Genomic DNA, 144,179 nt, shown 5'->3' with positions numbered 1-144,179 from the left:
TTTAGAGGAAAACATAGGCAGAACACTCTATGACATACATCACAACAAGATCCTTTTTGACCCACCTCCTAGAGAAATGGAAATAAAAACAAAAATAAACAAATGGGACCTAATGAAACTTAAAAGCTTTTGCACAGCAAAGGAAACCATAAACAAGACAAAAAGACAACCCTCAGAATGGGAGAGTATATTTGCAAATGAAGCAACTGACAAAGGATTAATCTCCAAAATATACAAGCAGCTCATGCAGCTCAATATCAAAAAAACCCCAAAAACCCCAATCCACAAATGGGCAGAAGACCTAAATAGACATTTCTCCACAGAAGATATACAGATTGCCAACAAACACATGAAAGGATGCTCAACATCACTAATCATTAGAGAAATGCAAATCAAAACTACAATGAGGTATCACCTCACACGTCAGAATGGCCATCATCAAAAAATCTACAAACAATAAATGCTGGAGAGTGTGTGGAGAAAAGGGAACCCTCTTGCACTGTTGGGTGGAATGTAAATTGATACAGTCACTATGGAGAACAGTATGGAGGTTCCTTAAAAAACTAAAAGTAGAACTACCATACAACCCAGCAATCCCACTACTGGGCATATACCCTGAGAAAGCCATAATTCAAAAAGCGTCATGTACCACAATGTTCATTGCAGCTCTATTTACAATAGCCGGGACATGGAAGCAACCTAAGTGTCCATCGACAGATGAATGGATAAAGAAGATGTGGCACATATATGCAATGGAATATTACTCAGCCATAAAAAGAAATGAAATGGAGTTATTTGTAGTGAGGTGGATGGACCTAGAGACTATCATACAGAGTGAAGTAAGTCAGAAAGAGAAAAACAAATACCATATGCTAACATATATATATGGAATCTAAAAAAAAAATGGTTCTGAAGAACCTAGGGGCAAGACAGGAATAAAGATGCAGACGTAGAGAGTGGACTTGAGGACATGGAGAGAGAGGAAGGGTAAGCTGGGACAAAGTGAGAGAGCTGCATGGACTTATATATACTGCCAAATATAAAATGGATAGCTAGTGGGAAGCAGCCACATAGCACAGGGAGATCAGCTCAGTGCTTTTTGACCACCTAGCAGGGCGGGATAGGGAAGGTGGGAGGGAGACGCAAGAGGGAGGAGATATGGGGATATATGTATATGTATAGCTGATTACTTTGCTATACAGCAGAAAACTAACACACCATTGTAAAGCAATTATACTCCAATAAAGATGTTAAAAAAAAAAAAGAAAGAAAGAAAAACAGTTAGTGTAATCATAAGAGATGAACTTGATTTTCTGGGATATTCTAGATGAACATCATATCAAAGAATAGGGCACTTTTCTTCCCCTTTCTGCTGGGTACTCTGCTTATTTTTCTTATTATAATAGATAGAAGTTTCAAGAAAATATCAACTAGTAGTCATAATAAAAATCCTCTTATTAGTTTTCTTGGGCATTCTCCTAATGCTTGGCTCTTTAGTCAAGTACATTGCACATTGAGTATAATGATTTTTGTTGTTGTTTGAAATAGATATGCTTCTCCCAGTATCTCTCTAGTCTTAGGTTACATAGAGGATTTTTATTTTAATTTGCAAATTTATTACATTTTAATAAATATCTTTTGGACATTTTTCAAAGAAATTATGTTTCTCCTCATTCAGCATAATAATTGTAGCCAATATTTGTTTATCACTGGCAGACCAACTGCTAAATGCTTTAGGCGTATGTCATATAATTTCTGAAGAGTAATATGAGTTGAATACAGTTGTTCACGTTCCTTTTCCAAACGAGGAAACTTGTTTAAATGGATTCAGTATCTCGTGCGTGGTAAAGCCCGAGTATAACATTATGTCTGAGCCCAGGACAGATGTGGCTTCCATAGGAATGTGAGCAATTATAGTATTTATTTTATAGTATTAACTCTATCTCTATTCTTCGTGTGTTTAACTTGCTAGTGTTTCATTCAGGATTCCTATATTTATATTCTTAGAATTTGTTCCTATTTTTGCCTTTTCTTATTCTTGCTATAATTAACAGGTTGGTATCAAATTATAAAATCTTTATAAAATACATTGGAAACATTCCCAACACTGGGATGCTTTTTGACAGTTTATGTAATTTATGGGACCTTCCTCTTTTTGGGGTGAAACAAACAAACAAGTGTGGATGGTCCTTCTTTCCCAGATTTTGTCAAGGTTTTTCATAGTCATGTACCTGCTTATGCTTCCTCCCTTTTCCTGAGCTAAGTTTAGAATTTATATTTTCCTTGTAACTGTTAATTTTCCATGAGAATGTTTTTTCTTTACAAAGTTTTATGTTGCACTCCATTTTTCAACTTTTATACTAAAATTTTTAAAAACATAAAAATTGAAAGAATAGTAAGATAAACACATATATACTCACCAACTCAATTCACAAATGAATATTTTGCATTTTTTGTAACGATATATTTGTATTTTTAAATAATTTATAGACATCCTGTAACTTAATCAAGAAATACTTTAGCATGTATCCCCTAAAAAATGAGAATATATTCCAATGTACGAATTGTTCATACCTAATAAATTAACAATAGTGCCTAATATCGTGTAATACATAGTTTATGTTCAAATTCTCTCTTATGAACCAATGATGTATTATAAGATTTTTTAAAAATTGAATTGTGTTCCAACCAATGTTCTGTGTTACATGCAATAAGATGTGTATCTTTATCTCTTTTAATCCAGACAGGTTCTCTCAACTCCCTCTTTATTTTCCTTCATAACATGTTTTTTTTTTTTTTTTATGTGGATTTACCTACATTTTCTTTTTTTTTTTTTTTAAATACTTTATTTATTTTATTTATTTATTTATGACTGTGTTGGGTCTCTTAGTTTTCGTGTGAGGGCTTTCTCCAGCCGCGGCAAGTGGGGGCCACTCCTCATCGCGGTGCGGGGGCCGCTCTTCATCGCGGTGCGCGGGCCTCTCACTATCGCGGCCCCTCCCGCTGCAGGGCACAGGCTCCAGACGCGCAGGCTCAGCAGTCGTGGCTCACGGGCCCAGTTGCTCCGCGGCATGTGGGATCTTCCCAGACCAGGGCTCGAACCCGTGTCCCCTGCATTGGCAGGCAGATTCTCAGCCACTGCGCCACCAGGGAAGCCCCCATAACATGTTTTTTTGAAGAAATAAGTCTTACAGAATGTTCCGTGTTCTGGATTTTTCTACACATGTTCTTTAACTTGTTGTTCTAGTCCCTGTAGTTTCTGTACACTGCAAATTAGATCTAAAAGCTGGTTTACATTCAGGATCGTAGGTAATCTGTGGAGTTAGCATCTAGTTATAATCTTTGTCTGAATCGGTTATTTCCATATAGTGGTCTTTAACGTAGATTTTTCTGTAACTCCCTCATTAGTACATGAGCACTTCCTTGCTTTCTGGCACAAAAGATGCCCAGGCTCATTTTCCACAGTCCCCACCCTAGACCTTGGGTTGACGATTTTTTTCAATAGAGACTGGTATTAGTAACCATAATCTGATTACAAGAGATGCTCACTGTTACTGGAGTGTCAGTGCCCACAGGTATAATCCGTGTGAAGGTACAGGGAAGTGACAGATAGGCTGATACACGATAGATAGATATATAGATAGAGACATAGATGCACATAGATACCTTTAGCGCACATATATTATTCATTACTATGTTGGCGTTATTATTTAATACGTGTAAGTTAGTTTAAAATTCATTATCCCAACATTGCTACTAATGATCGAGTTATGGAGTCAAGATTAAGATGGCTTGACAGTTGTTTCATTATAAAAATATTTTCCAATAAGACTGTTCAGTAGAGTTTTTTTTTAAATTTTTTATTATTTTTTTCACATCTTTATCGGAGTATAAATGCTTTACAATGTTGTGTTAGTTTCTGCTGTAAAACTAAGTGAATCAGCTATATGTATACATATATCCCCATATCCCCTCCCTCTTGAGCCTCCCTCCCACCGTCCCCATCCCACCCCTCTAGATCATCATGAAGCATCGAGTTGATCTCCTTGTGTGATGCAGCTGCTTCCCACTAGCCATCCATTTTACATTTGGTAGTGTATATATGTCCACGCTACTCTCCCACTTCATCCCAGCTTCCCCTTCCTCCCTGTGCCCTCAAGTCCGTTCTCTACGTCTGCATCTTTATTCCTGCCCTGCCACTAGGTTCATCAGTACTGCTTTTTTAGATTTCATATGCATGTGTTAGCATACGGTATTTGTTTTTCTCTTTCTGATTTACTTCACTCTGTATGACAGACTCTAGGTCCATCCACCTCACTACAAATAACTCAATTTTGTTTCTTTTTATGGCTTTTATATTCCATTGTATATATGTGCCACATCTTCTTTATCCATTCATCTGTTGATGGACATTTAAGTTGCTTCCATGTCCTGGCTATTGGAAATAGAGCTGCAATGAACACTGTGGTACATGTATCTTTTTGAATTATGGTTTTCTCAGGGTATATGCCCAGTAGTGGGATTGCTGGGTCATATTGTAGTTTTATTTTTAGTTTTTTAAGGAACCTCCATACTGTTCTCCATAGTGGCTGTATCAATTTACATTCCCACCAACAGTGCAGGAGGGTTCCATTTTCTCCACACCCTCTCCAGCATTTATTGCTTCTAGATTTTTGGGTGATGGCCATTCTGACTGGTGTGAGGTGACCTCATTGTGGTTTTGATTTGCATTTCTCTAATGATTAGTGATGTTGAGCATCTTTTCATGTTTTTGTTGGCCATTGTCCAGTAGAGTTTTTTGTTCAAAAGTCCATTGAAATAATGCTACTGAAAATGCCGTTGTTAGAATTTTCTGTTTAATTTTGCTTTGTTTCCCTTTTAATTTATATTCTAAACATTTACATAATTCATAGAAAAGCTTTCATCTGTACCCCCACCTTACTTTCACCCCTTTCTTACACAAAACACAGCAGAATTATGTGCTCACTGTTTCCCCATGTCTTTCCCACTGCACGTCTGCATCCAGATATGAGGACAGACACCTTCCTCATTCCTTCTCAGCCTAGCTAATCCTCCCTTGTGGGGTAAGTCATAATTTATTGATGCAGGCATCTATTTCTGGGAATTGTGGTTTCTTCTGATATTTTGTATTTACAAAATTGTATGACCTTGCATTCAAGCTCATTCATACTTATAGATGTGTATCTTCCTGGTAGATTCTTAGAGATGGTTTTGCTGGGTCAATGGTACAGGTATATGTAATTTTGTTCGATAGTGACAAATTATCTCTATAAATTCCATGTATATGAAAATGTGTTTTTCTACAGCCTCCTCACCAGTATGTTCTCAAACTTTGGGTTATTTTGCCAGACAGCAGAGAAATAAAGCTCCGTGTAGTTTTAATTTGCATTTCTTATCCAATGGGTAAAGTCACTCATTTTTTTGTTTCACACAATGAAGGGAATTGAGGATTCTTTTGCTCTTTAAACATTCTATTAATTTTCGTTAGTATCTAATACAGCAAATGTTTGTGCACATTTACCAATATGTCTTCCATTTTCATTTTCTGCAATTTATTGAGATTGTGTTTGTGATCTGTAACTTGACAATTTTGGTAAATATTCCACGGGCCGTGGAAAAGAAAGTGCATTCTATCTTGAGGTAACAGAAGTCAAAGCATCACTTAGCCCAGTGATGTGCGTTGCTGGGTAGAATGTGGCAGAAGAGATGTGCCCTTTTTGAGCTCAAGAGCCCTGCAGTCCCCCATCCTCACCACCTCGCCCTGTGGTCCCAAGATCGAGCCTGGGCCAGCCCACTGCGGGTGAGAGATCTGTCACTCAGTGGTCTCATCACCCCAGTTAAAACTCAGCTAACCACGAGAAGTGTGAGAGAAATCCTCTCCACCGTCACAGTCTCCACCTGATCTACCCACCAACTTACTGCATGCGCTCGCGAGCCATCCTGAGTGAGCCGAGAACAGCTGGACTCAGATTCGCTAAGCAAGTGGTCCTCGTCAGCCACCAGGTGGCGGGTGGTTTGTTAGGCAGCAGTAGACACCTGATACACCACTGTGGACCCTCTGTTCATCCAGCCCTGGGAGAGCCGAGCCCCTCAAATTCCCATGAACGTCATCCATCAGCAAAGAAAAACGAGACTTCAAATGAAATATTTTCTCTCTCGGTTTTATAGCCTAAACTCTTCCATCCTTTTCCTAGGTGGATTGTGCAGTTCCTCGCTTCCATTAACTTCCTTTGAGGCTGTTTCCTTCCTTCGGGACCTGGTTTTCAAGGCTGTGCTGGATATCATTTTCATCTGCTCCCATCTGCATTATATCTGCAGGAATTGTTACACTTCGATATCTGCTTTACTCTTTTCTTACAGCTTCTGTCGCCGGTGATGCCCGTCACCCCCAACACCCACATGCTTACACAACGACTAGGTCATTTTATAGTAATAAGGCATTAAGACAACTTGATTTTTTTCAAGTCACAGTATTCCTAAAAACAATAAAGTAACTTCCTCCAACCAACTTCCACTCACCTCTGCCACCGTAAACCATTCTTAAAACACTTTAAGTTTTCAGGTTATGTCACTTCTTCCACACTGGTTTATTTTCTGGTGAAATTCACTTAAAGAAAAGTTGAGGAGTGTCTCAGTGTTCTGATATTCTGGATTTTAAGAACAGATTTTGTTTTGTTTTGAGACTACATAGCTTTGTGTTTAAGAGCTCAGATTATTTCATCTTTGAAGTCAGACTGGGTTCTAATTGCTGTTCTGTGGCTTCAGCCTAGACATTGGCAAGTTATTTAAAAAGTCTGTGCCTCAGTTTCCTGATCTTCAAAATGAAGACAATATTAGTACCCATACCACGGGGTTAAGGAAGACTTAAATGATTAATATTTACTACGTAGCATATTGTAATTCATATTAGCAATTATTTTCATGTTTGTAAAATTCTAACTTTGATATTTGTAAATATTTAATTTTGATAACTTTGAAATGCCATCAACCATTTTTTCCAATAAGGGTCTTAATTGTTGACTGTTTAGTTTAAAATATCTAAATAGTCTAGATTTTCCCAGCTAATCAAAACATAGTAATATAATGCATATATGCATATATATGTGTGTATATATATATGTATATATGTATATATATACACACATATATATGTATAGAGAGAGAGAATATACGAAATCTTTTGTTTCCTAGCTGTCACATGAATGCTCTACCTTCCATCAACAATAAAACGAGATTATCCTAACAGATGCTGCAAGCTCAACAGAGACCAGCAAAAAAAGTATGGGGGATGGAGTGGGGATGAAAAACTGAATTTTCTCCTCTGGACATATCTGTGCTTGCAAATTTCTGAAATCTTTTGCTATAACAATAAGTACATTTTCTTTGTTGCTCATCTTCCCATCCCTCCTAGTCATCCAATATCTTATTTCACTAAGCTGTTGAAATGAATTCTACCCTGCTCTAATACCCAAAGTCCTTGAGGTGCTAAAGAAAATACTGCATATAAAATGCATGGGCAGGCAGAATAGGTTTACATAATGTTAATGTAGACAAATGGCAAGTACAAAATTATATCTAGCTGCAATTTAATTAGATTAATGAGATCAATATAATTAGTAGGGCTATATTACCCTAGTTAGACTTCGGCACTCTCTGCCCCCCTCCCTGCACCCCCCCACCAGCTCAAAATGGTTTACAGCCCTCAAACATTATAATAGCACATGGAGTACCGACGCAGTAACATATCAATTTCCCCATGAATACACCATTAAGAGAAGGAGTTTGTAGGACACTCAAGAGACACATAAAATGTTACCCTACCAGGGAAAAATCTGATAATATAGACTGAAAAATATCCCTACTGTCAAAAAACAATATTTACTTCACGTTAATCCCAAGTTTAAGTCTGGTCATGATTATACAAAAATGAATTTAACAAACAGGTTCTGGAGTGGACCTAATGAATAAAACAGACTTATTGTGACTTTAGTTACAAACCCTGCAGAACTTAAGCTTCAAACACCCACTAAATCACAGGCGTGACTGAACCGCTGAGCCATCCATTGACCACGTGGCAGATGGCAAGCTCCATAAACGTCCCTTAACCTCTAGGAACTATGGGTGAATTAGGTCTCAATCAACAAGAAGACGAATAACCAGGCTAATTGGTGTTCTCGGTCCGGGGAAGAGACTGCTCGGCTCAGCCTCTATGATTTGTTCTTTTCAATGATACCATCAAATCTCCTTAATTATGACAAACTAAGACTTCTCTTTACGGTGAAACTGATGAAGGTGATCGTTCACTAGAGCAGCCTTGTTCACATGATGTTCACAGCTGCTAATTTGTTAATCCTCTACCCTATGGTCAAATAATTATGTTTACAGCCCTGCTGGCTGCCTTTTAGTTTGGTCTTTGTGTGGAAACCATGATGGTTAAAAAATTCCAAAATTGTAGCACTGAAATTGACAGAAACTACGGGAAAATAACCAAATGTTCATCAATCCAAAGATTTGCCTAGTTTTAGAATTGTAATCAAAAATTACAGGACTTAAAAAGGAGAAAGCAAGGAAAGGAAAGAGAGGAAGAGAGATAAAAAAGTCTTGCAATTGATTTGGACAGGCTAGAGTTGAACTTAAACCAAGCCTGAACGTGGCCCCTGCAAAGATCTCATAGAAGGATGTCCCCACTCTCTGTAATCACGCTTCCCTGACTTCTTGGATTCCCATTGCCCTGAAGGCAAAATCTCTTCATCTTTGTGGCCTAATTTGTACTTTAGCAAATATTGACATCTCTTTCAAAGAGAATGCAAAGAAATCTGGTGTTCATCTGATTTTTGTTTTCATCTTTCTGTTCTCAAGCATAAATTAAGATATTCTGCTAAATGTTAGCTTCTGTAGCCTAATTACACTGAATATACTGTAGTTGATAGTGTTTACACACTGCAAACTACTTAGCATTTTATATATAGTAGGAAAGATGTGTTTAAATATGTTTGCATGGCTTGTACTTGTATATCTCTAAAATAGACTTGAGTAATTATCAAGCATTGCCATCACCATGCTTTTTTGAGTTATAATTAAAATGTATCTTTTTTATTATACTTTCAATTTTTGCTCTAGAAAAATGTTGAATTGTAACTGCACGTTCAAGATTAAATTAATGTGCTCCTTCAAAAAGCAATCTGAGCCATCTTTTACCTATAAATATCATAATTTGGTAGTGGTATGTGTGGAAGAGAATTTGTATAAATATTTAAATAAGTGCCTTGAAAACGTTAAACACGCCTCCTAAATTTAAGATTTGAATGGCGCATATTCCGTCAGGAATGGTGACGAACATATCAATGTACATTTATCCTTGGCTGGCAATCCTAAATTTGAGTGGCCAGATTCTCCTCTTAACCCCTTTCTACACTTGGAAGTGAAACTACATCCTTGCGAAATTACATTCCTGTTCATTTCTTTTTCAAGAAATTCATTTAAAATTTCATTTGGTTTCTTAGACTGACCCACAAGATTTTGTTATTGCAGGACTGTATCTCGAAGGTGTTCAGAAAGAGGTATGACTGAGCTAGAATATGGTTCCTAGTTACCAACTGGAAAGAACATAATAAATATAGGATTTATTGATCATTTTATCCTTGGGAACCAAAAAAATTGATGTCAGATAGAACTTTGTTCCTCAGACCCATGATTCCCTAAACTGGGAATAAGGTTTAGACAAAATATCATCAGAATATGCAAAACTAGTGATTTGGACCCAAGATAGGGCATTTGGACATGTAATACACTGCATTAGAAGGGAATGCACTGGGGGACTAAGAATATAAGCTTAGTGTTGAACACAAGCTCTGGTCAAATTGGTGACTCTGGAAACTCCTTAATCTCCCCATCCACAATTTCCTCACCTGCATATGGAGACTAATGATGGTCTCCAAATATCAGCGAGAGGATCAAATGTGTTGTTGAAGAAATTAAATGATCTTATGTGTATAATACAGTCACAGCATGGTGTCTTGTTCATAATAGATGGTCATTAAATATTAGCTATAATGACTACACTTGGTTTGCTTTAGTTTTCACAATGACCCTTACCTAGGGGAACTAGAAGAGGGGAAAAGGGCTATTGTTTACTAATCCCCGGAGAGGAACATCACAGTTCAATCCTTAATGCTCTCAGATCAAGGTGGAAAAGAGGCCAACTGCCATCATTGAGGAAAAATAGCAAAGACTCTTCTGGCTCCTGAAAGGAAAAGCGCATTGAGATAAGACCAGGAGAATCCCAGCTCTGGGATTTCCATTCAGATTCCTGAGATTGAAACCAACGTGCTAGTGATGCTGGGCATGAGTGTACTTGTTCGTCAAGGGACAACTCTTCGATACGTGAGTGTCCCTCACATGCCTGGACCCAGGGGTCAGCAGTCAACGAGCAGACAAAAAGCCCTGCTCTCATTGAACTTACACTCTGATTAATGAACCTCTCTCTCAAATGGGAACAGTAATATTTCCTTCCTCATCTGATTGTTATAATAGTTCAATAAGGCAATGCCTGCAAAACACTTCATACTGTGCCTCTCTTTTTTAAGTCACGTAAGAATAATCAGCAGTTACTTCTAAAGTGATCATTTTTATCATGATAATTCTTACTGTTAAGCAATAGCTCGGGAACCCACAGTAACTTACCCGCTGTCTCCTTCCCTGGCCCTACGGCGTTGAGCTTTGCATTATATTCCTTCAGCAGTGCAAGAAAGTAAGATTAAATAGGTCCCTAACAGGAACAATGAGATACACAAATAGCCCAGTATTGACCTAGATTCTGTCGTATTTATCTGCACACTGAGATGACTCCTCTCACATTCCAAGATAAAGATAAACATGTATCTGGAAACTCTTCAAGATACAAATGTGGGCCATATACCAGAAATGACATCAACTCCCAAATTAATGTGTGTGGGCTTGATGTGAAATTATAATTAACAATGTTTATAGCTTTAATTTTGACATAATGATGTGAAATTAGAATATTATGATCTGAAGTTAGGAACCAAGAAATTTTTAGTGTCTGTTTTTTGATGACTCTATTTAAGGTATCTTAGATTTTTTTTTAAGCACATACTACTGAATACCTTTCCACAGAAATAGATTTCATTTTATTTCCTATCATTTTTATATGGATTTTTAAAATATTGTTAAAAAGTGATGTTCAAGATGGTCTCTTTTTTAAGGAAAGTTAAATGAATTTCAGATTTTCAAGGCACATACTGAGGTTTTGAATTGAGAATGAGCCCGACTGAAAAAGCAGTCCCCATTTTAATTTATTCAAACAGTATCGCTAAACCTTTAATAAACCACATAGGAATTAGTCTGGCCACTTCAAAGATGGCAACAAATATCATTAACAAATGTAAAACAGCCAACCATCTAAAAAATAACTGCATGGGAATTCAATTACAGGAAAAAGTGGGTCAGGGGAATAGCCACATTTCCGACTTTATTTGTGTTCTCATGACCAGGCCAACTGGAGACAGTGAAGAAATTGTTCTTTTTTTTGCTCAAGATATTAACTGGGAGGGAAATTTATCTGAAGTCCAAGGGTTCTGATCATGCAGAAGATTCTAGGGTCCTCAAAAATCTCACTAGGAGTTGGTCACGCTGAGACAGTAGCTTTCACACTGGAATATCATGGGGTGAAGGATGATTCGGACAGAGAGCTCTGGCCCCACAGAGACCTGCCCTCATTGCTGGTGACCCAGCAGGCAGGTTTGACTTATGGGAACAAATGTTTCCAACCATGAAAACCCAGGAGTTGACTATTCTTCATCACAAGTGTTTAAAGCACTGGTTTACAATTACAGAATTTTAAATAAGCTTCTCAAAACTCCTTCCTTGGGGAAATTCCCATTTAAAAATACCTACAACTACAGAAAGGTGAACATAATCCTGAAACGTAGTATTTTAGACATCTGCTCACCACCAATGATGTGACTGTCAGACAAAGGGTGGGGCCCCAAAGCCAGGCCAGTCCCTTGCTCCTGCCCTCAAGGACAGTCTCACAAGGGGTCCCACAGAGCCTTTGAGAAACCAGCCAAAGGCTGGGGTGTTTCAGATGAGGGGGAGCCCAGTGTAGACAGGGACGATGCCGAAGTAATTGCCCTTTGTAAACTCTGCCTGGAGAGCTTTTTCTCAAAGAAAAATCACAGAGAAGCCCACTTTCAGGAGCATCACATTTGACTTGCAGTTTGTTACTGAACTTTTGAAGAGACAGGAATTGGCTGATGGCTGGACCCTGGGTGCAATCAGTGAACGCCTCCTTTAGCAGTGGTAAGATTCTAACAGGAGGAGAACTGTTTCCACACTACCTTCCTGCTGGCTCTGAGTCTGTGTGGGAGATAAGGAGGGTGGAAGTCTCAAAAGAAAGAATGGGGCCAGAGCAGAGGGGGTCTGGCAGCCTTGGCTCTGCCCCCTGGAAGTACCTGCTGACTTTGATGCCAAGAGAGCTCCCATTTTGCCATTTACCAGCCCTCATATGGCCAAGCGTCCCACCTGAAATGACCTTCCTAGCCCTATCCCATTCTCTGTCCCTGCTTAACCATGTGGCTATGTGTCCTGGCCAGTTAGGAATCTTTGTGTTGATTCTGGGAAGTTGGTAGGCGCTGAGGAACCTCACAGATAGATGGATAGATCTGACAAAAGTGAGAGTATTTTTGTTGGTATTTTACTCTATTTTAGACTATATTATCCCCAAAGGAAAGTCAGTAGATGTAAGGAAAATGTCAGCAGAAAGATGGAATTCTATTTTTTTACACATATATAAATGAAGTTTTCTTACAGAATGTGCCTCCCCTTGTTTTATAGGTATTGAAGACTCACTAGCACAGCTAATTCATGGTAAAAATAAATCACATAAACAGTGCTCAGTTAAAAGCCAGGCACCAGGAGAGCACCTGAAACCACTGCACATCAACATCCACTGCTTTGCATTGCTATGAAGAGCCCTGTTCAACATATTTTTGGATGATACTTTAGATAGAATGAAATCAACAAGCTGCAGACCTCAGGGTACAAATCAGAAGTATCTCTTCCTCTAGGGGCAATTGCACTGACCCACTCACTCACCTGGCGTTGTCCACTTGAGCCGAGGTTAAACAAATAGACAGGGGTTCTACCCAAGGGTGCACACAAACAGGAGAAAGAACTGGGAACAGAGATTTCAAATGCATTCAGGTAAGCAGGTTCCTTTTCACCTCGGAGAGTTTCAGCATCCTCTCAAAAACTACTGTAAGGGGTGAGGGGGAAGATTGCTTTTTGTATCACTGCAGTTTCCAGAAAACATTAACTTCATAAAGCACAGATTCCAGCTTTTGGATGTTTTGACAATCTCAGTAGAGGTACAGATCAAGGATTTCCCTACTGGAAATTTGCAAGTGAGGCTCTAAGCTTTTTCTTTCAGAAGAGATGAGGGAAACGGCACAGTAAAATTCCTTCCAAAAGAAAACAAGAGGTAACTGTACTGAAAACAGGGCTCATTTGAGTTTCTGAGAATTAGTGAACGATTTTTCTAGGTATTATTTCTGAAATATTCTTCCTCTCCCCTCCCCCATCTCATGCATGTATTTATATGTATCTTTTTCTCTCGATCTTTTTGGTTCTGTTTATACTGCAGCTTCACATGTAAAGCCAAGTCTTGTTTATTTCCTGCAATGCAGCTATCCCCAAATCGTCAGCCTATTTGGAGGGTTTTTTTGTTTTTGTTTTTTGTTTTATTTTAATTTGGAAAGCATCCTGTTCTGTAGTATTTCAAATTTAGAATTCCATTTAGCTGCAACATGAAAACAAAGAGATAAAGTGCAGTCTTGTGTGTTTCAAGTTCGGATGAATCTCAGCCACATTCCATAGATTATTTTGATTTAGTTTTAACAAAATACCACATTAAATCACTCTAATGAGCTGTTTCTCTTCCCCTCTCAGTACAAGGTCATTAGGTACAAGACAGCATCTTTCTGCACTGTCTTCACTGTTTCATGTGCTACATGTCAAAAAAGGCTTTGATGGTCTTCCATTGCGGAGACTAGGACACAACTGTTCCTCAAGGAAGGGGTTTGTACCATAGCAGGGAAGCGATTTGTCATGCTTCCCCAGGACTGGTCCCGGGCCCTTCACGAACATGTCGGGTCTTGGGAGGAAGGCTCACCAACCCTTCTCTGTCACTTGCTCAGAAATCAGCTGTCTCATAGATTCCACTACAACACCATCTCTTTTCCAGGTTATGCTTTCTTGGGATGAAAAGAAAAGCCTGAAATTAGCGTACGCATTTAAAATATCTGTCACTAAATGAATTGTGCTTTTTTTTTAGGGTAACAGCTGTCTTTTTAATTAATGAGAGTCGCAGATACATGATGCTCACAAAATACTGCACCACACATTCTGTTCAGCCCTGGCAGGCCCGGCCTTCCCTTCCATTTTTCGACGGAATAGACAGCAAGGTGAGAGCAAGCAGGTAGCTGAACGTGACTGGCTTAAAGCTGCGTGTGAGATGCTAATTATAGAGGAACAGCTCCTGTTCCGGCTTCCAATTAGGGGTCTGAACAACCTCGTCAGTACTTTCCGCGGTTGTTAGCGTGTCTAATTATTTATCTCCCAGTGGAATTTTTGTGAAAGCTGGTATTCAGGTGACCAGTGCAGTGGGTGGGTTCCCATCCAACGCTAGATGGAGTGAAACAGGCCTGACGGTGATTCTCTGGACGATGTGGAGTCTGGGTTGATGGTCAGCAAAGTTTTCCCAGATGGCAGGGCAAGCCCCACAGAGGCCACCCTTGGTGGAAGGAGGGCCACGTCTCCCATCCAGCAATCGCACAAGCCCTGGCTCTCCTCCAGCCCCCTTCCTGAAAGGGGAGGAATCAACCACCACTCCCTCAAAAGTACCAGGAAAGAATGTTTGCCCTCACTGCAGGCGTGGTTTTAGGAGAAATGTGCACATTAGTACTAACCAAACCTAAGCAAACGTAGCCGCTGCTTTTCTGGTCATCTATCATCTTCTATCTATTTTCTCATCAAAGTCTAAAGACCTAAACCATGAATTATTGAGAATAAAGCTGGCAATGATTCACATTATCAAACAATGTTTTATTGCTGGTTGGTAAGTCTTTACAGTCATATCAGTATAATTCTTACTTAAGAAATATATACTGTAAGTATATATTATATACTGTGTATATATGGTATATTTATACATAGTATAAAATATATTTATGTATATTTTTTAATTTTGTGGCTACTCTTTCTTAACCAACTAACATTTGTGTGCACTGGGGTGTTGGTGAATGGAAGACATATGCGCCACCCTTGATTACATCTTGGAGGCATTTCTACCAAAATCAAAGATAGGCTTCTGCCCAGCGAGACTGTGTAGGGAAATTCACTAACGCACAAGGTGCTGAGTAACTGTGTGGAGATGGGTTTGTGGGGGAACTTGTTTTAGCCTGACTTCCCACGTCCACCTGAGGTTCGACAGAGACCTTCGAGATCAAGACAATCAACCTGAGCACAGCAGCAGAAAACGTCAGCATGCTTTCTGCCTGCACAGCTTCCACAATGCTTTGCTGTGTTTGCCATCTGATCCTTAGGACGAGCCTGGGAGAAGGGCAGGAAAGTTGCTGCCTCTCTGATGACATAGATGAGGGGAAGTTGGCACAGAAAACGTTTGAGGTTGAACAAAGCCTGTGGTCATAAAGGAATAGGGAATGGAAAGGACCCAACACAGATCCCCGGGGGGGGGGGGGTTTGGTATAACACACGGCGTCTGCACAGGGCTGCCCTTCAAGAACCTTGGCCTCAGCTTTCCCTCTGAGAATTCAACATGCAATCAGCACAGCACAATCACAGCCTAACAAAACAAAACCCCATCAGTGAGATAGATCTCTCTCATGTCTGGCAAGAATTAATAGCACCCTTATAAACACACTGCTGCGGTGGAGGGAGAGAAACCTAGGTATAAGAAGTAGGTCCAAACTGGAAGCACGGTGAGGAGAGTTATATAGGCAGAGTTTTGCACAACTCAGCTAAGTACTGATCTGGGAAGTGGGCCCCTGTCTTTTGGACTCAGTGTCCACTCTGAATAAGGGGTGCACGGTATTATGTAGCTGGGCATTGGAATAATCAAACTCGGTGCTCTTGCTCTGATGGCCCATTCCCCAGGTACCCTTCTGATTGTTTGACTTCCCAAGTAGCCTGCCTACGGGGAGAGAATGTGTCGGTCAGGATGAAGCGAACATCTGGTCTACCTGACAGTTCTATTACTCACTGTAAATTAATGCACTGGCTGGCTGGTCTCCTCCGTCCGTCTCCGGTGAGATGTGTTCACCTGTGTCAGCGTCCTTGAACTCTGGGACCCTGAAAAATCTGAGCCTGCACATTGGAGGTCCTGACCTGAGCCAGGTTGGAGGACCACTCTGTAAAGTTTCTGAAGGTCTCAGTTAAATTAAAATATCCTCCTTGAGGATCAACACCTAAACAATTATTTCTTCGATCAAAAATTGACCCTAAAGTTTTGACACAGTGTGATGTAATCCAGAGACACCAGGTCAGCCTCGAGCTAAGTTAGAGGCCTGTCAGGAATTAATAGTTGATACCCTGGACAAGATGATAGGGCAGGACTAGGTGACCACCGAGCCCTGGGGCCTTAAGCTGCCACGTCCAGGCAGGAAGTGGGCTGGGGCATTTTTAATAATGAGAAATGATCTTATAAGTGTTGAGGGATTAAGAATCAATGTAAGGGAGACCCCTTGAAAGAACTTTGAAAAAGCTACAGAGCTTTTTCCCAATTGACATTTTCTCATACAATACGGTGACAATACGACAATAACGAACTTGTCATAAAAGAGCAGCACAGACCTTAGACTGTTTCTCTCTGATGAAGCCACCATTTATATAAGAAGAGAAGAGCAGGATTACTTGTGGTCCCAGGTAGCAGCCCTTGTAGGTCACTCGGTGTCTCAGTGTCGTATTACAAACCACAGCCCAAGACGTGGGTGCAGTGGACACACAACACCAATCACATGAAAAGTGCATATTGAAAGTCTAACGGGAGCAGGTTTTTGCAGGTCTCTAACGACTTTGATTCAGAGTGGATTTGCAGCAGGGCCACTCGGATGTGGCAGTGCCAGGCCAGCACCCCAGGGGGCACAGTTCAAGGGCACCCTGATGCAAAAGGCAGCCCTTGGAAACGTGCAAAATGGTGGCCCTGGGCTGAAGAATGTTCAGCATACACCTTCCCCATGAACATCTTCTTGAATTACAGAGTAAAACCCACAGGCATGGAAATAAAGGCAATAATGCAGCCTTCCATTCTCACGGCTCCATTTCCCATTTTCACATCCATTACCTCCCCTGGATGGAGTCATCCTTATTCTGACAAATCTCAGAAAAATTGCAAACGTGGTTCTCTCTGGCTGCTGGGTGGCTAGTTCCCTGTGCTATTTAGTTTACCGCAACTGGGTTACACATTCCGAATTGCATACATTTTCTTCATCAGGAGTAACTCAGGTGAATGATGGCTGCCCATCAGTTTCAGAGACGTGAGGACCGGTAGGGTGCTGGCCGCATCTCTGCATCGTTCAGACAGTTGTCTGTTTGGGAGAGCTGAAGTAAATCACAGCCGAAGATAATAGCACTGCAGGGACAGTGCCTGGGGGAGGAGAAAAGAATAATACCTGGGCCATTTCATGTGCTATTTTCAGGAATAGAATATTTGGAAATTTCAAAGACATTTGATAATTCTAAACACCTCGTTAAATTACCCTGCTCACTCCGAAAGAGAAAAGCTTCCAAATCTGCATTCATATTGCTGAGGGGGGAAAAGCATTAGGAATAACTCCTGCACAGATTTTTGGCAAGCATCAGGGCCCTTTTTTTCTAAAGACATTCTCTCTATTGCCTGCTGCTTGCTGCTTCATAACACTTGACAAATTCACAGTTCTTAAAAGCCCCCATAAATGTTTTGTAAATTGCTCCATTTTATCAGGGAGTTCTCAGAGCCTGGTCCCTGATATTCACCCTGTTTTCATTCCCCATTCCTTGTTTATCTTTATTTTGATGCCTTTTCCAACATCAAAAGGCTGTCATTATTAGTATCAGCGATCTCATTATTATTATCATGACGTTAGCCGCGGAAAAGATCTGCCATCTGCAAAGCTGGAAATTCCCACAGTCTTTAAGAGCCTCCTCTCCTCCTGACAAGCTCATAAAAATAAATAAATAAAGCCATCCCAAGAAACATTTGAAGACATCTTAAGTTCTTACGTGGCTTCAGGAAAGATACACATGCCCAGCTCCACTTCGCCTAAGAATGCTTAAGCTAAACAGGAGCCAGAACGTGACTCCACCAGCAATACTGAGAAATCCTTCCTAGCATTCCATTTAGACAGGAGGAGTAATTGAAGGGCGTGTGGCTAGGAGACGGTGGAGGAGGGAAACAGGAGAGCGTGTGATGGAATACGGCTGAGAGGGGACCAGGGGATGGGGTGGAGCGGGGAAGTTAGAAAAATTGCACTGGAGACCTAAATTATAGACCTGTTTGGAATATGAATCCCCGCAGCTGCAAGAAGGAGGCCAGCCGATTGAAACTTGTTTGGAATACTTTCCTGGACAAGTTCTATTAAAAATGAGATAGTGTACCCTAAACATCGGATCATGTGTTCAAGCATTTTGTCAGTCCTCCAGCTCCTGACTCATTCCCAAAAGCACAATCTACTGGACATTATACCGGGGCTGTAAGAAGCAGCCAGCACATGTTTCCATCACTCAGAATTGCTACCTTTTTAAACACCAGCATGTAAATGAAATATTTTCCCCAGGCAAGCCCACCCTGGGCAGGTACCAAGCACACGTTGACATGATGCAGTGGGAGTTCACGTTAATGGTGTTCATCCATCCCCCGCCCCACCACCCCATAAGGCAGTCACATGAGAGAGAACTTAATACCAAGGAGAAGCTGGGTCGGTCCCAACAGCATCCATATTAAAAGAAAAAGAAATCCAACCAGGAGTCAATTTTTCTTGAACAGCTGTTTGTCGCTGTTTAATTTCTACCCTGCAAGTCCACTTTTCAGAGATCATCTCATAATTGCAACCGTGCATGAGCTCTGCAGAAATACATAAATAACATTCCCTCTTCTCCAATCCTGCAGCCAGTAGTCACGGTGATCACTGAGATATTTCACAGTACTTCTGAGAGGGCCTAGACTTTTGGGGGGCTCATGGGGAGTGTCAGGAGATATTCTTCCCCAAATGACACAAAGCGGGGCCCTCGGCTTCTAGCCAATCCACTCATCTTGGTGCCGCCCGGGGAAATCTTGGAGCTGTTCTCCGAATTCCTCATTCATTTCCGGGATGGCCCCATCTGACGCGGGTGGCGTTAGCATTAAATCACAGTCGGGAGGCTAAATCACACCCGGAGAGGGAGCGAAACCGCCTGGTGGGACAGAGTGGCTTCCTGAGCTCCGAGGTGAGGAAGACTGGGATGTGGAGAGCAGTACGACAGGGCGGGAGGCAGTTACTAAGGAAAACAGGTGCCTGCTGGCTACGGGGACTCCCCAGCCAGCATGGCAGGGGCTCTGTTGACATTGAAGGGCAGCTGAAATATACTCGTGGCCAAAGTCATTTCCTCCCCGATCCCCTCCATCTTTAATTAATTTCAGGACATCTTCGGACTTGGAAGGATATGTGGGTGGAGATAACGCAACACCGAGGGCTGCTTTGTCTGATCTGTCTACCATCCCCCCTCTTCCGGTCAAATCGAAGGGACCCTGGAGAAGGGGATGTAGGAGAAGGGATTTTTAACAACTAAGAATAAGGGGGAGCATTCAGAGTTGGAGGGTTGATGACACCAGGTTCTAGAAAATGGGATGTAGCCAAAGAAAATAAAAGATCATCAGGAAGGTGGGATGGAAGGTGATTAGATGCACATCTAACCTATTTTGCAGGTGGCCTTAGAATTGACCTCTGGTCCACCTACACAGAACACACACATACACACGCGCGAGTGTAGGTGTGTGCATGGAGGTGAGCCCCTTGTCCGGAGGCTTTACTCTTTAAGGCCATCTCTCCCGGAAGTTGTCCCTCCTCCCCCCCACCCCCTCCCGCCAGGACCCTTGCCCTCTGGCTGTCAGAGAGCTCTCATGAGGGAGGCAGCATCATGGCAGGGCCCGGAGCGATGATCACAAAGCTTCTTGCTGTCACTGGACCTGGTTCATATCCTGTGCAGGTCCCTGAGACACTCCACAGAGTTATTACTCGGTTGTAAATCCAGGAGTTTAACATTTATAAAGCACAGGGAACTGCTAAAACCAAATGCGGTTTCCGAAACTGACACTGATGAAACTGTTTGGAAACGGCCTCATTTCCCGATAAGTCATCAGAGGGTGGGTTTCCCACAGCCTGAAGGGGCCAGCTTCCTCTCTGCAGGGCTGTTGGTCTCTGTAGGCCAGCAAGTCCCAGATGGAAGGACAGCCAGGAGCCCACTGAGCATTGTTTGAAACTCAATTACCACCTGCAGTGGCTTGAATGGCGGCCCCCAAAGAGATACGTCCACGTCCTCACCCCCAGACAGATAAATGTGGAAAAGGGCCCTCATTTGGAAAAAGGAGTTATTCCCCAACTCCTCCTCTCCCAAACCCCCCAAAACCATTAATCTCCTTTCTGTCTCTATGAATTTATCCGTTCTGGGTATTTCATATAAATAGAATCATACGTGACTTTTTATGTCTGGCTTCTTTCACTTAGAATTATGTTCTCAAGGTTCATCCGCACTGCAGCTTGTCTCAGCGGTTCAGTTCTTCCTATGGCTGAATAATATTCCACTGTATGGGGAAAGCACATTTTGTTCAGCTATCATGTGTTGTTGAAGGATATTTGGGTTATCCACTTGTTGACGACCATGCCACTGTTTGGCTAGTTGGGACAGTGCTGCTATGACCACGCACATGTGTTTCTCTGTTTGAGTCCCTGTGTTCAATCCTTAGAATATATACCTAGGAGTGGAATTGCTGGTCATATGGTACTTCCATGCTTAACTTGTTGGGGACTCATCAAATGGATTTCCGCAGTGGCTGCACCATCTTTCATTCCCACCAGCAAAGCATAAGGATTCCAAATTTTCCACATCCTGGCCAATACTTGTTATTTCTGTTTATTATTGTTGTCACCCTTGTGAGTATGACGTAGAATTTCATTGTGGCTGTGATTTGCATTTCTCTAATGACTAATCATGTTGAGCATCTATACATGTCCTTGCTGACAACCTGTATTTCTTCTTTGGAGGAATGATATCTGGAGCCCTTTTGGTTTTGGGGATTATTTATTTATTTTTTTTGTAGCTTGTCTTTTTTCTGCCCCTCATATATGTAGGGTTCTTTCCTAAACCAACTTCTTTCTCTGATTTTGCAGTTAGATTCAAATTTTATCTTCTAACTCTGAACTTTCACTCCATATTTGACTTATTATTTTCAAATAATTATTACATATTTCCCCAGGACATCCTAAAGCAGCATAAACTCACAGGCCTTAGAGCACATTCACCACATGCCCTGCAAACCTGTTGTTCTAATTTCCCTGTTTCTTATAACACCACCAAACCCTCCCAGACTCCAAAGTTTAATGCAGGAGAATCATCTCTGACTGTAGGCTTTGCCCCCTACAAGGAGTCAGGATTCAAATTCTCTGCCCTAACTTGAGTTCATTCCTTTCTCTCCCATTATTTCTTTTGCAGACACCTCAACTCAGATCCTCACGGTTATTGGAAAATTACAGAGCCTTCCTCTTGGCTGTGGCGGGTTGTTGTAATTACAGCCTCAGTGACACCTGTCTCCCCGTGTCTGTCCACAGATTTTGCCATGTAGTTGGCGCTGTTCTCAGCAAGATTTGGGGTCTACCTCCCTGCCCCGTAGGTTAGAGGCTGGCTCTCTGACTTGGTCTGATGAACACGGTGAGCAGCAGTGATGTTTTCAGAGCTGAGTTCAGAACAATTTCCACTCTCACCATTGAAAACACACCCCAGAGACTGCATGCAAAGCAGGCCGTCTGGTTACTGGAGGATGAGACACCACATGGAGGAGAAGAGAGGCACCAGCTGGGACCCACCTCTAACCATGGAGTGGGGTATCCTGTACCCTCCAGCCCAAGTTGCCAGGAGGAGATTGCAGTCACGACCCCTCACAACATGCAGCTCACACCGCCAAAGCCAGAAGGAAAATCTCTCTGTCCCACCTGCTCAGATAGAGCCTGGTACGATGGAATCTAGTCAAGGGAATGACATCCCTTCAGCTCAGCCATACTGTCTTGGCTGGAACCAAGTCACAGCTATCACCACACTCCAGATTGGCGTTGTACAAGAGCATGCCACCTTGGGCATCACCTCAGGGTGAGCCGGCCACAGGCAGGAATGGACTAAATAGTAATGATTGCTGCAGTGTTAATAAAATTGATAAGTATTTGGGGTGAGTATCAAGAAAACATAAATCATGAGAATGAACTTCAGTGTACAAAATCATAGATCATTCAACCATGTCAAACTCCATTCCAAATCACTAATTCTCCAAATGATGGTCCAGAGCTACGACAGTATGCACACTCTGACCTGGTAATCCCACTCTGAGACATTTGTACTAAGTTAACAATTCAACAGAAGAACTGCTTCCCTAAATGAAAAGCTTTCAGCCTACTGAGCGGGTCCAGATGCACTCTTCTTTCCATGACCCCAGCAAGGATTGGCCATCCTGCTTGCAGGGTGTTGCCTCAGAGCCTGTGGCAATATCAGGCCTGCTTCAGGGAGGAGCTGGGGCCTAGGTTAGCCTTGAAAATGGGAAAATTGTGTAGAGAGGAGAGGAATAGTCGTCTAGGTCAGAAAATCTAACATCTTTTAGGCATGTTCAAAAATAAGGGCATAGATACTCTGGCTACAGTAGAGGGTGCATGAGAGCAAAAATTAGCTAGGTTATGTAATCCGTGCATCTCAGACTCCTGCATGTCCGGGATTTATATTTCCTTTTACGTTATAAATAACAATGATTAAATCACCATACCTGATACCAAGGTAAGGCAGACTTTCTAGGCTTGTTCTTCTGGTGCCTCTGGGAACCCACTGCAGTGTTTCTGTATTCTGTGAATCGTGCTCACGGGCTACACTGTCCATCCCCCTAGACCGCTGCGATTCTTCTGGACTTTGGAAGAACTGGTGCAGCCTCTAGGATAAGAACCAGCAGAAACACAACTCCATCCGTCATAAAAACAACATAATACAATATCATATCAAGCAGTATAATTCCTTGATTTTTTTCAAACTCCTTTACTTAAAAAGCAGAAACTTTATGTAACCAAAAGACTCCCTAAAATATTTTCACCAAAACAAAGATGTAGAAACAGAAATGCTATCAGCAGCATTTACTTAGCCAGCTTTTTTTTTTTAACTATTAGACATCAGGGCTTAAAAAATATTAGAGCTCACTGTCAATTCAGGTAATATTGGGCTGAAGTCAGTATAAGTCAGGGCAAAACGTAACCCTTGAATTCTAAGCAAAGAGCTTTGAACATTATCTCACAAGCAAGAGAGAGCCTTTGAAAACTTAATAAGGGCATGATATGATGAAGGCATTAAATGAAGATTAATCTGGCCACGGTATGTGGAATGCACTGAGAATCTGTAACTACGGGCCTGATTGCAGATAGTGGAGGTGGATTTAATGTTTGAGACACTGATAAAGAAGAATTAGTGTGAATTGAAGTTATTTGCCTGTCGGGAGAAAGAGAGAAGGAGATGCTAAGATTAATTCAAGGTGTTGAACAAGGGCAATGGGTAAAGAAGGATGTATCCAACACACTTGAGGTCTGGGCAAGTCGTAAGGCCCGGCCATGAGGAAGGAAGAAACAAGGAGTCAGCCTTTCCATGGGTTGAATTTTTGGGTGACTCAGATCTCTGTGAAAATGTCCAATGTGTAGTTATAGGGGGTGGTCAACACATGGGCTTCCATATAATTCGGGATGTGGTGACACACTCCAAGCCTTGCTTGCCATAGGCGCTCAATACATGTTTTGGGGTGAAAGACTGAGATGAATTATCTCTGGTGGAAAGACATGAAGATAAATACATTAAACATCACATGTGGCGAGGCAACGTCCACTGTTCTTCAAACAGCCTCATATCCACTCAGTCCGTAATACACCCCCAAAAACCTCAAGAGCTCTGCTCAAGAACATCAGTGGTACACAAACTGGGAAAGAGAAAATAATGACCCTCCTTCCTTTGGTACCCAGTTAGAAATGTGTCATTAAAGGGCACAAATAAACAAAGATTCAGGGAAAAAGATGTCCTGGTAAAAGGACTTAAAATAGGAAAGCTAAATTCAGACAAGTCCCTGCAAGATTGATTCTCGATAGTCGCTTATGTGATAGTCTGAAGGCTTAAATATCTGTGTTCTCAATTTCTCTTCTGATCCCACTGGCTGGGCTGGGAGCATTTTCAAATACTACATGAGTAGAAACATCCTTGAGTAAGAATTAATTTAGACTTGAATTAATAGGTAGGTGAAGATTCAAAATAATGTTGATTTGTGGGCAGAATCTCAAGATGTTAAAATGTATTAAACGCTCACGTGGTCATTTGAAATCAACCTTCAGTCACACAAAGGGCTCCAGAAAACCTTCTCATGCATGCTTTTATCCCAGCCTGCACTTTTATTTTTCTCATACAAGTATTTATTCATCCATCTCTTCTTTCATGCAATCAGTAAGCAATTCTTAAACAACTATGTTAGGAAAAGTCCTGAGATGCTAACAGGGAAAGAAAAAGACGGCCTGGCGTGCGGTCTCAGTGGACCACCTAGAAGACCTAGCACAGTCCTACATGGCTAAGTCCACTCCCTTTCTTCATGGAAATAGAAGCAGATGATAATCTCCTAAAATTATTTCATCAAAATGCAGTTTCTAACAGAGTTGGATTAAACTTGGGAAATGTTCCATCGAAGACAGTCCAATCTTCTTGTGCCATAAATTGACGCAAAGGATGTTTAATTATCTATTTATTATACTCAGCTCCCGAAAGTTAGAGAGAGAATGAAAGTGAGGGAGTGTCTTAGAGAAACATATACAGATCAACCAACAATATCCCAGAGGTGATGTGTTTAAAGAGCTGCTAGGTCTGTATTTAAAAAAAAAGAAAGAAAAATAAATCCATCCCTGCAACAACCCCAGGCTGCCCAGTTTCTACACCAGAAGGGCCCTGACGTGCTCCTCAAGCTGTGTGCTGGGGAAGCGGGCAGAAGCTGAGTTGCCCTGAGGCCAATGGCTCCTTGGAGAGCAAATTCTGTCCATTTCATCTGGTCACTTTGGATGTCAGTGAGTCGTGATGATATATACATAACCACGTGCTGTCCTTAACCAGGTATCATTCTACCCCTGTTGCTCAAATAAATCTAAATGGTGCCTTAAAGGCAGGGCGACACGGCCGCAGTAACACTGACCGAGGACCCGGCTATTAAGCTGTCCAAGACTCCAGAATCTGTGAAAAGTTTGACAGCACAGGGACAAACACGTATTAGCAACACTGCTTAATCCACGTTTCAAGGGAAGAATTTGAAACCACACTTTCACAACAGGCAGGCTGGGTTCACTGGAAGGATACTGTCATACAGAACCACCAAGCCCACACCCCGAGGTGTGCCCCTGCCCTTTGTCGGTTCACAAAGCTCCCTCAGGCAAAGCGTATCTTGTAAGACAGAAGGTACACAGCTCTGAGAGGAAGAAAAGAAAAAGTAAAAAAAATAATAAAGCACTTTTTCAAAGGAGTGATCAGATTAAGCCCCTTGGTCTTCATTCCTGGTGAAGCTCCATTTCCTGGGAAAACTCGTTGATCTCAGACTATGGAAATGTCTGCTTATGCCTGAAGGTCCAAGGCAGTCAGAAGGCAGGGTCTGCACCCCGGCACGCCTGTGACCTATGCACACACACTCTCGCCTCTGTTCACACACAGGCTGTGCTGCTCCTGCACCAAAAGTACAAAGAAAGAAAGATGCAAGATGTAGTCTTTGTGCAGCCTAAACTCCAAGGACATGATGAGTCTTTGTAAAGGTGTAAAGCGTCAAGTCATCAATAGCGTATGATATCTTCCTTTAACTTACTTCTTTTTGCCTCCAAGCCAACATTTTACAGCTCTGGCTTTTTTCAAGTTTCTCTTTGGCACAAAGTTTGGCATAACCTATTCCTAATGGGCGTTTCCAAAAGGACGGGCAGGGTCTCTCCAGTTGGTAACACAGACTATATTTCTCCGTTTTCTGGATGCAGTTCTGCCCCCAGATTTGGGCAAACCATCTTGAAGGTGATGCTTCAGTGGAGTTTTTCAATGTTTCCATGTAGGACGAGAGCAGAGGAAACCCAGCCCAATGAGCGCTCTCTTGGGAGACCGTGTACCGCCACACAGATCTGTATTTCTGTTTCAGTACATCAATTAGAAATTTCACTTTCTCATCCCCTAATCTTTTGGCAAACAGGCAGACTGACACATTGGTAATGAACTGTTGTTCAAAGTCAGAGTTCAAAGGGGTATTGAGAAGATTCTGTCTGCAGAGCGAGATGGGAAATGTTGACAAGCGTCTTACCACGCGGATGTCAGGCTAAGGAACTGGAGCTTTGACAGAGTCATGTATCGGGGATGAGATCTGGTCTGCAATGTGTCTGCATATTTGCTTAGGGTTTAAATATTCCCCCATACCTGCAATTTCAGTTCACTTTGGTTCCAAAATCATCCACTGAGCGCCTCCTAGATACCGGGCATGGAAGCCCTGAACCAGAGGACATAGAAAGAGGAGGGGGACACAGCCGCTTCCCAGGCAGAGGGGTGGCAGACACAGGCAAGGGTTTGTGAGGTGGTAAGAGATCCAGATGACCTGCCGAGATAACTCGCTGGTTGAGTCCAACATCTCGACTCACAGCCACCTGAGATGTGGCGGAGGCAGGGGCCCCGTTCACCCTGAAGGTCCAGCCTCCAGCAGCTGGAGATGTGGAAGAGGAAGGAGGGTGCCCCCAGCTCTTCCTTGTCATCCCGCTGCTGTTAGAGTGATGCCTGCAGGGAAATCCTTTCACGAAATTTGTCCCCAGAGCGTGTGGTTCTGGGTCTTTAGGCACACAAAATTTCCCTGGTCAAAATGACTTAGCAGCATTAGAAAAGTGAGAATCTAATAATAAATTAAAAACGTGTGTTTTCTTTTTCTTCCTCCCCTCCCCACCTTCTTCCCTTCTCCCTCCTCCTTCTCTCCCTCCCCCATCCATCACCCCCCGGCCTGCTACTGATCTACAGGTGTGCTGGGAATTTCGCAGGGAAACCAGTGGGTGCCCATCTTGGCTCTGGGTGCCGCCAGCCATCCTAAGTTGCCCGGCTGCCAAGCGCACCCGCGTCCCTCTAGGCCCTGGCACCTGGGACCAAGCAGCTCTGAGAGCCTGGTTCCCAGCAGCGGGCTGCCCGTGGCTGATAGTGGTGAGCGATGATGGCAGAGCATCCGAGCCGGCTGCAGCCAAGGCCAGCGGCCGGGCCGGGCCATCATGCTGCCATGCAGGAAACCGCGCTGACAGGCGACTGACAACTTCTGGTCCTGCAGCCAGCAGCTGGACCCCGGCGGCAAGATGCAGGATGCAGGATGGGCCTGCTACGGGCCTCTCCATCCTGCCTGCTCTGCTGACAGCTGGCAAGGCTTCCCCTGGCAGCCAGCACCGTGGCAGAAACAGCGAGAGAAGATGAGGAGGAGGACTCCTACAGCATCCCGGGCTGCGGTGGGGAGAGGCCTGCACAAGCGGACCTGGGGCGGGTCTCATAAAGCTCTTTCCCCTCCCCATAACACGGTCATCTTCAGGAAGATTCAGTGAAGAAGCTATTGATCTGTGAGACGTAACCTGCTTTCACAAGGAAAGCTCTCCGGATGCCGTATCCACTTGCGGGTCCCACGGCAAACTTCGGTCAGCATCGCCGCTGCTTTTCCAGCACCTCGGCCATCTCCACAACACTCCCGGAGTCTAGGGGTAGATGTGCTCCCCCAGGAACAGAGAAAGGACACAAAGGGACAAGGGACACAGGCCTGGGAACCATGGGGTCTTTGGGAGGCGTCACCAAGGAGCAGTCGCGGCTGCCCCGTGGAGCCCCCCATCAACATCATCCTTTCCCTCCGCTGTGTCTGAAGCTCTTTAGGGGGGTCCGTGCAGCGATGGCGTCAGCCCTGGAGGAGGGCTCAGCACGTGCATCTCATGCCACTTTCACAGTTGTTTCACTGGTCTTGTCGCGCGCACACTGGCCGCCACACCTTTGCCTCTGGACTAACCACACTCCTCTCTTCGTGACCAAGGAAAGGCGTGGCCAAGGAGCAGCAACAGCAAATGAGGCCTCACCAAAGGTCACCGAGAAGAGCAGGTGAATTGCAGGTACCTGGGGGGGCGCCGAGAGGTCACCCACCTGCTGGTGAGGGCCCGGGTCTCCCGTGCAGGTTGCACAACATGGAATAAAAGGTGTTAGAACACTGGGGACAGAAGTGACTCCTGAACGTTGCCGTGATTTCTGACACATATTAAGGAGGAAAGGCTGCCCTTGGCCCTAGCTTCCTCCCCCGCTCTTTGCAGGTACACTTGAGAGAAACTCTCGCAGAAACTCTTACCTCTGGGAAGGTAAGACCAAGTCTGCTCGGAAGCCAAGAGATGAAGAAAATGACCTCTACAGGTCCTTCCAGTGTATGTTTCTAGGAAACGAACAGAATTTGTTGTTTAGTATTTGTTAAAGATTGCAGACAAGTATCACTTGAGATACAATTCAATTAATACAAACTAAGCTGACTGCACTTCATTTCCAAAGATCCTTGATTTCATAAAGATCGTTTAAACCCTAGAAATTGAAAGGCTCTATTCAGGAGGCCCCTATCTTGATCTCAAGAAGCTAAGACCTAGAAAGACCCTGTATCAATAATCAAAATGTCACCATTTCTTAAAAAGGTGACCAGTAGCTCCTCTGACCTGGGATTAGCACTGAAATCTCTGTACGTGAGCAGGACGTTTTCATGACTCTGCATAGACTCATCGGTGCTTTGTAGCTCTTAGGTGTGCCTAAACGGATCTTTTATTTCTTATCTAGATTCAAAATAAGGAATTGCTTAAACAAACAAAAAACTCAACAAAAACAAGGAATCGGTGTGTTTTGTTAGAGATGGTTAAAAAAAAAAGTTCCCTGAACTTTGTGGGAGCCTTTGAACACACACAGAACAGAGCCAGGAAGGGAACTCGAGTTGGCCTATGCAGGTCTCTGCTGGCATCAGGTCTAGAGTCTGCGGTCAGCCTGTTAACGAACATCTGTTTTTCCAGCGGACTGGACAAGATTTTCTCCAGCACATTCCTCTCCATAGAATATCATGGTGGGCCCCATTTTTGTCATGCAGGTGAAGCACATATACTATTTCTAGAAATTGCAAATTAAGTAAAATCATATTTCCATCATAACTCTGCTAACTCCATTACTGATGAACAGGTTACAAATGTTTTATCATCAACTCAGTAATTCTTGTCAAGAGCAATAGTATCCTTTGGTCAGCTCACAGCTAGCCTATAGTCAAGTGCTTGGCTCACTGGAAGAATAATGCATCCAGCCATCATTTACGTTACTATTTTTCCTATCAGTACTCTGTTGAGCTTGGCTTGCTAATAAGCCACCCAAGAAGTAGGAGGGAAGAGAGGAAACTGGGGTTAAGGGGTGTTGAATAAGAAAGGAGTCATATTATTCTTTCCTCCATGGGTTTAATTATGTTAACTAACACAGAAAACCTGGTGAATCCACAGAGGCTTTATTTTCCTTCACGGCCAGACTGTCAATATTTCCATGAGGTCTTAACTCTACAGTTTTCACCATTTTTCATAACCCAACCATCAATATACTTGTAACTGAGAAAACAAAATCCAATCTTACACTGGCTTCCGTTGGTCCAAATGACATCTCAAGTTTATCTAATTCTCTGCATCTCTGTGACTGCAGCCCTGATGGCCTCTGAGCTGGAATCTTCCTCTCCTGTTCCCTCCAATCCATCCTACACACAAGCTGAAACAGCCTAACGCAAGTTACAGACATCAGTTTCAGGCGGGCATGAAATATTAGATATTAATTTTGTTTCTATCTCAGTTCAGTTTCTTTTCTTCCATAAGACCCCATCATCTTGGTCACCCCACTCTATTGTAATTCTCTGAATAATACTGATTCATTGTCTGTGTTCCCAAACTGAATAAATTAAGAAGTTTTCTACTGAACACCTCACAAGTTAGTGAAGGATGAAGACACATAAATAAAAGTTCAGCCAAGGTAGACTATGATAAGTGATACTATGGAAGGAAAAACTAAATCCTATGAAATATATTCAAGAAGGAGAGAACAACTTGGACAGGAATTTGTCATCTAATTTGTCATCACTATTTAACTTCCGACTCTGGGTCAACCTGAAAATTTAATAAATATGAATTCATGTCTCATTCAGGTCAGTGGCAAAACACTGAGAGGACAGAGAGAGGAGCAAACATGTTCACGAGAAGAACTCATTAATCAACCCTCTTTAAGTAAAATAATTTAATTATTTATGTTTTTTTAAAATATTAGAAAGTGCTAATGATAGTTTAGGGCAATATCAAGGAGTTTTATGTGGGTTTTCTCAAGTATCCTGACAACAACCCTATGAGTTAGGTGCAATCAGACTTCATTTGCATGCAAAGAAGCAGGCTCAAGTAGTTAAATACCATATAAGTGTTGGTGTCAGAATGTGAACTTGAGAATTCTAACTCTAGTGCTCACATCTTCAACCAATGTGCTCTGGAAGTTTACTGTGAGATTTAAATTGGGAAGGATGCAGAAGCATGGAAATCCAAGGTATATGATATGAGAATATAAAACCACCCATTCACTTAACGAGATGCCCCCCCATACTTTATGAGATTTTCCCCACCTCGATCCCAAAGATCTAAAACCCAAGGCTTTGCTAATTTAAGTAAAAAGCCATACCTACATCATAACTAGAAGACAGATAATGCACAAATGTCAAACTACACAAAGGTAGAAAAATACCCCCGCCCAGTGCACTATCTCACACTCCACTGCATGTTTTTGTGGCAAACAAAGGAAGTACAAGAAAAACGTCATGGGAGAGAAAAGAGGGCAGCTAGCTGCGGGCCAGAGATGGTCCCCAAATACCACAAGACAGAGAAAATCCATGACATGCGCAAGATAAAAGGGGTCCTGAAAGATCAGAAGCTACAAAAAGGGACCAATGAATGCAATCCATTCGAGGCGGTGGTCTTTGGAAGACATTGCTTCTGTGGAAAGAAAGGAATGGGGGGCACTCTGTGAATAGTGGGTGTAAAAGGGAAAGTGAACAAAATGGGTCAATTATGGCCCTGTGACAATACCTCCACTGATGAAAATTCTCCTGAAGAAACAACCACAGTGCAAAAGAAAACTATAGCACAACACTCCAAACTGACTAATATCCTTGCAAGCATTTGGGGAAATGAAAGACCATCTTGCGTCAGAATATCACCTTTTGACAACCATCATAGTAATGATTCCACCACCAGTTATGTGTACCCAATGGATGCTAAAACCTGGGGGTGAAAGTTTAATGAGGAACAGGATAATTACACGGTCACAAAATATCTCCCTATAAGCACTGACTAATTATAAAAGGTACCTTGAAATTAGTTTTGCTGTAGAAAACAGTGACTTCACGGTGGAGAAACTGCAGAGACCACATTAACCGGATAATCAAATGGCCCTTTCAACATCATAGTCTTCGGATATCACATATTGTGAAAAACACATCATTCTTGTGATAGTGAAAAAAATACAGAGTCAGAATCTAATGATAAGAACCATCAGACAAATCCAAATCAAGGTTCATTCTATAAATAAATGACTTGTGCACAGTAAAAATATCAAGATCATGAAAGACAAGGAAAAACTAATGGACACTCCAGATTAGAAGATGCTAGGAGCCATGATAAGGGAATACAACTTTTGGTCCCAGATTTTTTTTCTGATAAAGGACATTATCAGGAAAATTGGTGTTTTGAGTAAGAGCTGTAGATTAGCTAATAGTACAATAACATTATTAAATTTCTTAATTTTTATATTTGTACCAAAAGAGAATGTCTTTGCTTTTAGTAAGTGACCATTGAAGTATTTAAGGGTAAAAGGGAATAATATCTGTCATTTACTCTCAAATGGTTTAGAAAAAGAAGTAAATACAGATATAGATAAAGATACAGAGAGGAAAAAATGATAAAGCAAATGTGACAAAATGTTAACATTTGAGGAATCTGGGTTGGGGGAAGGTCTACAGGTATTCTTTGAATCATTTGTACAACTTTTCTGCACGTCTAAAATAATGCCAAAATTATAAGTAAAAAACATATAAATTAGAACTTGTCACTTCCATGATAAAATAGTCCAGTCCAGTGACTTCCCATTGATTTTCCATTGAAATAAATTTCCCATTAAAATAAAGTCTGTGAGATTATTTCAAAAGTATGCACAGGGCACACTCTAAAATATATACCATTGTTGTATAAAATCACACATATTAAAAGGTTATTTCAAGGCCAGTTTTAGACCAATACCAAAGTTGCTGCTGTTCCATGTTTGTTCTTCCTCTACATTTCCATTTCTAAAATTTCCTCAATTTCCCTAACAAACAAGTTTGATTTTTGCTGTTGTTTTTTTTTGTTTTTATTATTTTCTATAATCATTTCCAACTACTTTAAAGCCAGTTGAACGCTTACCAGTCTTTATTCAGATCAGTAATATCTCTTAATTAAGTACCATCTGTAAACTTCATGAATTTGTTGTTTTATCTTCTTCTATTGGATCATAAATTAAGAGATAAATTAAAGCGAGTCCAAACAGCAAATCTAGAGGTACACCAGGAACCCGCCTCGCTACTGAATACAAGAAAACTTATGATTGTCCCATGTTTATAGCCTTTCTGAGCTGTTATTCTAATTATTTACGCAAGACCATTTGTGTCAATATGGGATGTGTTTGGATCTTCCATAAAAAGGTGTTTGGTACTTCCCTAAAGTACTGCATGTAGAATCACATCAAATCCCTTAATATCCTTGTCTTACAGTATCATGCAAAGACAAAAAAAAAGAAAGAAAAGAAGACATTTATTGGCACTTCATAATTGGCTTTTATATTAATTAAACTGCTCATCAACTCTCTTTTTCTGGAAATGTGATTACAAGTTCTATCTCTACAACATCCTCGCCAACTATTTTATTCATCACAAAGGTTTGTGAAGTACCTACCATGTTCAAGACATCTTGCTTGGTACAAGAACTGAATGAAGACTGTGTAAGACATCATTCCTGCCCTCCTGAAACATTCTTTGGCTCCATATGCTGGATGTATCTCTTTTACAGCATTTATCACGTTCCTTTATGAGAGTTTATTTCCATTCCTGACTTTCCCATTTGATGGAAATGTGCAGATTTTGCTCTTTTATCTCTGTATCAAGTGGTCCTTTATCTCTAGTCAATGTCTCATTCTTGCATTAGAAATCTTAGTTAAAAATTAAATGAAATAGAGTGACGTGAGTCAGAAAGAAAAACACAAATACTGTAGATTACCTCATATATATGGAATCTAGAAAAATGGTACTGATGAACCTAGTGGCAGGGCAGAAATAGAGACGCAGACATAGAGAATGGACTTGTGGACACAGGGGGAAAGGGGAGGGTGGGACAAACAGAGAAAATAGCATTGACATATATACACTACCATATGTAAAATAGTTAGCTAGTGGGAAGCTGCTGTATAGCACAGGGAGCTCAGCTCAGTGCTCTGTGATGACCTAGATGGGTGGGATGGGGGGGTGGGAAGGAGATCCAACAGGGAGGGGATATATGTATACATATAGCTGATTCACTTTGTTGTATAGCAGAAGCTAACACAACATTGTAAAGCAATTATAATCTAATAAAGATGTAAAATAAATAAATAAAAAGTAAGACAAAAAAATTAAATGAAATAAATGCATGAGGGTTCTTCTTGGCTGGGCAGAAGGTAAGAGATCAAAAGGGCTGGTGCAAAGAGTCTGCTTGCATGCAAGTGAAGAGTCTACGAGGGCACGAGTGTTTGTGGAACAGGAGAAGCAGAGACAGCACAATTTCTCTGACGCAGCCCCGTCCACCCAACCCCTCCAGCAGGAATCAGAGAGGGACCTCTGCAGGGTGTGTAGGGCAAACACACCTCTGGAGAGAAAGACGTGGTGCCCAAGACACACAACAATTAAGGGTCTGGTCTCAAAAGTTTAGTACCTCTGGTCTGGACTGGTGGGGGGTGAGGAGTGGATGGGGAGGTGTTGTGTGGGGAGGGGACCAGGCAGCAAAAAGCACAACTTCTCCTTCTTCTTCAGAACCTCCTCCCACCCTCCACCACCACCTCTTAGAATAAAGCTGAAGAGGCAGAGCTCCCCTAACAGAAATGCAAGTCTAAAGAAGATGGATAGAGCCATGTTTTACGTTCTGTTTTAAAGGAATGGTGTAGATAGTGTGTAGGGATGGCTGGTCAGAGAATGAGAAGGTCCTGGACATGGAAAATATTTCTCAAGTGTTTACTTCACTCAGAGTTTCTGGGGAAAAGGACTGAATCCTATATCATCAGCAGTGAAATCTCATCAGGCCACTTGGGTCTCCACTGTGACAAACTGAAATCCAGACTCCTTACTTATATCTGGTAAAAATATAAATAAGTTTCAAAATCAATATGCCTCCTTTCCCATTAAGACATCCTGGTACATTTGATTTTTTAAATAAGCAAATCACATATGTGATTATATCCCATGTTTCATGGGAAAGTCCTAGAAACTATGGATAAGTATGACCCAAATCTATAACAAAATTTAAATCTATTAATTGATTTATTTATTCAATGAGTATTTATTAAGTGCTCATTATGTACAAGGCAGTCTGTTTACAACTAGGAAAACAGAAATGAATAAGAGTATATAATTGAATTTAAACCTCTCCTATTTTCTTATATTTTGAAGGAGAAGAGGAAGGTTATGGAAATGACAATGTATGGGAGATAATTCCAGCTATATTCTGCTTACATGAGATATACTTAATATAGGATACTGCAAGTTTGAAAATAAAGGTATTATAAAAACATACCAGGAAAATAGCAAAGTCAGTATAGTTTTATTAATATTAGACAAGATAGATGATAACACACACACAAAAATCACTAGATATTTCAATTTACTGGGTAGATAAAAAATATTTCTAAATTCATATGCCTGTAATAACATTGCTTTAAAATTTATAAGGCAAAGTTGTTTAACAGCACTACAAGAAGAGATTTACAAATCTACCATCATAATGGCAGTTTTAATATATCTCTCTTAGTATACCATCCGGCAACAATTTCAGTACAGCAAAGTTAACAAGTCTAATCTAATGAATATATGTCAAATACCACAGCCATCATCAGAAGACTTGATATTATTTTCAGCGATGCATCAAACATTTAGAAAAATTAACTATGTATTAATTTATAAGGCTTGGAATACAAGGGAACTTTCTTAACCTTGACAAAGGGTTTATGAAAACCACTACTAAGCACCATTTAAGCCATAAAATGTATTAGAAGAATTTCCTTTAAATAAAGAATAAGACAGAGATGCCTGCTAATGCATCTTCTATTTAACATTATTTTGGAGATCCTAGCCTGCCCAATAAGTTCAGAAAGAGAAAGTAAACATATAAGGAAAGAAAACTTATTGTTCTTAGATTATATTATTTCCTCCATAGACTACTACTGAAATCTACAGATTAATTTTTTGAATTGACAGGATGATTTAATAAAACTGCTGGACAAAAAAAAAAAACTTACAAAAATAACTTGCATTTCTACACATGAGCAAAGTTCCAGATATTAGAAAGAGATGTCACCACGATGTCAATAAGAATATAAGAATTCTAGAAACAAATCAAAAAAAAGTATTCAAGATTTGATGGAGAAGATTATTAAAGGTAGGACAATTACCTAAATAAACAGACATACCACATTTATGAGCAGGAAAACTGAACACAGGCCATCCTCACTTTTAATGTTTCTCATACGCACACATTTTTTTATGACTACAGTTTAGTTCAAAAGCACCCATCCACCAACCTCACAGTTCAAATGACTGTTTCCACCGTCTATTTTCTGAGAGTAACTGAATAGATACAAACTTTGCTACTAGGTCTTCAGTCCACACATCATGACATAAATAACAGATGCGCATCATGGTCAGTGACCAATCACATAGTTTCTTCCAAAGTCTGTTAGCAATTAGTCACTGCACATCTGTCACTCAGTTCACGCACAGAGAGCAGAGCTCAGGTTTGTCTACTTGGCTCCCAGTAATAAACCCACATGTCGTTTTACAAAAATGGATAATTGAAGGAGGAAATTGTCCAACAAAGATAAAAGTGCAGTATATTCATTTCCTGTTGCTGCTGCAACAAATTGCCACAAATTCTGTGGCTTAAAACTACACGAATTTATCCTCTTATGGCTCTGGAGGTCAGAGGTCTGCAATGAATCTTACAGGGCTGACATCAAGAAGGAAGCAGAGCTGGTTCCTTCAGGAAGCTACAGGGGAGCATCTATGCCCTGCCTCTTCCAGCTTCTAGAGGCTGCCTTGCTACCCCCTGGCTCACAGCCACATCGCTTCAACCTCTTCTGTGTTCACATCACCTTCTCTCTCTGATGTCCTGTCTCCTGTGATTCCATCAGGTCCACCTGGATAATGCAGAATAATCTCCCCGCCTCAGGATCCTCAACTTAATCTCATCTGCAGAAGCCCTTTTGCCATTGAAGGTAGTATTCACAAACTCTGGGGATTAGGACGTGGGTAGCCAGCCTGCCGTGCAGCAAAGAAACAAACGTGATAACGGGAAACTGGATGTGATTAGAAGACAGCTGACCATGAGAATGTTGACACTGCCACTTTCTGAGAGGTTTTAGGTAGGCAGCCAGAGGAACTTAGTGGAGGTAAGTTATCAACATAAATGAGGAATATGGTTGTGACACGGTCCCAGGAGAAGTGAAAGACCTCTCAGAAGTGTTCCACAACAATGAGAGTGTGCAGAGCAAAATGTTGGACACCTATCCAGACTTAGAAAGGAGGATGAAAATCCTTCAAGGCATGGATGAGATACTTCCTCCAAATCATAAGTTCTATGATGAGAAGTAAGCATACGCAGTTCCAACTATTACGTTTTTTAGGAGAAAAACAAAACAAAACACGTTACTTCTCAATGTTTCTCGTGTTTCTAATTACCATGTACTAAGTAAACATTAATTTTACAATTTTCTGACTTTCTATGTATTTACAATTGGCAATAAAAGAAGTTTTAATGTTTTGACAGAAAGTTTTAAAGGGCACAGAACCGTCGTGATTATCAAGATGGCTTTGCACGTTTCAGCTGACACCCCCAACATTTTACACCCTCCAAAGCCCTGCAAAGTCAGGGCTGCCCCAAGTGTAAATGCCAACCTGGGGAGAGGTTGGCACCGCTCATAATCAATCTTAGTTTAAGGTAAACAACATGGCATGATTTTGGCAGACAGGTAACTACAGGTACCGAACAGACCACACAGGTATGGGAATTGATATTGCATATTTCCTAGGAAAGGAGAAATTACTCCAGATGGAAAAAGTAACTAGACTTGAAAGGCAAATCTAAAACTTTCAGAAAAAATGTATAAAAGAAATCATTATAACAAAGATAAGAAATGGTTTCTTCATAAAACCCTAAGGGAAAACACTGATATACTGGACTTAATTAAAATTAAAAATTTCTGTTAATCAAAAATCACAATAAGGAGAGTGAAAAGACAAGCTACAAAATGAATCTATACGCAGCAGATGCAACTTAAAAAGTCTTATTACCCAGAATATATAAAGAACTTCTATAAAACAGAGAAAGAATATCCACTCAAAAGAAAATTGTACAAAAGGCCCTAACAGACAGTTCACAGAAAAAGAAAACTAAACAGACAATAAACATATGCAATCAAGAATATATGCCTTAATACCACATCATCAAGAGTGGCAAAAATTGTAAGTTCTAACAACAGTTGACAAGGAGCTAAAGCAATGAGAACCCTCACGTGCTGCTGATGACAGTGTAAATATATAAAAGAACTTTGGGGAAAATTTGACATTACTTTAAAATTTTATTATCTGCCTACTTTATGATCTAGCAATTACATTCGCGGCCACACACCCTAGAGAATGTCACCCAAAGGTACACCAGGGGACAAACAGAATAAACAGAGATCCCTGCTGGTATTCAGAAAGAGAGGCAGAACCAAGTGTCCACGCAGAGGGATGGACAAAATAGACACAGATGCATCCACGCAAAGGGCCAGTGACGGGAAAGGATGGAGTCACGGCTACAGGTGCCCTTCGGGATACACAGGGAAACAAAGATGGAAAGGGCAAGTCAAAGAGAATACCTATGGGATTCCAATATATAAGGTCCCCAAATAGGCAACACTAAAGTGTATGTTGCTTAAAAAACTCATACACACACACACACACACACACACACACACACACACAGTAAAACTCAAACAAAAGAAAAACAAACATAAAATTTACTGTGGTGGCCCCTGGATGGACTGTAAGAGTGAAAGAATTCAGAAGAGGTGCACAGTGGGTTCAGAGATATTGGTGATGTTCTATTTCTTAAGTTTAGTGGTGGGCACATAGAGGTTCTTTTATGTAATAGATATATATGCATTTTTATATATAGCATAAATATATGCATATATATGGATAGACTATATATATACTTTTTTTAAATTTTTTTTCTTTTTCTCTTTGCCTACCTTTTTTTTTTTTAATTTATTTATTCATATATTTTTTTGGCTGTGTTGGGTCTTCGTTTCTGTGCGAGGGCTTTCTCTAGTTGCGGCGAGTGGGGGCCACTCTTCATCGCGGTGCGCGGGCCTCTCACTCGCGGTCTCTCTTGTTGCGGAGCACAGGCTCCAGATGCGCAGGCTCAGTAGTTGTGGCTCACGGGTCTAGTTGCTCCGCGGCATGTGGGATCTTCCCAGACCAGGGCTCGAACCTGTGTCCCCTGAATTGGCAGGCAGATTCTCAACCACTGCGCCACCAGGGAAGTCCCTATATACTTTTATATATGAACTTTTTCAAACCAAAAAAAAAGTTTTAAAATTTTGACTGCTTAATAAATCATTCTGCTTAGAAGTTTCCCTAAATATAATAATTAATAATAAGCACAGGGTTTTGTGGAGACTAAAAAACTGTGTCATTGCAAAGGTTCTTTTCATTTTTTCTAGACTGTCCTAAAGGCCTTTGTAGATTGTTCTGTCATTAGCTAACAGCCAGTAGTTACAGATCTCTTTCATTAGAGAAAAGACAGTTCTAGAGAGACAGTTCCTACAAAAAAATTCTGGGTTGTTGTTTTTGTGTTTGTTTGTTTGTTTGTTTTTGAAGCATAATTATATTAAAAACGATCTTGCTCAGTTCATCGTCATTTGTGGTAAATCTCACCCATTCAACTTATAAAGTCCTAAGGAGCCAACTTGGAGATGCTCCCAAGCCAGATCTGGGACAACTGAGTGACAGGACAAACGACGGCAATGGATTACAACCCACAGGATAAAATGAAGATCCATGCATTCACAGTGACCTAAATAAGTGAGTAACTAAATAAATGGAGGGGAAGGAACAGGCCTCCCTTAAAGTAAAATTCCAATTAATTAATAAGAGAGGAACAAGGCGAGTAGAAAATCACCACTAGGCAAACACCACGCGGCAGGCACTCTGGATGCTACAATTACGGGGTGAGAGTATAATGAGAAATAGGGTAGTGGCCTAGTCCCAGAATACCTCCTCATGAGCTATGTATTAATACTAACTGTACAGTGGAGACACCTGCCAAAGATCAGAATTCATGTCATCGGGGTAAGAGGAATCAACTCTCGTGCTCTGGATACCCCAAGAAGGATGCAGCACCTCCCTGACGTCCTCCCCAGAAGAACCTCAGTCTCGTCTTGAGAAACATCTGTCAAACCCAAATGGGGGACATTCTACCAAAGAAAAACAACTGACCAGTGCCGTTCAAGTGTCAAAGAGTGGGCCAAAGCAGCACTGGGTCACTCATGGGGCAGAGCAGACAGGGAGATGTGAGGACGAAATAAAAAGGAGGCTCCTGGATTAGATCCTGGACCAGAAAAAGGAAATTGATGGGAAAATGCAAAATTCCCATAAGGTCTGAAGATAGTATTTCATCAGTGTTAAATCCCTGGCTTGAATAATTGTACATTTTCCTCATATAAGATGTTTACATGAAGCAAGCCTGGGTGGAGAATATACCAGAACTCAGTATGTTTACAAATTTCATGTAATTCTAAAATTATTTTAAAATAATAATTTAAAAAAAACCTCTTAACGTGATACAAAAGATTCCGGAAAAGGCAAATCTACAGTAACAGAAAGAGAGGCCGGAGCACGCCAGGCCCTTTAAGCCTTGGGAAGAACTCTGGACTTTACCCTGACGATAAACAGGAAGCACAAGAAACTTACAGTGCTCAGAGGACCAGACACGCTCAGAGGTCCATCTTGTAAAACTCATTCTAACTCCAGGGTAGAAATTGGATGGGGGAGTAGGGCTGAGGGAAGGCAGGGAGAGAAGTCCCTTGGAATCCAGGCAGGAAAGGAGGGAGGTGTGATCTCAAGGTCCTCAGGGGTGGAGGGGAAGAGCGGACAGGAGTGACCCTCAGAGGGTAGCAATGCAGGACCAGGTGACCCATTGGACTCGGGCAGAAGATGGGGCAGGAGAAAGGCAGCCGAGTCCAAGAAGACACCGAGTTTCTTACTTGAGCTCCTGGGTAAATGTTATGCAGGAAACCTAAGAGGAGGAGCAAAGATCAGAGAGAAAATTTCAGAACAGAATTTGGGCACAATGGGCATCCACAGAGACAATGACTTTGCCTGTCATGCTTTTGCTGATGTCAAAGAAACACACTCCATACTTTGCATAGGAAGTCCATGTCCTTGAGAATTAAGTTGGCAACAACTGGGTAGAACACTGAGCTGAGCCGGGCCACCAGGAACATCCATCCCTCTGCCATCTCAGGAGATGGTTCTTGCCTGCGACGTTGCCCTCCCGGGTGGGAGCCAATCTGGAGCAGCTCTGCCTTTGGATCCTTTCCCTTCTGGAACAGAGGGTTGTGCTCTCCATAATTTAGAAGGCTCTGATGTTGCATGTTTGGCTGTTTTTATAGCCCAACAGATGCAGCTATCTCAAACATCCACATTCCCCAGAGTATGTTAATCCACTTAGAAAAAGTATAATTGATTTTTTGGTGAAATATGCAACAGACCCTGCCTGGTTTCAAACCAAGTGTTGTGCATTCATGATCACACAGGTTGGACCTTAACTAGCCTGATTCTTTCAGTCCAAGTCTCACACTTAGACCACTTAAAGGTGAGTTTGAAGTTCTGTTTGGATCGGCCACTTGGAATGATCGTGTCTTGACCATGGAACCACCAGCTGTCCCAGGAGGTCAGGTGAGATGAGACCACATAAAATCATGGCTGGTCCTTTGAGTGAAACTCCCACACATTTCCAGGAGCTACTAAGTAGGTTTGTATGCATAGATCTGTTCAAGGCTTTGTGAAAAAAGTATTTTTTGCTGAATGAAATGATTTGACTTCCATGTGGAAATTTTACTCAAAACACAGATGCTGAGTCTGGAATCCATTTGAGTGAACACTGTGGATGAAGCCCCTTGAAGATGGCATTGGCCTCCTCCTTTATGTCAAACTATTTCTCTGCTACCTTTTAAAATCTAGCAACTACAGTGGGCACCATCTCCTAGCTCTCAACTCTACTGCCTCTACCATGGTAACTGGACACTGCAGGGCACAATCTTATACGTATACTATTGTTCCTAAGAGCCCCCATATTTGTGAGACTGTCTCCCCGATAGGACTGAAAATCGTGGAATGTAAATCAAGCTAAAGGATAGTGGCTCCCAGTAAAAGAATTTTTACGATTAAAATGCACACGCCCTTCTGAACGCCCTGCACTATAAAGCGTGTGGAATCTCTGAATTAATCCACATGACCTAATTCACAGGGGTGGAGTGGGTGAGGGGTGATAAACTCAGCCCCACTGAACAAACTCTCCTGCAGCACGGTCAAGGCTTAAGACCACAGGCTGGAGAGTCAGTGACCTCAGCCACTCAGACTGGCTTGTCATTTTTACTTCTCTACCCAAGTCGTTTCATTTTCCTCCACCTATGTTTCCTCATCTCTAGAGTGGAGATGATCATGCCTATGTCACAACATCAAGTGAAATATTTATGTGTGCATGCATGTGTTCATATGTGTGTGTACATGTGTTTGCATGTGTGTGTGTGTGCACGTGCATGTGTGTGTGCATGTATGTGTGCACAGTTGTGTGTGTGTTAGGGGTGGCTGCTGTTGCTTTCTGTTGCTACCTACTCTGCTCCTTTGAACTTCATGCAGATGCCAAAGCAATCTGAAAATTCATGTTTGGGACAAAGCCTCTGGATAAATGCTTTTATTTAATATATTCTTGACTGTTTCTCAGAGTCTAGCACAATGTTTGACAGACAAGAGTCCCTCGATGAATGTGTTTGAAAGGATGTCTTTACACGTATAGAAAACACACACAGACACACACAGTTCCATCATTCCAGAGTAGAAAACACACACAGACACACACAGTTCCATCATTCCAGAGATTCGATAAATAAAAGATGTTATTCAAGAAAGTGGCAGAATGAATTGCATGGAACAATTAAATTCCCCATCAACAGACCTGGAAATGCTACTGACACACTCTTTCACACCCTTGTTGACATATATGGATTTCCATAGCATTTTGTATTACAAAATTATGACACCTGGGGGGACCTTCAAGATGGCGGAGGAGTAAGATGTGGAGATCACCTTCCTCCCCACAAATACATCAGAAATACAACTACATGTGGAACAACTCCTACAGAACACCTACTGAATGCTGGCAGAAGACCTCGGACTTCCCAAAAGGCAAGAAACTCCCCACGTACCTGGGAGGGCAAAAGAAAAAGGGAAAAACAGAGACAAAAGAACAGGGACGGGGTCTGCACCAGTGGGACGGAGCTGTGAAGGAGGAAATGTTTCCACACACTAGGAAGCCCATTCCCTGGTGGAGATGGGGGGAGTGGCAGGGGGGGAAGCTTCAGAGCCATGGAGGAGAGCGAAGCAACAGGGGTGCAGAGGGCAAAGCGGAGAGATTCCCGCAAGGGGATCCGTGCCGACCAGAACCCACCAGGCTGAGAGGCTTGTCTGCTCACACACCAGGGTCGGCGGGGGCTGGGAGCTGAGGCTCAGGCTTCGGAGGTCAGACCCCAGGGGGAGGACTGGGGTTGGCTGCGTGAACACAGCCTGAAGGGGGCTACTGCACCACAGCTAGCCAGGGGGGAGTCTGGGAAAATGTCTGGACCTGCCAAAGAGGCAAAAGACCATTGTTTCCGGGTGCGCAAGGAGAGGGGATTCAGAGCACCACCTAAACGAGCTCCAGAGATGGGCGTGAGCAGCGGAAATCAGCGCAGACACCAGAGACGGGCATGAGATGCTAAGGCTGCTGCTGCCGCCACCAAGAAGCCTGTGTGCGAGCACAGGTCACTCTCCACACCGCCCCTCCCAGGAGCCTGTGCAGCCCGCCACGGCCAGGGTCCCGTGATCCGGGGACAACTTCCCCGGGAGAACACACAGCGCGCCTCAGGCTGCTGCAACATCACGACGCCTCGACGCCTCTGCCGCCGCAGGCTCGCCCCGCCTCCTCCGTACCCCTCCCTCCTCCCGGCCTGAATGAGCCAGAGCCACTTAATCAGCTGCTACTTTAACCCCGTCCTGTCTGGGGGAAGAACAGATGCCCTCAGGCGACCTACACACAGAGGCGGGGCCAATCCAAAGCTGAACCACAGGAGCTGTGAGAACAAAGAAGAAAAAGGGAAATCTCTCCCAGCAGCCTCAGGAGCAGCGGATTAAATCTCCACAAACAGCCTGATGTATCCTGCATTTGTGGAATACTTGAATAGACAACGAATCATCCCAAAATTGAGGCAGTGGACTTTGGGAGCAACTGTAGATTTGGGGTTCGCTTTCTGCATCTAATTTGTTTCTGGTTTTACGTTTATCTTCGTTTAGTATTTAGAGCTGATTTATTGATTCAGTTGCTCTCTTCCTATTTTTTTTATATATATATTTTTTTCCTTTTTTGAGTGTGTATGTGTATGCTGCTTTGTATGATTTTTTCTGTATAGCTTTGCTTTTACCATTTGTCCTGGTTTCTGTCTGTCTTTTTTTTTTTGTATAGTTTTTAGAGCTTGTTATCATTGGTGGATATGTTTTTTGGTTTGGTTCCTCTCTTCTTTCTTTCTTTCTTTTTTTTATTGCTTTTTAATTTTTAATAGGATTTTCTTATTTTTTATTTTCATAACTTTATTTTATTTTATTTTTCTTTCTTTCTTTTTCTCCCTTTTCTTCTGAGCCGTGTGGCTGACAGGGTCTTGGTGCTCCAGCCAGGTGCCAGAACTGAGCCTCTGAGGTGGGAGAGCCGAGTTCAGGACATTGGTCCACCAGACACCTCCCGGCCCCACGTAATATCAAACGGCGAAAATCTCCCAGAGATCTCCATCTCAATGCTAAGACCCAGCTCCACTCAACAACCAGCAAGCTACAGTGCTGGACACCCTATGCCAAACAACTAGTAAGACAGGAACACAACCCCACCCATTAGCAGAGAGGCTGCCTAATATCATAATAAGGTAACAGATACCCCAAAATACACCACCAGACTCAGTCCTGCCACCTGAAAGACAAGATCCAGCCTCATCCATCAGAACACAGGCACCAGTCCCCTCCACCAGGAAGCCTACACAACCCACTGAACCAACCTTACCAACTGAGGGTAGGCACCAAAAACAACGGGAACTACGAAACTGCAGCCTGTGAAAAGAAGACCCCACACAGTAAGTTAAGCAAAATGGGAAGACAGACAACTACACAGCAGATGAAGGAGGAAGGTAAAAACCCACCATACCAAAAAAATGACAAGGAAATAGGCAGTCTACCTGAAAAAGAATTCAGAGAAATGATAGCAAAGATGATCCAAAATCTTGGAAATAGAATGGAGAAAATACAAGAAACGTTTAAGAAGGAACTAGAAGAACTAAAGAGCAAACAAACAATGATGAACAACACAATAAGTGAAATTTAAAATTCTCTAGAAGGAATCAATAGCAGAATAACTGAGGCAGAAGAACAGATAAATGACCTGGAAGATAAAATAGTGGAAATAACTACCGCAGAGCTGAATAAAGAAAAAAGAATGAAAAGAATTGAAGACAGTCTCAGAGACCTCTAGAACAACATTAAACGCACCAACATTCGAATTATATGGGTCCCAGAAGAAGAAGACAAAAAGAAAGGGACTGAGAAAATATTTGAAGAGATTATAGTTGAAAATTTCCCTAATATGGGAAAGGAAATAGTCAAGTCCAGGAAGTGCAGAGAGTCCCATACAGGATAAATCCAAGGAGAAACAGGCCAAGGCACACATTAATCAAACTATCAAAAATTAAATACAAAGAAAAAATGTTAAAAGCAGCAAGGGCAAAGCAACAAATAACATACAAGTGAAAACCCATAAGGTTAACAGCTGATCTTTCAGCAGAAACTCTGCAAGCCAGAAGGGAGGGGCAGGACATATTTAAAGTAATGAAAGGGAAAAACCTACAACCAAGATTACTCTACCCAGCAAGGATCTCATTCGGATTCGACGGAGAAATTAAAACCTTTACAGACAAGCAAAAACTAAGAGAATTCAGCACCACCAAACAAGTTTTACAACAAATGCTAAAGGAACTTCTCTAGGCAGGAAACACAAGAGAAGGAAAAGACCTACAATAACAAACCCAAAACAGTAAAGAAAATGGTAACAGGAGCATACATATTGATAACTACATTAAATGTAAATAGATTAAATGCTCCAACCAAAAGACACAGACTGGCTGAATGGATACAAAAACAAGACCTGTAGATATGTTGTCTACAAGAGACCCACTTCAAACCTAGGGACATACAGACTGAAATTGAGGCGATGAAAAAAGATATTCCATGCAAATGGAAATCAAAAGAAATCTGGAGTAGCAATTCTCATATCAGACAAAATAGACTTTAAAATAAAGACTATTACAAGAGACAAAGAAGGACACTACATAATGATCAAGGGATCAATCCAAGAAGAAGATATGACAATTGTAAATATTTATGCACCCAACATAAGAGCACCTCAATACATAAGGCAAATGCTAACAGCCATAAAAGGGGAAATCGACAGTAACACTATCATAGTAGGGGCCTTTAACACCCCACTTTAACCAATGGACAGATCATCCAAAATGAAAATAAATAAGGAAACACAAGCTTTAAATGATACATTAAACAAGACGTACTTAATTGATATTTATAGGACATTCCATCCAAAAACAATAGAATACACTTTCTTCTCAAGTGTTCATGCAACATTCTCCAGGATAGATCATATCTTGAGTCACAAATCAATCCTTGGTAAATTTAAGACAATTGAAATCATATAAGTATATTTTCAAACCACAATGCTATGAGACTAGATATCAATTACAGGGAAAAGTCTGTAAAAAATACAAACACACGGAGGATAAACAATACACTACTAAATAACCAACAGATCACTGAAGAAATCAAGAAAGAAATCAAAAAATACCTAGAAACAAATGACAATGAAAACACGACGACCGAAAACCTATGGGATGCAGCAAAAGCAGTTCTAAGAGGGAAGTTTATAGCAATACAATCCTACCTCAAGAAACATCTCAAATAAACAACCTAACCTTACACCTAAAGCAACTGGAGAAAGAAGAACAAAAAAAAAAAAACCCAAAGTTAGTTGAAGGAAAGAAATCATAAAGATCATATCAGAAATAAATGAAAAAGAAATGAAGGAAACTGTAGCAAAGATCAATAAAACTAAAAGCTCTTTGTTTGAGAAGATTAAAAAAAAATTGACAAACCATTAGCCAGACTCATCAAGAAAAAAAGAAGACTCAAATCAACAGAATTAGAAATGAAAAAGGAGAAGTAACAACTGACACTGCAGAAATACAAAGGATCATGAGAGATTACTACAAGCAACTCTATGCCAATAAAATGGACAACCTGGAAGATATGGACAAATTCTTAGAAAAGCACAACCTTCTGAGACTGAACCAGGAAGAAATAGAAAATATAAACAGACCAATCACAAGCACTGAAATTGAAACTGTGATTAAAAATCTTCCAACAAACAAAAGCCCAGGACCAGATGGCTTCACAGGTGAATTCTATCAAACGCTTAGAGAAGAACTAACACCTTTCCTTCTCAAACTCTTCCAAAATATAGCAGAGGGAGGAACACTCCCAAATTTATTCTATGAGGCCACCATCACCCTGACACCAAAACCAGACAAAAATGTCACAAAAAAAGAAAACTACAGGCCAAAATCACTGATGAACATAGATGCAAAAATCCTCAACAAAATACTAGCAAACAGAATGCAACAGCACATTAAAAGGATCATACACCTTGATCAATTGGGATTTATCCCAGGAATGCAAGGATTCTTCAATATATGCAAATAAATCAATGTAATAAATCATATTAACAAACTGAAGGAGAAAAACCATATGATAATCTCAATAGATGCAGAAAAAGTTTAGACAAAATTCAACACCCATTTATAATAAAAACACTCCAGAAAGTAGGCATAGAGGGAACTTACCTCAACATAATAAAGGCCATATATGACAAACCCACAGCCAACATCATTCTCAATGGTGAAAAACTGAAACCATTTCCACTAAGATCAGGAAGAAGACAAGGTTGTCCACTCTCACCACTATTATTCAACATAGTTTTGGAAGTTTTCACCACAGCAATCAGAGATGAAAAAGAAATAAAAGGAATCCAAATTGGAAAAGAAGAAGTAAAGCTGTCACTGTTTGCAGATGACATGATACTATACAGAGAGAATCCTAAAGATGTTACCAGAAAACTACTAGATCTAATCAATGAATTTGGTAAAGTAGCAGGATACAAAATTAATGCATGGAAATCTCTTGCATTCCTATACACTAATGATGAAAAAGCTGAAAGAGAAATTAAGGAAACACTCCCATTTACCACTGCAACAAAAAGAATAAAATACCTAGGAATAAACCTACCCAAGGAGACAAAAGACCTGTATGCAGAAAACTATAAGACACTGAAAAAAGAAATTAAAGATGATACAAGATGATGGAGAGATATACCATGTTCTTGGATTGGAAGAATCAACATTGTGAATATGACTATATTACCCAAAGCAATCTACAGATTCAATGCAATCCCTATCAAACTACCAATGGCATTTTTCACAGAACTAGAACAAAAAATTTCACAATTTGTATGGAAACACAAAAGATCCTGAATAGCCAAAGCAATCATGAGAAAGAAAAACGGAGCTGGAGGAATCAGGCTCCTGGACTTCAGACTATACCACAAAGCTACAGTAATCAAGACAGTATGGTACTGGCACAGAAACAGAACTATAGATCAGTGGAACAGGATAGAAAGCCCAGAGATAAACCCATGCACATATGGTCACCTTATCTTTCACAGAGGAGGCAAGAATATACAATAGAGAAAAGACAGCCTCTTCAATAAGTAGTGCTGGGAAAACTGGACAACTTCATGTAAAAGAATGAAATTAGAACACTCCCTAAACACCATACACAAAAATAAACTCAAAATGGATTAAAGACCCAAATGTAAGGCCAGACACTATAAAACTCTTAGAGGAAAACATAGGCAGAACACTCCACGACATAAATCACAGCAAGATCCTTTTTGACCCACCTCCTAGAGAATTGGAAATAAAAACAAAAATAAACAAATGGGACCTAATGAAACTTTTGCACAGCAAAGGAAACCATAAACAAGACAAAAAGAAAACCCTCAGAATAGGAGAAAATATTTGCAAAATGAATCAATGGACAAAGGATTAATCTCCAAAATATACAAGCAGCTCATGCAGCTCAATATCAAAAAAACAAAGAACCCAATCCAAAAATGGGCAGTAGACCTAAATAGACATTTCTCCACAGAAGATATACAGATTGCCAACAAACACATGAAAGGATGCTCAACATCACTAATCATTACAGAAATGCAAATCAAAATTACAATGAGGTATCACCTCACACAAGTCAGAATGGCCATCATCAAAAAATCTACAAACAATAAATGCTGGAGAGGGTGTGGAGAAAAGGGAACCCTCTTGCACTGTTGGTGGGAATGTAAATTGATACAGCCTCTATGGAGAACAGTATGGAGGTTCCTTAAGAAACTAAAAATAGAACTACCATATGACCCAGCAATCCCACTACTGGGCATATACCCTGAGAAAGCCATAATTCAAAAAGAGTCATGTACCACAATGTTCATTGCAGCTCTATTTACAATAGCCAGGACATGGAAGCAACCAAGTGTCCATCGACAGATGAATGGATAAAGAAGATGTGGCACATATATACAATGGAATATTACTCAGCCATAAAAAGAAACGAAATTGAGTTATTTGTAGTTAGGTGGATGGACCTAGAGACTATCATAGAGTGAAGTAAGTCAGAAAGAGAAAAATAAATACCGTATGCTAACACATATATATGGAATCTAAAAAAAAAAAGGTTCTGAAGAACCTAGGGGCAGGACAGGAATAAAGCCGCATATGTAGAGAATGGATTTGAGGACACGGGGAGTGGGAAGGGTAAGCTGGGAGGAAGTGAGAGCGTGGCATGGACATATATACACTACCAAATGTAAAATAGATAGCTAGTGGGAAGCAGCCGCATAGCACAGGGAGATCAGCTTGGTGCTTTGTGACCACCTAGAGGAGTGGGGTAGGAAAGGTGGGAGGGAGATGCAAGAGGGAGGGGATATGGGGATATAGGTATACATAGAGCTGATTCACTTTGTTATACAGCAGCAACTAACACAACAATGTAAAGCAATTGTACTCCAATAAAGATGTTAAAAAAAAATTATGACACCAATCAGAAAAAAATAATCGGTTCTTGGTTCTGAGCATCACGAGTTTTCTTCTACTGTTCAGGAGATATTCTATGCCTTACCTTTTCATTTTCCCAATCTGTCTCATGTATCAAATATTTGTTTGGGTTGGCAGGCACACAGAGCACCCTCCTCTTCTTGGTTTCCTTCCCTCCCTTACACCTTTATGCTGCTTTTTAATTAAAAGAAAAGTTTAAGATGTACTTCAATGTGTCAGAAAACAAAACAGGAGAAATGATCCGTGAGATGGAAAAAGAAAATCTCATATTTGCAGATGTCTAATGAAGAGGTTTTTAAAATATTTTCTTACACACACAAAGTTAATGCTTCGGTAGGTGAGTTGTAAATGCTTCTTTTCGTTCCATAATTATAAGTGAAATGTTCTTTAATGTGCAATAATAATGTTCAAGCTGTGCTATTTTGCAGCTAATAATTATACACAACAGCGTGGGGTATTATGGTGAACAGAAAGTTTTCCTTCTCAGTGTAATACCCTCATCTCTGCTCTCCCTGGTCCTGCCTTATTTGCAGTGACTACGCTTTTTAATCCACTCTTTATTCTAGGAATAGAAGCACTAGTTAGTTACTTTCTTAAGGAAAGAATGTGAGGCAAGACTGCTGACGGGGGAAAATCGCTCCCATACAAAGTGAAGTCTATAATAGGCTTGCTTTAAAGAAAAGGAAGAAAGAAAGAAAGAAATACACAGTCAAACTCCAGCTAAGCTTAAAATGTGCGTGCTTGAATCCTCAGTATTAAAAGGTCAGAAGTTTGCTGTATGGTTTAACACAGTGTTACTGAAACAAGACTTGAAGTTGGCAGTGGAAGCCGAGGTCATCAAGCCCTGGCCCAGATATCAATTTCTTCGCAGATGGAGAAATAAATTTATCACTGCACACCCACATTTGTTCTTGTGGACATGCACCATTTCCGAGATATCTTGAGGTTAGCCAGCTGTGTATCCCAGTCAGCTTCTCCATTAGCTTCTCAACCACGTTTCCTTGAAATTGCTGAATATATTATGTAATTTTCTTTGAAAAAAATGAAAGAAAGAAAGAAGATGCCACCTGTATGAAGAAGCGCCATACCAGATAAAATGAGATTTGGCGGGAGACAACTGAGGGCACCAACTTACCTCAAACTGAGTGTTCTAAAGAGCTTAGATGAATTAACTTCTGCATAAATTTGAAGAACCGTAAAAGGAATGTAACCCGGATATAGGAATTGATTCGGCGGAAGTAGGCATTCCTGACTTTCAGTATACCCAGTGCTCATTTGGACAGCTGCCTGGACTTCTTCAGCTAACATTTAGCTCATTTCTAGCTGCTCTAAACATACCTCCTTCTTAATGGTTCACAATAAACTGACCATATGGGTTAATACTGAGTCCATGCTTTATTTTCCCTTGGTCTTATGAACTATGAAAGAGGATTCTTTGGCATAAACTGGTGGATATGATCAGCCATAATCCGAACAGATTATTGGAAAATGTATAAATTTTACTCAGTATCTCTGGGCAATTAGGAACGCAGGTGAGAAGGCCATACAGAATCTAGAAATTAACCCTGTTTCTTACTGGTAGCTATAGCCTGGGTTTTCCAGAAGCTTCCACAGGTTTAGAGCACAGTTGAACTACTTCACAACTAGTTCAACTGTGCTATACTACAATAATATAATGTTGTAATAATATAATATAAAGTTATTTATATTATATATATAATATAGTTATTTATATTATATATATAATATAAAGTTATTTATATTATATATATAATGTAAAGTTATTTATATTACTCAACTGTGAAATACTAGAATAATATAAAGTTAGAACTTGATGGGAACTTAGATTTCAGTACTCTCTCCCCTCATTTCAAAGATGAAGAACACTATATGCTTCAGAGGATACTTTGCCCAAGGCTGATACAAGGTTGATTTGATTGTGACATTTGTCACCCCAAGAATCACTAAAATAGACTCCAATGGCTAGACAAATTCTCAGTTATTTCTCTATGTGCGTGCTTAGCTTGGTGTGTGCTTTGCTGAAGGGCAAGAGTTGGATTCCCCTTCAAGTGGATTATCTGGATCAACCCGCACACAACAGAACACAAAATGGTAGACAATGTGTAAAGCATCAAAGAGTTGACAAAGCAAGGAAGACGGACACCTTGGAGGTAACAGGAATATGGGTTTATTTTTGCTTTGGGAGCGCATGCTAAACCTGAAGACACATGTGAGGGTCTGAGCTGAGTTTCTGGTGCCTACGTAGCCCTCCGGGAACAAATCTTAGAGTCTGGGGCACACCATGGGTAAGGACCCTGATACACTACCCCCGCCTTGGTCTAGAACTCAAAAGAACTGCTCCCTGAGAGTCAGAATATACCAGAAGTAAACCGTCCCATTCATTCACAGACTGCAGAGCAGATTTAAACCATCTGGATGGCCCAAAGTACTTAAAGTAATCCGAGATAGTTAAAAGTTGCCGGAAGTAAAAAAAAAAAAAAAAAAAAAAAGTGTCCAGAGGAAGATCATGTTATCCTATGCCTCATATTATTTCTATCAATAATTTCTAAACAAATGTGTAGCCTAAACTCAGAGATAACTCAGCACATGGGGAGATAAGCCATCATGAGAAAGAGCTGTTGGAAACCATGGGCAACAGAGACAGACCTCTGAGGGCTGCAGATACTGGAATCATCAAAGACTCTGAAATCACCGTGCGTACTCTGTTCAAGAAGATAAGATCTAAATTGAAAATTTGGAATACAAAACTGGAAACTATAAAAAATAACATCAGAGTTTTAAATGAATGGCTATAAATTTTGGAAATGAAATATAAAATAATTGAAATGAAGAAAATAGACGAATTTAACTGCAGATGAGAGAGAGCTGAAAAATGCTTGAAAATAAAATGTCTGTGATAACAATGGAATAGAAAAAATAGAAAAAGAGAAGCCTCAACCAAGAAAACAGAAATCACTCAAGTATTTTTTTTAAAGGAATTTTATGTAGGGAATTGGTTACACAGTGAGGAAAAGCTGAGAGTCCAAGCAGGAAATGTGAGATAACTCAGAGATTAGCAATAGAGAAAATCCAGTAATCTTCCCCCAAGCCAGACGATCAAAGGAAAGATGTGGGTTGCTGGACCCCAGGGACCCTGGGTGGAAGAACAGCACGCCTTCCCAGCAGGAGCCAGAGTCAAAGAGCAAGTGCAGTCGTGGCCAGAGACGTGCCCTAAGGAAGGTGGGAATGACCTACATGCATCATCCCCATGCTTTCACACTCGTTTGCCAAAACCAGCCCAACTTACCCAGAAGTTAACTGTCCCGGGAACCTGGGATCTGAACCTCGCAGTCGCCAGTGACTTCGTGAGATAGAACAGAGCAAGGAAAGACCAAGGAATGAATCTGACAGCAAAGGGTCCAAGAACTGGTGGAGGAAAAATGAGTCACAGAAGATTGGAATGCGGGGGCAGGGGGGCGGGCAGGTCTAATCTATTTAACTGGCCAACAGAAGAAGAGAGAAAATGTGGTAGAGGCAATGTATTAAGGATAAGGACTGACAGTCAAGATCTGATGCAAAACTCAATCCACAAATTCAACAAATGCAACTAAAATCTTGAAGGAGAAAAAAGGACATTACTTTTAATGATGTGACAGCTCGCTAACATGTGACATCCTTCTAATCAAAATAAAGTATAGGACTTTCCAAGACTCTTTAGCCTTTATGTGTATTAGTGTCCCACTCTGGTCAATGCAGTGCTGGGTTTAGAGAGATGTGGTTCTCAGCCTTGGCTACATGTTAGCACCTACTGAGAAGCTTTAAAAAAAAAAATATCAAGCCCATACACATGCCAGTTACATCAGGATCTCTGGGAAAAGGCCCATGCGTTAGTTTTTGTGATATTTACAGCTGTTTTAAATCTCTGCAGCTGATTACAATGTGAAAATTAAGCCTGAGAAGCACTGTTATAGAGGCATTCTGATGTAGATCTAGGAAAGAATGAGGCCCAGTATAAATGAAGACAATGATGTAAAGGAATTAAGAGCACCATAGATTCTCCATTTATTTCTGCATCAAATTCTTTTGTGTTGGCTACACTGATTTACAACAGTGTAGAGCCATGGTGCTCATTATCTCCTGAGTGGGCCCCATCCAATCAACAGAAGGCCTAAGAACAAAACTGAGGTTTCCCTAAGAAGAAGAAATTCCAATTGTGGACTGAAGTGTCAGCTCCTGCCTGAGAGTCTTCCATCTGCTGGCCTGCTCTAGAGATTTCAGACTTGCATAGCCAGCCCTTATAATTGTGTAAGCCAGTTTCTGGAGATAAATCTCCCTCTCTCTCTGTCTGTCTGTCCCTGTCTGTCTGTCTGTCTAGCTATCTATCTATCTCTATCCTACTGGTTCTGGCAGACCACTGACTACTGAAGTAGCCTCATCAGTAGAATCATCTCTTTGCATAGGACAGCAAAGGCAGACAGAGATTTTAGGATTACACTGTTAAAATGCTTACAGACAATCTGTAATGTAAGTAACATCTTTAGGAAATCTTGACTGCTCCAAAAAGGATTTGGGTATTAGATAATTAAGATGTAACCTATTTGGGAGAAGATGGGTTACAGATAGAAATATTTTGGTAGGAAGTACAGTTGGTCAGCACAGGAACAAGCTATAGAAAATAAAATAGGAAATGGAATATGAAAGGCAGATGCAAACAGAAATACCCCAAGGTGGACCTGAGCTACAAGAGGCACTGAGGTCTAAATCCTACACCATGGGGTACCAAGGAGTACCAAGAGATATGCCTTAGGAAAATGGGGGATAGAGGCAAATTAAAATCTGGACCACTTTGGTACATAGCATTTGTTCATAATCTCTCATCCTTCCCCACTCTTGACAGGTCTTCCCCATCCCATTAACTTTGGGTTTGGTGATATGACATGCTTTGAACTATGGGGTGTGAGCAAATATGTTCCAAGGCTGAGCAGAAGCTTTAAACTTGATTGCATTTTATGACTATGACTCTCTTGTTCCTACACTCTGTCATGAGAAGACAAGATATAAGAGTTGCAGGATCTCATTCCATCTGCTTCTTAGTATAAAAACCAAACCATAATAACCCATAGCCTGGAACAGAGCTACAGAAGCACAGAGCACAGACTAAGAATTAGCTGCCATCAGATACGTAACCTGGGCAACAAACAAACCTTATTGTTATGAGGCATTAAGATTTGGGGGAGGGGTGTGTTTCTTATGCAGCATTACCACAGCAAAAACTTACTGATACATCTTCTTCACTATTTGTCTTAGGATTCTCCGTTCCCAATTTTACTCCTCATAAGTGTTCGAATAAAGTCATCTTGAAAGTTGTATGTGTTTCCACAAATGTAGTATTAACATTTTTATGATCTTTTAGCCTTAAGAGAGTCTTAAGTTTGAGGAAACAAGACAGTTCCTCATTTCAGAACAGCTGTGTTAAATATATTGTCCAAATTCTACTCAAGGAATAATGATAAATGTAGCATTAATATTTCAAATTGGTCCCGCTGAAAGGTTAGTCTTCTAACACCCTTCCAGCTTCCCAATATCCTGCAGGGAAATTAAAGGAAGGTTGGACTAAGCAGGACTTGGATGGAATGAAATATCTTTAAAATACTTTTTAAAAGATGTGACAGACAACATGCAGCTGAGCAGTTAAAGCAATACTGCAGCCATAATACAATAAAGGGCTGGAAAGCGAAACTCTTACAAAAAAGGTTTCGTGGCAAGGACTTTATGATTAAAGAAGTCATTTAATCCTCTCCTCATGGTTTTGAATAGCCCCAGTTTGATCTTTGAAACTAAAAGCTCAAATTCAACCCCATTTGTACTGTCGAGATGAGTAAGTGAAAGAGCAGGTGTGTCTGGGAGGCAGTGAACGTGCGTGCTCATCGCTGACCTGGTGGAAAGAACGAGAAGGCTCACGCAGAAAGAAATGCTTAAGGATGCTGAAATAACAATAAGGGAGTAGAATAGTTTTATTAAGTTTTAGCTGTATTTTGATATAATTTCAAATTCACAGAATAGTTTCAGGAATAATAAAAGGAACTCCTACATATTCTTTAGCCTGAAACAATTGATTTACCATCCTCTCTCTCCCTCTCTCTCCCTCTCTCTCTCTCTCTCTGCCTCATATATATATATATATATATATTTTCCTGTACCAACTAAGAGTAAATTTGAGACATGTTGCTTCTTTACCTTTAAATATTTCAGCCTGTATTTTCTAAGAACAAAGACTTTTTTACATAAACATGTAAAAGGATGAAATTTAATCTTAATGTAATACTATCATCTAATGCACAATCCATATTGAAATTTTGATAATCACCCCAACTGCATCTTTTATAGCAATTATTTTTCCAGTACAGGACCATGCAGTGCATTTTGTTGTCATATCTCTTTAGTCCCCTTCAAACTGGAACAGTTTCTCAGCCTTTATTTATCTTTCTTGACCTTGATATTTTTGAAGATGATAGGCTGGTTATTTTGTACAAGTCCGTCAATCTGGGTTTACTGGATATTTCCTCATGATGAAATTCAGAGTATGCACTATTAGCAGGAACAGTACAGAAGGAAGGTTGTGTCCCTCTAAGTGTATCACGTCAGACATCATGATCTTGCGTTGTCTCAGTATAAATGACGTCAGTTTGGTCACTTGCTTTCTGCAGGGTTTTAGCACTATAACGTTGGTTTTCTTCCCTTTGTACTTTGTAAGTAATCTGTGGAGAGTTTCACTGTTATTGTGTGCATATTCTGTTTCTCATCAAACTTTCACCCACTAGTATTAGCATCCACTGATAACTGCCTAAACTCCCTTATTCCTTCTACATTTTCTTAGATTGTATTCCACTAGAAGGAAGAGATTTGCCTTCTCTTCTATTTATGTACATACATACATATATATGTACGACAGCATGTATGTATCACAGTATGTATGCATGTGTGTGTGTATATATATATATATATATATATACATGTATGTATATCAGTGTAGTCTTACAGAGCATTAAGAAACAAAATTAGACTGTTTTCATAAATGAAAATGACCAAAAAGTTATGGAATAGTATTGAGATGTGTCACAGGAACCAGCCAGTTGGAACCATCGATTCAAGATGCCTCTCTGAGTAGCAGGCATTGAAAATAAATAAATAAAAAGGTATCATAGCTTTACCTCTCTGGTTGGGACTGCCCCTAAACTGGCTAGAATTACAAATATCCTAACAGAAAATTCTCCCTGAAAACCAGAAGCCCTATCATGCTTCCGTAATCATTTTACCATGAGCAAAAGATGTGATGGAAATAGCCCAGCCAAGCCAATGGCTTAATGAAGAGTCAGAGAAATCCGTCATCTCAAAATACGGCAGGTGCCACTTGGACCAAGTGTTCCAGTCAACTCGACATTCATAAACACTGTCTGGTCTCACCGTGTTTCCCCCCGTGTTGCTCTGGCGATGTGAAATCCACCGCAATGTCAAGGGAGACTTAGGTCTTGGTCAGTGGTTGAAGTGTGGAGAAATTTTGCTTCCAACATCCAGTGGACTTTTACTCTCCTGTACCCTTAGTCGCTCAAACTCACTATCAGTGAGTGAACTTGAAGGTTGCTGCTCCTTCAAGTTCAAGGAGCAAAATGACATGTCTTTAAAGAAGGATGTTTGCTTCCTTTAAATACCAATGACTCTTGAATACGTTCTTTAAATATTTGAATAGAGTTGTGTTTTGTGACATCTTAATGTATTTCTGCATAATGAATAATCTCTCCCATTCCATTCCTAACTCATCAACTTGGAAGGCACAGGACAAGAGTCAGACCCCGTATGATTTGATGTCCTGAAGTTTCAGCTCTGCAAGCCGAGAATAAAATGTAAAAGATGCTGAAGAGTAAAATCACTGTTGACAACACATTTTACCTGGCCGTCCAACACTGTTTATCAGCATAATAAAATGTGCCAATACTTATCACCACTCTAAAATATGCACTAATAATAAACAGAGATAGAGGGCATAAAATGGTCGATGATGAGATATGAATTTATGGCTCCTGGGAAAAGAAAATGATGGGCTACCTCACAAAGGACAGAGTTGGCTGTGGATAAAACTGAGGACTTTTCTCCTTTCATAAGCATCAGATGAAAATAGCATTCATTTTCTTTCTTTTTTTTTTTTTTTTTTTTTTGCTGTTGTTATAAAATAATTTTGTAAGACCAAGAAACAAAAAATATCCAGGATATGCTTTTTGGCTCCGTATCTCCCACCTTCATTTTTTGCACATCGTGTTGATGGTTAAAAGCAAATGGTTTTATCTGGAGGACAGAGCCACGTGTTGTACATGCTGATCATTAATCTGACAAGTCATCAACTACAACGCTGTCTTTCCTCCATTCTTTAAGGCAAAGGGAAAGAAAAACATCCAAAGTCACTTCTCCACTGTGGCTTTGTGTAATACCTTGATTCTCTGCATTTTCCGCAACTAAACATTCACTCTTATCTGAAGAGACCACGATTTAAAGGTTGCTCATCAGCTATTGAGGACAAGGCCACAGTCCCAATTTCCCTTTCCATGTACAATGGCAGGTTGGAGCCGCTACGTGAAAATAAATAGATGACCTGACCACTCTGACTTGTGTGTAAGTGCTTCAGTGTGACATTAAGCTTTTTTCACAGCCTCGGATGGAACTCAATACTTAAATATTACTGTTCCACCTTCCTTTCCTCTTAACAACCTTTTAACTCAATTTTGAACTTTTGGAATACTGTGGCCTCTAGCTCTTTCTCTAAACCACATAAGCAGCATGATCATTTCACATTTGATATTTTGTCTGTTTTCCTGTTACAGGTGAGTCAACTGGCACCTGTATCCGCTGAACTTTATCATGTTAAGTTTTTAGTTGGTCTTCCCTGTAAATGTCATTTTGGAATTCATTATTTTTTATGTCCCCTGATCCTAATATGGTACATATGTTAGACAGGTAGATACATTTATTAGCCCAGCTGCCATCTTTGTACCTCGGGTAGTTTCCGCACCTAAACGTACAAGCATTGGTAAAGAGGTAAAATTGTTCCAAAACCACCAACAACCAGGATAGAACTAACTACTGCAACTATATTCATTGCCTTATCTTTATTCCTCCCAGAACTAAAATGATGCCTTTTACCATGAAAAGTCATAGCAAACAAGAGTAATAGCTAGTTTGGGCTGCGCTCTGAGTCTGCGTCAGGTACCCTGCTAAGCCCTGGATGCGTTCTCCTCTTTAATTCTCACAGTCAACCTAGGCAATAAACACTCAACACATTCTTGCTCAGTTAGATTGTGCGGTGACAACCTGTCGGTCCCGAAGATGCTCGCAGGACACCAAGGTGCAGGCTTTTCTAATTAAATGACGATCCTACTCTTAGAAGGATGCTGCGGTGGGTCCTCAAAGACAAAGCCTCAAATACTGACGGAGAGAGGTCCCCCAAAGCGTTTAAGAACAGGAGAACAGAGAGGGGCCAGAAAACCGCCCTAAAGACCCGCCCAAAGAGCACGCGTGGACGCCCTTGAAGGGCTCGGAGGGGCTCTCTCTGACCCTAGGTGACCCTCCTGTCACAGAGCTCCCATTCAGAGAGACGTGACAGGCTCCCCTGGAAGGAATAAAGGTGGCCCCCCTCCCTAGAACGGGCCACATTTTCTGTAGAAAAGGCGTGAACTCAGACACTGTGTTTGAGAAGTTCGCTAGCAAAGCAAATGGCTGACCCCTGGCGATGGGTCTGGGGGGTAAGGGGACTCCACCGTGCGGCCTCTCCTCTCCTCGTTGGCTTGGGCCTGGCGGTGTCCTGGAGTATGGCTGTGAGTGACAACAAAGATGCTGGGCCCAGGGGTTGGCAACACGGGGGCCCGGGCACAGGGCTGAGCTGAGCACTGAGGACAGTCCTCCGGGGTCAAAGGTGAGAGGCATTTTTGCAGCTGGCACGAGCCTCAGCTCGCAGTGGGAGGGCTGCCAACCACCAGGGGTACTTTGGGGCAGGAAAAAGAACCCAGGGTCCTAGTTCTCCCTCTGTGCAGGTATTGAGGGCAGGGTCGCCACCTTTGGACTAGTTCCCTGAGGATTTGGAATATGATGGCTCTCCCCGCTAATATGCATGTGGGGTCCTTGGGCGACCATTTGGAATAAGAGCAGTTGACTCTGTTCGCACTCCGGGTGTGTGCAAGGGTTTACAGAAGCTTCACTTAGTATCACAAAAGCCTGCGGAATCTCACCCCATGACTAAGAAAGCTGGCGGATGAGAATCAAAGAAGTCTTCTTTGGATTGGGTTGTTTGTTTATTTGATATGGAGCTGCATGAGCTGCTTGTATATTTTGAAGATTAATCCTTTGTCAGTTGCTTTGTTTGCAAATATTTTCTCTTACTCTGAGGGTTGTCTTTTTATTTGTAGTGAGGTGGATGGACCTAGAGTCTGTCGTACAGAGTGAAGTAAGTCAGAAAGAGAAAAACAAATACTGTATGCTAACACATATACATGGAATCTAAAAAAGCGGTACTGATGAACCTAGTGGCGGGGCAAGAATAAAGATGCAGACATAGAGAATGGACTTGAGGACACGGAGGGGGAAGGGGAAGCTGGGATGAAGTGGGAGAGTAACACTGACATATATACACTACCAAATGTAAAATAGATAGCTAGTGGGAAGCAGCCGCCTAGCACAGGGAGATCAGCTCGGTGCTTTGTGACCACCTAGAGGGGTGGGATAGGGAGGGTGGGAGGGAGACGCAAGAGGGAGGGAATGTGGTGATATATGTATACTTATAGCTGATTCAAATTGTTGTACAGCAGAAACAAACACAACAATGTAAAACAATTATACTCCAATAAAGATGTGAAAAAAAAAGTCTTCTTCAGGGGAACAAACACTAAGAGGGAGGTTCATGCCCCGGTACCAGAACTAGAGAGGCATGTAGACATCAGTGCACCCACTCGTCTTTCGTGAAGGCCCCGTGAGAGGCAACAGGACTCAGTCAAGGTGACAACAGACAAACCAGGACGATAACTCAGGTGTTTTGACTTCCCCACTCCGTAAGCAAGACAGGCTCATTCTAAACCATTAAGAAGACATAAGCTATCCTATTAATAGCATCTAACCCTAAGATAAGTATTGTTTCTTCTAAAAGCGCTAATCCCTTGCTCCAGTGTTGGAAAATTCTCATAGTCCGATTGTATTTAAACTTCAAAAAAAGATGTGCACTTTGTTCAACAGAGTCCGAGGCCTTCGGGAGGAATCCTGAAGGAAACCTTGGGCAACACGACTTTCCTCAGGACGATCCCCATTCAAAACAGCAGAGCAGCGGATTGGAGGGTCTCTGTCACTTATTTTATCCCAAGAGAATTGTCACCATAGGAAAGAGTCACACCACAAATAAGGGGCCCTTTTCCATGGGCCCATGGACTCCAAAAAGCCCCCAGCCCCACTAAATTAAATGCCAAATTCTAGGTGTATGTGAATGTGCCCTCTGTGAGGATCGGATCTGCAGCTCTCATCAGTTTTTTTAGAGGAGCTTGTAACCAAAAGAAAAAAAGAGTTGGCTGTTACCACCCAGATTTATACCCTCACCATGCTTGCTTCTATTTATTTACAAAAAGGTCTCACTTTTCAATCCCCACTGTTTATTCTATTAAGTTTTTTTTTCACATCTTTACTGGAGTATAATTGCTTTACAATGGTGTGTTAGTTTCTGCTTTATAACAAAGTGGATCAGCTATACATATACATATATCCCCATATCTCCTCCCTCTTGCGTCTCCCTCCCACCCTCCCTATCCCACCCCTCTAGGTGGTCACAAAGCACCGAGCTGATCTCCCTGTGCTATGCGGCTGCTTCCCACTAGCTACCTATTTTACATTTGGTAGTATATAAAGTCCATGTCGCTCTCTCACTTCGTCCCAGCTTACCCTTCCCCACACTGTATCCCCAAGTCCATTCTCTACGTCTGCGTCTTTATTCCTGTCCTGCCCCTAGGTTCATCAGAACCATTTTTCTTTTTTTTTTAAGATTCCATATATATGTGTTAGCATACGGTATTTGTTTTTCTCTTTCTGACTTACTTCACTCTGTATGACAGATTCTAGGTCCATCCACCTCACTACAAATAACTCAATTTCGTTTCTTTTTATGGCTGAGTAATATTCCATTGTATATATGTACCACATCTTCTTTATCCATTCATCTGTCGACGGACACTTAGGTTGCTTCCTTGTCCTGGCTATTGTAAATAGAGCTGCAAGGAACATTAGGGTACGTGACTCTTTTTGAATTATGGTTTTCTCAGGGTATATGCCCAGTAGTGGGATTGCTGGGTCGTATGGCAGTTCTATTTTTAGTTTTTCAAGGAACCTCCATACTGTTCTCCATAGTGGCTGCATCGATTTACATTCCCACCAACAGTGCAAGAGGGTTCCCTTTTCTCCACACCCTCTCCAGCACTTATTGTTTGTAGATTTTTTGATGATGGCCATTCTGACCGGTGTGAGGTGATACCTCATTGTAATTTTGATTTGCATTTCTCTAATGATTAGTGATGTTGAGCATCCTTTCATGTGTTTGTTGGCAATCTGTATATCTTCTGTGGAGAAATGTCTATTTAGGTCTTCTGCCCATTTTTGGATTGGGTTGTTTGGTTTTTTTTTTTTTTGATATTGAGCTGCATGAGCTGCTTGTATATTTTGGAGATTAATCCTTTGTCAGTCGCTTCATTTGCAAATATTTTCTCCCATTCTGAGGGTTGTCTTTTTGTCTTGTTTATGGTTTCCTTTGCTGTGCAAAAGCTTTTAAGTTTCATTAGGTCCCATTTGTTTTTGTTTTTATTTCCATTTCTCTAAGAGGTGGGTCAAAAAGGATCTTGTTGTGATGTATGTCATAGAGTGTTCTGCCTGTGTTTTCCTCTAAGAGTTTTATAGTGTCTGGCCTTACATTTAGGTCTTTACTCCATTTTGACTTTATTTTTGTGTATGGTGTTAGGGAGTGTTCTAATTTCATTCTTTTACATGTAGCTGTCCAGTTTTCCCAGCACCACTTATTGAAGAGGCTGTCTTTTCTCCATTGTATATTCTTGCCTCCTTTATCAAAGATAAAGGAGGCAAAAATGTATGTTAAGTTTTTAAAGATCAATTACAACTAAAGGTTTGGAAAAGACAATTTTTATTATAAAACTTAAGGCTATTCCTAAGGCTATGAGAAGGTGCCAGTTTAAAAAACAAAAGATTAGGAAATCATAACTAAAGATGTATACGTTATCACTTCAGGTAAAAATACCATAAAGAATAGAATCGTTGTCTCTGGTTATTGGATGTGAAGGAGGTAAGTGTCCCCAGCCTGGTGCGACCGAGGGCCAGTAACACTTTCCCACTGACTGAATACAGACTCAAACATGAGTTAAGAATCATAGGGTCATCTAAGCGGAGGATTATTTCCCACGCAGGCCCCCGGGTCAGTGTAAATTATTAAAGTTATCTCAGGGGCCCAGCTGTCGTTGTGTCTTTAACTTGCAGTCTTGTTCGCATGAGCTCAGCAAAAGGTCAGAGATGACAGGGGAAAAAACCAACGAGGATCTGAAAGTCCTACCTGGGCGTTTAGGGTTAGTGACTGAGTCATAAGGAATCTGCCTAGACTGTGTCGAGAGCAATCTCCTGCTGAACAGCTTTACTGATGCTTTTTTATTTTTATTTTGACAGTGACACACTGAGGTAACTATTGGTGCCCACGGGCTGTTGGTCCACAGGCAAGGAGGAGAGGTGAGGCATGGTCCTTCGTGGGAGGCTTCCCACATCCAAGGAGGTCGCGCCACCCTATTTCAGGGTCTGATGGGTCTTCACTGTTCTGCTTTCCTGTGTCCCTTGACTGGACGCTTTCCAACTTAAATTCCTGTGCACGAGTGAAGCCACGCTCCCTGGACAAACAGCCTCCCACAGGCCAGAGAGCTCTGACCCAGCCCAGAGCTGTACAGGACCAAGCCTGGGACATACCTACCACCTGTCCTAACCTAACCCTTAACAGGCTTTTATTTCTGACACACCAGGTGGCTAGTGTCAGAATCAGGGGTCCTGTAGCCTCTCAGAATCCCAGGGAAGTTGAGAGAGAAAAAAAACTTAAGAAACTGTACTGACTTCATGGCATTCAGGAAAGTACAGGGAACTACCAGGCCCTGTCGTTATTCTCCTTGAAGAAGCAAATGTTCTTAAAGATTCTGGAAATCCTAAGACTATGCTGTTCTTTCTCTCCCCCAAGGAAACTCACCCACTCCTGTGGATGTAAGCGTCATCTCTACAGCACCTCTGCCAAAATTCTGTCTTCAGCCCAAACCTCTCAGATCTGCAGATCCCACGGCACACTCGACACTCCATCTCGAAGCCGCCCCGTGTCCCTGACTAACCAGACTGACACAGTCTCTTGAACTCTCACCCCAGGTCTGCTCCAGGACCTTGGTTCCATGCATCACAACCCCACCATCTGCACAAAGGCCCCGAAGTCATCCTGGAAGCTTCCCTCACCCTCTGTAGTGGATTGAATAGTGTCCCCCACAAATTCACGTCCACCCAGAACCTCAGAATGTGGTTTTATTTGGAAACAGGGTTTTTCCAGATGTGGTTTGTTCAGGATGGAGATGAGGTCCCACTGGATTAGGATGAGCCCTGTATCCAGTGACTCATGTCCTTATAAGAAGAGGAAACACCTGGTAGGAGGCCGTGGGGAGATGAAGGCAGAGGCTGGAGTGATGCTGCCACAAACCAAGGGACACCAGGAGCCACGAGAAGCCAGGAGAGACACAAGGAAGAGTCCTCCCTTAGAGCTGGCACAAGGATCCAACACTGGTTTTGGACTTCCAGCCTCCTGAATAATGGGATTCAATTTCTGTTGGGTTTTTTTTTTTAATTTATTATATTTTTGGCTGCGTTGGGTCTTCGTTGCTGCACGCAGGCTTTCTCTAGTTGCAGCGAGTGGGGGCTACTCTTCGTTGTGGACCGCAGGCTTCTCATTGCGGTGGCTTCTCTTGTTGCAGAGCGTGGGCTCTAGGTGCGTGGGCTTCAGTAGTTGTGGTGCGCAGGCTTCAGTAGTTGTGGCGCACGGGCTTAGTTGCTCCACAGCATGTGGGATCTTCCCGGACCAGGGCTCGAACCCGTGTCCCCTGCATTTGCAGGCGGATTCTTAACCACGACGCCATCAGGGAAGCCCTCTGTTGTTTTTAGAAAGTTCATGGTACCAGTCTGTGGCATTTTCATATGGCAGGACCCTAATACACTCTCACACTCACATCAAATCCATATGCAAGTTCTATCCTTTCTACCCTAAAGTGTATTTTAGATACATGTTTTAGAACTGGTGCCTCTCCGTTGCCATGGCCACTGTGACCAGCAAGCCTTGGGCAATTCCTCCCAGCAGGTCCTCCTGCCGCTGCCCAGGGATCCCACATCCACCCTTGACTCTACCCCATCTGATTTCTGCAGACCAGATGTGTGATAGTGGGAACCACAGATTGGACTGTGTCGATTTCCTGTTTGAATCACTTGGCAGTGTTGTGTTGCTCTAACAATAAAATTCAAGATTCTTAGCACAGTTTGAAGGCTCCAAATGTTGCGGGCCTTCCTCCCCATCCTCATTACCCTCCCTTCATGAAGCTACAACCCCAGTCGCCTTCTTCCCATTTCTGATCCGACCAGGAGGTCTTTGTCTCCACTCTTGCCTCTGATGGAGACGCCTGCCCCGTTCCTCATCTGATCAATTTCTACATCCCTAAGTCTCAGGATAACTACTGGCCTTACTTACCTCTCCACGCAGACAAACATGATATCCCTGTTACACTTTCTTAGTCCTCTGTAGTTCTTCTTTTCATACTTTTTCAGAATTATGGTCATACATTTCTCTTGACAGTGACTTGGTTGGTATCTTCACCCTCTACCAGGCTACGGGCTCCAGGATGGCAGGGACCTCATGCTGTGTGTCCAGTCCGTAGCACAGTGCCAGGAATGCATGTAGTGTTTGCTCCGTAGACTTTGTTGAATGGATGTTCATTGAAAACTTAAGTCCTCCCTCAATTCCATCCATTTTCCAACATATAACCCACCTCTATCAAAAGCAGCAGAAAGGGAAATGTTTGCTACCATCTTTCTCAACCCCTACTTTCTTTCTAATATCTGAAGTCTGCAGCATCAATGGGAACTTCCGCCTACAGCTCCACGGTTGTGCACACCCCCTGGACTCCTGTAGCTTATACTCCAGGCACAGACAAGGTGGTCCGACCACCACTGACGTCCTGGGCCCCAACCATGGTAGACATCTGGTGCTCCTCTGCTTAATTCATGTAGGACATGTCTTTTGAAAATCTCAAGTTACCTAAATCAAATCTGGGAGACCATGAATCGCAAGTGCCAGAGGAGACAAATCTGTATATGTAGAACTGATATTCTAAGCAATTAACTAGAATCAAAGAACTGCCATTGTGTAAACGCCAGGCACCTTAGCCTATTCTACTTTGAAAATATAATATTGTGTCTTTGATTTGAAGGTTTCAAAAGTGTCAAAGGAGAGGCATTTTATCATTTTCTGCCACTGAGCACCAATGAGGGCAAGGTGGTGACTACAAGGTCTCCGTAATCAACATTCCTAATAAAACTACACACTTAATAAAATTGTATAATTGTATAATTAAACAATTCTAACCTATATTCACTCATTCACAAATATAACTTTTTTTGTTTTGTTTCTTAATTTGGGGAGTATTTTTCTGTCTTTAATTTACAAATATTTCTTGAATACCACTATGAACCAGGTATGTAACTGGCATCTGGATATGTAAAAGAGAAGGAGTGAAAGAAATGATGAACTATTGAATAAATTTGGTAGTGCCAAGCGTGCTATTTTGTAAAGGATATTCATGGCAGTCATGTCGGAAAAGGTGATGATTGATCTGAGACCTGAAGCAAGAGCAAGAACTACCAGCAAGACCATCTGGTGATGTGATTTCAGACAGAGGGAAGAGCCAGGCCCTGGGGCAGAAGCAGATTTGTCGCCAGGAAGAACAGGAGGCCCGTGTGCCCAAGAAACAGGAAGGAAGGAGCAGAGTCACGGGAGTGAGATAGGAGTAGCCTCTGGGAACGTATCACTAGGGCTCCTTGAGCTGTGATGAGAGCCTTGGATTATTAACATGAGTGGGGACAAGCAACAGGAAGGAATGATAGACATGACTTAGTTTTTAAAGGATCTCTGAGTTGCTGCACGGGACAGGCTACAGGGAGCAGCTAGTCAGGAAGCTAGTGCAATAGCCCAGGTCAAACGATGCACTTGGGTAGCAGCAGCAGATTATGAGAAGTGATTTGATTTTCATTCTTTCAGTGTATTTGTAATTCTGATTTAAAGTCTTTGTCCAATAAGTCCAACATCTGGGCCCCCTTGGGGCACTTTTCTATGGTTGCTTTTTTTTTTTCCCCTGTGTACGAGCCATGCTTTCCTGTTTCCCTGTGTCTCATCAAATTTTGGTGAAGACTAGACATTTTAGATAATAGAATGCAGCAACTCCAGAAATCTGATTGTGTCCCCTCCCCAGGGCTTGTTGGTACAGCTGTTTGTTTGTTTAACTATAATATCTGAATTTCCTGACATGGATGACTACTGAAGTCTCGGCTTGGTTAGCTTAGTAGTAAGATAAAAATTGGTCAGAGATTTCCTGAAATGCCTGAGCCAGTGAGTCTTCCAGGAGCCATTTAGTATCCTGTGTGTGTCGGGAACACCTTCAATGCTCAGGCCATTTACAAGTCTTCCTTAGCCTTCACTGCCTGCTTCTGCAGTATCAAAGTCAACCAGGGGTGGGTCACTGGGGACCTCTTCAGGTCTTTCCCTAGTGTGTGCATAGCCCACACGTATATGGCTTCCTAAACCCCCAGGAACATGCCAGAGCTTTCCAAAACCCCCTATGGACATCTCATTCCCCAGATATTTCTTTTAAATTTTGTTTAAATTTTTGTTTTCCCCAACTGGTATTGTAACTTTAGGCAGGTGTGATGTTAAAAAACTTTGCAGCTAATTATTTCTGACAAATGCCCTGGAGATAGGATTTCTCCCATGGAGTTCAGAGTCGGGTCAATAGGACAATGCCTTGTGAGTGGGGCTTTTCCAGGGACCTCTGAGACAGATGGATTAGTGACAAATGCTTTGCGGTCGGACCATTCTGAGGAGCTCAAACCTACTCTGCTCCCTCCAGCTACAGTTTTTCATGGATGCTCTGATGGGAAGGCTGCTGGTTTTCAAGGCTACTGTGAACTGAAGAGAGGGAGTGGTTGGGGGCCAAGTTAAAACACCACAACCCAGCTGTTCCTACCAAAGGTCAGTAGTTTTTCTTGAATAAATGCTCTTCAGGCTGTTGTAAGCCTTCCATTAATTTCTAGAGTTCTGAAAAAGGATGCTGTTGAAAATTTTACCCATATTGTCATTACTTTCATGGAGGAGGGGATTTATGGAAGTCCTCATGCCGCCATTTTGAAAGCTCCACCTCTGAGAAGAGACTAGATTTTAAAGGTGTACTTGAAACTGAGTCAGAAGGATTTCCCATAGATTTGGATGTGGGGTGTGAGAGAAAGAAAGGAGTTAGGATAATTTCAAGGTTTATGTCCTAAGAAACTAGAAAAATGGAGTTGCTACTTACTATGATGGGTAAAAATGGGACAAAAGCCGATCGTTTGAGGGAGATCAAGAGTTCAGTTTTGGACATATTCAATTTTAAGTGCAAATTAGTCATTCAAATAGAGAGGTCAAGTGGGCTATTGGATATACAAGTCTGGAACAGAGATAGTAGCGTGGAAGAGATCACCATAAATGATGTTCACAGCAATGGAATGGAATGTTAACCTAAACAAGATAGAGTTTCTACGCAGATGTCCTACATCCAGGAGTCAGGAAAACAAGGAGCATCCAGCAGAGAGAAGTCAGGAGCGAAGCAGAAAGAGAACCACGAGGGAGTGATGCCAGAACAGTTTCAGCGGAGCCGAGGGAACAGATCTCCAGATGGATTCAAGGAAGACTTGGAGGGGGAGGAAATGGAGGCAGCTTTTCAAGGGATTACTCTGCCCGGGGTGGTGGGGGGGGGGCTGGGCGGGCAGAGAGGTGGGTGGCGTCCATACGGCGTTGCTCTTTGAGACGGCTGAAGCGGACCCTGGGCCACCGTGGCCAACACAGGGCAGAATGGTTTCACTCAGGGAGCCTCACGGATTCTGTGGGGCTTGATCCGCACTTAAACTCCCAGCAGAAAGCAACTCTTCCTACATATGGGAGTAGAACATAATGCCCACCCCACCCATCTTGACAGCAAGCATCTGTGCAGGATGAAGGTCTTCAGTAAGAAAGAGGGACAGGCAAACAGAGCAATAATCGAGGCTGTGGACAGTACTCTGCTGTAGGGAAGGACACAAGCTCCACAGAAACCAATCGCTAGAGTGGAAACCCAGAGTGATCTTTGGGTGAACGTGGCGCAATGCAAAACTAGTAACCAGGCTCCAACAGAAGAATATTTCACTATCAGGGCAGGATAACCAGGACAGGTCTGGTAAGAGGGGCAGAACGGGGGCAGCGGTAAATGAGGTTTGGAAACAGACTCAGGCTGAACCAGAAGAGAAAGAGCCTTCAACAAACCTTTCCAATCTCCCATGAAGGGTTTTGAGGGGTTTTTGGTGGATTCTGTTTGTTGTCTATTTTTACGCATTTATGGATTCTATACTCATTTATTTGGCAGGGGGGTCCAGTTCCTCAGTGAAAAGGAACTGAAATTTATATCAGAGCCCATGGCTCCTTCTTCAGCATGGCATGCGTTTGTGGTTAAGTTCGTAAATAATGATCTAAAGATAATCAGCATTAGAGAGGCATGCAAGGTCCCTCCTGCCAAATACTGAGGTCACGCCAAAAAAACCTCTGAACTTCAAACATCCTCCCGCTGCACCAGGCACGCTGAGTATGAACACCAGGACAGGTCCACCCCACAATTACAGTCAAATCTTCGCTCCTAAGTCATGCAAACCAGGAGAACGGTCAGCCCTCGGGTCACTGTCTTCGCCCTCTTCCCTCTGGACATCCACACCTTACAAGCCCCTCCCCCAGGCAATCTCCCTGTAAGTGTTTGCAATGTACATCCCCCCAAATGTGTTTGATATAATGAACTTTAAGATTTTTTAAACCGCAAATATTCTTAAGGATATTTTTACTTCTCTCATCTCGGAAGCTGCCTCTCTAATCTCGCTGCCCAAGTTTCAGGTCGCCTTTCCTCTGCTGTAGACAGAACCGAAGCTTGTAAGCACGGGTGCCGCACCCCAGGTTTCTAATCCCCAAACACACCTCATCTACTGCCCAGTCAAACCCAGTGGTTACGGCAGTTACCTAGGCAGGCCCAACCCTGGAGTTTAAAATTCCCCTTCTACAATATATATAGTTAGTCTTAATAAATAAATGACTTGGACCATGCATTATATATCACTCAAATCCACGAGGACACAAATTATGTATAATACATCGGCTGTGTAATTTATTTATTAAGCAAAACGTGAATTTTCCATGCTTGTGTTTGGAGGCATAGTTTGTCACACACAGCTAAATGATGTATTCTTATTAGTCCCACTCAATTACCAAGTCATCCCTCTGTGTGCGGTGTATTTGTTAATGATAGTGCCACAACGCTGCGTCTACAATACCTGTGATTTTAGTGATTCATAACCGCTCACTAAAACTGTGAAAATGATAAATTGACTGCTGTTGATTAAATGCCGCCAACAGTATGTTTCATATGTGTTTGTCGCAGTTAGGAGTTAAAGAAACAGCATTGCTCAAAATCATTTAAATATCTAATTAAGCCCAAGCCCTCAGTCGATATAAAGAACTCATCAGAATACAAGAATGAAAAATAAAAGAAAGCTCGCCGGGGGACAGGGGAGGAAATACAACCCTCACCATCACGGCCTCATTGATTATAAGGAAATTGTCATCATCACAATTGGAAAGGGACAATAGCCACATCCAAAAAGGCCTGGGCGTTAGTCTCTCTGCTCACTGGTGCGGCTGTCTGATGCCCTTGTCTTGTCTTTGGGATTCGTCTTGGACAGCAGTGGATTTCAATCAGATATAAGGAAGCTCTGGGTGATGGCCTTTGAAATGGGAACAAATTCATAGACGTTGGGAGAAGGGGGTTTGGGGTAGAGAAGGGGAGGGGGATTCTCAGGCAGTTTCAAACAGCATCCCTTATGGCTTTCACTGCAGTGAAGGGGCTTTTTAATGCTTCCGCATGACAAATGGCAGCAGAAAGGAAAATATCATTTCAAACAAAGATTAATTATCTTTATGGCTTCAGCTAACTTTTTCTCCCCTTAGATGAATCCATTTAGAGGTCTTACAGCTAATATTCAAGGCAGGGTAGAAGGAGCCCAAGCACAGGGGACGTTCCCGTGCCAACGCTCAGCTCCTGATTCAGGCTGCCAAAGCGAGGAGACAGGATCATAAAAACAGATACCCGGTGAAGCTTGGTAATCTTATTAAGACCAGCCAGGAGGTGTTTACTTTCTTCTTTTGCAATTTTGAAAACAACTGAGAAATGTAAGCGGAAAGCACATGATTTCTCTTGGAAATCAATCTTCCTAAATTAGACCATGTCTCCTGAATGTTTGAAGCAGAGAGTCAAACAAAAGGAAAAAATTAAGTGGACGATTTTGAATTTCAGAATTTGCGTGTCTTTCATTTGGGCTGAAGACCCTTCTTTGTTATCCTTTTTTTTTTAATAATTTTATTGGCGTATAGTTGATTTACAAGGCTGTGTTAGTTTCAGATGTACAGCAAAGTGAATCAGTTATACATATACCTGTATCTATTCTTTTTTAGATTCTTTTCCCATATAGGCCATTACAGAGTATTGAGTACAGTTCCCTGTGCTATGCAGTAGGTCCTTGTTGTTTATCTGTTTTATATATAGCAGTGTGTATATGTCAGTCCCAATCTCCCAATTTATCCCTCCCCCGCCCTGCTAACCATAAGTTTGTTTTCTACATCTGTGACTCTATTTCTGTTTTGTAAATAAGTTCATTTATAAAAATAAAACTCTGGGCAATGTCCCGGTGGTAACTTTGCCTTAAAGTGTTATCTTAAAATTAAGGTGGAACATTGATCATTAGCCACAGAATCTATAACGGACCATGAAGAAAGCACCATGTTTTCTATTGCCTTTGCAAAAGCCAATTTCACTCTTAAAACCTGAAACTCATCAGAGGGTGAGATGCTGAAATCTTAGAACTTTGAAGGGCTCACGATGACGTTCATGGTGCAAACTTTTATAGGCATAGCCGAGGTCACTTGCAAATTCTAGACCAGAACCCAGAGCCTAACACATATGTATCAATTTAAACACACTTCATCTAGGAAGTTGGGATGATTTCCTTGATGTCAAAAATCCCTAGGGTACTTTTAATGGCATTTAAAAATTTTATTCCCACATCTGAAAGCCATTCCACGGTGTCCTGGCAACCAGGATCTCAAGAATCTGTGTGCACCCACACTAGTTCCTCGATCCTTGGATAGAATATGTAAGTCAGCCACTCACCTGTTTATAGGGTTGTGTTTGGTTGTGTTTTGTTTGCTCGATTTTTACTTGCACTCAACCACAAAGTAAGATTATGAATTTGTTATCTGAGAAAAGAAACGCATGGACACGCAAGTTCACAGGATGGTAGGAGGGCACCCAGGTGTAGAAGAGCTTCTCCAAAGGGACATTCCCTCTAACTTTCTCTGCAGTGAGACGTGGAGAAACCAATGTCCTCACATGTCTTCCTAACTAGCTGCATGGCTTTGGGTACCAGTATGAGATTTCAAAAATGACAAAATCGGGCTTGGAGACAGTCCTGGTTTCCATCCTTATCTAACCTTTAGGGTCCAGACCACTGCGCTGCCTTATAGCCGCACCAAGACCCCCAGTGGGCACATCATCATCCTTGGAGCAGCTCCCAGTGCCACAGCCGCCCCCAGTTCTCACGTGTCAGTGTGGGGAGGGGGGCAACTTAGGTGGCATCTCAAGCTAGGAATCATTCCAGACGCTCCTGACCCAATGAAACTGATTCCCCGCCCAGTGGAATACGTGCACAGTTTACAGAGCTCGGGGGCCCAGGATCCCTTTCCTCCTGTGGTCCTGCCTCACCTGCCCTGCAGGAGAAGAAGCCTGCTCCCTCCCCACACCTCTGCAGCAGGTGGTCTTTGAACTGTTCCTCTTGGTCAGTGTGATTTCTTTAACCTCTAATATTTACAGGGATGTTCTCATGACCGAGAAGAAGACAGACAAGGCACAGTGAAGACAACACAGGGAAGGACTACAGAAACACAAAGCCTCCTGTCATTCTTCCTGCCCCCATTAGATGACAATGTAGCCATGTAGGCATTTTCTAGAAACTTCTCCTTCATCAGCAATGCCATGAACCAATCCTTCTCAGGTCTTCTGCTTTCTTTACCAAACTTGTAGAAGAACTTTTAAATATAAAGTCGAGTAAGGGGGAAAAAACCCTGAATTCTATTAAACGAAAATCCCCAAAGCATGAAGTAATGTCATACAAGAGTGCTGTCACGTTCCACAAATAAAGTTGTTCACTAGACCTCGTGTGAGACAGTTTCTACAGTGAAATGGAAATGGAAAATTTCTCAAAAAATTGTTCCGTGGTAAAGAGTAAATCTGTGGGGAAAAAATCCCTTTTTACCGCTCACGATAGCTATACAATTAGAAGGGGTCTGTTTTACCTACCAGCTGTGCAGAGAAGCAAATAAAAGTTATGGAGCTCCTACCATTACAAGTTGATTTTTTAAGAATAATAATATTTTTAAAAAGTCCTTTGGAACAATCATTTTGTTAGTCCTGCAGTAAAGTTCTCAGGCATCATTTTTGAGATAAGTTTTTGCTGGAGATCTCGGGTTTCAAATTGAAGGGCAGAGAGCTGGAATGTTTCATTACTTCATAATGACCTAGAGTTGCAATGGAGAGGCGGGACTTCCCTCCTGAGGGTCCCAGGAAGCTGTCTGAAGGGGCTTTGGGGCCATCTCCCAAGTCTCACAGGTGTGGCGGAGACAAAGGCTCGAGGTCTGGAAGATACATCACAGGTGCTGCCTGAGGTGACCTTGGGCCCACACTGGGTTCAGCTACCCCATCAGCCGGGGTGGGACAGAGCCCACCTGTAGAGCAGAGGTACCCCAGAAAAGCAATCGTTTTTATTATTTCTTTAATACTGGGTAAAGTAACACAATATTATGCATCACAGATGCAAGAAAGAAAAGAACAATAGCACAGATTAAGAGGAAGTGGGTCCAAGCATCGGAACCCTTTTGAGTAAGCACCAGCCAACACAGTAACATGTTTTTTTCTTACTTCTTTGTGAGTTAATATTAGAAGATATGGTGTTTCTGGGGCCCTTGGAGGTCAACCATGGTGATGGTAATAATACTTTCCAGATGAAGCGATATAGACCAGCATGGACGAGGGAATCAGCAAGATTGAAAATTAAAGGGAGATTGTGTAAGAAGATCTGAGTTATGTAACGACGGCAAGTATTGTATAACTTGCACATTTTCTTCTTATGAGCACTTATAATACCACATCTAACTGGCTGAGTGAAGGATAACAAAAATATGAAGGTTATGATAAAGAGAAACAATAAGAGAATTTAAAAATGCAAAAAGGAAGGAGAAAGAAAAGGAAAAGGAAGAGAAGGAGAAGAAAAGAGAAGCAATTTTAAAAGGTTATTCTTGCTGCCATCAGTGGGGCAAAATGCCTATTGTTTGGGGGTGTGGAAAAGGGGCAGAAACCAAGAGCAAGTCATGAAATTCTGATGACAGGGATGAGAAGAAAACCTTGGCCTTGAAACCTGCCAGGAAGGAAGGTCTGAAAATTCAGCAGAAATGCCTGAAAAGTCCTTAGCAGAGAACCATTTCGGGACAACTGCACATCGATGCTTTGCTTCCAAGGCCCAACGACATCTGTTCAGTGTGGAAACAATACTGCTGGTGGTAAAATAAGCAAGAAGCACAAAGTCGCTAATTTGGGAAGGCGGGTGGGGGGAATCGTTTTTAAAGTGTCTTTAAACATGTCAAGCCAGGACTCATTTTTAGATTTAGAGTAAAGATGTAGAGCCCAAACCACTGGTCTCCTGGGCCCAAGGAGAAGGCGTTTCCACCCCAGCGCTGGCGATTGGAGCCTAACATCCGCGAGATAGTGTCTTAAGGAAGAGTGTCCTCCAGGGCAGTGGATGCCAAGACGAGATCAGAGGATTAAACCCCAATTCATGGATCAAAGGGTAGGAAGCAAGGATCCAGAAAGAAGACTAAGGATTTTATATCTCCACCGAGAATAGAAAGGTGATAATGGCGTGAAGCTGGCGAGGGAGACGGCAAATCGTTGAATGAAAAGAGAATTGTCAGGGCAATATTTCTGTTAGGAGAGAAGATGATGAAAGGAGACCCATGGGATGGGAAGGAGCTGGAATTCAGACGCGGCTTCCATCAGCTTCCGACGGATATCTTCCATGGAGACCGAGGGTCACCGAGAGGGCAAGGTTGGAAATTTGGGGGGCATTAAATAAGAATGCAGAACGGACAGGAAGTAAAACATGGCAAGGCGGCTTCTCCTAATAAGTCAACGTAGCCCACAAGCTTGATCAGCAACACGAATGAAGATTCGGGAGTTTATTCCTCACAGCTTTTCTGCAAGGATGACTTCTCATTTGTCCTGAACAGCCACTTGAGGGTCAGGTCCATCCCCAACTCAGAGAGAACACTGATCCTTCCAATGTCACTCCTGAAGGGGCGATGCCAGGATTGACAAGTTCTCTCCTGGAGTTTCGGGACCTCTGCCCTGAGTGTGGCCACCGTCACCCTCCCATCTGTAGACGTGGGAAGGAGAAAGGAAATGACGCGGTTTATAAGACAAGAGAAACACAAAACGGTAAGTGCTCTAGTTCCTCCTGGTTTGTGGCTCGAGCTCCTGTTCTGTAAATGTGTAACAGCCAGGAAATGTGCTCACTGCTGAAGGTGGCAGCAAAGCCTACAGTCTCCCGGGGACCATCAGGAAAAGAGTGCCATGTCTGGGTTCCAATCTCCCATGTAGACTGTAACTGACTCACCTCTAACAATACTTGAGCTCCAGGTGGATTATTTAAAGCTCTTTCATCCCAGTACCCTCACACAGCACGAATAGGACCTGTAATCTTACGAAAGGGGAATAAGGCAGCACCACTCTTCCTGGGTGAGTGGGAGAAGATGAAGGAGGAAGGAAGAGGACCCTGGTGGTGCTGGCGGTGGCCAGGGGTGCCTGGGTGACCACCGGGACCAGTCAGTGGATGGATAGCAGGGCTTTGGCAGCTGTGGTCTGAAGCACGTTGTGACGGAAGAGAATCAAAAAGCTCAGTAAAAGAATAAATTGCCAGGGCTTCCCTGGTGGCGCAGTGGTTAACAATCTGCCTGCTAATGCAGGGGCCACGGGTTCGAGCCCTGGTCTGGGAAGATCCCACATGCTGAGGAGCAACTAAGCCCGAGAGCCACAACTACTGAGCCTGCGCTCTAGAGCCCGCGAGCCACAACTACTGAAGCCCATGCGCCTCGAGCCCATGCTCTGCAACAAGAGAAGCCACTGCCATGAGAAGCCCACCCACTGCAACAAAGAGTAATCCCCACTCGCTGCCAACTAGAGAAAGCCTGTGCGCAGCAACGAAGACCCAACGCAGCCAAAAATAAATAAATAAATTTATTTTTTTTTAAAAGTAGCAGAAAGTGTCACCCCAACTTAAAAAAAAAAAAAAAAAGAATAAACTGCCATAGGAAATGCTAAGCCTCCCCTCAGAACTTTGCGGGAATAATCAGCCAGGAGGCAAAGGTGGTCCCCTTCTCACAGTGTCAGTGCGGGGGTCAGATGAAGAGGTAGATGGACAAACACCTGGACACAAGGGAGAGCCCACAGCCAGGATGGAGGGCCCCAGGACACCGTGACCACCCCCAGAGGAGCCACGCAGAGACTGCCATGCACCCTCAACAGTTGTCCAAGGCGCACACTGAAAAAGTCCGCCTCTGAGCCCCTCCACGGGGATCCTCACGCCCACCTCTCGGGGGCCACAGTTCTTCCAGGGCTTTCCTTGATTTCAGTATTTGTCAGACTGAAATACTATTACAAAAGAATCAGCATCAACGGCCCAAGGGGCTGGAGAGCGTGGTACACAGGCCAGCAGGAAACATCAGCCGGGTAGTGTCAGACCAAGTGCCAAGTGCACGTCAGGTGCAGGCAGCCAAGGGCGGGGACCAGACGTCACAGCACCCTGGGAGAGCCATTTCGTGGGGGCTTCTGAAGAGGAATGAAGGTCTAACGAGTCTGTCAAACCCCCCGGGAATCTGGCTTGCTCTAACCCACTGCAACGTCAGGCAGCAGAGCCATGATCACACCGTATGCAATTACACTCTGCACAGCTACCCAAAACCCTCCGACGGTGTAGAAAGCATCACCATCCAAGACTGATGGTCCAAATATCAGCACGTCAAGAATGAGATGGGTGAAGCCTGCCATAGAAGACACAGAGATTTAACGAATTAGGCAAATATGTCTTTGGTGGGTTTTGTATTGTATCATCCTGGTTGGAGAAAATGAACAACAATGTCAGTGTAACGTGGAGCGTTGGCAACACTTAGTGAGCTAAATCCTGTGCATGCATGTCTACTTTCACCCTCGAGTGAGCCTGCAACTAGGTACAATCGTTACTACAAGTGGAGAAACCGAGGTTTGCCGATGTTTGTGAAACTGTGCCCGCGGTCACACGGCGGGTAAGGGCACAGCCTCGATGTTTACTCTAGCTCCCGAGCTTTCAATCACTGTTTTATACGGACTTGTATTATTTGAACCTTTGTATTAAAACCAAGCGTGTGCCAAGCTGTCTGTGAACGCCTGGTCTTGTCCAGAATAACGTACAGATCATGTCCTTTTATCTTCTCCCCTGTCCAGAGTGGGTGACAGTCCTAGAGAAGCCGAATCGGGGTGAGGTGCAGACAAGGTAAGACCAGAAAGCATGGCATCAGCCTCTGAGTCAGGCAGAAACAGACCTGTGGTCCAAGCCAAGGCCTCTGCAGGCCCTTCTCCTCAGACGCTGGGGAAGGACCCAGTGATGCTCCCCCAGCTCGAAATCCACCATCGGTGACGGAGGTATGGCTTTGAGGAGGGACAGGTGTCGGAGAGGACCAAAAACCTTCCTATTTAAGGTACTGTTCTAAACATCGGGTACCTACAGTGCAATCCTGAGTCAGGTTTTTACTCATTTAAACATTTTTTAATGTTCTTTTCTTCTCTGCATTGGATAACTGGCCTCTTCCAGACACGACCTTGGGTCTCTGAGTGGTAACACAGCTGGAGCAGCTGGGGCAATAAATGGCCCATAAGCATCACCAGAAACGTGTTCTGACCAGGTGGGAGCCCCATTACCTCCCCAGGTGCACCTGTCACCCCAGGAAGGGGAGTTCCCGTTTCTCCTCCAATCACCAGTTGCCATCCTGGGAGAAACACAAACCTTCGAGAACTATTTACACGAGTACCATTGACTGTCCCATGTTTTTGGTAAAACTGCGCAGCAGAAACCAAGTGCCCTGCAGCCGCTGAGTACTGAGAAAGAGGAGCCCTAACTCTGGGCCCGGGGGACCAGGGACAAGAGCAGCGCAGGGGGTCCAGACCCCTCTGAGCAAGACGCGGGAGACCTGGGCCACCCTGACCCACCCCAGCCCCTTCGTGTGAGGTCGTGTTGCCAACAGAGCTAAAGGTCTTGCCTTCCTTGTTTCCCCTTCTCACACTCTTTTCTACCTTCTAAGAAGAGACTAAAAGGAAAGGAAGGAAGCATGGCGGCAGCAGTGGCCGCTCTCCTCTGCGCCCTGGGCGTCCGCGGGGCCTGTCCTCCCAGTGTCCTTCCCCGGGCCCCGAGTCAGGCATCACTCATCTTGTCACATTGAACTCCAGATGCTCCTACCCTAGAGAATGCTCTGACTCCGGCCATTTTTCTTCATTCTCGCTAACAATTTGGTAATGAAATATTGATTTTTAGTTAGATTCATATTGATGCTATTAGGTTTGCATTGATAAATCATGCTGGGCTCCTGTCTGGGCCGCTAGAAAGTGCCACACTGAGCCCTGGAGATTACAATCAACTCATGGATGTGTTAATTTGATGGATTTTTCCGTTCTCTTAGAAGGAGTGGGAGGGTAAAGGGAGATTTTTCAGTGCGGCCATGGTAAAGTTTTCACAGTGAAATCAGGGACAGTAATTGCAGGCTTCACAGGGTAAGTTCGCCTCCAAAGAGTCCTCAGGCTTATTTGGCCAGAACCTGAAAAGTGGGAAAGGCGGTGGGGCTGCAGGGCCGGCATGGGAGGGGTGGGTGAGGGGCGGAAAGGACCTGACACACCTTGTAAACACTGGCCTGGAGCCCCACAGGGCGAGGGGAAATCATATCGGTGAAATGCTAATTAAACCATTAGAGGCCGTCATGAAAGAGCATTTCCCATCTCCAGGAGGGTGTGTGTCTGCAGTCTGCCCCCCCGGGAAGTGGAGGTGGGCCGTGGGTGCCCGTGGACCACCTGCAGGCAGGCTCGGGCCCTCCCTCCCTGGGGGCTGGCTGGCGCCCCGGTGGTTTCAGGGACATTTCTCGGGTTCTTTCCCTTGCAAAGTGCCACTTAGCCAGCAATGTCCTCAGCATCTGCAGCCTATTTAAAACAGCCTCTCGGTTTGATTTATGGTCCTGTGCAGACGTGATGCCTGTCGTTAAGGGGCAGGGCTTGGCTGCACCAAAGGATCATCTTGTGATTTCCTTCGAAGACCCAGGGCTTAGCGGCTCCGGAAAGAAAGGGCTCTGAAAATGCTTAGGTAGAAACTCATTATGGTTTGTTTCGTTTTTCCAGCAAAACTATTTTACATTCAAGCCAGATGTGCTTTACCTCTGCAAGCTTTCCAGCCCCTTCCCTCTGATGGGCACCAAAGAGCAATTCACATCGACCAAGTTCATTCAGTTACATTCATGTGTGTGCAAACGTGTGTACCTGTGTGCAAAGCAAATGTAAGGCCAGCTTTCTGAAATAGATACACACACACACACACACACACACACACACACACACACACACACACACACACACACACACACACACACGAAGAGAACGCTCCAGAGCCCTGCTGTGTTTGGTGCAGGAGCCTCTGGCCTGGCCGAGGCCAACGGGAAGGAGGCAGGGGAATTTGTCAGCTTCTCTCATCTTAGCATCTTAAAGAGCTTGAATAACCAGCCGCGCCCACTGTCTTAACCCACAAGCTGCTTGAGAAACAGCCCAGCCCAAGGAGCCTGCCAGCCCGTCCCCGTCAGGAGAGCGTGTGGAGGAGGCCTGAGGTTACAGCAGGTGCATGGGGTCAGTGTGGCCCTTTTCCAGGTTAAACGTGCGTGTCTGCCTGTGCAGAGCGACGAGGGGTGAGAGAGAGGCGGCTGGACTTCACACCTCCTTGTCACCCAAGGGTATTTTTGGTGGCAGTCAGTAAGGCTTGGGACAGCAAGAACTTATAAACCGCACCTCCTTTCAAGATCACAGTCATAAATCACCACTTTACGTTTCCAACTGTTGTCATCCACTCCTAAGCTCACCGGGGTTCACAGGTATAATCCTCTCCTTCCTTTTGAAGGTGGGTCACGTGTCACTCTGAGAGGAACCAGCTCTAGTCACTGGGACAAATCCCCATCGCCCCAGGCTCCAAACTTGACTCCAGGCCCGGGTCCTGAGCACAAAGACAGGAGAGGAAATCCTATCTGGGAAAGCATTTAGTCAGTAATAAAACACTGGCAAAGTCAGAAGCCGTGGCCTCATCAGGCAAACCCAAGATGCTGGGGAGATGGACCCCTTTCCGAAGCACCACTGCTGCCAGGATGTACAGTTTTCCATTCTAGGCCACCAGACGCCACGTGAGAGCCAGGCCACAGAGTAGTAAGCAGGTCACATCTCTGGTGGATCGGTAACTGGGAAGAATGGGGCTCACGTACTCCAAGGGGGACCCTGAGAAACCCCGCAGGACTGTCCTGGGTCATCAGTCTCGGTAATTTCCCATCAAGGTCTCAGCCCTTCCCCTTCTCAACATGTCTTTCTCTTGAACCTGCAGGTGACTCTGGTTATACCTCATCCTCACCATCACAAATGCCACCAATGCCTAACCCAGCACCTCGCCCAGCCCTGCCCCAAAGAACACAGGGGTCCCCCAGGAGATCACTCAGCTCTGCTCACCCTGGGACACTGCAAGCCCAGCAGGAAAGAAACTACAACACCCTAGACAAGCAACTACATTCAGCTCCATCTCCATGAATCACATAGTCAAAGAGAACTCTCTACTCAGCACTGTAAAAACCACCTTCATCCCATATTTTCTGTCAGTCTTAACAATTATGCTAAATACGTACATGCACTAAATGTACAGTGTCTTGGGTGGATCCACCTTCTACAGTAACAACTCTAATTTCAAGAAAGATCAGACCTACACTCAGTTTGGCTGTAAGTCCCAAAGAGGAAGCACGCGTCCATACCCACCTCCCTCCCTTCCGTCCACCTGCTCTCCTTGCGGGACGCCAGCCTACCCACCGATCCAGACCACCAAGGGTCTATCCTTCCCATGGTCTTCTCCTTTTCCATCCCCATCCCACGTCCCCAAAATCCCACTGTCCACATTACGATAATTTCCTCCTCACTGGATCTCCAAAACCTCAGCCCTTCCCTTTCCCCATCGTGTTCATACTGTCGGCACAACATCAATCTTCCTTAACCCTAAGTCTCAGGTCTGTCTCCTCAAAAATGCACAGTGGTTCCCCTCGCCTATAATTTCACACCCAAGCCCCTCGACCTGGCTTTAACGTCCTCTGTGACTTGCTTCCAACTCCGACCAGCCTTTTTCTCAGTATCCCTCAACCATCAGATCAGGCACCTTTCTGTAAAGTGACTGTCCTCCATCACCCTCATCCCCAGTGTACAGATCTTTTCTTTTTTTTAATATTTATTTATTTTTATTGATTTATTTGGTTGCGCTGGGTCTTAGTTGCGGCAGGCGGGCTCCTTAGTTGCGGCATGCATGCGGGATCTAGTTCCCTGACCAGGGATTGAAGCCAGGCCCCCTGCATTGGGAGCGTGGAGTCTTATCCACTGTGCCACCAGGGAAGTCCCCAGTGTACGAATCTTGACTTTGCTCTTTATTCCACTATGGGGCCTTGCACATATTCCTTAAGGAAACTAAGATTCAAAGAATCTATCCGCAAAATGTGCATCCCTCCTTGTGTTGTTGAGAGCACTGACACGAGATTCCACAGGTAAAACACCTGCAGAGGTACCCAATGGACTGTAGGCACTGATGCACCCCCTGGCCCCTTCTCTGACTCAGTCACCCCTGGCAGAAACACCCTTTTCATCTCAAGTTACACAAGCCTCTCCAATCCCGTCCCTCCAAGAAGTCTTCTCTTCCCAGGGCACTCAAGCTCACTAGGACCTCGGGCTTCTCCAAGCTCTTGTTTTACTGAGTAGAGGTAGGGGAGCTTCCCGGGAGACCAGCTGGGAGTACAGGTGAGCCCAGGGTCCACAAGGCACATGTGATGCTAAAACTGGCACTGGTGATGATTCTCCTGTAAAGGATGCTAATGGTAGGACCAAGGTGGCCACCTGGGGCTGCCGGACTCCACATGGTCCTCAGTGCTTTGTTTCATATTTGAATTTGGATTTTTAGACGATTTCCAAAATGCGGTCAGTTTCTCATGAATATTCATACCTGACTTCCCTTTAAAAGCCTGGAGGAGGGTAAGGCTTAGAAACACATGCTCTGGAGCCAGACTGCCTGGGTTCAAATCCCAGTGTTACCCTGTCCTTGCTGCGCAATTTCAGGTGATCTCCTTAGCTTCTCTGTGTTTTCCTTATGAACAGCATGAAGATGCTAAAAATGCATACCTAACAGAGTTGCTATGAGCATTAAATGAGTTAATATACATGAAGTACGTTGAACAGTGCCTAGAACACAAAGGTCACTATCATCTATGTGTTAAATTTTTTCTGGCAAGTTGGACCCTCATTCTTGCTCAGGGGGAAACTTGGGGGCAGCAGAGACGGCCTCCTTTAGGCTGAACATGCCCACTCCTGTCATAGCTGGTCAGGGTCCCTGGGGCATTACTCATCTGGCCATCGTAGACAGCGGCGTGTGCTGCCCTGGACATCAGAAATGCGTCTCTGGATGGCGCTGTCAGATGTAGCTCTGGTCGGGAACGTCACACCGGGTGCTGGTCCGCAGTCAAAGGGGCCAAGGAAGGAGGGGAGCTGACGGGGGTTTGAGATCAGGAGAACGAGGCCGCGGTGCTGTGAATCAGCCAGTGCAGAGACAGGCTGATGAGAAGACAGCCCTACAGAGGAACAGGCAACCAGGCAGCAAAGGCCTGGGGAGCAAGACGGCCTCAGCTTTGTGCTTTCACAGAGGGGAAGTCAAACAGTAGAACTGCGAGCAGGGAAGCCAATTGAGAGATCTGGGGAGCAGGATGGAAGACGAGGCATCCAGAGAAAGAAAGCCAGCACACCGCCAAGCCCGGCACAAGGGAACCAGCTAACAGGCCTGCAGCTCAGCCCAAAGACACCTGTGAGGTACATCACGGGAGAAGGTCAGCCTAGTGTTTTGACCGCTGATCACAGAGCAGGGGCGACCTGCCATCCCCCCTGGTTTTATGATCCCCGCTCCCAGGATAAGCTCCCGGGAGCACGGGCCAGAGGAGGCCACCACTCCAGATATGGGCCACGCGCTGGGGTCGCAGCATCAGGACCAGAGCTTGCAGAGACTTAAAAAAGTTTGCATCCATTGTAGACATCAGACAGATTAGTCCAGGCATCTAAGCAATTTCTTAATCAACCACAAACAATCCCCCAGCTCCTTCTGTAACATAGAAACAATTCCAGCCAAAGTGTTTTCTAAACTCTAACTAAGAGCCTCAAAGAAAATACAAGTTGCTATTTAAGTCTTAGGGCTAAATAGTAGTTTCCAAGATCATTGACCCTACTTAACAGAACATGAAATTCTAAGCTCCAGAAAGTTATACAAATTGCAGATTATTTTCCTTTCAGGGCGAGGCAGGTTTCATAGTCCCACTTACTTTGAGTTTTACCCACACGGTGAAGTTTTCAACTAGGCGAAGGAGGGCAAAGTATATCCAATAAAACTTTTTAATTGAAAATCACGACCAAACGGCTTTCTTCTAAGACAAGCAGGCTTCGGAGCTAGAATCTCTTGTCATTCTCCAATTGTGACTTTTTGTAGCATTTCCTGGCAAGGGCAGGTCAAGGCGACTGACAATGGTGGGTCTGACTTCAAGGCCGGCTGACAATTCCTTACCTGACAAAAATAACTTCTTTCACAGGGAATTTGAGAATCTAAAAATTGGCGAGCGAGCCCGCTCCATGGGGGACAAGCACAAAGCAGGGGCTCCGTCTGAGGAGGGGCCGTAACACCGAAGAAACCCCTTGGATGTGCCTGGCCCTACCTCGGGGCCCTTCTGCAGGCGATCGCAATCAAGGGCTTTGTCACCGAGAACAAGGCATCTCCGTGGCAGAGCCTGTCCTGTAGTTAGCCTGGCGCGCACCTGTCAGGCTGTTGACACTGTTTCCAGTGAGGTTTTTTTCCTAATGCTGCCTCCCCTGGAGGGGACCCTCTCCTTGACATCTGTGACAGCCCCATGGGGGATGATTCTGTGAAACGGCCTGCAGCGTGAGGTTTGCTCTCTGATCCGACCTCCCCTAACGGTCCGTGTCTTCCACGTCCTGGTTGTGTTGGGGCCACAGTGGCACACGCAGCACCCAGCATGCACCCCAGGGAGGCAGGTGATTCACCAGCCTGTACTTTCACCGCGTTCCTTTGCCTCTGGGAACGAAGTTCAGGATGTCGGCGAGCAATTCCAAAGCCCTTTGCAGCTCGGGTCCCAGCGGCCTCAGCAGTGAGCTCTTCACCTCCTTAATTTAATGGCAATGATGCATCCATCCTCTAGAAAATTCCAAGAGGGGAAATGTGGGAGTCGACGTCGGAGCTCTGTGTGGTGAGGGCTCCAGGGGCAGAAAAGACACTGAGGCACAAACGTCAAGGTCCTCTGCAGAGGACGCAATGCTCAATATTCCTCCCCGGCTCCCACCCTCCCTCCACCGCCCGAAACAGACAGCCCAGGTCCCCACGTAGGCTGTCTGCCCCACGCAGCGCGCCCCTTTCTCCCTGTCTGCCTACCTAGGATCCCGCGACCTGTCCTTGAGGGCTGGGACCAAAGGCCCCCCTTAGCAGAGGGCATTCACCGGGGCAGGGCGGGGGCGGGTTTCTAACCTGAGTATTGACGGCATCGCCGCTACGTGCTATCTCCACTTCTTCTCCCATCCTCTCCTTCCATCGCTCCAATCAAGCTTGTGTCTCACCAACCAGCAAAAGTGCTGTGAGGACCACTGCAGCCTGAGGAAGCGCATGGTCTGACTCAGCCCACACGCCTCCTGACCGGTGAGCAGCGGTGGGCGGCCCGGCCTCTCAATCCTCATTAGTTGGCCTTCTCCACTCGGCATCTGCTTCCCAAAGCTGCTGGATTTCCCTCTTCTCGTCGGCCCTCCTCTGCTGGCTCCTCGGCCGATTCCCCCGTGTCTCCTGGAATTCCTAATATTGAAATTCGCTGGATCCCTGAGCTTGGTCCCCTCACGTCCACACTACACCCTGGGCCATCGGTCCTCATCTCACAGCTTGAAATGCCATTGAAACGCCCACGACTCCCAAATCTATATCTCTAGCCTGACCTCTCCCCTTAATTTTAGACTGATTTACCCCATTACCTACTCGCCATAGCATCTGACCATCTGATCGATTATCCACACAGACCCCTCCTATCAAAGGTGAAAGAAATTCAATTATTGGAGTTGCTTGGGAAATCTGGGGCCTCATCTTGGACTCCTCTTTTTCCCACCCTTCCCCCAATGCATCAGCAAATCCGGTTCACTCTGTCTTCAAAGGCTCTCCAGCCACTTCTGACAAACTCCACAAGCAACACCCAGGACACCCCAGCCATCACTTTGAAACAGGAGGGAAGGGGGCAGGGAACAACCTTTAAAAGAATGACAGTCATAGTACACGACGGAAACTAGTGAGAACCAACTGGGTCCAAGATGGCAGAAGATTCCACTTCCAGTAGACACTGAGCCTCATTATACGCTCATTGGGATACATCAGCATCTAAATGACGCACCCACCAGCACCATGACAGTTCTGAGGCCAACCATAAAAGGCCAAAAAGGGGGCGGTGGCCCAATTCCTAGAAATCCCCACCCCTTCCCCAAAATAGTTGGAATAATCCTCCCACTCATTAGCCTATGACACTACCCAGCCTATAAAAATTAACCACCCCATATTTCGAGGCCTCTTGCCTCTCGCCTTCCGAGGTGGCCCGCACTCTGTCTGTGGGGTGTGTTTCTCTCTAAATAAATCTGATTCTTACATATCACTTCATCTCGCAATTCTTTCGCGACGAAGAAAGAACCTTAAATTCACCGGCAACAACTTCTCTCCTGCATTAATGCAGTTGCCTTCTCCCTGGTCTCTCTCTTGCTCCCTTGCCCTCCTGCGAATCTGAACACAGCACAGTAGGTAAAGGGACATTAAATACTTAAGTCACACCTTACCTCTGCTCTGCTCTGCTCTCACTCAGGAAAAACACCAAAACCCTTCCATGGCCAACAAGACCCTACGTGATATGGACTCATGATGTCCTCTGGCCCCTTTTCCATTGTGCTTGCCTCACTGCCTGAGCTCCCTCCACACGGGGCTCTTCAGGGTCTTTGAACACACCAGCTACACGCCCTTAGCGCCTTGGCACTGGCTGTTCCTGCTGCCTGGGATGCCCTCCCCAGCCTTTCTCTGTCCCCAGCCCGGTGTTCACATGGGCACCGCCTTCCTCTCTTCCTTCCTTTATGGCTCAGAGACCTCCGTGCCCACCCCATTAGCAATGCCGGGTCCCCCATCCAGCACACCTCACCCTGCTCTACCTCTTTCCTCCAAAGGCTTAACACTTTCTGACACACCCTGTATACTTAATTCTTGCATCCACTATCCACCAATTGTGTCCCTTCCCTAGAATCAAGGTGCCCTTGTGCCACAGGAGTCTTTATCCTTTTCATTCATGGATACATCGCAAGCACCAGCCAGAGGCTTGACACACAGTCGGTGGGTAACGGATCCTCGCCGAATGAGCGAATACCCTCCATTCTTTACACGTTACCATCTTGCATCTTAGTCATCAGCCCACTGGGCAGAGAGTGGGTCTTGTCTCGTGCTGTGTCCCTTGCCTTCAGCGTGGTGCCTGGCTTGCAGCAGGCAGGCAGCCAGTGCTTGAGAAACAAACACATGAACAAACAAGCAAGGAAGCCAGTGCGCACACACTCTGTCCTGCGCTGACCTTGTGCTTCTCCTCTCCTCTCAGACAAGGAAACCGCCCTGCCTCTCTTTCTCTCATTGAAAGTGAACACCGGAATTCATACCCTTTTTCCTATGGAATGGAATATTTTTAATAGGTTTGGGATACAAACATCCAATTCCTTTTTAGTACTGTGGAGGGGAACAGCAGGAAATAAAATCGTCCACGACACTGGAGTTCTACTACAGGTCTTACTTTCTGATGGTTTGCAATGTCTTATGGGCTGAATTTTGTACCCCCCAAAACACATATGTTGAAGTTCTAACCCCCAGGACCTCAGAATATGACCTTATTTGGAAATAGGCTCTTCAAAGAGGTAATTAAGTTAAAATAAGGTCATTAGGGTGGGCCCTAATCCAATATAACTGGTCGCCTTATAATAAGGGGGGATTAGGACAGAGATACGTACAGAGCAAAGACCACCTGAGGACCCAGGGAGAGAGAATCAGGAGAAACCAACCCTGCCAGCACCTCAATCTCCGCCTTCTAGCCTCCAGGACTGTGAGAAAATAAATATTTGTTGTCTGAGCTCCCCAGTTGGTTGTACTTTGTTACGGCAGCCCAAACAAACTCATCCACGATGATAATCATATTAACCGTCAGAGCATGAGATTTCAAAATTAAACCACCGATATTTAGAGTCCAAAATCAGAGGGGCTCTTTTTCACCTTTACAAGGAAATTGTCATGAAGGAGAAAATTCATGCCAATAAAGGACCTCTGTTCATTCTACACCAAAATCCAAATACCAACCACAGCTGCTATTCTCATCCTATAGCAGATCATCTGCTTCAATAAAAGCAAATTTTCTACCACAAAATGGTTTTATCATAAATGGCAATTTCTCATCATAATTAATTAATCATTAGACAACATTTTGCCCTGTATTGACTATTGGAATTTGATTATTCATTTTTTATCCTTTCCTTCGCTACTTATTTACTTCCCTAGAGAAGACAGGACGTTTCTTGAGTTAAAGTTCCTGACCTTTATATGACCCTTGCCAACTATTCAAACACAAAAAGCCATAAAAAAATTATTATGGGTCAATTTAACAGAAATCCAAAATTCTCTCTCTCTTTTTTTTCCTAGCTACTGAAGAAATATCAGAAATGACATAGAGAAACTGGGAATCATTTCCCGCTTGCCAGCATATCTTAAATTGACGTGGCCAAGAATATTCCTTGTAATTGTTAAATGAATTTAGATATTCTTGATGTATTGTTCTTTGCGTGAAAATCACTCATCATTCTTCTTTGGCTATCTGCCTTTTGTTCCAAGAATAGAGAAAGTTGCACAGGACACACCAAAAAAAGTATCTCCTGCACACAGGACATTGGCTAAGGACCACTTTTAACCTCACAACTCAGGGGTGCTTTTATTACAAAGGTCATGTCACACCCAAAGCACAACATTGAGATCTGCTCCTGGAATCTTAAAGTACAGGAGGGAGGTTGAATTTTCCTTAAAGGAAAATAGAGATAAATAATTATGCCTTTTGGAGGAAAGGCCTCCTACGAAACCTCCTTAAAAAGTCTCAACGTCTGCAGTCTCCCTGGCTAGCAAGCAATATTAACTAAATGTCAAGACAACCTACAAATATTTTAAAAACCTAATAAATCATCTCCTGATTAGTTTTACCTACGAGTGTAGAATCATATTGGGCTAGGCTTAAATGTTATAAGAAAACTAGAATAATTCAAAAGAAATCCAGCTCTACAGATTTTCCCCCATTTAAAAATTACATTCTGAATGATGCAGTTTTCTTGCTGCTCTGTACCTCAGTGAATGCTGAGTGAGTGCAAGTGATCTGTTGCCCTACTCTGTGTCGTAAGGATTAAAATAGGGAAGGTAAATTTTTATAATTCTGTGTTCTCTTAAGCTTATCTAAAGAACATCTATTGTTTGTTAAAATAGAAAGTGGGTTTACATTTTTAAGCAATTTGATTTGGACATTTTTATTTTTTGAACAAAACGGAGTTTCTATTAAATGCTTCATGCAAACCATAAATAAACTTTGTTTCCTCTTTTGTATTCTAAAGCACCTTTGCAGGACTGTTGATATCCCAGTGGTGCATCATGATGGGGGATATTTGGACCTTAAGCCCCGTGGGACCACACCAGCAGTTTACAAGTCATTCAAGACGCCTACCATCCAGTCTCTACCAGGCTGACTACCAGGTGTTTAGAATCTCATCCCATATGTGCATATGGGCCCCATAGGATACAAATGCTCTCCTTTATAAGAAACTTACTTCATTACATGGCAGTAGCATTGTCTCCTTCAACTAGCATCTCTGTATCTGCTGGGTTCGTGTCCTCACAGGACCAGACCTGTCCCTGGTGGTCTAGCAGCCAGCATGCCATGTTGGGATGCTGGCCACGTGCCATCTCCAGGTCCGGGGTCTCGGGACTAGGGCAGAGGCCCTATTCACACACTAGGCACTGAGATAGGACCATGCCACTGATGTAGGGTGGCAAATGTTCTCTCGCGAATGAAGAACCCCTCCATAAGGGCAGGATCACCGAGTAAATCAAGGAAGTGCAGTATTTTTATCTGAAACCAGATGCATTTTGACAGAGAAGCCTTGAAAACAAAGTGTCAAAGCTCCACTATGGAATAAAGATGAACAGGAGTGATTTACCCAATAGGAGTTACCAAATCCTGGGAAAGCCTCTGCAAGTTTAGGAACTGGGTGAGGAATGGGCCCCTGATCTCAGCATCTAATTACTCGGGGCGTCAGGACAAACTGTTAAACCCACACTGCGTGCCTCTAAGGAAAAAGAGTTAATTTACCGTGAATCATGACTGTATGGTTTCCTGCAGAAGAATCCTCATGGGTCCAACTAGCTAAATGTCCATGCTTACTTTAAAAATTAAATAATGCTACCCACTTCCTTTTCATGGATTTTTTTACTATCTTCTCTCTTCTCAGTATACTATAAATATATATATTTATACAATATATAAGTGGTATAAATATATATTTAATAAATATATAATACAAATACATATATACACAGTCCCCTACTTAGGATGGTTCAACTTATGATGTTTTGACTTTACGATGGTGTGAACGCAATACTCATTCAGTAGAAACCATACTTCTGACTTTGAATTTAGATCTTTTCCTGGGCTCGTGCTCTGTGGTCAGATCCCCTCTCGTGACGCTGAGCAGGGCAGCGAGTCACAGCTCCCCGGCGGCCCCGCGACCACGAGGGTGAACAGCCAGCACACTGACCGCCGTTCTGTGCCCACACCACCGTTCTGTTTTTGACTTTCAGCACAGTATTCAATAAATGACATGAGAGAGTCAATGCTTCATTATAAAATAGGCTTTGTGTTAGATGATGTTGCCCAACAGTAGGCTAACAAGTGTTCTGAGCACATTTAAGGTAGACTGGGCTAAGCTGTGATGTTTGGAAGGTTAGGTACATTAAGTGCACATTTGATTTATGACATTTTCAACTTATGGGGGATTTATTGGGATGTAACCCCATTGTAAGTTGAGGAAGATCTGTATTTATAAATATTATATATATGACATTTACTCATAAGTACTTATGTATGTGTGTGTGTGTGTGTGCATATATATATATATATTTACTCATGGTCCAGGAAGAATTGTAAACCCTTTTCATGTCCAGGTGTGCTGGTGTCCATATGTGCTGCGTTTCCAGGTGTGCTGGTGCCCAGGTGTGCTGGGTTTCCAGGTGTGCTGGTGTCCAGGTGTGCTGGGGATGGACGTCAGTGAGCTCCATAGTCAACAGCCTCACAGCCAAGCACAAGCTCCAGGGCAGGACAGTTCCAGCTACGCCCTCGCCAGGCCCTCCCCTGGCTCACCTGTGCGCAGGTGACAGTCCGCACGCAGCACTCACCTGCACGCACACGTATACTATACGGCACACGAGCTCTCTGCTGGCGGGTACCTGAGGAGCTTTTCAAGTCATAGTCCTTACCTCCATCCCTTACCCATATGTCCGACTGCACCTGGGCTGCCTCTATTACCTGTTTCTGTAAATCTGCCTCTAAAAAAGGTACAACTCCCTAAAACACAGCATCTTCACTGGAAGAAGAGCTCCTATCTTTCCAACGTACATTTGCACCGGCTGAATTAATGGGGTTCACAGCGAGACCAGAGGGAGGAGGCTGTGTCTGGAGCGCCATCAAAGGGGAAACCACCGCGGATTTGGCTTCTTTCACGACGGGGGAGCGGCTGGGGGTGCACGGGGATGGGAGTTGCATTTTCTCTTTCTTTTCTTAGATTTATATGGTGCTTCCACTTCAAAGAGCTCCCCTCAAGGGCCCACATACTAAACATCTTTTAAAACAGAACAGACACGACTGAACAGAGGTGTAACCCTGAGAAGAGGAAAGAAAATGATCGAAATCTGTCCAGCTAGTTGGCCTCGGTCTGTGTGTCTGCTTCAAAGAAAGCGTCAGCAGTTGCAGGAGAGGAATCTTGGAGGGTATTTATTTGATTTCCTTCATCCCGTTTACGTGGGGAGTGGAAAGGGAGGTCATTTCTGAGGTCGGGGGAGGATGGCAGCTTGGACCTCAGGATCTAACGGACATCAGAGAGCGGGTTAAAATGCCAGCTCACCCCAAAGTGCTACAGAGCTGAGCGACCGTCCCAGGGGCCTCCCTCGCTCCTCTCTGCCCTGTGACTTTGGTGACAAGTACAAATAGCAATTCATTCAGCAAAGCCTGGTCAAGGGCCAAATATGGCCCAGGAGCGGGAAGAAGGAACGCACAGATGGAAAGCACAGACGTAAAAGATGCAGACCCTGCTTCAAGACGCTGCCCACCATCAAGCGGGTGAACTCACAGGACAATTAAGCAGTCCAGAGCCCTCACCCCACATGTTTCCGTGGAGCGCAGATAAAGCACCTCAGAGCAAACTCCCATTTGAAACAATGAACTATCGTAATGTGAGAATCCATCACAGCAAATCTTGAGTCTTAAAAAATAAACATACCTTCATCCATTTAATGAACATTCATTAGCTGTCACCTTCTACGTAGACTGGAGATAAAAGGACCCCCTTCCCTAAAAAAAAAGAAAGAAAGAAAAAGAAAAACACAACTGTCAACAAGCACAAACACCCAAAGACCAGCAACAACAAACCATCCCTGCCTGGGTCATAGGGAGGTAGAGCCCACGGAGACCGACGGGGCGCCGATGTCTGCACAGGCCACTGCGGGACATCACGGAAGGGCAGCCCACCCTTCCCACGGGTGACCTGCAGGCAAAGGCAGCAGGTAGGCAGGGGCCCGTCCATCAAAGAGTCAGACCACGGGGATGCCTATAAAACAAGGGATGTGTAGGAGGGCCAAGAGCTCGGGCCATCGTGCGAGCTGCCGCCCTTGACGCAGCTCGTGTCTCCGCTGGGCCCAGAGTCCCAGGAGAGAACAAGCAGGCCGAGCTCCCAGCGGTCGAGCAGTCGGAGGAGATACAGGGGGAGCCCCTCGGGGTTGAGGAACCGCGGGCCTGGTTGCTGCCGCAGGAGCGCGATGGGCCAGCAGGTTGCACCGGCGGCTGCCGCCCTTCCACCCCCAAACAGTGGGGACCACGAGTGCCTCCTGTGGTCCCCACTCACCTGGAACCAGGCACCAAAGGGAACGCTGGGAACATCAATCTCGCTCAGCTGAGGTGACCCAGCACAGAGCCACTGCACCTCACGAGAGGGTGCCCGGGACGCGTGGGCCAGATCCGGCCTCTTGCAGCGGGGCTGCCTGTGCACAGGTGAACGGATGCCCCTTCCCCGTTCACACACGGACCCTGGGCCCAGCACCGCCTCGGGCGGGGAGCACGGGCAGGAGACAGCCTCCCGGGTAGCCAAGGCGAAGAACAAAGCTGTTAAGACTTCGTCCAGTAAGTGTTTCTAAGTTGTGCATGCATGCATTACATGGAAAGGACTTTTAAATGTTTATGTAACTTGGTTTCGTTTACTTCTGCCAAGTTTTATCTACCCAAGTGCCCTAAAACCAATGGCATAAACACTCCTACAGATATCCACTGAGCTATTTATATGAAAGGAAATAATCTACATTAAAAAATAACCATTTCTGGGTTTCCCTGGTGGCACAGTGGTGAAGAATCCGCCTGCCAATGCAGGGGACATGGGTTCGAGCCCTGGTCCGGGAAGATCCCACATGCCGCAGAGCAACTAAGCCCGTGCGCCACAACTACTGAGCCTGCGCTCTAGAGCCCGCGAGCCACAACTACTGAGCCCACGTGCCACAACTACTGAAGCCCCTGCGCCTAGAGCCCATGCTCCACAACAAGAGAAGCCACGGCAATGAGAAGCCCGGGCACCACAACAAAGAGTAGCCCCCGCTCGCCGCAACTAGAGAAAGTCCGTGCGCAGCAACGAAGACCCAACTCAGCCAAAAATAATAAATAAATTAAATAAATAAATTTATCTTAAAATGACCATTTCTGTTTTCAAAATATAAAACTGGATAGTTTTCAAATAAAGGGCATTAAAATGATAAGCTTCTTAAAGCCAGGACCCTGGGATTCTCAACCTCTGCTGCACATTAGAATCGCCTGAGAAGACTAACGAAAACAGAGCGTCTGAGTCAGGGAGCAGCCTCTGCCTTTTTTAAAGCCCTCCAGGCGACTCCAGCGTGCCGCCACATTTGAGAACTAGTGTCTGCAGGTCTCTCATTTTGCTTGAATTGGACGGAGGCGTCCAAACATCTTGGATAAACTGATGATGGCAACTCCAGACTCACTTTCTTCAACAGTTTTGTTGTCCTGTCCCAGCTGTGAGCCCACAGTTACTGGCACGTGCATCCGCCCATTGAAGATACAAGCCACACAGATTTCACTGACAAAAGGATAATAAGAAAAAGGCAAATTGGATTAAGCCACATTTAAAGGCACACGCACTCAGTGTGGCAAAACAATCAGAAGTGTGTGGCCTGTTCCCTCTTCTCTGTGCCCTATAACCTTGTTACTTAAAAACATGGCTTCCTGAAAAGGTTACCAAGGACCATAATGGACATAATGGATGTCTAGGAAAACTCATACGAGAGGAACACGGCTGCTGTTTCCATCATCCTTCCCTGCGAACCCCTCACTTTTAAAACCAGCCAAGTGAGGAGGCCAACTTCACTCTGAGTCAAGAACAAGAGCTGTGAATGTCAAGCCTTCGCTGCTTCAGTAACTTCACTCAGCCAACAAGCAACACATAAGACTGATTCCTAATAAAGCAATGAATAAACACTACTTATTAGCTTTGGTGAACAGACAGAGGTGGAGAAATTAGGGTCTAATAAGATGACTGTGCGGCCCTTCCCCTCCACGTTTTCGGCTGCGGAGAACCACACCTGGTTTAGAACCTGGTTTACAGCATCGATCAGCCGGAGCTCACGTAGCCATGGACCTCCACCACCGTTCCCACAGCCTGGGTTCCCTTCAGACACGCGGGGACAGCACCACTGTTCACTAGCTCTGTGGTCTTCCACCGGGTATTTCACCCAGGGTTCAATTTTCTATCTGTAAAATGGGATTAATGCTCGTAGCTTCAACACAGGATTGCGAGGCTTAAACGAGGACGATCCATGTCAAATGCTGACACTCGGCATTAAAACGGCAGCTGAAAGGCCCCCCTTACCCTGTTGTCCATGCGTTTTATATCCCACCAACACGTTCCCTGAGGGTGCATACTCTTTCACACCTTTTTCCCTTTTTTGCATCCTCCCTGCATCTACCAAGGAGGCACTCAATAAATCTTCATTGCACTGAATTGGCGCTGAATTTTTAAAGAAGTCTGGAGATTATTGTTTTAAATAATGTATCATCTTTTCCCAAGAGACTCAAACATTCTCCTTTCAAATAGCTTCGTCAGGTGCCCTAATAGTTTTGTACGCTTTAATGTAAAAAATGTATTAATGATAGAGTACGAAAAGGATTCTTTCACATCATCTCCGTGGCTTAATATTCAGTTGAAACATTTTGGTATAATAAATAGTGAGAATAATAAAGAAAGCCTGAAGGATTGCAGGTGCTCTTCTCTAAAGACGTTGCAACTGTTGAGTTCTCAACGCCCATTTCTGGAAGAAAATAGAAAAGTTCCTGAAATCAGGATGTTAAGAAAAAGTCAATCGGGAAGAGTAAAGAGAAAGGAGAAAGAGTCTTCTACTGCTTATGGAAACAAACAATGCCTAAAAAATAAATTAAAGCTGGTTGTCAACAGTCCCTTCTCCCCAGGGATGGATATGTGTGTAATAAAGATCTCCAGAAGCATCCACCCATATGGTTTGGTAAGGGTGCTCTGAATAGGCTGCCTTAAATTCTACCAGGAAGAGACTAAAGTGATTTAAAGTTTACATTCCTGTTGTAAATGGGCATTTCATTTTCTGTGTAAGGTCATAGGATTTCCCTAGATTTACAGCTGCAACGAAAGACAACAGTTCAAACTTATTAGGTTTCTGGGGTGAAGTTTAAAATGTTAGGAATGTTAAAAATGCTCAAGTGTCAGGCTCACGCCTTTGAATATAGTCCTTGCTCTTATAGCATGAGCTGCCATCATGCAAGTTGGGTATAACTGATCTGATAATTAGAGAACACAATTTGCATTATTGCCGACCTTTATGGATTATGAAAGACCCCTATCTAGTGCCCAGCAGAGGATAAAGAGGCTGCAATCCCACACGGAGCTCTCCTGGAGCGGCCGGTGCCTTGTTAAAAAGTGAAGAGAAGGGCTTCCCTCGTGGCGCAGTGGTTGAGAGTCTGCCTGCTAATGCAGGGGACATGGGTTCGAGCCCTGGTCTGGGAGGATCCCACATGCCGTGGAGCGGCTGGGCCCGTGAGCCACAATTACTGAGCCTGCGCATCTGGAGCCTGTGCTCCGCAACAAAAGAGGCCGCGATAATGAGAGGCCCACGCACCGCGATGAAGAGTGGCCCCCGCTTGCCACAACTAGAGAAAGCCCTCACACAGAAGCGAAGGCCCAACACAGCCACAAATAAATAAATAAATAAAATTTAAAAAAAAAAAAAAGTGAAGAGAAGCCATGAAAAACACTGGGTTAATGAGAGTGAGGAAAAGCCTTAGGTCTTGAGTTAGGAGTTAGAATGAGAGTTAGGGTAAGAGCTGAAAAGACATTTGTTACGAAGAATTAGGAAAAATAAGCGTGCTCATTTCGTGTGATGATTTTACTTGGAATCTATTCTAAATATTCAGTGATATTTATATCTTGCAGCTTTACACTATGAAAAAAAAAAGTATTTTTAATTGAAATTCCTACAGAATAAACCATTTTGTTGTCTGGGGCTTGAAATGCCAACTCCTTTTCCAATAGAAATAAATGTCGTTATGTAGGGATTTGTGTAGGGTTTTCTAAGGAAGGCAACTAATCAACTACAGAAGTAAAAATTTAAATATAGCAGATCTGACCACTTATTGAAGTGAACAGCTGTCCTCATCGTAGTCAATGAAGCAAACATTTCCCACAAAAATCTATGTTCTTTCAGGGCGCTTGGCCACGGGGTCTATCTCCTCTCCCTGGCCTTGTGTCAATCAGAATTTTTAATCTGCAGAGTTGCACGCCCCCCCTAAAATAACCAGCCACTTTGTCTAATAATAAGCAACCCAAAGGCAGAATCCATATGAGTTTAAATATCAAGATAAGTGAGACCCAGACATGGAGCTCAGACTTGTGGTTGCCAAGGGGGAGGGGGTTTGGGGGGGAAGGAGTGAGAGCTTGGGGATAGCAGATGTAAGCTATTGTATATGGAATGGATAAAAAACAAGGTCCTACTGTACAGCACAGGGAACTATATTCAGTATCCTATGATAAACCATAATGGAAAAGAATATTAAAAAAAAAAAAAGTACGGCCGACTTAAAAATTGCTTCAAAATTTAAAAGGTTAGATCTCATGTTAAGTGCTCTTACCATAATAAAATTTTTAAAATTTAAAGTATAATGTTGGTATTTAGCATACATTAAGGGCTTAATAAATATTAGTTCCTTGTCACACACAAAAAATGTATATGCATGTATAACTGAATCACTTTGCTGTACAGCAGAAATTCACACAACATTGTAAATCAACTATGCTTCAATTTTTTTTTAATTTAAACAAATAAATAAAAAGATAAATGAGACCAAGGCACAAATATCCATTGGTGCACTTGAGAGTTTCTCACTTTCAAGGGCATCTCTAGGAACTGGTCCCAAATATCCAATCTGCATGTCAGAAAAGAATGAATAATTACAGGAAGGGCCCTGGCAGAAGATAAGATACATTTTCCAAAGGCGAGAAACTGCTACTAGCTCTCTTGCTTTTCAGCCCCTGGAGATGATGTGATCTGTTCTCTGACTTGTCATTTTGGAAATCACACCCACCTTTCTCCTACCACCAATGGCTCCTGCAGGTATTGTGTCCCAGCAGCTTCCCACTCCCCACAAACTCCAGCACCCCTTCCAAGACTTCAGGCCACCCTCAACTCTGGAAGGCTTGTCACAGCAAAGTCCCCACAGAACTGTCTGGTAACATGAGCAGCTGAAAAGCACATCCTCCTGTTTTATTTCCAGGTAAGGAATGAATTCTAGAGAAATTTTAACCAAGAAAAAAGCAAAATGTATCTTCAGTCGGCTGATGACCATAAATTAATACCAAACATCATATTTGATAACCTTCAATGGAAATGACACAACACCACCATTTTGGCAAACAGGAGAAGTAAGTGTAATCCAGAGAAGTTACAAATGCTCAATAACTTATCCCTATTGCCTGAAATTGGCTACTTTCTGTAATTGCAAGAGGTCTGTGTAAACTATTCGAAATACAATAATTATTGGGTTGGCCAAAAAGTTCGTTCAGGTTCATATGTATGGAAAAACCCGATTGAACTTTTTGGCCAACCCAATATTTTGGAATTCACTGTGTATTTACCCAGATTTCGTTTGAGGAAACCCATTGGCCCTCACTTCCAAGTCCCTGTAGTATATAACAAACTAAAATGAATGATTAAGAGCCCAGGCTCTAAATCACACAGAGCCAAGCCTGTTCTATCATGTGTTTTTCCTTCATTAACGATTACCGAATTATCGACTAATGATGGAATAGGCCACCCATCCCAGTTCTGCCACTAATAAGTGGGGATTTGGGGAAAGCCATTTCACTTCTTTTGAACCTCTCTTTTCTCGACTGTAGAACAGAAAATAATATCATCTCCCCCGGCTGCGCTAAGACTGCCATGAGATCATGAATGTAAGCGTTTGGCATAGAGCAGGGCTCAGTAAACGCACCCGTTGTCTGAGCTGCTCCCAGTGAGGATTCTGTAAGGAACAGATTCTGCTCCCACACTGGCCGGAGTGCGACTTCCTAGGCAATGTTGTAAGTACTTCACAGCCACTCTCCTTTATGAGCCCTACATTCTAGCGGCTTTAAATAAATCAATCATACATCTGGACTGAGTTGACAGGTAGCCTTTACGTTCAAGGCAAAGAATTAAGAGCATAGTTTTATGAAACTATTCCTCTGTGGTCTTGGGGTCGGTATTAGAAACCCTTGCAAAGCTATGTCTCGGCCAAACAGACAAACGAAGGGGTGTCTGTAGTAGCTCAAGTCATTAGTTCTGTAGAGGAACCAGTGCAGATAAGGGGGAGGCGGCAGACGAACAATGGGAAATCCAGACGCAGAGAACATACTTTCATCCCACACATCAACTTATCAGATTACTGAGGGGAAAAGAAGCAAAAAAGAAAAAGAAAACAATGGGGGAAAATAATTTAATATTTTCCCTCTTATCCTGTCATGCATATAGAAAGAGGCCATGTGAGCTCCATCAACTGGGTAAAGTGTTTCTGAAATTGCTGACATAAGACTGGACATTTTTGAAAGCCAAGGACTGCTTTTCCTTCAGTCTGTGTTAATCCGGGCAGAGATACACTCACAATCATAAACTCACTGGTGAGTAAAATAGCACGAATGTAATAAAGTATTTCATAGTCTGGTACGTGTAAAGCTGGGAAGGGCCATACCTGCCACCAGCCCATTACATTCCCATTCATTCTCACCTCAACTATTCTATGGGACTTGCTTCACAATAGAATAACAATTATTACCACTGCTAATAATTGTATTAGTGTTTATCGAACACTACAGGATGCCAGGAATTGTTCTAAGTACTTTTCATGGATGAATTCACATATTCTTCCCCAAATCTTATAAGATAGCTGCTCTTATCCCCATTTTACAGATGCGTAAGCTGAAGCAAAAGGGCTTAATGTACCCAGGGATGCAGGTTCTGCCTGGCAGCACTGAGTCTTGGACCAGGACGTCAGTCTCTAGAGCCTGTGCTGTAGTCGCCACATGACGCTCCGTAAAGGAATCAGCCAGGGAGTTATTGGATCACCTTCAAAACGCATAGCTCATGCTAAGGCAGATGCTCCTCAATGTCCAACAAATGGATACACTCTGCCCTTTATCCTCTGGTCACTTCTTCTCCAAGTCTAGCCCCAGTTCCATCCTTGGGTCCTGCTATTAACGATCCCCTGGTCCCCTCTCCCAAGCTCATTTGTGAGCTGACTGCGTCATTGTGAGGTTCCTCATCTAAAGAACTACCTTTTCATGTTGGTGTTTAATGGGGGATGGAGTGTGGTGGGATTCAAGGTGGGTCCGAGGCAGGTACCATTTCGCTGTGGCCTGTCATCTGGGAGAGATACAGGAGGTTCCGTAGGAAAGGATGAAGGTATTGAAACTGAGGAAGAAACTGAAGTGAAAACAGATTTTGAGAAGGACTCTGAAGTGAAAACAGATTGAAAATATAAATTGTCTACAGATGACGTGTTAATAGGGCTGAGAGAAAAGGGCTATGATCTCGGGGGAGGATATGCATGTGAGCTGAGCAGGACCAAGGAGACGGTTCAACACAGGCTGGACATCAGCTCCTGGTGGGTTAGATACAAGAGCAGCATGAGAATTCTTAATACGCAGTGATCCATGGATTTCTAACATCTCTTGGTGCGGAAAGTCGTTTTGTGGGATGGAAAACCTGGGCCTGGAAGTGCACAGACCTCACTCCCTGTCACAGCTCTTCACACCACATGGTCACTGGCAGAGAGAGACCTGGCCTTTCCCAGCAGACAGCTTGCCAGCTGGAAGGGACCATCCCGAGGTGCCCAGATTCAGAGCCGGTGCCTGGAATCCCCTGGGTCACTGAGAAGGGCAAGTTCACATAGAAGCAAGGTAGGGGTGGGGGAAGGTTTCCAACAGAGGGGCTGTACGAAGGTGTCGGGCTGGAAGGGGCCGCACAGGTTCACACATGCCTCCATGCAGGTATATGACCCCCCGGACCAAGCCAAACGCCCAAATACTAAACTATGTGTTCAAGATAAGAGCAGAATCCACCTTGAGCCTAGACATGACACCGAGGCCCTCAGCCAAGGCCCTAGTCTCCTCTGAACTCCTTCTAGAACGGGAAGAAGGATGCTAGAGCCGGGGACGGGCAGAGGGCCAAGCAGGTGCTCAGGGCAGAGTCCAAGTCGCTGGGTAGTGGTGAGGGGTGGGCACTAAAACTTGTTAAAGTACGCCCCCAACACTCGACCTGAGGAAACAGAAAGCGCTTTAACTCCCATCTGAAAGGATTTTAAAGGTATTTTCTAGGCTTAAAATGTATGTGGAAGTTGTGTCTCTCTACAGGTCCCGAAGCACTAGTATGGATATTATGAACCCCACTGTTAGCTCCCATGTGGTTTCAAACTTCGTATCACAAACACGTGGAGACTGGGAAAGAGTTAACAGCCCAGCAGGCAGTTCTGCGCTTCCCTCTTCCCTCTTCTAAAACGTGCTTCATTCACAGCATCTGGTCGCCCTCCTGAAATGGTTGTAAACTGAGCAGTGCCCTGATCTACGGCACTTTGCCAGCATTGCTGACACCACCTGCTATGAAGTGCGGCTCAGAGCACTGCCGTACGGCCTGTCCTGTCTGTTCTTTGAATCCTGTCTCTACAGCCCACAGTGCTGTTGTTATAAGTGAAAGAACAGGAAATGAGAATTAGATTTTGTATCATATGTAATCAGGATGCTGTTCAGTTGCCCTCTCGGATTGCATGATGCTGTGCTAAGCTTCTCCACTTGCAGACCTACTGTGTGTAGGTGTCCTCTCTCTCATATGTGTGTGTATGTGTGTGTATCTATGTATTTATGTATAAGTTTATATGTGCATAAGTGTGTATGGATATATATGTGTGTGTATTTTTGTGTATATGTGTGATACATGTGTATGTCTAGATGTACATGTATGTATGTGTGCATATATGTATCATATGTATGTGTGTATACTCATGTAAGTCTATGTGTATATCTGTGTGTATATATATGTGTGTATGTATACGTGTGATATATGTGTGTATATATTGTGTATGTGTGCGTTTATATGTATGTGTATATACGAGAATCTGTGTGTATGTGAATGTGTGTATGTATGTGTACTGTGTGTATGTATGCACACCTATTTGTATACATATAGATATCCTGACATCAGTCCTGTGAGATCAGCATTTTTCATCACTCTTGTGACCTTGAGGAGTCAGGCGAATATCCCTCGCTAAGTGACAAGACCATTGGCACCCAAGCCTGTTTGATGCCAAAACCCACTTGTTCTAATTCCAAAGAACAGTTGGGACTAATGTGCATCTGAATGGGGTCAAATGAGTGTAGACCAGGGATCCACAGTCAAGATAACAATAAAAATGGTAAGCTTCGGAAAGCCTTAACAGCCGCCCGTGGATAAGGAATCCCCGACATCCTGGAGAGACAGGAAAGGCGGTTACCCGAGACCCAGAATGTGGCTCTGTCTCTCCAGCACTTCACGGATCCCTGTAGATCCACACCCGTGATGGTCAACCACCCATACATAATGCGCTCCTCTGTACGGACCCAGCTCTTTCAAACTAATGATCCCATTCTTTAAATAAGTCTGAAAATAAGATAACCCCTTTAGGGAAGAAAGAAGTATCTCTGTATGTGTGTGCACACACAAAGGCAACACGCGTGGCCAACCGAGAGAATATTCTTAATATTTAAAACTGTTACAGACTAATAACAAAAAGATGAATACAAAACGCAATAGAGAACGATGTTCACAGACAATTCTCACACATACACGCAAAACGAACATCTAGTCAACTTACGAAAAAAATGAGCTCATCATCAGAGAAGGAAAAAAATAATGAAATATCGCTTTTCAACTAACAAGCTGGGGTATGATGACTTTCATTGCTCTGTCGTACGTTCTGTGTATTTCAAAGCTGTGACCGTGTTATTGTTACTACCCTCAGAAAAAACGTGCTGTTGCTTTACGAATGTGTCGAGGAGAGGGAGCACTTCGGGTCCTACGAGAGAGACTTACTACCCTGTAGAGGGACAAAGCTTCCTCCTTGACGCTCTGTGTCCCGGTGAGTCACATTCGTGCAAGTACCTTCCTTGGCGGGTCCGCCTTGACAATCTCTTTGAAATTGCCAGAATTCAAGTCAAAATAGCTTCTACGTCTGAGTACTGAGAGTTCTACCCCGCCTTCAATGTAGTCAGCCTAGCAATCTCCCACCATCTTGCCCCAAGGGGTTTAAAGTACAATTTCCTAAAGCAGCCAAGATCAGAGGCAAGGTTACAAAACCCAAGAAGTGTTCTATCCCGGCTCTCAGGAGCTGTTCTTCCTGGCACGGTGCCCTGAGCAGAGGCCGAGGCTCACGCAGGATTTCCTGCCGTCCCCCTGAATTGCCAGGCTTTTTTGAGTTGAATTCAGATGTTGCAGCTTTTTACTTAAAAAATAATTTGACACAACTGAATGGATTCAGCAGCCTACTTACTTTCAAGGAAAAAAATTGAGAGAGAGACAGAGACAGAGAGAGCCCTGCTTCAGCAGCTGGGCTCAGCCCGAATTCTTTACCTACCCATCACCCCCAAATAGCATAACCACTTTGCTACCTTTTTCAGATGCAGCTTCCCTGTGCCCATGTCAGCGCTTTGCATGTTCTCTGCAGAACTCAACCTTCTAGATGGTTGTTGTGTCTTAAAGCAGATAACTTGGCAAAGCTGTGGGATCCTTCTCATCTCAGGAAAATTATAATAGCTTGCACATTTCCCCGGGTGTGTGCTCACTAGACCTGGCAAATCCTTAGTTCCTGAAACATTCAGCCAAGTGAGTCTAAGGGACTTTTCGTGTTGTTAAGACAGTGGCTTCACCAGGATTAAACACTCCTTAATGCAAATCCCCAGAAGTGTAAAACTATGCCCAGTATTGTATCCAGAGCTCTTAAGATAGGGCCTCATTAATTTATGACCACTGGTTCACATCTGCATCCTTCTCAAAACCAAGACGTGTTGTTAAATGTTTATTCTACCCCTCTCCACTCCTCATTTTAAACCATTAAAAGGAGGAATGGAGAGGGGAAAGGACGAGAGGGAAAGAGAAAGGAGGAGGGATTGAGGGGCTCCCCAATGTGAGGCGCTGTGAACTTCCCAACACAACTCCGCCACCCCCGTGTCAAGACCACGTGCCTTGACAACCTGCCCTCTGGTCCTCCTACACCTCCATTCCTCCTGTGTCTCTGGTCCTCCTGTGTTCAGTAAGATCGTGAGAGACTCAGACTCATGAGGAGCACAGCATTTCTACTGAATTCAAGATCTTCTCCACAGAAACCTATGGACAGAGTTTCCCATCGATCAAGTAAGTTACCAGTAATTTTTTCTAAAATAATCTCTGAATCATGCCTCAGAATAAGCTCGTAGAAGTATTATTATGGGAACGAGATATATGAAGATTTTTAGGACTATCATTTTGTATCAGTACATTTCTCTCCAGAAACGTCTTGTATTTCACCTTTACCTTTACTGATATTAACAGAATTTTAATTTTGAGGCCTTAGGTCATTATATTTCGTGGCAATATTTATGTTTTTTAAAGAAAGTCATTACTTTCTTTCAATATTCAAATTGTATGTGACTTAATTTAATTCAAAGGAACTTCCAGGAGAATTCATGTTATGATTACCAATGTTATGATGGGTACCAATGTCAGAACAGGGTTCACTAAAATGAACTATGCTCTGGAAAGGATTGGCTATAAGCTCAGTGCAAGGAGGTCAAACCTAAAAGAGATCTGTGCAGCCTCATGTATTCCACGTTCATGGTTAGAATGTGTGCTTGTTGTCATAAAGCTTGTACAAGAGACAATACAAAACCCTGGCATTGTTCAAAATAATCTACCACATATTTACTTACACAAAAATTACATGTAATCCTGACCATATCTGAATATTTTACATGAAGTACGTAATTACATGTAATCTTGAACAAACCTGAATGTTTTGCATTTTCCTGTATTCCAATAACATTCACTCCCCTAACTCAGTAGGGCAACCACAGTCAAACATGTGTGTTGTTGACGATTTTATGCTGTTGTTCGGTTCATGTGTCTCTTCTGCTTTGTTTTACCCACAACATGAATGGCTCCAAATTCAGTCTTGAGTCCTCAACCTCTCTACCCCTGACGCTATGTCTACACCAACACTGCCTTTGTCCCCCCAAACGTGAGGTAGCAACTTAGAGTTGTTAACTTCAAGAGATTCAAAAATATGTTCTAAAGATCCTTAAATTTAATATGCCCGGTGCTGGACTGACCATTTTACATCAGACTCCCAACCATGTACTATCGGCACTGACCATCCTAGTTAATGGAACCCTGGCAGTTCACCTAACTTCCTCTTTCTTTGTCTCTTGGTTTTTGCTCATCCATCTGGCTTCCAACCCACATTCTCCATCATGACCACGTTACCTTTTTTTTTTTTTTTTTTTTTTTTTTTTTAATTTTATAGCTACTTTATTTCTTTCTTTCTTTATTTTTGGCTGTGTTGGGTCTTCGGTTCGTGCGAGGGCTTTCTCTAGTTACGGCAAGTGGGGGCCACTCTTCATCGCGGTGCAGGGACCGCTCTTCATCGCGGTGCGCGGGCCTTTCACTATCGCGGCCCCTCCCGTTGCGGGGCACAGGCTCCAGACGCGCAGGCTCAGTAGTTGTGGCTCACGGGCCCAGCTGCTCCGTGGCATGTGGGATCTTCCCAGACCAGGGGTCGAACCCGTGTCCCCTGCATTGGCAGGCAGACTCTCAACCACTGCGCCACCAGGGAAGCCCCACGTTACCTTTGTTCATTTCCTTATCTCGTTTTTTTATGACATGTGCTCTCATTCACCTCAAACCCCTCTCCCCCAAGAGGCACGGGGCAGCATGAGTAAGGGGACTTCCATCATAAAGTGCCCAGGTATAGGAAACCTCTTTACCCCTGCAGGTCAGAGACTCTCCTCCCCTACCTCGATACACCAGGTGGCCCAGCCGGGGGAATCTCCTGGTACCCTCCCAGGCAGCACCAACAGGAGCCAATCTGAACACCAGCAGCACAAGATAAGCCAAGCAGACCAAAATGCCACCACAAAGGGTCTGAAAATTTTGATTGTTTTTGGAACCACAGCCTATAAAGCTAGACTAGGATCTACAGGCAAAGCTTAAATAGAGTGACTGCCTTCTAAAATAAAATACTTAAAAGGTCCCAGAGACTCCTAACATAATACTCAAAATGTCCAGGATACAATTTTAAAAATCTCCCATGATACCAAGAATCAGAAAATCACAAGCTGAATGAGAAAAGTCCATCAACTGATGTCAACAGTAAGATGAATCAGATGTTAGAATTATTTGACGAGAATTTTAAAGCATCCATTATAAAAATGCTTCAGTAAACAATTATGCTATATCTTGAAACAAATGAAAAAGCAGAGAAATACCAGCAAAGAAATAGAGGTCATAAAAAAGAACCAAATGGAAATAATAGAACTGAAAAATACAATACTAGAAATTTTTTAGATAGTAGAGTGTCCAACAGTGTAATGGAGAAGACAGAAGATGGAATCGAGGAACAGAAGGACAGATCAATAAAACGTACTCAGACTGAACAACAGAGAGCTACCAAAAAAATGAACCAAGGCTCAGAGACCTGGGGTCAATAACAAAAGACCAAACATTCATATCAGATCCTCTCAGAAGGTGAGGAGAAAAACTGTGGAGCTAAAGAGTATCTGAGGGAATAATGGATGAAAACTTCTCAAATTTGGTGAACACCTTAAACCTATAGATTCAGCAAATTGAATAAAACTCAAATACAATAACCCCCAAGAAATTTATGGTAAGTCATATCATAATTAAACTGCTGAAAACTAAGGACAGAAAAACTCTTGAAGGCATGTAGAGAAAAATGATACATTACCTTTAGGGGAACATGAATTCAAGTGACAACAGATCCCTCAGTAGAAATCACGGAGGCCAGAAGGAAGTGCCACAACAGTTTTCAGTGCTAAAAGAGGAGAATTGTCAACCAGTAAAGCTGTGCTTCAGGGATGATGGAGAAATAAAAACACTCTTAGATGAAAGGAAAAAAGAAAAGAATTTCTGACTAGCAGACCAGCTCTTAAAGCATGCTTAAAGTTAGTCCTTCAAATGTAAAGAAAATGAAAAAATGAAGAAATTTTGTAGCATTAGAAAAGAAAAAAGAGCAAAGGAAAGAGTAGAAGTATGAGAGTATATAATCAATTATCCTTTCCTTGTGAATTTTCTAAATAATATATGATGGTTGAAAGAAAGAGATAACACACTCAATAAAGTCATATTTAAGTGTAGAGCAGGTAAAGGGACCTAAGTGGAAGAGAGGTGTACACACTTCACTCAAAGTGGTAAAATGCTGCTACCAGGAGACCACGATAAGTCACATGTGTAATTGTAACACCAGAGCAAACACCAAGAAAACTACACAAAGAGATACACTCCAAAATACAATAAACAAATCAAGGTGAAATCCTAAAACATGTTCAAGTAACCCACAGGAAGGCAAGAAAATAAGAGTGGAGAAACAAAAAGCAAAGGAAACATACAGAAAACAAACAATAAAACGGCAGACCTAAGTCTCATCATATCAATAAGCACTTTAGGTGTAAATGGTGTAAATACAGAGAGTAAAAAGCAGAGACTGATGCAATACATGAAAAGAACAGGACCCACTATATGCTGCTTAAAAGAAATTCATTTCAAATTCAAACACATAGATAGACTCAAAGTAAAAGGATGGAAAATGATATATCATGCAAACGTTTATTCACAAAAAGCTGGAGTAGCAATATCAATATCAGATAAAGTAGACTTCAGAGCAAAGAAAATTACTAGAGACAAAAAAGGGACATTATTACCAAGAAAAAAAGACCATATGTTGATATTCTGGACCATAAAACAAACCTTTAAAAATTGAAATAATGCAGAGTATGTTCTCTGTCCGTATGGAATCCATTCATAATTTTTAAAAAAACTGTCAGAAAACTAGGAATACAAGGATACTTCCTCAACTTAATAAAGAACTTCTCCAAAAAACCTACATCTAACATTATACTTAATGATGAAAGACTCAGTGTTATTCTCCTAAGATCAGGAACAAGGCAAGAATATCCATTCTCTCTGATTCAACATCTTCCTGGAAGTTCCAGGAACTGCAACAAGGCAAGAAAACAATAAATAAAAATAAAATAGATTGGAAAGGAGGAAATCAAACTATCCTTATTTGCAGATAAAATCCCAAAGAATCTTCAAGAAAACTCTCAGAACTAGAAGGTGAGTTCAGCAAGTTTGCAGAAACAAGATTAACACACAAAAGGCAATTCCATTTCGATATATTAACCATGAACTAAGGAAATCAACATTTAAAATAGTATTATTTGCAATCACTCCAAAGAAAATGAAATTCTTACTTATATACTTAACAAAACATATTCAGGATCCGTATATTGAAAATTTTAAAACACAGATGAAAGTCATAGAAGACCTAAGCAAACGGACCCTCATGTGTTAGAAGACTCAGAGCAGCTCTCCCTCCACATCGTAAACCGCTGCCATGACATACGGTCATCACCACCATCACAGCCACGTGAGAATATACTAGAAATTCTTGCTTTCTTGTCGGAATCCAGCCGCTAAACAACACACTGCCTGTGGGCAGAGACTGAATTTTTCACTATTGTTTTTCCGGGGCCTGGCCCAGAACCTGGCACAGAGACCTTCAGTGAACACTGCTTAGACCAATGAGTCAAGCAAAGGAGGAGTAAGTTGGTCCAGAAGGGAATGTCCTACAGGCAACTAGGGGATGTAGTTCTGGGTTTCAGATGAGCATTCAGGGTTAGAGGTTCAGATTTAGGAGGCTTCAGCCTTAATAAGGCTGACTGCAAAGAAACTTCTGGGGAATAGAGAAAGAAAGAGGGGGTGGAAAGAGAGGTCTGAGGGAGGGAGGGGGGAGGGGGAGGGAGGGAGGAAAAGGTAAAGCCATGTAGAACAGCAATATATGAAAAACAGAGGTGGGGGAAAAGGTCTAATGAGTGAGAAGAAACAGACAGGGAGTAGGAAAAATCCAGGATAAGGCTCACAAGGAAGCCAAGCTGGTCAAGCGCAGCAAACCTGTAGAGGTCTAGTGGGTAAAGAATACAGGGGCTGGTCAGGACAAAGTCACCATCCCTGCCTTGTGGGGTGGGGGGCTGGGGACGGATAGGCAGTGAGTTGGGGGTCTCGGTGGCTGTAAAGACCAGAGAAATGGGGCAGAGACAAGGCGCTAAGGGAGGGTTTGACAGGAGGAGAACAATCTGAGGAACGTAAATGCTGAGAGGACAGAGCCGATGGAGGATGAGAAATCGAAAACCACAGAAAGAAGAGTAGGAGACATTACTGCTGGAGCAGGAGCCCCCAGGGGATGGGGGGAAGACTGGAGCACAGACCAGAGGGAAGGGAGGTCACCGTGAGAGGTCAGGGGACCTCAGATGCTCCGAGGTGAGCAGACTGGGGTGCACACGTCAGGGCGTCAAACTATTCTCTCTAATCAGTTATGTGCTGAAAGATCTGGTCCAGGGAAGGTGATCCTTAATGGATTGACAAGGTTTTAAAGTTACAAGGTGAGTAAAGTAACTGGGGAGGAAAAAAAGTTGCCAGGAGTCACTGGAAGTTGACCTGAAGTGACCATGTGTACTTCCCAGCCAGACCTTGACCTTCCCTTGGCCAGAGGTCAGCGGTCCAGACAGGGAAGGAGAAGATAGGAAGGGGGCTTCAGAGTCTGCAGGACGGATCCCGGGGCCTTCTCCATCTTCCCTTCTGTGTTTTGTTCTTCTAGGCTCTTGGATGTCGGCCAAAGTCTAGCCAGACCCCATTTTGCTGTATATCTGAGGCTACACAATCCCTGTGTCCCCCAACGTTTCTACCGTCTACTAACAAAGCTTATTCATTGTCCTAGCAGAAGAAAAGATTCCAAAATTCATCTTCTCCATAATTCAGACCCAAGTCAGCAGGATGGCAGGCTCGGGTAATCTGGCCAACTCGCCGGCCACAATGCCTCACGTTGTAATCCATCACCATTGTGAGCTGCATTCACAACATTTCTTTCTTTGGCATAAAGTGTGAAATGCAAAGGATTGTTAGGACAGAGAGAGATGAACCAATGAGATATTGAGACCCAAATATGTGCTTTGTTAGAAACGAAAATGGAAATGTGATTCCAGGAGAAAAAGGATTTTGTGGCAACATGGTCACAAACTCCTTTCAAAACATGAAAAATAAATTCACTCTCAAGAAAAAGAAGAAAAATGGATCTGACAGATTCATTCTCTCCTATCTGGAGGTTCCTCCTCTGAGCCTGTACGTCGAGAATCAGCCTGAACCAGCAAGGCTGGGCCGTCAGGACGATAGCCTGATTCCCATTGTCACCCAGCCCCCGTCCTCTTCTCACTGGTCGCTGCTTTTTAACCCAAATGTGATTAAGTGGCTTGTCCCAGAAATGAAAAAAAAGTCAGCTTCCAGCCCAAACGCAAATCGATTACGCATTCATGAGTACCGTTACCACTCCCAACATCCGCTACTAATTTGAGTGTTCAGACCTTTGATTGTATTTCTAATCCAAAAAGGAAAAAAAAAAAATCCTTCAGTGGCTCATTAATTACAGATTTCTCCTTGTAGTCTTTGAATGTAGGGCAGAATGATGCGTGTTGGACAGAACAGAATTATAAACTGTGGTCCAAGACTTCCGAGGATTATCAATGCCACTCCCTGATACTGTAGATGGGCTGCCTACAGACCAGGAAAGGAAGGCCCCACGGGTAGCTTTTCCAGACCCGGGCAGTTTTGACCACATCCTGCCACCCATCAGCTGTAACACACAGAAATGCAGGCAACCGGATTTAACTGGCATATGCCCATCTTTGTTTACATCAGGGAGATTTTCTGCCTACCTAAACCTAGATGTGGCTGGACTTTGCCCAGGACACAGTAGATTCTCAATACGTATTTATTCAGTGCTTCCTGAAATCAATGCAAATGAGAACCCACTTGATCTCCTTGAAGTCCCAACCATAAATGATTCTCGGACACAAGGGGAATCCTGACAAATTCCCTGCTGAGGATGATACAGTTTGTCAAATTATTATAGAATCATCGTGACCATTTCTGAACCAAATCTTGGAATACTAAGTCTAACGATGGACTTCTTCTGAGTTATGAACTAATTTATATAAATATTCATCATTTCATCATACGGTTAGTGAATCGCTTTAGTGGATAAATTTTAAATTGCTTGTATTCAGAACTGTCTCAGAAAATCCAAAATAACTGTAAGGCAAGATCTAAGGGCCCCATCGCAAATCAGAGCTAAACAAGTTGAACGCTGTGATGCTCATTTTGAGAAGTTCTCACCTGCAAAGGGACATGATCTGATAAATTGCTCAGTTCCCAAAATTATGTAACTCTCCATGCATGAACCACTTTAGAGAGAGAGATCAGTGATGTAATATTACAATGATAAGCCTACTAGAATCTGCCATCATCTTTCTCTTACACGTGGGGGAAATAAGTTTATTCACAACATAGTAACATTGTTTCATCTCTTCTTCTTAATAGTTTGTAGTCTATGGATCCATTTTTGAGTGTTTATCTTGCCATCTGCCTGGCTGTACAAAGACGGGGAGGTTTTTCTGATGGATGTGTCTGCCCCCTTCTTACCTACTAAAATCAAGTGTCATGTTCAGCTACTAATACTGAGATGGAACAGATAATGGTCAGATAACCCTTAACAATTTTAGATAGATTCCCAAGTCAAGACCTTATAAAGGTCATATAAAAATGTTCAAAATGTCTAAAGACATAATGAAATCACAGCATTCTCCTTACTTTTGAAGTACGCAAATCAGCCACTTATTACTATGTCAAACTAGCTGCCCAGTAACGGTATATGTCAAAATTTTTAAAAAAACAGTTATCATTGTGTGAAAGTTTGAGAAAAAAAAATGACTAATTGGGAAGGGGGGGGGAAAAGACCACTTCGAGTCTATTTTCCAAAAGAAAATCAAGGAGGAAGCATTAGAAGAATTTGGTTTCATCCAGCTTTGCTACTAACTTGTTATTAACTAGCTGCGTAAGTCAGACAACCTCACACGGTTTCTCATGAAGTAGGGTGATAATCCCAAAAGCAAAATGAAATTATTTGAACTTCCCAGCTCCAATAGTCTCTGACTGGCTACATTTCGAATGGAATGTGAATGTGAAAACACTTTTTTTTTCTCTTTCCAAATCTCTGAGCCTCCTGGCGCACGAAGTGAAAACACACAACATCCGCTCCTGAGCTGCCAAGAAAACCGTCCTCACCACACTGAGCAGCGATCTGAAAACACTTTTTAAAACAGATTTTGGTAACGGCAGAACAGTGACTGGCAAGATAGGCTCTCGATAACATCGAAGGAAGGTCGAGGGTAGCTCCAATGGGGACCCCAGCGCACAACGGGGACCCCAGCTGTCGAGGGCGCACAGCTGCTCAAGAGCCGCTGTACCATCTCCTTTTCCGCACTCAGAGAAGACGCGGGGTATCTTTTTTATCTGGGCTAAACTGACATGACATACGTGAGCATTAACATATGTTTTCAATCTTTATTAGCAACGCTATTAGCCTCAAACACCGCTGGGACTTTCTGCAGGACCGACATCTCTGTGTTGAGCTACATACTTGCTCTGTTTTGAAGTTTCTCTCCCTCCTTTCTGCCCCCACTTCCCCTTTTTTTAATTTAACTAGAGAAAATGACATGTTAATTTCAGCTCCACCTCTGCTGGGTCATCCTGGGGTCAGCAGATCAGAGACATCAGCAGAAGAAGGAAGACAGCGCCTCCGACTGCGACTGCGGGGCAGGGTGACCCAGCCATCAATCACGCTGACGCACGTTTGAACAATGACAGTCATCTGTCAGGAAGCGGGAGGCGGCGCGTCATTAACACAGGGCTCACCTGCCGGGAGCTACACCTCACTCATAACAATATCCATCACTCACCTCCAAAGTGTTGCTTTTTTCTGCTTTGATGAAATAACAGGCCCTCTATTTCCTCCCTTGTTTCCCCTCCGAGTTCACAGGGCCAAGTCACTGCGGAGGGAAGGAAGAAGTGGTGAGGTGGGGTCAGGGCAGGACCAAACAGCCCTGGGAGGGGAAGGGTGCCGTCAGAAGCCGAAAGAAGGCATCTCGCTTCACGGACTGGGAGAGGTCGGTGGATGGGGCCACTGAGAGGTGAGCTCCCCACACCCCAGCCAGGGCTGCGAGAGTCGGATCAAGATTCCCAGGCATTCCCCGCACCGCTGCCCTCAGTGCAGGCGTCTCCCGGACAGAAATATTCCAAGACCTCAAATTCGTTTGTCACTTTGTTGCTTGTAAATACAGATAACTTGCAAACAACCACAAAACTTTCGTTTTCTGAGCGTCGAAATCTACCACCACAAATCTCTACGAAATACCTGCACTTTTTCTTTCTGTGTCAGCCTCTAGCGTACAACATTTAATTAATTTAGCCTAAGGAAACCTTGAAACGCTGCCCACAAAGAGAGTTCTTCTAGAGAAAATTTTGTTGTGAAACTGTATTTAATTACGGTCCCCAAAGGAGGCGGTCACACATTGGTTGTGCTGCAGCCTTCATGGCCTGTGCAATCCCAGGTTCTGGGTGGTGTGTGTGTTTCTTTGATGGGTCATAAATAGACTCTGTTACAACGTTTTAATGGGAAGCCCAGTTTAAACCTGGGCTACCATCCAGATCGGCTCGTAAGTTACAAAGTGTGTTACTCTCCCACCGTAGGGGAGTTACACACACACACACACACACACACACACACACACACACACACACAGAGATTTGGCCTTTCTCAATTCTTGAAAAAAGAAAATAATAACATACCTTTTTTTTTTCCAGGTTGGAAAAGTAACCAAAGGCCACTAAAGCTCAAAGGGAGCTTATGGACGATAAGACCGAGGCCAGGAGTGATGGAGTGACCTTTCTGAGGCCGTGCAAACGAGAGGCAACACAGCCAGAGCTCGAGGGGCTGCCTGGCTCACAGAGGAACTGGAGGGCCACGTGGAAACCTCACTGTAGGGGCAGGAGTCGTAACAGTCGGCGGCCAGCGTGACACGCACCCTGGGTGTCTAAGGGACCTCGGGGTGGTGGTCACTTGCACGCAAGAGGCGGACGGGCCTTGGAGACCAGGAAGAGAGAGAAGCTGGCACTGAAGCACCCCATGCCAGGGCCGGCCAAAGAGGCAGGTTTCCCCGCCCCGGGGCAGCTGGAGGCCTTTAACTTTAACGTAGTGAGAGAAGCAGCTGACGGCCAGTGGATGCAGGGACCACGGAGCACCGTCCTTCGGGGTGTCCCCAGCTGGCAGCCAAGCTCCGCCTTCCGCTAGCGTCCTAGCCGCGGACGGAGGTCACGTGATTGCGCAGGTGCTGCGGGGACAACGCCACCTGCCGGCCTCTGAAGGGCCTGGCCGGGTGCAGCACTTCCGTGTGAGGCCGCATCTCCTTAGTGACGGCAGAGTGGGCTTTCGTATTAAAAAGAGGGCAGATGTGCGGTCCCTGATCTGCAATTACAGAATCCCAAAAGACTGGAAAACCGAAAATATTTTCGAAGCTCCTTTCACGACAAAATCTGATCTAAGCTTAACTGACGTGAGACTCTTTACAGTTTCTGTTTAAGCCACGGAGAGCGAACACACCTCGTTCGGCGGCATCTACATCCGTGTGTCTGACTGCGGAGCCACCTCCAACTCCTCCCGGGTGCTCTTTCGTCCACGCCGTGCACCGTTCCGCCCTCTGCAGCCTTAGGGTCCTGAATTCCAAACTCATCCGGCTCGGTGATGAGATCAGGTGTTACGGAATTTACTCTCCTCTCCGCCTCGGATATGAGAAGCGTTCGGCAAATTTCCACCTAGGCATCAGCTGACATCCCTGAGGCTGAGAAAACCACCACCAAAAAAAAAATACATAGTTCATTTTGTTGTTTCTGGGAACCCCCATGTTGAAATTGCCCATCGATTATTGTTTCCCCTTCTTTTCTAGGTAACAAGTGAAGGTCATGGTTAATAATAGTTCTGCCAAGAATGCTGTGTTAATATCAACTCAGATGGAAAACAGCTCCCTGTGCCCAGGACGTAGCTCCTCGCAGCGCAGCCACGGGTGACTTACTTCCCTGGAAGCTACGGGTCAGCTTGCAGGACACGATGGGGACAGCACCCCCAGAGAAAAGGCCAGAAATCGGATGGACCTCCGAGTCCCCAAATCTTCATGCTTCCTTCTCTGATTTGCAAAAGTCATTATCATAGTTGCTCTAAGGGGGGAAAATAAAATATAGGCCTACCCGATTCTAATTCCCAAGAACTTAATCTATATCACACAGGATTAAAATATTGATTTTCCAGGAGGCCACCAGAAGATAAGAGGTGGATTTTGATGCAAGCGTCTTACATGTAACAGAAACCAAATCTCACTCCTTGTGATGACCGTCTTATTTACCATGACAGTACTCTTCCCTGACACTTGCCCTATCTCCTTTTGTTTCACAGAAATTATTTTTAAGGTTTGATATTTTTCAATCTATCACCTGGCTGGCTGAGTAAGATGTTTCCCGATCACAGGGCAATGATCTTTTCAAAAATACAATCCAGGTTCCTTATGCAGCTCTTTAGGTTCCCTTTATTTATTAAAGACTTTGAAAACACACACACGACACACACCTTAATTTTTTTAACAAATCTCTTCCTCTCTCTCTCTTTCTCTCTCCCTCTCTCTGCCTTCCTCCATCTCTCCCTCTCTCTCTTCCTCTCCCCCCTTCTCTCTCTTTCTCCCCCCACCCTCCCTAATTGTCCAGCCTTTACAAACCCATGCCTGTGAAAGAAACACCCGTCTATTGCCCTGTCAAATGTGCCTGCCTGGGATAGCGATTGGGTTTATAGAAGAGACAAACATTTCAGGCATGCCATTCTGGGGTAATGAAGCATGGCAACAAAATATACCTGTGCAACATTTGATAAAGATGAGCTGACACGCCAGTCCAAATAGGTCCTTTTGTGTGTCTGCACGTGTCTACCATCATGGCTTTCATCTGAACACAGGAAGAAGCAGTGGCAGTGGCAGCTGGCAGGGCCCAGAAGGAGAGCTGCTCACACAATTACACGACGTTTACCTCTGGCCTTGATTTCACTCCCACTACCCTTAATTTATGATATGTTTTCTCCCTTTCTATGCAAAGAAAAAAGCGACTCGATTTTTCTTTCTTTCTCCTGCTATCTAATTCCTGTTCCAGGGGCATCGGAGAAGACAGTGAGCTGAGTCCCCGGGTGTTTAGCATGGGGTCTTAAGTTAAAATGCTTCTTAGTGTGGTTTTTATGGCTCTTATTGTTGTTTGATTAATGCAGAGCAAAATTAAACCCTACAGTTACACATGGGTACATCAGCCAGGGAGCAGGCCGACTGTACTTCCTACTTTGGTTTACAGAAAACATCTTTTGTTGCTTAATCTTCAGACAGAGAAGGTAGGGGGTGGAGGGGAGAGAGAGAGAGGCCGTAGACCAGATAAAAAGTGAGCCTGGAAGACGTAGGAAATCTAGTGACCCGAATATGGGCTAGACAATCGTTCTGATCACTCATCTGCATTGGGTTTTTCGAGTTTCCATTTATTTCCTGGCCTGGGGACAGCCACGGTGGCTGGCCCAGGTGTCTCTGAACAGGTGCCTGCGGCTAGGATGACGCCCAGTCAGCGGGAGGGACGCTGTCCCGCTCCCCGCCGCTCTCTCTAAGCCCGACTTCACAAAGGCCTATACAGTATATTGCCTTTATGCTATTTATAGAGAAGCACATCCTATTTATAAAAGCAATGCAGTGAAACTGAAAGGGGTATAATAGCCACTCTGTATTATAAAGCTCTTCTGTTGAGAGAGCTGGACAAAGTGCCTTGGGTGATTTGATTTCTTTCTTCCTCTCCTGATGACGGTCACAGCGTTTGGCGCTCCACACGATGACAACAATGAACACTTCGTGGTGTGATGACCTCCCCAGGAACCAGACGCTCACAGGTTTTACTTTTGTTCACTCGTTTAATTACCAACCCTTCATTATACCTGCACTCAGACGTAGAAACTTCAGTTAACCTGTACGTTCAAATGGGACAGATCTTCAATTTGCCTACCTCAGAGGAAGACTCCTCTGAATTGTAATTTCTAAACAAAGTCGTCTGGGATAAGGATCATTCTTTATTCCCCTGAGAGCTTGTGCAATAATACAACGCAAACTTTGACTAGAGAGAATAAGGGGCAAGCATGTGGGGTTTGGTATGAAAGGACCCGGGTTCGAGCGTCTGCCCAGCCTCTTGTGAACTGGGAGAAGTCTTAACTCCTGTTTCCTCTGCTTTAAAATTAGAATAGGAAGATGCTGGGCCTACCATAGGAGGGGCTGCAGAAAATCCAATAGACAATGTATATAAAACGCTCTGTGAACTGCAGAATGCTATACACAGGTTCTCTCTTTTATAAAATTTTTAAGTAGTTTAACTAGATAAAAGCAAATTCCAGAAATAATAACAGAATAAAGTTGTGTTAAATCTCAAAAACTTAGTGAGAAGGGGAAAAAAGCCAATAAACCTTAAAATTGTAATGCTTCTGGCCTTACAGAATCTAAGTTTTATAAAATCCCCAGTTATTTAAGGCTTCTGTCTTGTCAAAGCCATTTCATTTACGTCATTCTTTCAATTTGCAAAGGAATGGTGAAAATATCCCTTGAGATTTACAGCAGTGAGAACTGGATAATGGAAGTCACGTGGTGAGTTGACTATTGTTTTGTTGGTAATAGGAAACATACTGCTGACAGAGATGTATTTGGGGAGAAATTGCATAAACTTATAAAATCAGCCCATTTCTTTTTCTTTAATTGAAATACGGTAGATTTACAATGTTGCATTAACGTCTGCTGTACAGCAAAGTGATTCAGTTATACAGGTACATACACTCCTTTTTATATTCTTTTCCATTATGGTTTATATTGAATATAATTCCGTGTGCTATACATTAGGACCTTGCTGTTTATCCATTCTGTGTACACTAGTTTGCAAATGCTGCCCCAAATTCCCACTCCCTCCCTCCACCCTCCTCCCCCTTGGCAACCACAAGTCTGTTCTCTATGTCTATGAGTCTGTTTCTGTTTCGTAGGTAAGTTCATTGGTGTCATATTTTAGATTCCACATGTAAGTGATATCATATGGTATTTGTCTCTCTCTGTCTGACTTCCTTCACTTTAGTACGATAATCTCTAAGTCCATCCATGTTGCTACAAATGGCATTATTTCATTCTTTTTTTATGGCTGAATAGTCTTCCACTGCATTTATATAACACATCTTCTTTATCCATTCATCTGCCGATGGACATTTAGGTTGTTTCTATGTCTTGGCTGTTGTGACTAGTGCTGCTATGAACATAAGGGTGCATGTATCTTTTCGAATTAGAGTTTTGTCTGGAAAATGAGCCCATTTCTTAAACACACAAAAATAGTGGAGCTCATAAAATTCCTAAGGTTAATTAAAAGGTCCCATTATTTCCTCGTGTGTCTGGTTTCAAGTCAGATTTATTGAGGTATCATTTCACCATTATCAAGTGTGATAGACACATGTAGTCATGGACCTCCCACCAGAGTCAAAGTATAGAGCATGTCCATCACCCTTAATCCCCTCTATAGCCAGTCTTCCCCCACCCTGACGACTTCGGCCACCACCACCCCAATCCCTAGCAACCACTGCCTCATTTCACGTCTCCATGGTCCTGCCTTTTCCAAAGTTTCATATAAACAGAATCAGAGTATGTACACTTTGAGTCTGACCTCTTTCACTCTGAATGATCCACTGGGGAGCCTTCCATGTGTCATGTGAATCAGTAGCTTGATTTTTTTTTTTACCTTTGAGTAGTATCGCTCAGGTATCCCACGGTCTGTTTATTTACCAGTTGACGGATGTTTGGACTGTTTCTAGATTTTGTCAATTATGAATAAAGCAGCACACCTTCGTCTTAGCCCTACACATCTGCAGCTCCAGAGTATTTTGTCCCCTCATACTCAACACAGGCAGGCTTTTCTATGAATGTACATTTTCATTTCTCCTAGATAAAAACCTGGGAGTCAGACGGTGGGTAATATATAGTGGCTATCTCCTTTCGGAAGAATCTGTTAAATTGTTCTCCAAAGTAGCCGTACCGCTTTGTATCCCCCCCAGCAATGTATGAGACTCGGAGTTGCTCTGCATCCTTGACAGCACCTGATGTGCTTTTGTAGCCATCGTAGTGGGTGTGTACTAGTATCTCATCATGGTTTTGATTTGTATTTCTCTAGTGACTGATGATGTTGAACATCTTTTCATGTGCTAATTTGCCATCTGTATATCCTATGCGATGAAGGCTTTTTCAAATCTCCTGCCCATGTGTTTTATTGAGATGTTTCTCATATTATTGAGCCTTGAGAAGCTTGTCATATTATTAAGCCTTGGGAAGCTTTTATCTAGTCTAGATCCCAACACTTTATCAGATACGTGTGTTAAGGATATTCTCTTCTAGCGTGTGCCTTGTCTTCTTTTTTCTAACAGTGTCTCCTGAAGATGTTTTTAACTTTGATAGAGTCCAGTTTATCAATTTGTATGTTATGACTCATTCTTGTTGAGAGATTTTTCGGATGCAAATTACTTAGAAAGACTCATTCACCAATTAGGGGATCCTCCTCAAACAAACAAACAAAATTGATCACGAGAGCACCTCAGTACAACATCTTCCATTCTTTTTAATGAACTTGTGAAATTCAAAGACCCACATGAGGAATGTGGCCTGATTGGGCTCCTGTAGGGTAACTGGTGGTTTAGGGCCTAAGATTCATAGGCCGATGAGGCTAATCCTTACCTAATTATTAAGTGTTTGGAATTTGGTGAATTTAACAGTAAAACGACTGTAGGCAACTTGGTTCTTCTGCTTTTTCAGTTCCGAAGGTTCCTTAATGCATCGGTCCCCAACCTTTTTGGCACCAGGGACAGGTTTCATGGAAGACAATTTCTCCACGGGACCTGGGGTGGGGGAGGTGTGTGGTTTCGGGACGATTCAAGCTCATTACATTTATTGTGCACTTTATTATTACATTGTAATAGATAATGAAATAATTATACAACTCACCATAATGCTGACAGGAAGTGGAGCTCAGGTGGTAATGCGAGCGATGGGGAGCGGCTGTAAATACAGATGAAGCTTCACTGGCTCGTCCACCACTCACCTCCTGCTGTGCGGCCCGGTTCCTAACAGGCCACGGACCGGACCGCTATCAGTCTGTGGCCCAGGGGTTGGGGACCCCTGCCTTAATGGACTCTGAAAAAAAAGAAATTGATTATAAAGAAATTTTAAGCTCTGTGAATGACTAATAGACATTTAATGAACAATTAGCTTATGTGCATATACAACTCCTTAATATATAGAACAAGTATCTCTTTTTATTTGTTTAACTGCTCTTTTTTTTTTTTCACTTTGGAGGGGGCAGGTTGTAAGATTCTTCTTAATTAACATGCCGAAATCATCTTTGAAACACAGACGGGCAGATCCCTGTCTCAGTGTGAGATGTTGTCTTTGGCATCTTCTATTTCTTGGGCTTCCCCTGCCCTCACTGGCTTGATCACCACCTGTATTGCTGGAATTTTCTAGAACTATGTTGGTTTGAAAGTTCTTGGTCTTTTGGCTTCAGATCTCTGTTTCCATCCCTGCCATTGTTCCCATGCTGTTGCTTGTAGCATTTCCCTTCCATATCTTTATGCTTTTCATGACACCTGTAAGTAGACACTTTCCTCTGACCACTCAGAAAATAAATGGAGTTTTTCTTTGAATCCATTAGCGATTCTGCCTTTTCAGCACCCACACAAATTCTAGCTCAGCTCCGGTTTCTTAAGCCACGGCGCCCACTGGGCTCCGGACCTCTGGTATTTTCTCCAGTTTCTCCCAGCCAGCCTTCTCACCAAGGACTGGGCAACGTGTATCTGCTGTGTGTTCTCCAGACCTGGGCATAACCACGTCTCTGGCCTCTCCTCTGCCTCGTGACTCAGGAACTCATCTGCTCTCTGCATCTCCAGCAGATGCCACAGAGGGCAAACCCAAGAAACCCCTGATGTCTCTGGCCTACGATCTAAACCCCTATTGTCCTTTCATCCCAACACTGAAGGCTGTTCAGTGGGGGACCCCTGACCCCATTCCTCGGACAGATGTGCGCTTCTCAGTGGGCACCTGTGGTTCCAGAGAAAAGCCCACCAGACTCCCTGATCCACTGTGAGTCGCATGAAACCAGCTCCTCAGGATTCAAGGCCCTGGTACAGGAGAGGGGATGGAGGCTGCCGCGAGCCAGGTGGGCTCACGTGCAGGGCCAGGCTGGACCAGCCTGCGTGGCTGCGGAGGATTCATCAGATGGACTCGGTCATCTCACGCTCAGCAAGACTCAGCCCCAGCTCCTCTAGTGGAAGGGGATCGGGGAGAACTGGAAATGTTCAGAATGACTGACCAAAATGGTTTCGCAATTTCTAGACCAAGGGCCATTAATCTGAAAACAGTTCTGAGTCTATTTGATTTCAATAGAAAGAAAAGACTCCTCTCGAAATAGACAGCGACAGCCAAGTTCCGAGATAACAGACTGGCAATGACAAGGTTGTACTTCTTAAAACAAACAGCAGAAAACCTTTCCTAGCTGGTTTGGAGAGCGTCGCTCAGTTGGTTTTTCAGGCCATCGTGAGAGGGGCTCGTGTGCCCCTCCCCAGTGGCTCTCCTGCCCTCTGAACTCAACCTCCTGGGGAAGCGAGGCCAGGCTGACGCAACAGGGCAGAGGGGCGTGGGGCCTGGAGGGCAGGAAGACAGGGGGATCAACACAACAGGACCAGACAGGTGTCCCCCGTGCCAGTCTCCCTCCACACCCTCCACGTGCAACAGAAAGAAAACATTGCGTGAAAAAGGGCGATGCAACACAAAGCGAGGAAGGATGGTGAAATAAAATGATACATTGACCCTAAGGAGAAGTGTGTGTCTGTGTGTGTGTGTGTGTGTGTGCACACACCTGTGTTTTAGCACCAACGTTTGGACGATCGCTAGAAGGACAATGGGACAAGGTCATGGGAAAACGCTCCTTTGAATCACTCTTAAGCAGGCCAAGGAATTAGGACTGATTTATGAATGTATTTCCACAATTTACTTGAAAATTTGTAACGTCTGTGCAGCCTGGCAAGGAAAGAAAGGGGCGGCTACTGTGAAGGAACGCTTCTGTTCCACTTTATTGTAAAATTATCCCATTCTACCTGCTCTAATCCCCTGAAAACAAATTAAATCCTCACTAAGCTGACTTTAAATCAATAGTTTCATTTAAGAATAGTGTGACTTAATAAAAATAAAAAACTAACTGGTCCAGCCAATTTAAGAGGGAAATAAATCATTGCCCAAGGAAAAATAGCAGATTTGACTTGTATATGGCCCAGGCTCTGTTTAGTGGGGAGAGCCTGTGTCTAATTTAACTCTGGCCACAGATGAAACTCATCGACCCCATTCAGAAAGCTGCTTCACTATGGGCACCCCAAGAGCTGGGATGCCTGCCACCCCCAAAAGGAGAAGCAGTATCGCAGTCTGTATTCTGAAGAAAATAATCACTGAAAAAATACAAGACGACACTCCATGGAAACCCTCTTCAGCAAACCTGTGTTAACAGTCAGGGGACGCCATGTGTGGACTAAGAAATACATTCTTGATTCCCGCAGAGACAGAAAGGTTCCTGGTGAAGATGTGTTGCTTAAGTTGATACTTTCCTCTACCATCCAGGACAAATGTAATAGGGGTGGACGATTAACATCGGTAATTGTAACAGATGAGCAATCTATTTGCAAATCTTCTTTTAAAAAATCTAAGGGTTAAGTAGACTTTTTTGGGTGCAGTATACAAGAGGTATGTTGCCATTTTATGAAAAAAGGAAGTCATCCAGAAATAAAGACTAAAAATTTACTCAAGAGGTCTTCGCAAGTGGTTACAGAGAAAACTCTGCAATATGGTAATTCTGAACTAGTACTTTATCCATGTAATGGAGTACTGGTTTACTAATCATATAAATGAGAAAAATGCCGGGGACTCAATGCTTGCCTACTTAATTTATTATTATGTATTGGGGACACATAAACATTAAAGTGAGTGCTTTCAGACCATGACACATCAATATTATCAGTGCCACTATTACCACATGAACGTTTTTAAATTTTCATAATTATAAAATATCAATGCCAGTTACTTACTGATGTTCGTTGCCGATAGGGTGCTTTTATTTATCATGTTGACACTGACAAATAAGAAAGCATATTCTTTCCAAGGTAAGATTTAAACCCAAAACGCCCGGCAAGACCACATGTTCCTCCCCATAGTCCCACTCTTGGGGACTAAATTTAATTTGTTGACTAGAAAAACACTTGGCCAAATACCTAAAGAAATCAGTTTCTTAAGGCAGCATAATTTGCAGGGAAACAGCACTTGGGCTCAGATCAGGCTTACATTATGCTCCCATGTCTATAATTCTAGGTCATCTATCTAGTTATTTGACATTCCGGCCTCAGTTTTATCATCTGTAAAATGGGAGTGATAATACCTGCACAGTTTATAGAGTTATTAAGAGGCCCTGACTAGGCAATGATACTTAAAGGTAAGGAATGACTGGGCCTCCTCTCTCTCCAAAGAAGAGGGTAGAGATTCATTCCAACACAGAAAATATTGGCTCTCCTGTGGCATTTAAGTACATCTATCCAATGTGTGGGAAAATCCCATAGTCACCCTGTGGCTGCGGGTTCTAGGATGGAAATACAGCAACTAACTGAAGAGCTTGTGATCCCAGGGCTAACTACGGGGTCCTCACAACTGTGTCCTTTTTAAGCCAAGTCCACGGTTCAGAGTGGAGAGCCCTGGCCTCAGGAGACCTGGAAGGGATTTCTCCAAACTTGTTCAAATTTGAACAGTGGGCGAGATGAATCAGCGTCTGTTTCATGGCCCCGGGCTTGGCCCCCTCCAAGCAAGTGACCTGACAGCTACAAATGAACAATGTATTTGTTTCTATTTGTCGTAAATTAGGAGCATTTTCCTTTCCGGGAAGGTCAATCCTTTGTTTTCAATACCCACTCAAGTGAAAACTTCACTATTATGAAGCAATTCTACAGCAGGCTCTCCTTGAAAAGTGCTTTAAAATCATTCTGTGAATGACTCCTCTCCATTACCCTGGGAGGCAGGTGGGCGTTTTACAAATGGACAAACATCGAGTGAGCAGGAAGACCTGCCAGACCGCAGGCAAACGACAGCATGGCCCAAAGAAGGGTTCATTATGCCTTTTTGCGATTCCCGAACACCCAGCCTGTGGTCCGAAGTCTCTGCAGTGTAGACCCAGCACCCGTCAGCCCAGAGCAACGTCACCACTACGAGAGCCATCCTGGGAGTATGTTACCTGGTCTTCAGGTAAAATTCTATTACACTGATGGGCTGAACAATGGTTCCAGAGCAGCCCAATCTCATGGTCCCCATTTGCCCTTTAAGAAGCCCTCGCCTGTTCTGAGCCTATGATCGTGGCCAAGTGACTCCGAAAATGCCTTCTGAGACAGAGAGTCGCCCATCTTTTCCTGCCAATCAAGCTGAGCCGACATCTGCGGCTGTACCAGGTCTAGAGGACCCACATCCTCACATCCTAAGTGGAGCTCCATAAGTTCTGGGCCCTCAGCCAGAACATCTGAACCCCAGCTTGGCAATTTCAAAGGCAGAGGCCGTGACAGAAGGGCCCGGGCTCTCCCCACCCTGCCTGGGAATCCAGGGACGCGGGTCAAGTCCTGGAAGTTGAAGCTTGCCTCAGGTTTCTCCAACTTTCTGGTGACAAGGATTCCAGGACCTCTGGTAAGTACCCAGACCCTCAGGTGCCTGCCCTGGAGATTCTGTTGTTGCCCTGGGATGGGGCGCAGGGCTCTGCAGTGGGCACAGGCACTCAGGCCATTCTATTCACCAGAAAAGTTTGGGAAATAATAACCAATAAACCTGATTGGAAGCCAATGTTACAACCTGGGCAGGAAGTGAGTAAGTCATCAGACCTCTTGCAGCAAGATTTGCATATGTGCTGAGCCCCTTCCTTGCCCCAGGGACTGGGCCACAAACACTCTCAAAATACCTGCACCACCACCCAGCGTCCCAGGGAGCTCCACGGGGCTGTCAAAGACTCTTAGGGCAAAATGTTTCAAGATAGAACAATTGCAAGTAAAGGAAAAGGTTTGCCTACGAGGAAACGGAGACTTAGTGTTAGTGCATACTTGGTATAGCTTAGGCTCAGCCAGACAGCCCGAGTGTGGTACCCGCATCAGCAGGCGTGTGTCAGCGCCCCGCTCAGGGGAGAGGGTGGTAAAAGGTTGATGAGGAAGTGCCTCTGTTTCTTGAACAAAGACGGCCTCACATCCTACAATCTGGTGACCCCTAGTTTCTGGAGCTTGTTAAACTTCTGAACGAAGCTTCCCACCCAAAATGTACACACATTTGTTTTGATAAGTGACAAGAATCACAAGAACACAAGCTTATCTTCATGGATAATTCTGAAATAATGCTAATGTGTCCTTATTATGCATAGTTTGCCTACTTCCAAAAATATTTTCAGGGAGCTTACAACCGAAATATATATATATATATATATATATATATATATATATATATATATATATACTCGTGAAAATTTTTGAAAAAAGTATTTAAGATGGAAGTCAGGTAAAAATGTAAAAGTTAAGTTTAAAAAATGTAAAGTGAGTAAATAATTATACAAGTAGCCAGGGGTTTGATATTTACCCTAACTGAGTTCTGAACTTGGCTCTGAGCTTCCTGGCAGTCAAGGCAAAAAGTGAAACCTGCTATATTCTAAGGATATTAGAGTTGTCAAGAAAGACAAATATTTTTCCAGTTGTAAAGTTCTACACTTAATTTCTGAAGCAGACACTTAACATAAAAGACACTGAATAGGACTTCCCTGGTGGTGCAGTGGTTAAGAATCTGCCTGCCAATGCAGGGGACACGGGTTCGAGCCCTGGTCCAGGAAGATCCCACATGCCTCAGAGCAACTAAGCCTGTGCACCACAACTACTGAGCCTGCACTCTATAGCCTGTGAGCCGCAACTACTGAGCCCACATGCCACAACTACTGAAACCCTCACACCTAGAGCCCGAATGCCGCAACAAGAGAAGCCACCGCAATGAGAAGCCTGCGCACCACAACTAACAGTAGTCCCCACTCGCCGCAACTAGAGAAAGCCCGCGCGTAGCAATGAAGACCCAACGCAGCCAAAAATTTTTTTTAATTTTAAAATAAATTAAAAAAAAAAAAAAAGACTGAGTGGATATAGAAAGCTGCAGGAGGTTGGCAGAAAGGGAATCCAAAAAGGAACGCAAACTCACCTTAGGATTTTGCCAAATCTGGCTTGGTTTTGATGGGTTTACACCTAAGGTTTTCAAAAAGAGCTGTGGTTCCTAAAGAATCAGTTATTATAGTGATGCAAACCTAGGCTTTGTTTTCCTCTCTGGGAAAATGACAAAGTCCCTTAAAAATATATGTATGTAATTAACCCTATTTACAATCCTGACCAAACATTCAGCTTGCCTTCCACATTTGCAAATTAGTACAGACCCAGAGTGAGACAGATACACAACTAAGCCTAAAGATTTCAGATAACCAAACATTTTAGTAAAAACATAAAGTAAAATCTGGACCTTCCTATTGGTATTGCTTTGGGACTATATTCCAGGTCCAGGTTGAAACAAATTTGCATTTGGTACACTTTCTAAAACCATTTCTTTTAGGATCAAGCCAACCAGCACAATGCATCACTTTCCTGCTGACAAAAGTTTAAAGATCTTGACTTTTCAAGTTGCCAAAAAACCTTCATACATCTTCCACTCACTCGTACATCGTGTGCCCAACTTTCATATTTTGCAATGGCAGGATACTATTATTTGAAATATTTTGCTATTTATTTTTTCTGGTAATTCATTGCTTTCCTTTGTGTTTACCCTATTCAAGCACCTATGCTGTTCTGTGTTTATTGCCTCAGGGGAAGAATTCCACAAAGGAAGTAGAAAAGAATCTGTGAATGTCTTCTGGCTCACTTGCTCCGAAAACGTAGTCCCTCAGAGGAACAAATAAGCAAGCCAAGACACACAGAAGATTTGGAAAAGAGGTGGGAGGTAGGCGTCTCTCCCCAATCGTCCACTGCAGCACACCCTTAGACTGGATAAAATTTTACTAGCTTGTAGGGAAAGAGAAGAAAGATGGACAAGAAAAGATGAGAGTACAGTTGCAGGTAGGTTCCTGGGAGGCTGTAAAGCCTGAAAGAAGTTTGTAAGATGCAGAGTTTCCAGACACCTAAGGTAGGTCGTCAGGACAAGACTCCAGAGGGAGCGTATGCAAAGCAAGTCCGGGTCAGAGGGTCCATGGTGCCCCACAGAGATTCCTGTCCTCTGGTACGTGGCAAAAACAAGGAAGAAGGATTCCTGTGCCCTAAAGTGCCGTGGGAGTCACAGCAGAGAGAGACCATCAAGGGGAACCCCAGATGGGACCACGGCCAGCACAGCTGCTCCCAAGCGGGCGGGTGTCTCCAGATAGAGGACGGAGAGGACCACAGGCGTTCCTCAACATCTGGGCGATGCTGTGAAGGACGGTGGGGTGGGTTCAAGGGGCCAAGTGACTCTTACTAAGTTTCTGCCGCTACCAGAGAAAGGGCAGTTGACTTGGAAACTTAATCAGTTACTAAAAACTAAAGACTTTTCTATCTCTTGGCCAAGATTTTGGGAACCAAGAGTTGTACCTCCTACAAGTAACAGTCAACAGCATCGAACCTGCTGGAGGCAACTCATCGTGACCAGTGAGTTTCAGTTTCATTTCTGGGCAGAACAATCCACAAATTCAAGTGTCCCTTAGCTGACAAGGCCAATGCTCTCAGACCAGAATGTCCCATTCCTCATACTTGAACCGCCAGACCCACACATCCACTTACTTGCTTTCGGTGTATTTTGTGGTCTGGTGCCTAGAGCAAGAAGTGCAGACACGGAGGGCAGGGGTCACACCTGCATCCAAACACCAGCTCCCCTCGGAGCCCTGTTTTAATCCTCTTCAGCGTTCATTTTCCCTTCGCAATGGTTTTATTAATAGTTACCTCTAGGACTTAACTGGACATTAAACAATGTCATGGAGAGATCTCTGGGGAGGGATAGCTTCCGGAAGATCTCCTTCCTAAGCCAAGAATTCTTGGAGCGGGAAAGGGCAGCTCTTTCTCTCTTACAAACCCACTGTTCCCTTCCAGCTGGGAAGCAGCGTCTTCTTCAGGATGTGCTTCTCGGGGTGATGGATGGCCGGCCACCTCCGAGGTAGGGATTGAGAGTTCTAAGCAAATGTGATCTCTTAATCCACGTACTGAAAACCTCCTGCTTCCCCTTTGGAAATGGCACACGAGGTGTCCCAAGAACACTGGGGAGACAGAAGAGAGGATGAAAATTTCCAGGAGAATCACAACCGAAAACCAGCTTGGAGGTGCTGGTCCTCACCGGTGCTTTCTTCAGAAAATTATTTGGGTAAATCACGAAGTCAGACACGTGGATTGATTTTGTTGGTTGTCGTACTTTTCTTTCCATGCTCATTAGTATCCTTCAAGTCATCACTGCCTGATCATTTCCTCTTACAATAGTCATCGTCCACATTGAATTGGTAGGAAGTGAAGATTTGTTTCCTTCTGGTCATAGCCCGTCAGTGCCGGTCTTCTTGCCTGTTCACGTATCCTACCCCCTCCTTCTACTCCCAGCGCCGCCCGACTAATCATCTCAAACCTGGATCCAGTAACAACTCATCTGCCTCCCTCCAGCCCCCTCTGCATCTAATCCGCTCTGCTTTCAACTCCTAGGTCACTCCCCTCTAATCACTGCCTCATCTCACCACTCGTGATTGCCTGCCATAAGTAAATCAAGATTTTAGGCCAAGAGACCTCTTATGTCCCTTTATGAATGCTCTGCTCCAACCGGACTAGTCAACGTGCTAGTTGACTAGCACCTGGAGACTCTCATCTCCCTCTCTCCCCCAGGGTCACAGAGCAAACACTGGAGAGGCTAACGAGAGTCTCCAGGAGGCTCCCCCAGGACACCGCATGGCTTGAGGCAAGTGGCAGATCCTCCATGGGTGTTCTCTAAGACCCGTTGCCATTGCAAAGCTGTAAGTCCCCCTGCCATGCCTCTGCTCATGCAAATTTCCCATCTGAATGTGCCCCTGCCCCAGTTTCCTCATCTACAGAATGGGTATCATAACAGCACCACCTTGAAAATTGACCAGACTTAAAGAAAACTATTCATATCAAGCATTTAGAACAGTGCCTGGGTCATAGTAGGATCTCAGCAAATGATAGCTTTATTATTGTTATTATTATTATTATCTCACTATTACTTCCTTCAAACACCAGCCCACCTCCACCACTTCTGGGAAGTCTCCCACGACAACTGTCATCTACGGTAATCTCTGCTTCTCAGGAACCAACAGCATCAGTTGCATCTTCCTTTCACTTGACAGGCAATCATGCACACTCTTCAAAGACTATTCTGGTACCCGGCTGCTATCTAACTTGTGATGTAATCCCTCTAACCAGATCCTGGAGGGCGGCCCAGGCCGGACTGCTCTGTAAGCACTGAAGTACCTTCCACGACGCTCCATCCATTGCTGCACAGCTGGAGTTACACATACTGGAAACTCTCAAGGGAATGTCAAGTGTCCTGCTGTGCCCAGAAATGGGCACCTCAGGTGAGCTGTGAGCTGAAAACCGAGAAATTGACTTCAGAGAAGGTAAAATGGTGACTGACACACCCACTTCCTGGGGGCTGTTCTGTGAGCAGAGGGTCCCCTTGGCTGCTTGATCCACTTATGGGGGGAATAAAGCCTGGAGACTTGGGGGAACTTCAGGTTTGGGGGCCTTCTTTAAATTCTGCATGCTATTCATGGTTTCCTTTCTCTAACCAGTGAATTCTGTATCATCTGTCAATAGCGACCCATCTCAACATATAATGTGCTTGAAAGAAAGAAGGAGGGAGAGAAAGAGACCAGGGTGCGAGGGTGGTGATCATTCCTGGAGTTTAATGCGACTCAAACACTCGGTGCTCAGTGTGTCCTCAGGGAAACATCAGTCTTAAAAGAATTACAGGGACTTCCCTGGTGGCGCAGTGGTCAGGACTCCGCACTCCCAATGCAGGGGGCCCGGTTCGATCCGTGGTCAGGGAAGTAGATCCCACATGCCGCAACTAAGAGTTCGCATGCCACAACTAAGGAGCCCGCCTGCCACAACTAAGACCCGGTGCAACCAAATAAATTAATTAAATTAAATTAAAAGAATTACATCAGTCTCAGAAGACACCACTGCCAGGAAGAAGCACACCATAGCAGCCAGCCAGCAGGCTGGTTCTACTTACCTGAGAAGATCAAACGCACAGAAACACGTGAATCATCCACCCAGATCTTCTACTGAGTAGAGCCAAGATTGACAAGTCTGAAGCCCAAAGTTCTTTGTCCATAAAAGTTGAATAAGAACAGGCAGCTTCTGCTTCTCTTCTTGACCTCAATTCTGCTTTAGCAGAAACAGCTTAAAGAAAAACACCTGACACTAATATTTTCCATAAGCAGCCAGAAGTCCTTTGTAAAACCTGCTGCAAAAAAAAGAAGGAGCCGTTTACCTCCTGGGACATCCATGGCGTAAACACCTTTCAGACAATACATGTCAGAGCCCACAGGTAAGCACCAGATTATCCCAGGAGAAAGCCCCCTTTCTCAGGGTCTTCCTTTTGGTCGATTTTCTGGCAGATCTTTCCAGATGATCATGTCTTTACTCTATAGTGATCTTAGGAAGTTGGAAGCCTTAGTGCTTTAAAATGGAAAGAAATGATCATCCCAGCAACAATATACTGTCACAATAGGTGGTCCGTTGTAGTAATAACTCATTGAACTTGGGATAAAAAGAGGACTCTGCTTTTCCACTATGGTGATGGATTTTCTGAAGCCCTGTTGGGGAAAACAGTATAAAGTTTTGCTGTAGCTTTCTGGGGGAAAGTCTTTGGCCATAACAAAAGTAAAAACAACAAAAAACAACAAAAACAAAAACAAAACACAGCCCATGTGAGATCTCCTTACCCAGCAGAGCTAACCAAGGACCTTTCAGAAGAGCCAACATAGATATTCTGAAGACAGGATGTTCTCAGTGGTCCTGGAAGATTAAGTCCTTGACAGTGAGATCAATGGCTTGCAAAGGAGCCCCTCAGTCAGGATTCCTCAGTCTCGGCCCTCTTGACACATTGAGCTGGATGATTCCTTGTGTGAGGGCTGTCCTGTGCGTTGTAGGAAGTTTACCAGCATCCCGGGCTTCGACCCACCAAATAGAGTAGCGCCTCCTAGTGGTGACAACCAAAAGTGTCCACAGCACTTGCCAAATGTCCTCCGAGGGGCAAAATGGGCCACCTGTTGGGAATCACTGCCTTAAATTAACAGGAAGATCTCCTTCCTTTGTGACACCAGATTTCAGCCAATGCCTGTCACCTGACTAAATGAAGCAGCACTTTTTACCACTATCACACTTTGGCTTTGGGTAAAGGGGATGGAAAGACTATCCCCTTATGTTCTTCCAAGAGACTTTCCAACAGAACTTCCTAATAAACCGGTGATCCCACGGGTTCCAGGCCTCCTCATGTTTCATGCATGGGACGTGGCCCAATGGCACTCGATCCTGCCTTGTGAATAACTCTTTCATCCTCCCCAGGGGACAAATCCTCTGGCTTTCGAAGGACACCCAGACAGGTTGCTTAATGATCATTGGGACATTGTGGCCCAGATTTTTTAAATGAAACACACATAAATATCCTGAATCTGGGGGTTATTTCTCTCTAGTCCTGGTGGCCTCTCTCATCTTAAAATAATTTACAGGAATTCTGCAACGATAGTAGGGCCAGGGTTGTTTTTCCTCTCACCACTTTACAGAGATACTTATCAAAAGCCCAAACAAGGAGCCATAAATCGCTGGCTTCCCTGGTCAGTGCACAGCGTTCTGAGTCCCATGTGGTCCATCAAAGGGTCACTTGGTGAGAGGCCAAGCTGCCAGATATCCCGCCTCATCCCTTTTTTAATTTCCTCTCTTCCTTCCTTTATTCTCAGAGATGCTACGTCTTTAAATAAAAGGCCATGCACGACTTTACAGGGGATTTCATTTTAAATAAAATATTCCTGAATTTAAAGAGGAAGAAAAAGAAGGAAAGGACAGGGGTGTAGGGGGGAAGAGGAGAAAAAGCAAAGCCTTTTCCTGATACCTTGCCTGGATTCTCGGCTCGGGCGTTGGCCGGGTTCCCACTCCGTTAGTCTGCACAATCGGTGACTTCAGACACCTCGTCAGTGGCACCAACGCCAAACAGAAGGGGACGGGCTCACTGGCTGTTTTCTGGAGGCCTTGCTGTTTCCAGGAGATGCGTTGCTTCTGCCTTTCGAGGGCTCTCCTCGGTTGATGGCTGGCATCTTCCAGGAGAACCACTCTCCCTCTGGAGCCGGCTCCACGTGTGGGGCGCAGGTGGCCGAGGACACATCCCCGAGGCGTCCCCCTCCCCCTCCAGAAGCTCTCTCTCCTCCAACTACTTCACAATCTATTGTGTCCAAGGCCGAGGACGGCCCAGGCCCCTGAGGATAACTGCTTCACCTTGAACACCTGAAGCCCCGTCAGTAGGAATCAAAACCTTCTGCCTGACAGATGACCTGCTTGAAATTTCATCTCCTTTTTTGGATTTATGAAGAATCAGGCATCTCATGGCTTCCTATGAAAGCAACCTGATATGGAGATGTCATTCCTTCTTTAGACACACATTGCTGGACCAGGAACTCTTGGTCTTCTCACTTCTACCATCTGTGATGTTGCGACCTGGTGGGTAGATGAACCCGTAAATGACTGCCATGGAAATTCTGAACGAGAACATTTTATTTTAAGACACCAAGTGATCCCACATGTGTGCTGGGGTTCTGTTTTCAACAGAGTGGTTTCCCTGAGGACAAGGACTTACATGGAGTTCTTTATCCTTTTTTACGGTGTTATTGGTGCACTATGTCTATATTTCTTTTCCCTTAAATTGGGATGTGGGTGATAAGTTTCCACTCCTAGTCTGAATCAGGTTCACAATGTACAGTAGTCCCTACGGGGTGGTCCTTCAGTCCGTGGCTTCAACCATGTCTGTAGGAATGCCTCTCACACGGGCAGAGGACAATCTGTCCCCAGTCCATGGTCATGACGAGATATGACTGAAGTGAGGAAGGAATTTATGTCCAAAACTAATAGGGACTCCTCCCCTGTTTGTTAAAACACTGTCAATAGTGTACAGAATTTTGGCAGAGAGAATATAATGATGTAAGCTTTTTTTTTAATAAAGTAAATTTTTTTTGCCTTTTTTCCCCTTTATTTATTTATTTTTTAATTGAAGTACAGTTTTTTGGTTTTGTTTTTGTTTCTTTTTGCCACACCACATGGCTTGCAGGATCTTAGTTCTCCGACCAGGGATTGAACCCAGGTTCCCGCAATGAAAGCGCCAAGTCCTAACGACTGGACCACCAGAGAATTCCCAGTACTGATGTAAGCCTGAATTAAAACCCAAGAAAGGGGGCTTCCCTGGTGGCGCAGTGGTTGGGAGTCTGCCTGCCGATGCAGGGGACACGGGTTCGAGCCCTGGTCTGGGAAGATCCCACATGCCGCGGAGCAGCTAGGCCCATGAGCCACAACTACTGAGCCCGCGCGTCTGGAGCCTGTGCTCCGCAACAAGAGAGGCCGCGATAGTGAGAGGCCCGCGCACCGCGATGAAGAGTGGCCCCCGCTCGCCGCAACTGGAGAAAGCCCTCGCACAGAAACGAAGACCCGACACAGACAAAAATAAATAAATAAATAAATAATAAAACCCAAGAAAGTAATCATGAAGTGGCTGGAAAATTCAAGGAATGAAAAGATGGGCCATAAATCTGGGTGAAAGGAGAGAAATCGGAGGGCACCTTATTAAAATCCTACTTGTCTGATCTTACTTATTGTTACCAGCAATAAACTCAGTACTACAGTCACCTCCTATTGCATTCAGCTAATCTTATCCCTGGGACAAAACAAGTATGAATTCTACATCTAAAAGTAGCTCATTTCTCGTAGGAAGGAAGACATGAGACAGAGGGGGGTATCTGTGCTTTACTGAAGGGTGATGTGAATGAGGTGATGACAAAAGCAAATGCTGAACATGAAAGCTGCTGGGATTGTCAACACAAAAATAGAGTCAAAAGCAATCAATCATCCTCAAAAACAACAGCAAAAGGTTTCTTGATTTAGAAAGTGATCATTTCATCAAAACTTGTCTCTCTTTTTTTTATTTAAGGCTCTTCAGCCTCACGCTAAGAAAGTATAGGGTAGATCCAGATTCTTCCAAACCAGATGAAATCACTGGGATACGAACTTTTCACAGGATTTAGGAAAACGCAAACGTTTTAACTCCGAAAAAAAATTTTAAACAATTTTATTAGTATCTGCTGTTATTACCTGTTATTAAATTCTTTTTGAAAAACAGAAAAACAAAAGAAGCAGGAGGAATTAAGGAAATTGAGGGACAATGGGGAAGAAGTAAGGAAGGGAAGGAGGACAGAAGAAAACAAGGGAAGAAGGGAAGGAGGGAAGGAAGGAAGGAAGGAAGGGAGGGAGGGAGGGACGAAATCACCTTCTAAGCTGCTTACAAGGATGGGATTCTGTTGATCTGGAAGCATGACAAAAGGAACAGATAATGTAATAACATGCTCAACCCTTTTAAAAATTACTCTAGACACTTACACTTCCAGAAAGATGGAGTAGATATAATTTTTACTGTTCCTCCTGCTAACGACACCTAAAATCCCTGCACATTATCCCTAGAACAAACATAAGAAGGCTCTAAAAGTTAGAGAGGAGAAAGCAGACCAGCGGGACCTGGGTACCCAAAGAAACACACAGTGGTATCATTTTTTAATTTTGTGTGTGTGTCTGTCTTGAATATACTAAACTGAGTATTAGACTAGAGAAGCCAGGAACCCAGAAATACCCATAAGCACAGACGAAAAAAGGGACCAAAAGAAGCCTGTTCTCACTAGATAAAGGGGCAGTTTAGTAAAAGTGAACACTTTTAACAAAACTCATTCTACTCCAGCCAAACACCTCAGTAAATAACTGTACTCACCCTCACCACTGCCAGCAAATGGGGAGTGTAGATTCCCACCATCACTAGGCTATCACAAGGCATCCCAGCCTCCCCTGCAGTGTTGTCAAAGGCCCCGTGGTGAGGCCTAGACTTCCAGCTCACCCTGGCCACCCCTCCCCACCAGGGTGTATCAGAGGTGAACAGTATAAACAAGGTCACCATACCATGATGTCAGTGAAGGCCATGTAGGGAGTGACAAGGCACTCTGCCCCTTGGTACCAGCAGAGGCCAAGTGGGGTGTCTGAGCTCCCCACTCCATTCTGCAGTGATGAGGGGCCCCCACCTCCCTGTCTTCCTATATCAACAGAGACTGAGTGGGGGGCAGAGACTTCCACCCAAGCTGGTATAACAAATGGCATCCCTACCTCTGTTACTCTGCCAGAGCAGCATTAGATGAGGCTTGCCAAATAGAAGGCTTGAATATGATCCAGAGACTCATAACATCATACAAAACATGCCCAGGTCTCAATCAATAATCATTCATCATAGAAAGAAACAGAAAAAATCTCAACTTCAATGAGAAAATACAATCAATAGACAGCAACATTGAGATGATAAAGATGCTAGAAGTATCTAGCAAGGATTTTAAAGCAGTCGTCGTAAAAATACTTCAATGAGAAGTTACAAACATGCTTGAAAAAGATAAGAATAGAAAGTCTCAGCAAAGCAATAGAACATATAAAAAAGGACCAAGTGAAAATTTTAGGACTAAAACAAACATAGTAACTGAAATTAAAAACTGGATAGGGTCAACCGAAGAATGGAGGGGACAGAGGAAAGAGTCAGTGCAGTTGAAGATAGAACATTAGAAATTATCCAATCTAAACAATAGAGAGAAGTAGATTGAAAAAAAAAATCAGCAACAACAAACAGAGCCTTTTGGCTGAGACAAAATATCTGACATTCATCGCAAAGCCTGAGAAGGAGAGAAGTTAAGATTGAAAAACTATTCAAAGGTTAATGACTGAAAATATCCCAAATTTAAACAAAGGCATAAACCTACAGAATCATGAAGCAGAGAAAACCCCAGACAAGATAAACCCAAAGAAATCCTTGACTAGATACATCATAGTCAGATCCTGAAAGTTAAAGAAAAAAAAAATATCTTGAAGCAGCAAGAGTGAAATGACATCTCACCTAAAGGAGAAAAACAATTAGAATGATAGCAGATTTCTGATAAGAAACCCTGGAGGCCAGAAGAACTGCCATGACGTTTTTCAAGTTCTGAAAGAACAGAACTGTCAACCCATAATTCTATATCCAGGAATGAAGGAGAAACCAAATATTTTCACATAAAGGAGATCGGCTTGGTGCTTTGTGACCACCTAGAGGGGTGGGGTAGGGAGGGTGGGAGGGAGACGCAAGAGGGAGGAGATATGGGGATATATGTGTATGTATAGCCGATTCACTTTGTTGTAAAGCAGAAAATAACACACACATAATTGTAAAGCAATTATACTCCAATAAAGATGTTAAAAAAAAAAAGTAAAGTGATAGACTTGCAACCTAACACACCAAGGATTATATTAGATGCAAATGGTCTAAGTATCCCAACTAAGACTGAGATTTCCAAGATGGATTAAAATACGTGACTGAGCTACATGATATCAACAACAAATTCACATCAACTCTAAGAATATAGGCAGGTTGAAAGTAAAAGAATGATAAAAGATATGCCCTGCAAAACTTGATCAAAAGAAAGCAGGAGTGTCTATTAACACCATACAAAGTAGCCTTCAGGGACATTATATAATGATAAAGTACTGACCAACCAAAAAAAGATAACAATCCTAAATGTGTATGTACCAAATAACAGAGCTGCAAAATATGTGAAGCAAAAACTAATAAAATTGAAAGCAGGCATAGACAAATTCAAGATTATAATTGGAGACTTCACTAGTCCACTCTCAAAAGTTGATAGAAAAACTAGAGAGAAAATCAGCAAGAATATAGATGAACTTTGCAACATCATCAACCAATAGGATCTAATTTATATTTCTAGAACACTCCACCCAACAACAACAAAATACACATTCTTACCAAGATGGAGCATATCCTGAGCCATAAAAGAAATCTTGCCGAATTTAAAAGAATTTAAATCTTAAGGCATATGTTTTCCAATCACACTCAAACTAGAAACTAGAATCAAATTAGAAATCAATAACAGAACAATAACAAGAAAGACTCCAAACATTTGGAAACTAATCAAAAAACTTCTAAATAATCTATAGGTCAAAAATAAAGTCTCAAGAGAAAATTTTAAATACATAGAACTAAATGAAGATGGAAATATATCAAAATTGGTGAGATGCAGCTAAAGCAGTACAATACAGTAAATGTATAGCACTAAATGCTTACATTAGAGAAGAGAAAAATTCTAAAACTCATAAACTAAGGGGCCATGTCAAGAATCCAGAAAACCAAAGAGCAAAATAACCCAGATCAAGCAGAAGGAAGGAAATAATAAAGACAAGAGCAAAAATTAATGAGATTAAGAAAAACAATAGAGAAACTCAATAAAACAAAGAGGTAGTTCTTTGAAAAGATCAACAAAAAATGACAAACTATTCCTATTACATTACTAATATTATTAATGGAACAGGGCCTTTCACTGTAGACCCTGCAGACGTAAAAATAATAAGGGAATACCACAAACATCGCTACAACATAAATTTGACAACTCATGAAATGACCAATTCCTCAAAAAGTACAAACATCATATTTAGTGATGAAATATTGAATGCATTCTCCCCTAAGATTGGGAGTAAAGCAAGGACGTCTGCTCTCCCCACTACTGTTCAGCCCTGTGCTGGAGTTCTGGCCAGCTCAGGAAGTCAAGAAAAGAAAATAACAGGCATGCAGGCTGAAAAAGAAAAAATAAATTATCCCTATTTACAGATTTTCTATGTAGAAATCCCATGGTATCTACGAAAAGAACTCCTATAACTAGTAAGTCTTGGTTTTCCCCTTAAACTTACCCTATAGCACCTGAAATCCTCCCGCTCATTAAAAGCCTTCCACCCAATTACTCAAGAAAAACGGGGCTGCGTCCCCCAAATATTTCTCACATGTGCCCTCTTCTCTCCATCTCCATTCCTTCCACCTCAACAAAAACTGCACAAGTCCTTAAACGCTAATAAACCCTGCCACCTACCTCAATCCATTCTCTACCCAGCTGTGAAAGTTACCTTTTTTAAAACACAAACTCGTCAATGGGATCGAATTACTTCTTGTTCAAAGTCCTTCGATGATTCTTCTTTGTGCTTCCTTCCTCAAGTTCCCCAGCCTTCCTCTCACCCACTGTATTCTTTTCCTGTGGCTGCCATGACAAAAAAAAATGACAAACAAGGTGGCCTGAAACAGCAGAAACGTATTCTCTCACGGTCCTGGTTGTTACAAGTTCAAAGTAAAAGGGCGGGCAGAGCCATGCTCCCTCCGAAGGCTCTAGGGGAGAATCCTCTTGCCTCTTCCAGCTTCTGGGGGTTCCCAGCAGCCTTGGCTTTCCTCGGCTTGCAGCTGCGTCACTCCAGCCTCTGCCTCTGTCATCACATGGCCTTTTCCCTGTGTCTCCTGTCTGTGTTCAGGTTTCCTTCTTTTAAGGACACCAGTCACTGGATTAGATCCCCCCGACTCCAGTGGGACCTCATCTTAGTTTGATGACATGTGCAAAGATCCTACTTCTAGATAAAGGCCACATTCATAGGTACCAGGGGTTGACTTGAGCATATCTTTTAGAGGGGGCACAATTCTACCCACTACATGTGTCTCCCCAACTTCTCCATACAGGCATCTCCTCCTCACCCACTGGCTTTCCCTAAAAGCGCCCAGCTCTGTCCTACTGATGGCCCTTTGGGCATCTTCCCTCCTTGCCCTGGAATGTTTTCCCCACCTCCCAGTCTCCATGTGGCTAGCTCCAACTCCTCTTTTGGGTCTCAGCTCACACACCCTGAGTAAGTAAGCCCGCTCTGATACGTTCTGTCTCAGCCTCCTGTTAGTTTTTGTTATGGAACTTATTACGTCTTGAATTAACATTTCACTTGGGGATTGATTGGTTTGCTATGTAATGAGAAAGGGAAATGCCTTTTAAGAAACCCCATACCCCAGTACAGGTGCTCAGAGCTGTGGCCCAAAGTAGGTGCTGATGGACAGATGTTCACACTGGAACCCTCACCTCAGTGACAGCCTGAAACAGTGCATTTCAGAGTTGAAATAAAAGCCAACCATCGAGCCTGCCTTGCTGGCCAAGTGAGTCACTCGATCCTATGTTCCAGTTTCTTTCTTCCTGCCAAGGAGATTCTCACACAGTGGCCCATAACCACATGGTCCTAAAGCCCAGGAGGAAACCCCAAATTAAGCAGCGGGTGCGGGAGGATAAATCATACCTTGTGGACCAACACTGAGGTCCCTGCGCCCGGACCCCCAGGGCACTCCAACACAAGGGGCAGAGCTCTAGGCTGGAGGGCGGACTTCTCACCGCACGCCTGATGCCTTTCCCACCTTACCCACTGAACTCCAAATTATTGTATTTTTCACTGGCGTTTAATAAGGTTTCCTACTGTTGTGACACCTGACAGGCACTGCCTATGTTGGTGGGGGATCCAGATGTGAGCAATTCATTGTTGATGGTAACAAATCCCTGTCAATTTCAGACTGACAATTTCTACTTATGTTAAATGGCAGGAAAAAAAGATATAACACTCTCCCCTATGATGTTATGAAAAGAAATAAGGAAATATTTGATATGTGCTTTTACAGTTTTGAACAAAACCTCAAGCTTTAGCTTTCATACATTCTGAAAACAAAAAAAGAAGAAAAATGACTACAACAGAACTGACATTATATCAGACTGACGGTTGCCTCACAAGGTTTTCTTTTCACACAGATACACATAGGTCCACATGTTACATATGAATTGAGATTCCATCACATCGAAATGAAAAAAAACTAGACCTCTTTACCAATAAAGTGAATTAGGAAAATGTTTCTGGCTCCAAAATTCTCTGCTTCTTAAAATGAACGTAATTATAAGGGCTATAAACTTCTAAATCATTTCCTTGAACGTGTACAAGTGCATACCTGGTGAATCTCTTCCACAGGAAACACTAGCCCTCTTCCTAATGGTACATTTTCTTAATGGCTTTGCTGTTCCTGAGTTCATTTCATTGCACTGCTACTTGTTATATCTGACATGAGTTAATATTGCACTTAAAAATATGGAAATGCATTTCTCCACCACATCAGCTCTCTCCACCTACAGGGGAAGAAGGAGAGGATAAGACCAATAGGAAGGAGACCCATTGGATCCAAATTTCCTGGGAGGACATTTAAAAACTTGAATTGGAAGAAAGGGATGAGATACAGCAGGCTGCTAGAATAAATATCTCTCAACACATGAATGAGAAATATCTCTCTCCTGCAAAAAATATACTGTAAATGTAAATAGGGAAATAAGATACCCACAGTGCTGGACAGAAAGATTAATGCTAGGGGGCCCTACATGTGCAGCCCCCCTGCAGCCCCTCCGATAGTGCCTGAAAAGCGAAAGCCTGGGAGCCCACTTTGTAACCATCTCTCCCAAGACAGAAGCCCAATACTGAGAGGTGCGTTTTGCAAATATCCTGACGACCACAAGCCAACTCCACAAATTCCTTTTTTTGCATTAATGACCTTTTTTGCATTAATAATCTGGCTCTGTTGCCTATGACAGATTCACTAATTACATACCCATTCACTTAAATGTTACCAAGTGGATGCCTGACCTTATAAAAGGTGCCAGAAAACGGAGAAATACTATGGGATGCATCCCTGGGGGTCGTCTAGATGTACACCCTAGTCTACCCCAGATCTAGAGATGAAAAAGCCAAGGTCGGAGCTGTGCCTTCTTAAGGTCACACCATCAGTCCCTGTGAAACCCTAAACCAGTTCCTAAAGCCAAGGCCTCCTAACCCAATCGGATCATTGTCCCATGACAGTGTATGGTAACTCTCATCTGATGGAAAACAGAAATATTTAGAAGGTCCTTGGAGGGTCTTATTTCTTGAATGGAAAGTGAAGACTTGACGTTCTTTAAGACTGCCGGCCCACTCCGGACAAGCCGTATTAAATCATGAAGTGGGAACAGGGCCTGTGAAAAAAAATCTACTGGTAGGAAAAAAAAAACAAAACTTTTTTTCAAACAAATTGTGTAGATTTCAAAGCACTTAAAATTACTATTTTCCTTTGATATCCTTGACTCCTTCTTGGATTCTGGGTCCTGTTCAAATGTGAGTTTTACTGGAGTGTTTTACTGAGGCCAAACTAACATCCAAACTGGAATTAATGCTCACCTTGGTTCTGCCGACTCAAGACTCCCAGATATCATTCAGGTGTGAACACATTTTAACACTCAAGAATATTTCACACCAGAAAAACGCATCGATTTACCCAGAGGCAGGAGCCTCAAACTTTTAAACCCTAACCCATCTTGGCTACTAGGCAGGGGTTCCCCCCACCCGCCCTGCTTTCTCCCTGCTTGGGTGTTTCTTGTGTTTTGTGTTATCCTGAGCACGAGGGACAGGAGGACCAGGGTCTTTCCTACAACACTGTAATCCCTCAAACACTGCTACCTTCTTTATGTTCAGCTCCCTGGCAGAAAGAGGGAGATAAATCTTGTTCCCTGCGGGTTGTCACGTCGACTGGCAAGCTGGGGCCTCCACTGGCGGCCTCTGGGCACCTGAGTGCCAAGGCTCACCAGGGCTGAGTCCAGGGATCCCTTCCGTCCTGGCAGAGACAGGGACTTCCCTCTGATAAATCAACATCGTTTCATCTCATTTTGACACCTTAATGTCTTTTCCATACACCTGCTCTGACATTCTCAGGAAATCACTGCATCCCAATCAGCTGAGTAGGGAATTAGCTTTGTGACACCACCAAGCATTCTGAAAAAAGTGAGTTATTTTTTGTATCTAAATATCTAGCCCTCATTTGCCTCTTTGGAGAGATAAATTCAAGATGGAACACCCTGCAAATTTAAAAGCTTGAAATACACCTATTTGATTTTACAATCTATGTACAACATGTACCATGCATAGCTGGATTCACACCTGGGCAAATGGCTAAATGTATAAAATAAATCAAATCGAGGACTTTCATAGAAAAGAAATGTTCCCATGTTTCAGCATTTTAAAAGTAAGAAATACTTCTCAATTGCCGTTCCTGAAATTTCATATTAGAATAATTATTGTTGTTGTCATTAATCTAATGATAATATTCCTTGTTTTTGAAATGCTTTCACACACCTCCTACCATGCATAGCACAAAAACTCCAGCATGATTTGTTTATTACTGGCTTAAATTTACAGGCAGAAAACTGACGCGAAGAGATGGTGTATGTAGAGTTGAAGACCCCAAATCTAATTAATGGTGGTGGGTGAGGAAGGATAAAATTTCAGTCTTTTGACTTCCAAACCATCATACCACAAAGAACATTGTGGGAACACCGTTTTTAGTGCGTGCAGCACTCTGCATGCTGCTATTTCTAATCGTTTCTAAAATGAATTTCTAAATCCTTGAGTTTTTGCTTTATTTTTTTAATCAGTGTCATTTTGTGATCCAAGAAATAGCTAACCTAAATCATCCACGTGTGGGCTATGTGTAGTTAATTGAATGTTTAGAAAGGCCCACGCTGGATAATTTTTTTGTGTGTCAAATAATGTTGCTACAGAACTGGATGGTGTGGAAAGACTTTTTAAGTGAAGTCTCAAACTGTAGTGCCCCCTGTGTGTATCGGCCAGGAAACGTCTACAGTTTACCGATAAAGAAAAATGTAAAGCAAACATAATGGAAATAGTTTTCCTCAGCGTAATATGGCAGAGGTAGTTCCTTAGTTTGCCAGCGCAAAAACGCAATTTTAACGTAGTTGAAAGTAGCGTTTCTCTGCCTAAAATGCCTCATTACTTTCCACTGTCTCCTCATCCACCTCGAATACTTCTACTCATCCTACAAGAACTTAGCCAAACCCCTTTTTTTCTACTGAGTCTTCCAAGTGAAACTAATAATTATTAACCTTTCATGCATCCATTTTCACCAAACACATTAACTATTACACTTAATTCAGTTTATTGATTTCTGTATTCATGTCAATTTCCCATCCTCTTCACTCCCAAAATTTTGCCTGTAAAATCCTCCACGGCAGGAATCATATGTTATGATTTTCAAATCTCCAGTGGTCAGCACGTGGAAAACCTTGTTAAATTTTACAGCAGCCTTCCAAAACTAAACATCACCTTCCCCGCTTCTGAATGATCTCCCAAGCTATATATTATGCAGGCAAAAAAAAAGTAAGAAATCAATATGTATCTAAATAAATTCAACAAATATTGATTTCTGCATCTTGTTTAGTGATGCAATGTGACGCACAGAGCTCCATTTACCACCACCCTTTGCTAGTGGTGTGATCGTGTTTAAGCAATTAAAATATTTTAAGATATTTACCTATTTTGAAAACAAGTTCCTATGGGTGCATCTGCAGTTTAAATATAAGAAATTCCACATATAATCCAGGAGCAGGAGGTGAATTCATTCTCCAAAGATCATTCCAACCTTAGTTTCTTCTCCAAGCCCAATTAGTGGCAT

General features: G+C 43.4%; 1 long non-coding RNA gene across 1 annotated transcript; it reads right to left on the bottom strand.

Annotated features, from left to right (window-relative positions):
• Nucleotides 1–28,702: 28,702 nt before the first annotated feature.
• LOC103018370 (uncharacterized) lies at nt 28,703–113,341 on the bottom strand. The gene is made up of 3 exons (XR_450200.2): nt 113,253–113,341; nt 92,832–92,902; nt 28,703–28,783 (listed from the first exon to the last, which is right to left on the bottom strand). It is a non-coding gene; the product is annotated as an uncharacterized LOC103018370 (long non-coding RNA).
• Nucleotides 113,342–144,179: the final 30,838 nt, after the last annotated feature.

The sequence above is a fragment of the Balaenoptera acutorostrata genome, chromosome 13 (genome assembly GCF_949987535.1).
Source record: "Balaenoptera acutorostrata chromosome 13, mBalAcu1.1, whole genome shotgun sequence".
NCBI classification, from domain to species: Eukaryota; Metazoa; Chordata; class Mammalia; order Artiodactyla; family Balaenopteridae; genus Balaenoptera; species Balaenoptera acutorostrata.
This window is presented reverse-complemented; position numbering and strand designations above follow the sequence as displayed.